At 43.6% G+C, this 144,179-nt stretch overlaps 3 protein-coding genes across 5 annotated transcripts; 2 read left to right on the forward strand and 1 right to left on the reverse strand.

The window, feature by feature from the left end:
* Positions 1 to 8,588: 8,588 nt before the first annotated feature.
* Positions 8,589 to 63,824, reverse strand: LOC137352269 (uncharacterized). 2 transcript variants are annotated; one of them, XM_068017573.1, is made up of 3 exons: positions 63,080 to 63,824; positions 58,513 to 58,565; positions 8,589 to 10,435 (listed from the first exon to the last, which is right to left on the reverse strand). In XM_068017573.1, the coding sequence occupies exons 1-3, from the start codon at positions 63,683 to 63,685 to the stop codon at positions 10,429 to 10,431; spliced, it is 666 nt and encodes a 221-aa protein (XP_067873674.1). In that variant the 5' UTR covers positions 63,686 to 63,824; the 3' UTR covers positions 8,589 to 10,428. The 2 variants fall into 2 exon arrangements, with proteins under 2 accessions (XP_067873674.1, XP_067873665.1); XM_068017564.1 differs by lacking the exon at positions 8,589 to 10,435 and adding an exon at positions 54,892 to 55,560.
* On the forward strand, positions 17,605 to 24,437 carry klf11a (Kruppel like factor 11a). 2 transcript variants are annotated; one of them, XM_068022504.1, is made up of 4 exons: positions 17,605 to 17,817; positions 19,020 to 19,277; positions 19,501 to 20,509; positions 23,726 to 24,437. In XM_068022504.1, exons 1-4 carry the CDS (start codon positions 17,767 to 17,769, stop codon positions 24,028 to 24,030), a joined length of 1,623 nt encoding a protein of 540 aa, XP_067878605.1. In that variant the 5' UTR covers positions 17,605 to 17,766; the 3' UTR covers positions 24,031 to 24,437. The 2 variants fall into 2 exon arrangements, with proteins under 2 accessions (XP_067878605.1, XP_067878612.1); XM_068022511.1 differs by having other exon boundaries at positions 19,531 to 20,509.
* A 67,411-nt stretch (positions 63,825 to 131,235) lies between the features above and the next one.
* LOC137356765 (ribonucleotide reductase regulatory subunit M2) lies at positions 131,236 to 138,572 on the forward strand. The gene is made up of 10 exons (XM_068022526.1): positions 131,236 to 131,534; positions 131,666 to 131,740; positions 132,084 to 132,236; positions 134,803 to 134,919; positions 135,028 to 135,161; positions 135,256 to 135,350; positions 136,023 to 136,156; positions 136,802 to 136,906; positions 137,843 to 137,956; positions 138,036 to 138,572. Exons 1-10 carry the CDS (start codon positions 131,445 to 131,447, stop codon positions 138,186 to 138,188), a joined length of 1,170 nt encoding a protein of 389 aa, XP_067878627.1. The 5' UTR covers positions 131,236 to 131,444; the 3' UTR covers positions 138,189 to 138,572.
* The last annotated feature ends 5,607 nt before the right edge of the window (positions 138,573 to 144,179 follow it).

Consider the following 144,179-nt stretch of genomic DNA (forward strand, 5'->3'; position numbering starts at 1 on the left):
ATTTTAATTGCTTCACAATTGATGGCTGTGTCTTCAGTTGTCCAGGCCCAAAGCTCTGGAATACCCTCCAAACACCTCTCCGCCTCTCTACCTCACTTTCCTCCTTGAAGACACTCCTAAAAACAAAGCTTTTTGCCATCTGCCCTGATATCTCCTTGTGTGCTCGGTGGCAAATTTAGCTTTTTAACATTCATGCGAAATGCTTTGGGAATTTTCATTATGTTAAAGGCGCTACATAAATTCAAGTTTTTGTTGTTGTTGTTGTTGATACTGAGGATGATGAAGAAGAGTGGGGGGCCACCTATCCTGCCAACTGCAAGAGCTGCTTGACTGCAGTAGTTCTTTGGCTGTAAAGTTGCAATTCACCTGCAGTAGCAACCCCTCCCAAATTCAGTCCCAGTCTTTCCGCCATCCTTAGACCTGCAGTGAATTGGGGTTTTCAGAGAAAACATTTTCTGTCATCATCAAATACCAAGCAAAGTCTTCACAACAAGAATTTTGAAAAAAGAAAATAATTTAAAGTGATCTTTACACTTGTCATTAACTACTCTTCACCCTGATGAAAACCCCTACTGCCTACTTTAAGTGCTCGTCCATTTACTCTAATGTTCCTATGAACTATTACCGAAGAGTTTCAGCTTGGTACATAGAAGGCTGCTGCACTTCCATTGAGATGGCCACAGCCAATGACCACAGGCGGCTTGGCTGCTGCTGCAACAGTCTGGCCCAGCCGGCTTTGCGGCACCAGGACTGACACAGATGGTGATGGGGAAGCAGACATGCTATCATCCTAAGAGACGGCAACATACACCTCGCCTATGGCGTCACTGCCACTCATATGGGGTAATGCCTCAGCACCCCCATTGACCTGTGGGAGAGCAGACAGTAGGAGTGCGTTGACGTCTTGGCTTTGTTTCAAGCTTAGTAAGCTGGAGGAACTGGTGGAACCTACAGCCTTCATAGATTCTTATGACCAGGTGAGAAAGGGGTCTAGGATTCCCTCTCAGCCTTCACCTGGTCTTATCATAACAGAGTTTAATTTTAAATACACCGTTTTTTTTAGCTCCCCCTTAGTGAATCCTTGTTCACTAACTTTCAATTATAAGGCGAAGAAACTAGCGAAACAGGTTTTCTTAGGTTTAAAGAAAAAAGGTTGAGCTTTATTAAACTTAAACTCTAATTCGGTTAACGCCTACGAATACGCAACGCGCCCAAACTAGCATGAATAGGCGATACACACATGCAGATAGAGACAGAAAAGAGCAGAAGAAACAAAATATAAAAGTTTGAGGCAATATCTGAGGATGGTTTTGGTTACTGTTCTTTGAGCTCACTGTAATGTCCTTGATTGTAGGTAGGTCTGGCTTTTCATTGGGGTCCAGTATTCTTCTTAAACCTTGTTCGATGTAGGAGACTTTTCTCTCTTGAAGTTCATGTGTCCTCAATGGGTCCAGAGACTTGTGAGGAAGAGATGGGAGCAGACAGGGGAGGTCTTCTCACTCCAGGAGCAAACAGTCTTTCTTCAGTTCAAACTCTTTGTACAATTCAGAAAAACCCAGGTTATCAAGCAGGTTAGTCATGTGACTAGCTGGTCTGACCATGTCTGTTTGTGGATTCTCTTGTTTCAGCTGACCCTGGAATGTCTCTTCTTACATACAATACCTGGTGCTCAAAGTCCATAGTGGGTTAAATTGGAGCAGGGAATAGCCCCTTTGTCCCTCCAAGCACTGTCTGTTCGTATGCAAAAATGTGTTTCCAGCCAAGTGTCTGGTGATTTTTTTAACACAGTCCTTTCTTCATTCCAGTAAGTTTAAAATAAATGTTCATATGACAAAATCAATATGCCTCATTCTTGGTAGGTGGGAGCCTGCATGACACCGCCACACCCAGTGGAATTAAATGTGATTTGAGAAAAGGGAATTTCATTGAAAAGTGTCGAGAGAGAAAATATAAGATAGAGGAAAAAAGCAGGTGTCTCACTCTCTCTCTCAGTCATTCATGTTCATTCATAAATCCTAAGACTTATTACAGCCTGTCTTTTCTCGGTAGCAGTGTTGCTTTAAACTTTTTTTGGCAACCCAATAAACATGTAGTTCTTTGGGGAGGGTTTTCTTCAGTTTGCCCATTTCCATGACTGCCTAGGGTGTCTTTGAGATGGTTAGGTTTAATTAGCCCCGAGTTGGAATTTTATTTCAGGAGAGTCAGTAGTGGGTAGGTCTATCCTGAACTCTCCTTCAGTGCTTTGCTGAGGTTTTTTTTATTCATTCATGGGATGTGGGCGTTGCTGGCCAGGCCAGCATTTATTGCCCATCCCTAATTGCCCTTGAGAAGGTGGTGGTGAGCTGCCTTCTTGAACCGCTGCAGTCCATTTAGGGTAGGTACACCCACAGTGCTGTTAGGAAGGGAGTTCCAGGATTTTGACCCAGCGACAGTGAAGGAACGGCGATAGAGTTCCAAGTCAGGATGGTGTGTGACTTGGAGGGGAACTTGCAGGTGGTGGTGTTCCCATGTATTTGCTGCCCTTGTCCTTCTAGTTGGTAGAGGTCGCGGGTTTGAAAGGTGCTGTCGAAGTGTGGAAGTGAGCAGAAAGGCATGGCACTATGCTTGATGGGAAATTTAGCCAAGTTAGGAATAAAAGCTTGTTTTTGTAGGACAAGGAAATAGATCAGCAGAATTCAGCATCTGTATTTGTGTAGTCACGCCGGCAGGCTGCAGGCAGTTACTCGCACCCCTTACTGGAAATAGACTTTAGAATAGACTAGACATAGGTAGATTGTGCAATGATATTAAGAACACGATGGGCTGTTAACCTCAGTAATTAGTATGTAAAATGAACAGAATGTGCTGCTAAATGTGCTGTTAACCTCAATAAATGGTTTAACAAAGAGGTATAGCACGAAGCTGAGTTGTATCGCACTGATTGGTTGAACAAGGAGACATAGCATGAATCCTAAATGTATAAACGATAGTATCTGTAACACGAGGGCACTTACTCTGGTGGACCCGACAGACTCTGTTAGAGTCAGTACCGCTGTACCAGACTAAGTCCGCCGGCTAGTGCGCAAATAAAGTAATTGATTTTAAATGGTGTCGAGACTTCTTTACCTATACAGGTCTGAACCGATTCTTACATAAGGAGCCTTGGTGCATTGCCTCAGTGCATCTTGTAGATGGTACACACTGCTGCCTCTGTGCATCGGTGGTGGAGGGAGGGAATGTTTGTAGACGGGGTACCAATCAAGCGGGCTGCTTTATCCTGGATGGTGTCAAGCTTCTTGAGTGTTGTTGGAGCTGCACCCATCCAGGCAAGTGGAGAGTATTCCATCACACTCCTGACTTGTGCCTTGGAGATGGTGGACAGGCTTCGGGGAGTCAGGAGGTGAGTTACTCGCCTCAGGATTCCTAGCCTCTGACCTGCTCTTGTAGCCACGGTATTTATATGGCTACTCCAGTTCAGTTTCTGGTCAATTGTGGCCCCTAGGCTGTTGATAGTGGGTGATTCAGCGATGGTAATACCGTTGAATGTCAAGGGGAGATGGTTAGATTCTCTCTTGTTGGAGATGGTCATTGCCTGGCACTTGTGTGGCGCGAATGTTACTTGCCACTTATCAGCCCAAGCCTGGATATTGTCCAGGTCTTGCTGCATTTCTACATGGACTGCTTCAGTATCTGAGGAGTCACGAATGGTGCTGAACATTATGCAATCATCAGCGAACATCCCCACTTCTGACCTTATGACTGAAGGAAGGTCATTGATGAAGCAGCTGAAGATGGTTGGGCCTAGGACACTATCCTAAGTAACTCCTCCAGTGATGTCCTGGAGCTCAGATGATAGACCTCCAACAACCACAACCATCTTCCTTTGCGCTAGGTATGACTCCAGCCAGCGGAGGGTTTTCCCCCTGATACCCATTGACCTCAGTTTTGCTAGGTCTCCTTGGTGCCATACTCGGTCAAGTGCTGCCTTGATGTCAAGGGCAGTCACTCTCACCTCACCTCTTGAGTTCAGCTCTTTTGTCCATGTTTGAACCAAGGCTGTAATGAGGTCAGGAGCTGAGTGGCCCTGGCGGAACCCAAACTGAGCATCACTGAGCAGGTTATTGTTAAGCAAGTGCCGCTTGATGGCACTGTTGATGACACCTTCCATCACTCAAAGTCATGCAAAGACTTTTGACTTCAGGGGATGGGTGGTTCTCTTTTTTTCCGACTGTGGGGGAGGATTCTTTGCTAATCTTCCCTTTGTCCTCTGGGACACTCCTGCCTGCAGATATTTGTGCAGACTGTACTGCACTTCCCTTGGCACTTCGACTAGGTGAGGCATCATCCTCATGGTTTCTCTGCCCCCTAGAGGTTTGTCTTTGTCTCTGCAGGTTCCTGTAAATGCTGTTAGCAATTGTAGTGGAGTGCTTCTAGTGTCTGCATTTACATAGGAGGATGTGGGGTCTAACTTTTCAAATTTTTCGGGGTTTAACAGTAGGAATTTTCATCTGGGATTCCTCCCAGACTTCCTTTAACCTGCCATCTTGGTCACTTTTCCCCCTTCCCTTTCTAACCTTTTGCCAGCCTTGTGCCTGCCTTTCCCCTTTTGTTCTCGGGGTGGTGGTGGGGGCCCCCCTACAGTTCACCAGCCCTCTGCTGGAGAGTTCTCCTAACACAGGTACAGGACTTAGGCGTGCTGGCTTCCCCTCACCCTGGCGCTTGTGGCAACTTCTGCTGTATTCCACCACATCTTTGTGGAATCTTGGCCAGTCAAACTGCTGTCCTTTACGGGCTTTGGTCTTTCATATACTGGCATGTACAGCCACTGTAGTCTCGTGGGCCCTTCTTAATATTTCTCTCCGGTACCTCTGTGACACCACTAACTAGTGAACTACTGTCCACTCCTTGCTTGCAGGTCTGTGAGCAGAACTCCATTTCCTCATCAGTACCTCATTCTTTAAATAGTAGCAATCAGGGACTCCCTCTGCTTCACTTTCAGACTGGGAGCCTGTGCTACCTCTTACAATACTGGGTCGGCTCACTGAGCCTCAGCTCGAGAAAATTTATTTAGTTCATTCCCTGGGTTGTCTAACTTTCCAAAAAAAGTCTCGGACAGACAGACCTCAAGGTCATTTGCCTGCAGTGCCAATGCAGTCTCCTCTGGGGGAACTGGTTTGATCGTGGCCTGATTCATTACACATTCAGGGAAACTGCAGGGGTCTGTTTCCTGCCACTGCCCTGTCTCTTTGACCTCTTGCGATCTTTCTTTCACTACTGGTGGGGGGGGCTACCAACTTCATCCCTGCCAGATTATTACCTAGGAGCAGGTCAACCCCATCCACAGGGAAAGTAGGGCCAATCCCTACGGTCACCGGTCCCGAAACTAGGTCGCACTCCAGGTGCATCTGGTGTACAGGTACAGGCATACACTGCCCTCCAAAACCATTCACCACAATTCTGGTGTTCACTGCACTCTCTGGGGGAAAGGTCAGGTCTTTTCCCAGTAAAAGGGATCTAGTGGCCCCTGTGTTCCTGAGAATTATTCTGGGCTTGCTTGCCCCACTCGAGGGGTAAAGGGTTACTTTCTCTCAAACACAAAACCCTTATAGCCTTCAGGAATCCTATTAACTTTTCCTGCACTTGTAGTAGTAAGCCACCTAGGTCTCACTCTTACTGCAGTTAAAGCCGCAGCTTGTTCTGCTGTGCTTTCCATCAGGTTCTCTTCTTCACTGATCGGATGTGCCCTGATTAACCCTACAGGTTTTCCCTTTAGTTTTTTCTAGTCAGCTTTTAGATGACCTGCCTTATTACAATGGAAGCACACAGGTCTCCGGGTCTCACTCTTGCTCACAGCACCTTCCTTTTTGGCTAGAGGAGGGCCCCCTGTGTCTCCTGATTTTCTTTCTCTCCCAGAACTGCTTGGGCTCCGATCACCTTCCCACCCTTTGTCCTTTTTGGATTTGTGGGGGTGATTAGGAAAATTCTTCCCCTGGGAAACTGACATAAAGCAAACTCATTGGCCAGAATGGTGGCTTGCTGGGCTCTCTGAACCCACTGCTCCTCTACATGGGTCTTTATGGAGAGTGGGAGAGAGTGTTTAAATTCCTCTAACAGAATTACTTCTCTGAGATTCTCATAGCTGAGCTATACTTTAACAGTCCTCAACCACTGGTCAAAAGCCAGCTGCTTACTTCTTTCAACCTCCAGATAAGGTTGATCAACTTGCTTCTTGAGGGTTCTAAACTTTTGGCGATAGGATTCAGGTACTAATTCATATGCCCCAAGGATTGCATTTTTGTACAGTTCATAATTTGTTGAACTCTCATCTGGCAACAGGGAATAAACCTCATGGGCTTTTCTGGTTAGCTTGCTTTGTAATAAAAGAGGCCAAGTCTCAGCTGGCCATTTTAGCTGCCTTACCAGTTTCTCAAAAGACACAAAAAATACTTCTATGTCTCCGTCATTAAATTTTGGGATTAGTTGAGATAATTTTAACAATTTTGTATGCAACCCTGAATTACGCTCCTCCATATTGGCCATGCTTTCACTGGGGTTACTCTGTCACCCCCGAGTTAACTCAAGCCTCTTCAGCTCTCTCTCTTCGCACTCCTTCTGGAAGATTATTTCTCTTTCTCTCTCCTCCCTCTCTTTGTCTTCACGTTCCTTCTGGAAGGCTCTTTCTTTCTCTCTCTCCTGTAGTTACATGTGCTGTGGATAAAGGGGAACCGGTGGATGTACTGTACTTAGATTGCCAGAAGGCATTTGATAAGGTGCCACATCAAAGGTTATTGTAGAAAATAAAAGCTCATGGTGTAGGGGGTAACATATTGGCATGGATAGAAAATTGGCTAGCTAACAGGAAACAGAGCGTAGGCATAAATGGGTCATTTTCAGATTGGCAAGTTGTAATGAATGGTGTGCCACAGGGATCTGTTCTGGGGCCTCAACTTCTTACAATTTATATAAATAACTTAGATGAAGGGACCAAAGGTATGGTTGCTAAATTTTCTGATGACACAAAGATAGGTAGGAAAGTAACTTAAGGGGGCTACAAAGAGATATAGATAGGTTAAGTGAGTGAACAAAGACCTAGCAAATGGATTATAATGTGGGAAAATGTGAAATTGTCCACTTTGGCAGGAAGAATAAAGAAGAAGCATATTATCTAAATGGTGAGAGATTACAGAGCTCTGAGATGCAGAGGGATCTGGGCATCCTAGTGCATGAATCACAAAAGGTAGAGCACATAATTAGGAATGCTAATAGAATGTTATCGTTTATTGCGAGGGGAATTGAATACAAAAATAGGGGGGTTATGCTTCAGCTATAAAGCGTGAGACCACATCTGGAGTACTGTGTACTGTGTACAGTACTGGTCTCCTTATTTAAGGGAGGATGTAAATGCGTTGGAGGCAGTGTAGAGAAGGTTTACTCGACTAATGCCTGGAATGGGCAGGCTGCCTTATGAGGAAAGATTGGACAGGTTAGGCTTGTATCCACTGGAATTTAGAAGAGTAAGAGGCGACATGATTGAAACATATAAGATCCTGAGGGGTCTTGAGAGGGTGGATGTGGAAAGGATGTTTCCCCTTGTGGGAGAATCTAGAACTAGGGATCACTGTTTAAAAATAAGGGGTCACCCATTTAAGACAGAGATGAAGGGAAATCTTTTCTCTCAGAGGGTCGTGAGTCTTTGGAATTCTCTTCCTCAAAAGGCAGTGCAAGTAGAGTCTTTGAATATTTTTAAGGCAGAGGTAGATACATTCTTCATAAGCAAGGTGCCAGGTGGAAATGTGGAGTAATCAGTTCAGCCATGAACTTATTGAATGGCGGAGCAGGCTTGAAGGGCCGAGTGGCCTACTCCTACTTCTAATTTGTATGTTCATATGTCTCCCTCTTTCTCTTTCTTATTCTTCTAATTCAAGTTTCCTCTGTTCCAATTGTATCTTTGCTCGCAATGCCCTGTCGGCGTCTACTTAGAACCCTGTTTCTGCTTCTTCAGGTTCAAGGGAAAAATGATTGGCCACTAGCCTTAGGAGTTCAGACTTCCTAGCCTTGCCACGTACACTGATCCCACAATGCTCAAACACTTTCCTCAACTCCTCCATAGACAGTGCTTTTAACTTATCCCAAGTTACTTCACCCTGGCTTCGGAAGCTACTAGCTTCAGTTGCGGACATGTTCGTATTCAATCACACACAACCACAAGAAAACCTGTATTTAAATCATGCTCTTTCTGATTTGGCTTCCCACTTCCAATTTCTCTCGTTTGTCTGTGTGTAAATTCCAGGATGGTAGCCGCCAAATTTCTGTTACAACCAAGTGAGAAAGGGGTCTAGGGTTTCCACTCAGCCCTCACCTGGTCTTAGTGTAACAGGATTTAATTTTAAACACACTTTTTTTTAGCTCCCCCTGAGTGAATCCTTGTTCACGAACTTCCAATTATCAGGCAAAGAAACTAGTCAAACAGGTTTTCTCAGGTTTAAAGAAAAAAGCTTGAACTTTATTAAACTTAAACTCTAATTTGGTTTATGCCTATGGATACGCGACGCGCCCACACTAGCATGCATACGCGATATACACACATGCAGATAGAGGCAGAAAACAGCAGAAGAAATAAAGTGGAAAAGTTTGAAGCAATATCTGAGGATGGTTTTGGTTACTGTTCTTCGAGCTCGCTATAAAGTCCTTGATTGTAGGTAGGTCTGGCTTTTCGTTGCGGCCCAGTGTTCTTCTTAAACCTTGTTCGATGTAGGAGACTTTTCTCTCTTGAAGTTCATGTGTCCTCAGTGGGTCCAGAAGCTTGTGAGAAAGAGATGGGAGCAGACAGGAGAGGTCTTCTCACTCCAGGAGCAAACAAACAGTCTTTCTTCAGTTCAAACTTTGTACAATTCAGAAAAACCCAGGTTGCCAAGCAGGTTAGTCATGTGACTAGCTAGTCTGACCATGTCTGTTTGTGGATTCTCTTGTTTTAGCCAACCCTGGAATGTCTTTTCTTACATACAATACCTGGTGCTCAAAGTCCGTTGTAACAGGGAATAGCCCCGTTGTCCCTCCTAGCACTATCTGTTAATACACAAAAATGTGTTTCCAGCCAAGTGTCTGGTGATTTTTTTAACAAGTCCTTTCTTCACTCCAGTAACAGTTTAAAATCAATGTTCATATGACAAAATGAATATGCCTCATTCTTGGCAGGTGGGAGCCTGCATGACAAGCTCATTACATGCATCCCTGAGAGACGCTATCACTGTTGCCAGAGACTGCTGGATAACAGCCCAACTGCAGTGAGAGGTTACCATATGCTCCTTGGTAGACTGCAGTGACTCAACATCATGTGTGAAGGACACAAAAAGGCTGCAAAGAGAAAGAGACATGTTAAGTGAGTGGGTACCAAAGTGGCAGATGGACTATAATGTGGGAACGTGTGAGGTTATTCACTTTGGTAGTAAGAACAGAAAAGCAGAACTTTTTTTTTAAAAGGTGTGGAACTTTTAAATGTTGATGTTCAGAGAGACTTTGGTTTACTCATACAAGAAGTACTAAACGTTAGCATGCAGGTACAGCAAGCAATTAGGAATGCAAATGGCATGTTGGCCTTTAATGCAAGGGAATTGGAGTCCAAGAACAGGGGAGTCTTGCTACAATTGTATAGGGCTTTGGTGAGACCATATCTAGAGCACTGTACGCAGTTTTGGTCTCCATATCTAAGGAAGGATATACTTGCCTTTGAGGCATTACAGAGAAGGTTCACTAGATTGGTTCCTGCGATGAGAGGGTTGTCCTATGATGAGAGGCTGAGTAAATTGGGCCTATACGTTGTGGAGTTTAGAAGAATGAGAGGTGATCTCGTTGAAACATACAAGATTGTGAAGAGGCTTGACAGGGCAGACACTGAGAGTCTGTTTTCCCTGGCTGGGGAATCTAGAACACGGGGACACAGTCTCAGAATAAGGGGTTGATCATTTAGGATTAAGATGAGCAGAAATTTCTTCATCTAGAGGGATAGGAATCTTTGGAATTGTCGACCCCCGAGGGTTGTGGATGCTCCATTGTTGAGTTTATTCAAGGCTGAGATAGACAGATTTTTGATCTCTCAGGGAATCAAGGGCTATGGAGAATGGTGGAAAAGTGGAGTTGAGGTAGAAGATCAACCATGATCGTATTGAATGGTGGAGCAGTCTCGAGGGACTGTATGGTCTACTCCTGCTCCTATTTCTAATATTTCTTATGTTTTATATTTTTATCTGACTGCCATACACAAGTTGGAACTAGACTCCTCCAATTGTATTGCAATGTGTATGCACTGCAACCCCCACTCTAAGTCACTTTCCAAAGGTTGCAGAGTGCCAATTTCTCATCATTTGCAACCAAGTATAAGAGAGAATGATGGTGCATCTTCAGTTGCAGATTTTCCCTCTTTTTTTCACTGTCAATGGGCCTAGGATTTCATCAGGACCTGGAAAGAATGGATAGAGAAAATGGTCAGTAGCTAGACGCAATGGTATATTGTTGCAAAACAGTAGATTCTCAATTAAAAGCAAAATACTGCGGATGCTGGAAATCTGAAACAAAAACAAGAAATGCTGGAATCACTCAGCAGGTCTGGCAGCATCTGTGGAAAGAGAAGCAGAGTTAACGTTTTGTGTCAGTGACCCTTCTTCGGAACTGACAAATATTAGAAAAGTCACAGATTATAAACAAGTGAGGTGGGGGTGGGGCAAGAGATAACAAAGGAGAAGGTGCAGATTGGACCAGGCCACATAGCTGACTAAAAGGTCACGGAGCAAAGGCAAACAATATGTTAATGGTGTGTTGAAAGACAAAGCATTAGTACAGATTAGGTGTGAATACACTGAATATTGAACAGCAGCAAGTGCAAACCTGAAGAAAAACAACCTGAAAAAAACAGTGGGTAAGCAAACTGAACAAACTAAGATGAAATGAAATAAATGCAAAAAAAGATTGTAAAAAATGTAAAAAGGAATGTAAGCCTGCAGACAAGGGTGGTGCTGTTGTTGTATGGCGTACCAACCTCTACCTTGCAGAAGCTCAACGCCAACTCACAGACACCTCTTCCTACCTCCCTCTGGACCATGACCCCACCACCGAACATCAAGCCACCGTCCAAGGGACTGTCACTGACCTCATCTCCGCTGGAGATCTTCCCTCTACGGCTCCCAACCTCATAGTCCCACAACCCTGGACAGCCCGCTTCTACCTCCTTCCCAAAATCCACAAACGGGACTGTCCCGGCAGACCCATTGTGTCAGCCTGCTCCTGCCCCACTGAACTTATTTCTTCCTATCTAGACTCTATCTTTTCTCCGCTGGTCCAGTCTCTTCCCACCTACATCCGTGACTCTTCTGACGCCCTACGTCATTTTGACAATTTCCAGTTTCCTGGTCCCAACCGCCTCCTCTTCACTATGGACGTCCAATCGCTCTACACCTCCATCCCCCACCAGGATGGTTTGAGGGCTCTCTGCTTCTTCCTGGAACAGAGGCCCAACCAGTCCCCATCCACCAACACCCTCCTCCGCCTGGCTGAACTTGTTCTCACATTGAACAACTTCTCCTTCAACTCCATTCACTTCCTTCAAGTAAAAGGTGTCGCTATGGGTACCCGCATGGGTCCTAGTTATGCCTGTCTTTTTGTGGGATATGTCGAGCATTCTTTGTTCCAGTCCTACTCAGGCCCCCTCCCCCAACTCTTTTTCCGGTACATTGATGACTGTATCGGTGCCGTTTCCTGCTCCTGCCCCGAACTAGAAAACTTTATCAACTTTGCTTCCAATTTCCACCCTTCTCTCACCTTTACATGGTCCATCTCTGACACTTCCCTTCCCTTCCTCGACTTCTCTGTCTCCATCTCTGGGGATAGGTTGTCTACCAATATCCATTATAAGCCCACTGACTCCCACAGCTACCTCGACTACACTTCTTCACACCCTACCTCCTGTAAGGACTCCATTCCATTCTCCCAGTTTCTCCGTCTCCGACGCATCTGCTCTGATGATGCTACCTTCCATGACGGTGCTTCTGATATGACCTCCTTTTTCCTCAACCGAGGATTTCCCCCCACTGTGGTTGACAGGGCCCTCAACCGTGTCCGACCCATTCCCCGCACCTTTACCCTCACCCCTTCCCCTCCCTCCCAGAACTGTGACAGGGTTCCCCTTGTCCTCACTTTTCATCCCACCAGCCTCCATATCCAAAGGATCATCCTCCGCCATTTTCGCCACCTCCAGCGTGATGCCACTACCAGTCGCATCTTCACCTCCCTTCCCCTGTCAGCATTCCGAAGGGATCGTTCCCTCCGCGACACCCTGGTCCACTCCTCCATTACCCCCACCACCTCGTCCCCGTCCCAGGGCACCTTCCCTTGCAATCGCAGGAGGTGTAATACCTGCCCATTTACCTCCTCTCTCCTCACTACCCCAGGCCCCAAACCCCTTTCAGGTGAAGCAGCGATTTACTTGTACTTCTTTCAATGTAGTATACTGTATTCGCTGCTCACAGTGTGGTCTCCTCTACATTGGGGAGACCAAGCGCAGACTGGGTGACCGCTTTGCGGAACATCTCCGCTCAGTCCGCAAGCAGGACCCTGAGCTTCCGGTTGCTTGCCATTTCAACACTCCCCCCTGCTCTCATGCTCACATCTCTGTCCTGGGATTGCTGCAGTGTTCCAGTGAACATCAACGCAAGCTCGAGGAACAGCATCTCATCTACCGATTAGGCACACTACAGCCTGCCGGACTGAACATTGAGTTCAATAATTTCAGAGCATGACAGCCCCCCATTTTACTTTCATTTTTAGTTATTTTTTCTTCCTTTTTTTTACATTCCTTTTTACATTTTTTACAATCTTTTTTTGCATTTATTTCATTTCATCTTAGTTTGTTCAGTTTGCTTACCCATTGTTTTTTTCAGGTTGTTTTTCTTCAGGTTTGCACTTGCTGCTGTTCAATATTCAGTGTATTCACACCTAACCTGTACTAATGCTTTGTCTTTCAACACACCATTAACATATTGTTTGCCTTTGCTCCGTGACCTTTTAGTCAGCTATGTGGCCTGGTCCAATCTGCACCTTCTCCTTTGTTATCTCTTGCCCCACCCCCACCTCACTTGTTTATAATCTGTGACTTTTCTAATATTTGTCAGTTCCGAAGAAGGGTCACTGACCCGAAACGTTAACTCTGCTTCTCTTTCCACAGATGCTGCCAGACCTGCTGAGTGATTCCAGCATTTCTTGTTTTTATAGTAGATTCTCAATGTTGCAGCAAGTTGTGATGTAAATTGAGTGAGGGGGATAGTTAAAAGATAAAATAAATAGATGGCTGTAGGGCCAAACACTTGGTGGCACGCTTCCTCCTGTCTCACCTCTGCAACAATTCTGGCTCTCCCTCTACCCAGTGTAAGGAGACAGGTCAGAGTGAGCTGCAGCTACCAATCACGTAGGCCGGTGGCAGATAGCCCATACAACCTCTAGATATGAAGGCTAGCTGCAAATTAAGCAGGACTTCTCCTAATGAATAAGCATTTGTGGACCACTGTGGCAAGGTGTTTAGGGTAGGGTAAGGTGGTGCCCATAAACCTACATTACAGCACTGTGACATGGTGAGCAAGGGTCACCATTCAATGTCCTATCACAACAAGATCCTTCAATGGTGGATCGGCTGATGGCTGTGAAGGCAGACGAGAGTTTGCAGCAGGGCTTTGTCCTCAGTTATACAGGCTCGGCTGATTAATGAAACCAGGCAATGCCCTGCCAAGACAGTGTGGGGCCTGCTGTGCAACAGGCCTCCTGCTCTAAAAGACACCACGCACAGGCCCTTCTATGGATAGCTAACTTCCTCAAGCCCTTTGGCAATCAGCTAGTGGTGACAATGGCAGGATCGTGATATCTGGGAGCTTCTAGTTACAACCTGAAACAAAAGTGGCAGTTGCCAATTAACCACTCCACTCTTAAACAAGGCAGAAGGGTGGCTTGGTGTTTGTAGCTGTGTCTGAGCAGCCCTCTTCAGGATTAGCTCTGCTCACCCAACTAAGGGAAGGAGCTAGAAAAGGTGTCCTAAAAACAAATTACCTCACTCCAAACCCAGCTGGAAAACCACATCCAACAGGATTACTGTAGGTAAGGAGACATGAATAAAAAAGGGTTAAAATTCAGAATTCTGACTTCAGTAAAATCAAGAAACAGAGAATTCCAGTCTCTACTAAATCCTACTTTTGGCAATTCTGAGGGCAGCAGATCCCTCTCACCTGGCATCCATTCTCCCAGTTACTAACCTTGTTAAAACTTAATTAGAGAATGATCTAGTGACTTCAAAAGGAAAGATAAGGAATGCCTTGTTGTTTTCATCAAGTTAAAAACTCTGAAAACACACTGATACAAGTCATTTTGAACCATGCCAATATGATCATTGTAAATCAGAAACTGATCATTCTACTGTAGCTCGGCAATGTAAAGTTGAATGTGATCCGGTCATGCTGAGCATGCTATTTAAGGACATTTTGATAAGCGACTTTTAATCAATTTAAGGATATAAAGTAGTATATTGTAATGGGGATTTGGAGGATTAAGCAACGCAGAGACGAAGATATTTGTAACATATTTGATTCCCCAATCATCTGGTGGGATTGTGAGTAGTATAATGTTAATGTTATATAATTTGGCATTTATGTTTCAAGAGCCTTATTAATGATAAGGAATAGATACGTCATCCACTTCTTACTAAACAAATCCTCTAACACCAGAATATCCTTAGCAGCCTTTTCGGTAGATAAGAGCTCCTTTTTCTTCTGTGGATCCTCTACCCTGGCATTGTGCAGTAGTTTGTCCCCCAAGAAGCAAAGGAGTGTTTTAGTAAGTGGCATGCTAAACAAGGGAGCATAGGAATAGGAGTAGGCCATTTAGCCTCTCGGGCCTGTTCTGCCATTCATGAATGATCTGAGACCTAATTTTATATACCCCAAGATGACCAAATATCCACATTTGCCGGGGACATCCCCAGATCAGGTACTGTGACACTGAGCAAACAATGTTCACAGAAGAGACCCAGGTTCAAGAAACTCATCCCCAAATGAATATGCTAACTATTAATGGCCAGGTGGGATGAAATCAGGAGCCATGTGATGCTGAGCTGCCCTGGTCAATCAACAAAGTGGGTGGGGCTGTGCAGCAGGGCGGGTTCTGATTGGTGGAAGGAATGTTAATCTCCTGTTTTTGACCAGTAGAAGGGGTGGACTCACTGAGAAACTTTAATTTATGTAAAGATCACACTCTGTGACCGCAGTACATATGCTCTGCGACCTCCATCAAATCCTCGAATACTTCCCAAAACACGCGAGACATGCATCCCAAGCAGCTCTGTAACACAGGAGTCTGTGCTCTACGGGCTGTTCCCAGGGACGCACACTGTGATAAACTGCTGCTGGAGGACCATCAATTTGATGAAAGACGCTCTTTGGTCTGCCTGAAACTTGTTGGACTTCCAGTGCAAAGAGTTGTCCAAGACCAAGTGTTGCAGATTGGCACGTTCCGAGGTCCAGGACTACGTACTGAGGGACGCATTAAAGCTTGGGGCAGAAGCCACAAGGGCTCAGTGGGGAAAGACCACTGTGTAAGATCCTCCCGCCATAGTGAACTGAAAGGGTCGATTTGCTGTAAAATATATATGGCATGTAAAATGGGTTGTGAGGCAACTCACTCCTGTATTGAAAAAACTGATTTGCTTTGCACTTTCTGGAATGTCAACTTGAAGTCATAGAAGTCATAGAGAGATACAGCACTGAAACAGGCCCTTCGGCCCACTAATTCTGTGCCGACCACCAACCAACCATTTATACTAATCCTACATTAATCCCATATTCCCTACCACATCCCCACCATTCTCCTACCATCTACCTACATTAGGGGCAATTTATAATGGCCAATTTACCCATCAACCTGCAAGTCTTTGGCTGTGGGAGGAAACTGGAGCACCAGGCGGAAACCCAAACTTGGTGCTGTTTTGAACAGTTTTGTAATTTTTTTTTTACAGAATTTTATGAATAAAGTGTATTTTTGGAAAAAAACTTCCCAGATTACGCAGTTTTCCTGTGGAATTCATTTGAAGAGAAAAGGGCCCCTGAGCCAAAACGTCGGAGTTGCAGGGGCTGTTGGTAACCTGACTAATGAGCAGCACTGGAGCCGTGCTGTGTGGATTTCCTGGGAGCTGGATCAAGGCATGCTGAGAGCCTCAGACGGTGTGGGTGTTGGGTTGTGTGTCCCAGAATTCGGTTCAGAAAGTATGGTCACCCTAATATACCCGCCATTGCCCTATATCAACCTTTGGTTAACAAATCCATCAATCTCAGATTTAAAATTAACAATTGACCCAGCGTGAACTATCATTTGCAAAAACAGTTTCAAATTTCTACCGCTCTTTGTGTGTAGAAATGTTTCCTAACTTCAGTCCTAAAAGGTCTGGATCTAATTCTTAGGCAATGTCCCTTTGTCCTAGACTACTCAACGTTAATATTCTCTCAATCTGCCTTAATATCTTGAAAACTTTAATCGAATCAAATCTTTCATCAAATCACGGTGCCATGGAATGCATGGCATCCTGCTCTCACCCAGGATGTAAGAGATGTTAAAGGTTTGTACTAACACGGAGAAAGGGGCAGCAGTCTTTCTTTGGCCTCCTTATCTCGAGAGACAATGGATACGCGCCTGGAGGTGGTCAGTGATTTGTGAAGCAGCGCCTGGAGTGGCTATAAAGGCCAATTCTGGAGTGACAGGCTCTTCCACAGGTGCTGCAGAGAAATTTGTTTGTCGGGGCTGTTACACAGTTGGCTCTCCCCTTGCGCCTCTGTCTTTTTTCCTGCCAACTATTAAGTCTCTTCGACTCGCCACACTTTAGCCCCGTCTTTATGGCTGCCCGCCAGCTCTGGCGAACGCTGGCAACTGACTCCCACGACTTGTGATCAATGTCACAGGATTTCAGTAAGGAGAAAGGAAAGCAGATAATCCTGGAACATTTACAGAGCAGCAATTGGCATTCACCCACATTTGGAGGCATACGTGTAAGTTTTCCAAAGGAACATAATGCATTTGACGAGAATTTAATAATAAAAAAGTAAAGGCAGCCTCAGTTGAACAGGAAATAAATGTTTATATTTTCTTTAAAATATGTACAGATCAGCGCCTTCAAGTAACACTGAGGAAGTGGCATTTTTAAAAGCCAAGCAGAAACAAACTTGCTGACTTTATACTTTCAAAGAAAAACAGTTTCCAGATGGTTAGTATTTTCCTCGTCGCCCCGCCTTAGCTCTCGATGTTTACAGGGCCGCGGATGCTCCGACGCAACGTGACCTTTCCCCGAGTTTCCAGGGCTGAGTTCAATCAGTTCGCACTGACACGGGTGACTCTACATGTGGGCGGACCTGGTTGAACACAGGGTGAGGGCTGGAGGCGTGGCCAACCCCAGCGTTCCCGCCAATCACGCTGGTGACGGAACGCGGCCACGCCAGCGATCAGCCCCTGATCACGCGCTCACTGCACTCCCATTGGCCGACGCTGGCTACACCTTTGTCTCCCATTGGTGGAAGCTTCACAGCCGCCAGCTGTAATATAATTTTTGTTGTTCTGTGTGTGTTGCAACTGGGTCGTCATGTCCACTCTGGAGAAAATCTGTTATTACTGTTGCTCCCATTTGTGAGGTCTCTCCCTTCTTGCCTTTCTCTCCCCCCCCCCCCCCCAGTGTTTTATTGTTGCGATTGGGAATTTTTCTTTTTTCATTTAAAAATGTGGTGTAATTCTCCATGTCAAGCTGCAGAAATGGAAGATCCACGCAATGTAGGTATATTATTGTGCATTAATGTATAAAATAATGAATGTAAGTAAACTGTGCTGGTTGGTGGTTATAAGAATCTTATGTCTTTCACCTACTACTGCTGAGGGTGTGTTTTAGGAAAGCTGTTAAACCGAGAGGAAAGGCTTTGATTGCAACAATGGTAAAGGACCGCTGTTTTGGGGTAATAGGTATACATTGTGTATACATTGGGCATTCCTGAAACAAGTGTAATTGAATAGATAGTATTGCATTAAGCAGTGGGAATGAGAAATCCGTTTGTTGGAATCAGTTCTTCTTAAGTGTGGTACAAATGTTCGTCATCTCATGCCCGAAAAAAGATCTTTTGCGGATTTGAATATACAACGTATATCTAAGCATTAATTCAAATTCAAATAAGCATCACGTAGCATTTTGCCAGAATAAAACACTTCCAGTCTTCCATTGAGACGAGAGTGGTGTAATGGTATCATCTGGAAGGAAGGTGAACAAAGTTGAATTTCATTTCAAGCTAGATCAGTCTTTGAGTTTGTTTTTTTGGACAAAGAGATGTTGTAGGAGGGGACTTCCTGGTAGCTGTGGAGACATGCAGACTTCACATGGCTGCTTAGTCGATGACGGAAACACGATTCTATATTTGGAGTGGGAGGAGATCAGGGTCACTGAATCTAGCCTGCCCCCAATGCCCCTTTGTTGAATGTTGCCAGACCCACTACATTGGCACTTCCACAGCAGTTACATTTGGCCTGGAGTGGTACTTTAAATATCTATTAGCTGAGAATCTGAATAATCAACTAATGCAACCAAATGTAATGGTCAGTTTTAAGGTTAGGTCTGAAAAGAACTTGAAATTCCAACTTTCCTAAAGCTGCGTACCTAATTTTTCTGCGTTGCAATTTGAGACTATGCTGATGTTTATAAATGCAATTTACATTTAAAATGATAAACCTTTTCTGCCAATTTTCTGACAATCTGAAAGTGGGTGGGGGGAAGAAGACCTAAATTGCACCTCTCTGAATTACTTTGGGATTTTTCTTCTGTTAAAAGCCCTATGTAAATGCATGTTGTTGTAATCACACATCTGATGGTAACAGATGCAGAAATGGTGTACTTCCCTAAATTTAAGGTGCATCAAAACAGACTGAAATTCAAGGACCTATATGCAGCTGATTTTTATTTTAAAACTGAGATGCATTTTTGCCTCCAGGTTGAAATCATGGGCATTTATGAGTCGATATTAGAAAGGAAACGCCACGACAGTGAAAGGTCCTCCAGCAGTACATTGGAACAGAACGATATTGAAGCTGTGGAGGCTCTTGTTTGTATGAGTTCCTGGGGTCAAAGGTCACAAAAAGGGGATCTCTTAAAAATTCGACCACTGACACCTGCTTCAGACACCGATTCTGTGCACTGTGAATTGATTCCCCCAATGTTACAGAGGGACTACCACTCAATGTCTTTACTTGTAAGTATGCAGTTCTTCTAAGTGATGCCTATTGGTAATCATGGAGTCATAAACAAACATGTTAGTCTTGGCAATGATTTAAATTCATGACCTTTTAAAACTGTTATGTATTTGTTGTTTTGGTGTAATCTATTTGCGATCAAAGGTAATAAATGAATAAGAACAGAGTTGTGTGCATAGCAGATGAGGAAGAAACATCATTGACCTTGTTCACAACTTTAAGCTAAGCTTAAAGTTTCCTTTGTCTTTACAGTGTATGACACCACCACATAGTCCTGGTGTTGTTGAATCAGGGAATGCTGCCCCAGTGCCACAACTTACTTACACAAAGCCAACAGCAGTCACTGTAGACACTGGAGTCTACACTGTCAACACTATGACCACGAAGCCTGCTTTAGTGAACATTCAGAAGTTTTCATGTCAGAAGCCTCTTTCAGCTGAACAAACTGTTGCTCATCACTGCAGGTCAGTGGCCACCAGTGTCATCCGTCACACTGCTGATAATTCTCCATGCAACCACATTCCTTCATCACCACTGATTGAAAGACTAAACTCAAGTAGCCAAAGTCTTAGGACAGAGGCGAAAGGAAAAGTATCAAACCAATGTAAGCACACTGAGGACACATGCACTTCCACAAATTCTGTGACTAAATGCTGTTTACAACAGCATTGCACCAGCTCAGTTATCAAGGACCAACAGCGAGCAGTGCCCTCTTTAACACTACCTTGTGCACCAAACAAAGTTGAAACTGGACATCAGAAGCTAGCCAGGTCTTTACCAGCACGTTTACCAACTGTACCTGTGACAAACACTCCAGTTATCTGTCAGATGTTTCCAGTGAATGGAGGAGGAGGAGGAAGAGGAGGAGGGGGAGGTGTCATTTCTGCATTCATCCAAACACAGACCAACTGTGTAAAGCCTGCATTTACCCAGACGACTCCAATTTCTCAACCTCTTTTGGTGGGAGCATCCATGCCACAAGGGGCTGTGATGTTTGTGCTACCCCAACCCTCTCTCACACCACCATCTCCAGGTCAACAGACAGTAATGACAGTTGGCAACACAAAGTTACTGCCGCTTGCACCTGCTCCAGTCTTCGTCTCGTCAGGCCAAAACTGTGCACCACAGATGGATTTCTCTAGAAGGCGTAATTATATTTGCAGCTTTACTGGATGCAGGAAGACCTACTTCAAGAGTTCGCACTTAAAAGCACATCTTCGAACTCACACAGGTATACTTTAATTTGAGCATGATAATGGCCCAGATTTTGCAGTTTTAAAAACAGCGAAACTGTCAGCATTCACCGTCACCACAACTGTGAAACTGATAGCAACTTCTGGTGTCCACACAGGCATAGTTAAATGTGGAAATCCAGAAGGTGCTGTCGGTGATTCTCTGCTCCTCCACAGGGTGCACTGTTGATGTCCCCATAGATGGCAATATTTAGAAATCACTTGAACAGAGGTGACCACCCCTTTTATGCTGTAATATCACTGAAAAAAAACAAGAAAGTTATGTCTTGTTGAATGGGGTTTAACTGAGTTCTTGATGGTGTACTAAGTCATAACTACTGTTGATAAATCTTTCTGGCCCTGAAAAACTAATTTTATATTTGTGGAATGTCAAATTTCTACCTTATGATCCAAAGTTTTTTGACAGAATCACAGAATTGTAACAGTGCAGAAGGAGGGCATTTGGCCTATCATGTCTGCACTGGCTCTCCGAATGTGCACTTCACCTAATGCTATTCCCCTGCCTTCTCCCCGTAACCCTGCACATTTTTCCTTTTCAGATAACAGTGTAATTCACTTTTGAATGTCTCGATTGAACCTGCCTCCACCACACTCTCAGGCAGTGCATTCCAGATCCTAAGCACTCATTGTGTGAAGAAGTTTTTCCTTGTATCGCTTTTGCTTCCTTTGTCAATCACTTTAAATCTCTGCCCTCTCGTTCTTGATCCTTTCACGAGTTGGAACAGTTTTTCCCTATCCACTCTGTCCAGACCCCTCATGATTTTGAATACCTCTATCAAATCACATCTCCGCCTTCTCTTCTCCAAGGAAAACGGTCCCAACTTCTTCAATCTGTCTTCATACCTGAAGTTCCTCACCCTGGAACAATTCTCGTGAATCTTTTCTGTACTCCCTCCAATGCCTTCACATCTTTCCTAAAGTGAGGTGCCGAGAATTGGACGCAATACTCCAACTGAGGCCAAACAAGTGTCTTATACTTTTAACATAACCTCCTTTCTCTTATACTCTGTGCCCCTATTGATAAAGCCCAGGATACTGCATGCTTTATTAACTGTGCTCTCAACCTGTCCTGCCACCGTCAATGACTTATGCACATATACACTTGAACTTCATCTGCCACCTATCTGCCCATTTCACCAACTTGTCAATGTCCCTTTGAAGTTCTACACTGTCCTCCTCACAGTTCATAATATTTCCAAGTTTCCTATCATCTGCAGATTTTGAAATTGTGCCCTGTACACCAGTGTCTGGGTCATTAATATATATCAGGAAGAGCAAGGGTCCCAACACCGACCCCTGGGGAACTCCACTACAAACCTTCTTCCAGCCCAAAGAGCATCCATTAACCACTGCTCTCTGTTTCCTGTCACTCAGCTAATTACGTATCCGTGTTGCTACTGTCCCTTTTATTCCATGAGCTATGATTTTGCGGACAAGTCTGTTGTGTGGCACTGTATCAAAAGCCTTTTGAAAGTCCATGTACACCACATCAACTGCATTGCCCTCATCAACCCTCTCTGTCACCTCCTCAAAAAATTACAGCAAGTTAGTTAATCATGATTTTCTCTGAACGAATCTGTGCTGGCTTCCCTTAATTAACCTGCATTTGTCCATGTGATTATTAATTTGGCCCCGAATTATTGTTCCTAGAAGTTGCCCCACCACTGAAGTTAAACTGCCTGGCCTGTAATTTCTGGGCTTATCTTTACATCCTTTTTTGAACAAGGGTGTAACATTTGCAATTCTCCAGTCCTGATACCACCCCTCAGTCTAAGGAAGACTTTTTTTAAAAAATGATATTTCAGCTTCTAACTTATTCCCATGTGCATGTTCCAATCTTTTTTGCTCTCTGTTTATAAAAAAAAAAGGTTAAATAATAATCATTGCATCTAGCTTCCTGGTTTGTTGTCTGTAAGAATTATTCAATGACTGCTTACCCTGCTTGATGACATCACTGTTGCTGGACACCTGGAAATCCCCTAGACTTGAATCAAACTAACATCAGGGAAGGGCAAATCCATGCTACTAGTTTGCTAGATCTTTTTGGGCAGCTTTCTTTGAGATCGTTGAGCGCTGTTGCTTCACCGCTGAACGCAAAATCTGGGCTAATTAACACTATATCCCAATGTCATAAAATCCTCTATTGCAATGAAAGTCATCTCAATTTTATAATGCAATTTCTTTTCATATGTAGTTCTATTTTCCATTGCATCAACTGACTTTAGAAGCAAATTAGATCAATTTTAAGTGCTAATATTCAAGCACAATTAAAAGTATAATTATAAGTTTTAACATTTTACACCGCATTAAATGTAGAAAGTAGCACCAACATCGGTCAGTAGAAAAAAAATGTAATGTTTCACTAATATAAAAGCAAAATACTGCAGATGCTGGAAATCTGAAATAAAAACAAGAAATGCTGGAAATACTCAGCAGGTCTGGCAGCATCTGTGGAGAGAGAAGCAGAGTTAACATTTCAGGTCAGTGACCCTTCATCAGAACTGGCAAACGTTAGAAATGTAAAAGGTTTTAAACAAGTAAAGCGGGGGTGGGGCAAGAGATAACAAAAGAGGTGTTGATAGGACAAGGTCACAGAGAATAACTGACCAGAAGGTCATGGAGCAAAGACAAATGGTATGTTAATGGTGTGGTGTAATGCTTTACTGATTGGTTCAAAGAAACTATGTAACCACATCAATTTTCTGATATCTACGGCAGAAAAACAAAAAGCAAATACCTGAAAGACTACAATATTAAACATCTCTGCATTTAATTTTTCATTGGTTTCAGTTTCTGATTTTATTTCTGACCTAGTTAGATATTTTGCTATATAAATAACAAGTATAAAATAACAAGCCAATAAACATTTGAAATTTCCCCCTAAAACGATGAAAGTTACCCATGCTTTTAATGTTCTACATTCCTCTGTTATTGTTGATTTGCCGAGGCCTACTGAGTCCAGATGAAGCCTGCCACTTACCAGAGATGCATGGTCACCTACTCCTGTTAATGTTTCTTTTGCTACCTATGAACATCGCCACAGGAGATGAACCAATTTCAGGTTCTCAGGAAAACAAAATTATGCTTCTTAATCTAAACTATAGTTTACTTTTAATGGATGATGAGGTAGAATTCCTTTTAAGAAACTTGGGCAAAGGACCGGAATTGTGCACTAATATTTTTCATCGTTACAGGCGAGAAACCATTTAACTGTAACTGGGAAGGGTGTGACAAAAAGTTTGCACGCTCAGATGAGCTTTCGCGACACCGCAGGACTCACACTGGAGAGAAGAAGTTCATGTGCCCTGTTTGTGATCGACGCTTCATGCGCAGTGACCATCTCACCAAACATGCTCGTCGTCACATGACTACAAAGAAAGTACCCAACTGGCAGGCTGAGGTTAACAAACTGAATAAAATTTCTGCCTCAACACCTTCTGTCAGGAATCCTGCCATTCCTATGACAAGCGTATTGATTTCTCCACCAACTTCTGCCTAAATGAGATCAGCTGAAGAGAAAATTTGCACTATCTCGTCAGAAAATTAAAACTGAGTAAATTGTCAGCAGGAACTGAACAAGCAGACGTTGTCTGATGGACTTTCAAAGCAATTCTAAATGCTGCATGTTTTACTGGATTCTCAAGTATGAGTTCATTTTTCTTTCGTACGTGTGTGAGTAGTAACAAGATAAATTTGTAAACCGGTTGGATGTGAAAATCTGTCAAGCCTAAGGGTGGAATTTTCCTTCATTTGTAATGCATGGGGAAGGTGAAATTCCACCAATGTTCAGCATGGAAAGTTATCATTGTATTGTAAACATTAAGTTTATTGTAAATAGTATTTGCTATGCACATTGTATACTTCCTGTATTTAATAAAACAATTTTCATGTAAAACAGATGAAAAATATTGGACTTTTTTATTGTGTTTTTCGCCAACAGGGGAAGATCATTGAATTGCTTTGTTACCTGAAGTGGGTTTTTGAGCAAAAGTTTGATCAATCTCTTTTAATCACGAGCCTACTGAAATTGACAAATAACAGGATAGGAATTGAAATTACTTTAAAGAAAGTGCACAATTTTGTAAATGCATTAAATATATTCAGTCACCGTGGACATATGCACCTTATTTTAATGTCCAGCATTTACAATTGGCTCTTGTGAAATTTTACATGCTGTTTTCATTTGACTATATATTGGCAAATTGCACTTGGCTGTGTGGACCATCCTGCTCAGGACAGCAACAGACATGGAGTGTCCATTTAAAAAAAACATTTCTTTACTTCTAATCAAGACAAGGAGAGTTCAGTGAAAATGTGATATCTGTCTAAAATATCTCTGGTGTGAAATTTATGTCCAGCCTCCGCACCCATTCATACTGAGGAGGGTAAGACACAAAATTCATCTACCCACCTCATCTGAATGGTTTCAGCACAAAGTTCCTGCACCTCCAGCCTCTCCCCTGAATGCTGCCAGTGAGTTTTGCATACAGCAGAAGGCCCAGGCAAAGTTGTTGCAGACCACATTGTACAGTCAGCCTGCTCTTAAAGGCAAGCTGCCTCTTAAGAGGAAGCTGCACAAAAATATTGCTGCAATGGAAATTCTTGCAAACTGAACACAAGGGCAAAAAGAGGGATCCATACTGATGCATGCAGCGCTTGAAGCATTAGTGGTGCAGGTGGAGGGAAGGAGAGACACCATGGTCCCCTGTGGTGGTGGTGGGCGGTGGGGCTAGGAATCCCTCAAGGACCACCCTCAGAAGGGAGTAGGAGCAGGTGGCCAGGAAAGTCAACTCCCAGAGTCTGGACCTGAGGACCTGGCAGCCGTGCCACTAAAGATCTAATGATCTCGCGCAGGTGATCAACATCAATGAATGCATCTTCGCATGACATCTCCAACCCACTGCTCCAATAACCCTTCACCCCATCCAATGAACTGCACGCCATTACTCATCCAGCAACAGTCCCTGGCACTTAGGACTCATGCCTAACGTTCAGATACTCCAATTCACCCTCACACACCTACCAATGCTGCCAGCCTCAGACCCACCTCTCACTGCTACCACATAGCCAGCTATTAGGCACATCACCCAAATGCAGTGCTATGCAATCACTAACATTCTACCCTCTTGTAGCACAAGGTGACAAACAATAGAAGGGAGCAGAACAAAGCTGGTAGGAAACAAGGATTCCTGTATCTCCCGAGCCTGACAGAAGAGATGGTTCTCCACATCATGGGCTGGCTGCAATGGGGCAGTAACAAAGAACAGTACAGCATAGGAATAGGCCATTCGGCCCTCCAAGCCTGCGCCCATCTTGATGCCTGCCTAAACTAAAACCTTCTGCACTTCCGGGGACCGTATCCCTCTATTCCCATCCTATTCATGTATTTGTCAAGATGCCTCTTAAACATCGCTATCGTACCTGCTTCCACCACCTCCCCCGGCAGCAAGTTCCAGGCACTCACCACCCTCTGTGTAAAGAACTTGCCTCGCACAGGCCCTCTAAACTTTGCCCCTCTCACCTTAAACCTATGTTCCCGGGTAACTGATTCTTCCACGCTGGGAAAAAGCTTCTGACTATCCACTCTGTCCATGCCGCTCATAACTTTGTAAACCTCTATCATGTCGCCCTTCCACCTCCGTCGTTCCAGTGAAAACATTCTGAGTTTATCCAACCTCTCCTCATAGCTAATGCCCTCCAGACCAGGCAACATCCTGGTAAACCTCTTCTGTACCCTCTCCAAAGCCTCCACGTCCTTCTGGTAATGTGGCGACCAGAATTGTACGCAATATTCTAAGTGTGGCCGAACTAAAGTTCTGTACAGCTGCAGCATGACTTGCCAATTTTTATGCTGTATGCCCAGACTGATGAAGGCAAGCATGCCGTATGCCTTCTTGACTACCTTATCCACCTGCGTTGCCACTTTCAGTGACCTGTGGACCTGTACGCCCAGATCTCTCTGCCTGTCAATACTCCTAAGGGTTCTGCCATTTACTGTATACTTCCCACCTGCATTAGACCCTCCAAAATGCATTACCTCACATTTGTCCAGATTAAACTCCATCTGCCATTTCTCCACCCAAGTCTCCAACCGATCTATATCCTACTGTATCCTCTGACAATCCTCATCACTGTCCGCAACTCCACCAACCTTTGTGTCGTCCGCAAACTTACTAATCAGACCAGCTACATTTTCCTCCAAATCATTTATATATACTACAAACAGCAAAGGTCCCAGCACTGATCCCTGTGGAACACCACTAGTCACATCCCTCCATTCAGAAAAGCACCCTTCCACTGCTACTCTCTGTTTTCTATGACAGAGCCAGTTCTGTATCCATCTTGCCAGCTCACCTCTGATCCCGTTTGACTTCACCTTTTGTACCAGTCTGCCATGAGGGACCTTGTCAAAGGCTTTACTGAAGTCCATATAGATAACATCCACTGCCCTTCCTTCATCAATCATCTTTGTCACTTCCTCAAAAAACTCAATCAAATTAGTGAGACACGACCTCCCCTTCACAAAACCATGCTGCCTCTCGCTAACAAGTTTGTTTGTTTCCAAATGGGAGTAAATCCTGTCCCGAAGAATCCTCTCTAATAATTTCCCTACCACTGATGTAAAGCTCACCGGCCTATAATTTCCTGGATTATCCTTGCTACCCTTCTTAAACAAAGGAACAACATTGGCTATTCTCCAGTCCTCTGGGACCTCACCTGTAGCCAATGAGGATGCAAAGATTTCTGTCAAGGCCCCAGCAATTTCTTCCCTTGCCTCCCTCAGTATTCTGGGGTAGATCCCATCAGGCCCTGGGGACTTATCTACCTTGATGCTTTGCAAGACACCCAACACCTCCTCCTTTTTGATAATGAGATGACTGAGACTATCTACACTCCTTTCCCGAGACTCATCATCCACCAAGTCCTTCTCTTTAGTGAATACTGATGCAAAGTACTTATTTAGTACCTTGCCCATTTCCTCTGTCTCCACACATAGATTCCCTTCTCTGTCCTTGAGTGGGCCAACCCTTTCCCTAGTTACCCTCTTGCTCTTTATAGACGTATAAAAAGCCTTGGGATTTTCCTTAATCCTGTTTGCCAATGACATTTCATGACCCCTTTTAGCCTTCCTGACTCCTTGCTTAAATTCCTTCCTACTGTCTTTATATTCCTCAAGGGATTCGTCTGTTCCTAGCCTTCCAGCCCTTATGAATGCTTCCTTTTTCTTTTTGACGAGGCTCACAATATCCCGCGTTATCCGAGGTTCCCGAAACTTGCCAAACTTATCCTTCTTCCTCACAGGAACATGCTGGTCCTGGATTCTAATCAACTGGCGTTTGAAAGACTCCCACATGTCAGATGTTGATTTACCCTCAAACAGCTGCCCCCAATCTAAATTCTTCAGTTCCTGCCTAATATTGTTATAATTAGCCTTCCCCCAATTTATCATCTTCACCCGAGGACTACGCTTATCCTTATCCACAAGGACCTTAAAACTTATGGAATTATGGTCACTGTTCCCGAAATGCTCCCCTACGAAGACTTCGACCACCTGGCCGGGCTCATTCCCCAATACCAGGTCCAGTACGGCCCCATCCCCAGTTGGACTATCTACATATTGTTTCAAGAAGCCCTCCTGGATGCTCCTTACAAATTCTACCCCATCCTAGCCCCTAGCACTAAGTGAGTCCCAGTCAATATAGGGGAAGTTAAAATCACCCACTACTACAACCCTGTTACCTTTACATATTTCCAAAATCTGTCTACATATCTGCTCCTCTACCTCCCGCTGGCTGTTGGGAGGCCTGTAGAAAACCCCCAACATTGTGACTGCACCCTTCCTATTCCTGAGCTCCAACCATATTGCCTCGCTGCATGACCCCTCCAAGGTGTCCTCCCACAGTACAGCTGTGATATTCTCCTTAACCAGTAATGCAACTCCCCCACCCCTTTTACGTCCCTCTCTATCCTGCCTGAAGCTTCTAAATTCTGGAAAATTTAGCTGCTAATCCTGTCCTTCCCTCAACCAAGTCTCTGTAATAGCAACATCATCATAGTTCCAAGTATTAATCCAAGCTCTAAGTTCATCTGCCTTACCTGTTATACTTCTCGCATTGAAACAAATGCACTTCAGACCACCAGTCCCGCTGTGCTCCGCAACATCTCCCTGCCTGTTCTTCCTCTTAGTCTTACTGGCCTTATTTACTAGTTCACCCTCATTTATTTCACTTGCTGTCCTACTGCTTTGGTTCCCACCCCCCTGCCACACTAGTTTAAACCCTCCCGTGTGACACTAGCAAACCTCGCAGCCAGGATATTTGTGACCCTCCAGTTTAGATGCAACCTGTCCTTCTTGTACAGGTCCCATCTGTCCCTGAAGAGATCCCAATGGTCCAGATATCTGAAACCCTCCCTCCTACACCAGCTGTTCAGCCACGTTTTTTGCTGCACTATCTTCCTATTTCCATCCTCACTGGCACGTGGCACATGGAGTAATCCCGAGATTACAACCCTAGAGGTCCTGTCTTTTAACTTTCTACTTAACTCCCTAAACACCCCCTGTAGGACCTCGTCACTCTTCCTGCCTATGTCGTTGGTACCGATGTGTACCACAACCTCTGGCTGTTCACCCTCCCCCTTCAGAATGCCCCCTGTCCGTTCAGAGACATCCTTGACCCTGGCACCAGGGAGGCAACATACCATCCTGGAGTCTCTTTCACGTCCACAGAAGCGCCTATCTGTGCCCCTGACTATAGAGTCCCCTATAACTATTGCTCTTCTGCGCTTTGTCCCTCCCTGCTGAACAACAGTGCCAGCCGTGGTGCCACTGCTCTGGCTGCTGCTGTTTTCCCCTGATAGGCCATCCCCCCCAACAGTATCCAAACGGTATACTTGTTAGAGAGGGGGATAGCCACAGGGGATTCCTGCACTGATTGCCTGCCCCTTCTCGCAGTCACCCATCTATCTGCCTGCACCTTGGGTATAACCATTTCTCTAAAACTCCTGTCTATGACACTTTCTGCCACCTGCATGCGCCTAGGTGCATCCAGTTGCCGCTCCAACCGATCCATGCGGTCTGTGAGGAGCTGCAACTGGGTACACTTCCTGCAGATGTAGTTGTCCGGAACGCTGGAAGCGTCACGGACCTCCCACATCTCATCGGTGAAGCACTTCACCCCTCTAACTGACATTTCTAGCACTAATTAATAAATTAGTTTAAAATAAATAAATACTAATTAAATCCTTACTAAATTGTTATAATTAACTATAATATATATATCCCTAGTGCTAGATTCCTACTATAAATATTAAATGCTAACTAAATACATTAATCTCCTCCCTCTGGTTTAGTTACTCTACTTATTAATTAGTTAATTAGGGTTTTAATCAATTTTTATCAATGTTTTATTTTTTATTTATTTTCAAAGTCAAATAACATCTGACATCACTGAGAATGTTGAGGATAATGGTATCTTCCTGCTTTATGCCCCTTCTCAACTTTGAGCACAGCCTCTTCCTACTATCTGGCATGAGGAGCAAGTTGCTGACAGTGTGACCATGGATCTCCTGCTTTTCACCCCAAGCCCCTTCCCTCAGCCCAACCTTCCCCTTCTGATTTCCTGCTTTCACACATAGAAGAACTGCTGCCTGCCCAGCCCCAGGAGGAGAAAAGAGAGCAACAGCACAGCACTGAGAACAGGCCCCGTGACTTCATTTGATGCTCACGGCCACCAGCTCGGATACTGGCACTGCTCTTAACTTGGAGACCAGCAAAGATTTGGGATCAGCACATGGTCAGTCACCGGGCTCAAGTGGGCTGCAACCAGGCCGGGGATGAAAGATTGTTCATTTGCCAGCTAACCAAAGGGTGATGTGGTGGAGGAGTCCTGCTGCAGAGAACTCAGATGAGGGCCTCAGTGGGGCGGCATACAGGCACCACTGACGTCACATCAGCTGATTAGACTATGTGACATCAAGATAGCGCCAATTCAATCTGTTGGGGCCCACGCAGCTGCATGTGCCCATATCCTCTAAGAATGCTGCACAGATAGTGAGTGGCCCACAGTGTGGCCTGCCCCAAGGCAGCTAGGTAGGCCTATTTAGTGCTGCTACGTGATTCAATTTTGTGCCCCTAATTTCAAGACATAGTAGGGATAATTCTGACATTAGGCAATCATGTATCCTAAATGGAAATTAAAATTGAGAGACATTCAAGGGACATGGGCATTGCTGACAAGGCCTACATTTATTGCCCATCCCTAACAGCTGTTGAGCAGGTGGTGGTGAGCATCCTTCTTGAACTACTGCAGTCTGTGTGATGAAGGAACACCCACAATGCTGTTAGTGAGGGAGTGCCAGGATTTTGACCCAGTGACAGTGAAGGAACAGCGATATATTTCCAAATCAGGACGGCGTGTCAGATGCCGTCAGACCTGCTGAGTGTTTCCAGCATTTCTTGTTTTTATTTATTATACCTGAGGGTCACCATTGATCAGAAACTTCGCTGGACCAGCCAAATAAATACTGTGGCTACAAGAGCAGGTCAGATACTGGGAATTCTGTAGGTGATGGTGTTCCCATGTGTCCTAGGTGGTAGAGGTCATGGGTTTGGAAGGTGCTGTCAAAGGAACCTTGGCGAGTTGCTGCAGTGCATCATGTAGATGGTACACACGCTGCCACTGTGCACCACTGGTGGAGAGAGCGAATATTTAATGTTGTGGATGGGGTCCCAATAAATCAGAGTGCTTTTCCTTGATGGAGTTGAGCTTCTTGAGTGTTGTTGGACCTGCACTCATCCAGGCAAGTGGAGAGTGTTCTATCAGACTCCTGATTTGTGCCTTGTAGACGGTGGACAGGCTTTGGGGAGTCAGGAGGTAAGTTACTCACCACAGAATACCCAGCATCTGACCTGCTCTTGTAGCCACAGTATTTATTTGGCTGGTCCAACGAAGTTTCTGATCAATGGTGACCCTCAGGTATAATAAATAAAAACAAGAAATGCTGGAAACACTCAGCAGGTCTGGCAGCATCTGTGGAGAGAGAAGCAGAGTTAACGTTTCAGGTCAGTGACCCTTCATCAGAACTGTAAAATCTTAGAAATATAATAGGTTTCAAGCAAATAAAGTGGTGGGGCTAGAAATAACAAAAGGCAAGGTGTTAATAGGGCAGAGGGTCACAGAGAATAACTGACTAGAAGGTCATGGAGCAAAGGCAAACAGTATGTTAATTCTGTGTTGAAAGACAAAGCAGAGAGGGTGTTATATGACAGAAAAATGAACAGCCCTGGCTCAAAGCAGAAACATTAAAAAACAGTGTGTAGGCACATGGTAAAAAAAATGAATGATGAAACAATCTAAAATAAAATAAACAAATAAAAAAGAAAAAATAACTAACAATAAAAAGAGGGGCCCGTCATGCTCTGAAACAGGAATGTTGATGGTGGGGCATTCAATGATGGTAATGCCATTGAATATCAGGGGAGATGGTTAGACTCTCTCTTGCTGGAGGTGGTCATTGCCTGGCACATGTGTGGCACGTATGTTACTTGCTACTTATCAGCCCAAGCCCGAATGTTGTCCATGTTGTGCTGGTTCTATATCTTAATGCACAAAGCATCTGCAATAAGATAGATGAACTAGTGGCACAACTAGAGGCACATGATTTAGATCTAATCGTTATTACAGAGACATGGTTACATGCTGATCAAGACTGGGAAATAAATATTTCAGGGTACACAATATTTCGGAAAGACAGACAAAATAGCAAAGGAGAAAGGGTAGCACTGATGGTCAAGGATGACATAAGGGCATTAGTGAGAAAGGACCTGGCCTCAGAAAATGAAGTAGAGTCATTATGGGTGGAAATAAGGAAAGCAAGAATCAGGAAACACTGATTGGAATAGTTTATAGGCCCCCTAACAATAGTTATACCATTGGACAGAGCATTAAACTAGAAATTATTGGAGCTTGTAAAAAAGGCAATGTAATAATTTTTTAGAAGTTAGAACATTACAGTGCAGTACAGGCCCTTCGGCCCTCAATGTTGCGCCGACCTGTGAAACCATCTGACCTACACTATTCCATTTTCATCCATATGTCTATCCAATGACCACTCAAATGCCCTTAAAGTTGGCGAGTCTACTACTGTTGCAGGCAGGGCGTTCCACGCCCCTACTACTCTCTGAGTAAAGAAACTACCTCTGACATCTGTCCTATATCTATCACCCCTCAACTTAAAGCTATGTCCCCTCGTGTTTGCCATCACCATCCGAGGAAAAAGACTCTCACTATCCACCCTATCTAACCCTCTGATTATCTTATATGTCTCTATTAAGTCACCTCTCCTCCTCCTTCTCTCTAACGAAAACAACCTCAAGTCCCTCAGCCTTTCCTCGTAAGACCTTCCCTCCATACCAGGCAACATCCTAGTAAATCTCCTCTGCACCCTTTCCAAAGCTTCCACATCCTTCCTATAATGCGGTGACCAGAACTGCACGCAATACTCCAGGTGCGGCCGCACCAGAGTTTTGTACAGCTGCAGCATGACCTCGTGGCTCCGAAACTTGATCCCCCTACTAATAAAAGCTAACACACCATATGCCTCCTTAACAGCCCTATTAACCTGGGTGGCAACTTTCAGGGATTTATGTACCTGGACACCAAGATCTCTCTGCTCATCTACACTACCAAGAATCTTCCCATTAGCCCAGTACTCTGCATTCCTGTTACTCCTTCCAAAGTGAATCATCTCACACTTTGCCGCATTAAACTCCATTTGCCATCTCTCAGCCCAGCTCTGCAGCCTATCTATGTCCATCTGTAACCTACAACATCCTTCGGCACTATCCACAACTCCACCGAAATTGTGGGGTCTTTAATCTTCATATAGACCGGGACAATGAAATTGGCAGGAGTGGTCTAGAAGATGAGTTTGTAGAATGTTTTCGGGACAGTTTCTTGGAGCAATACGTTGTGGAGCCAGGGATAAAGCTGTTTTAGATCTAGTATTGTGTAATGAAGCAGGGTTAATTAGCAAAGTCATAGTAAAAGATCCACTGGGAAACAGTGATCATAATACAATTGCATTCCATATTAAGTTTGAAAGTGACATGTTCCAATCACAAACAAGAATCTTAAACTTAAACAAAGCCAATTACGCAGGCATGAGGGGAGAACTGGCTAAGGTAAATTAGGTAAATAGACTAACATGTATGGCAGTAAATGAACAGTGGGAAACCTCTAAAGAAGCAATTCAAAACGTTCAACAAAATACATTCCTTTGAAAAACAAAAACTCAGCCAAAAAGACCCATCCGTGGCTCACTCAGGAAGATAAGGATAGTATGAGATTAAAAGAAAAGGCTTACAATGTTGCAAAAAAGATTAGCACAGCTGGGGATTGGAAGTCTTTTAGAAACCAGCAAAGGGCCTCCAAAAAAAGGTAAAAAAAGAATGAGAGTAAACTAGCAAGTAATATAAAGAGAGATTGTAAGAGCTTTTATAGGTATATCAAAAAGAAGAGAGTAGCTAAAGTAAACCTTGGTCCCTTAAAAGCAGAGACAGGAGAAATTATCATGGGGAATGAGGAAATGGCAGAGGCATTGAACAAATATTTTGTGCCTGTCTTCACAGCAGAAGTCACAAGTTCCATACCAGAAATAGGCAGTAACCTAGGGGCTAAAAAGAGTGAGGAAATTAAGGAAATTCATATCAGCAGAGAAAAAGTATTGGAGAAACTTAAGGGACTAAAATCTGACAAATCTCCAGGACCTGATGGCCTACACCCTAAGGTTCTAAAAGAAATAGCTGCAGATATAGTGGATGTGCTAGCTATGATTTTCCAAAATTCCTTAGATTCGGGAACAGTCACATCAGATTGGAAGTTAGCAAATATTATACCGCTTTTCAAGAAAGAAGGAAAGAGAAATTCAGGAACTATAGGCCAGTTAGCCTAACATCAGTCATTGGGAAAATGCTGGAATCTATTATTAAGGAAGTCTTAACAATGTGCTTAGAAAAGCACAGTATAATTAGAACAAGTCAACATGGTTTTACTAAAGGGAAATCCTGTTTGACAAATTTATTAGAATTTTTTGAGGATGTAACTAGTAGGGTAGATAAAGGGGAACCAGTAGATGTAGTATACCTGGATTTCCAAAAGGCATTTGATAAGATGCCACACAAAAAGGTTAATCGGCAAGATAAATGCTCATGGAGTTGGGGGTGATATATTAGCATGGACAGATGGGAAGCAATGAGTGGGCATAAATGGGGCATTTTCGAGTTGGCAGGCTGTAAATAGTGGAGTGCCGCAAGGATCAGTGCTGGGGCCTCAGCTATTTACAATCTATATTAATGACAGATGAAGAGTCAGAGAGTAATGCATCTAAGTTTACTGATGATACAAAGGTAGGTGGAAAGGTAAGCTGTGGGGAGGGCACAGAGAGGCTGCAAAAAGATATAGACAGGTTAAGTGAGTGGCAGATGGAGTATAATGGAGGGAAGTGTGAAGTGTGCACTTTGATCATAAGAATAGAAAAGCAGAATTTTTTTTAAAGGTGTGAAACTTGTAAGTGTTGATGTTCAAAGAGACTTGGGTATGTTTGTACAAGGAACGCAGAAAGTTAACATGCAGGTACAGCAAGCAATTAGGAAGGCAAATGCATTTTGGCCTTTATTGCAAGGGGATTGGAGTACAAGAATGAAGGAGCCTTGCTACAATTGTACAGAGTTTTGGTGAGACCACATCTAGAATACTGAGTGCAGTTTTGGTCTCCACATTTAAGAAAGGATATACTTGCATTGGAGGCGGTGCAGCCAAGGCTCACTAGATTGGTCCCTGGGATGAGGGGGTTGTCCTATGATGACAGACTAAGTAAATTGGGCCTATATTCTCTGAAGTTTAGAAGAATGAGAGGTGATCTCATTGAACCATATCAGATTCTAAAGGGGGTGGATATGGTAGACACAAGAGATTATTTCCGCTGGTTGGGGAATCTAAAACACGGGGGCACTGTCTCAAGATAAGGGCTGATCATTTAGGACTGAGATGAGGAGAAATTACTTCACTTAAAGAGTTGTGAATCGTTGGAATTTTACACCCCAGAGGGTTGTGGATGTTCCATATGTGAATGCATTTAAGGCTGGGATAGACAGATTTATGATCTTTCAGGGAATCAAGGGATATGGTGAGCAGGTGGGAAACTGGAGTTGAATCCTAAGATTAGCCATGATCGTTTTGAATGGAGGAGCAGGCGTGCTGGTCCATATGGTCTACTCCTGCTCCTATTTCTTGTATTCTTGTGTGGACATCTTCATTATCTGAGAAGTTGTGAACAGAACTGAACACTCTGCAATCGTCAGCAAATGTTCCCACTTCTGACTTTATTATGCAGCGATGCCCTGGGACGGAGGTGATTGGCCTCCAACAACCACAACTATCTTCCTTTGTGTTAGGTATGATTCCAACCAATGGAAAGATTTCCCCTGATTTCCATTGACTTCGATTTTGCTAGTGCTCCTATGCCAACCTCAGTCAAATGCTGCCTTAATGTCAAGGTGCTGCCTTACTCTCACCTCACCTCTGAAATTCAGCTCTTTTGTCCACGTTTGGACCAAGGCTGTAATGAGGTCTGGAGCTGAATGGCCCTGGTGGAACCCAAACTGAAAATCGATGAACAGATTATTCCTGAGTAAGTGCTGCTTGTTATCACTGTCGACAACACCTTCCATCACTTTGCTGATGATTGAGAGTAGACTGCTTGGTCAGATTGGATTTGTCCTTTTTGTGGACAGGAGATACCTAGGCAATTTTCCACATTGTCGGGTAGATGCCAGTGTTGTAGCTGTACTGGAACAGCTTGGCTTGGGGCACGTCTAGGTCTGGAGCACAAGTCTTCAGCACTACAGCTGGGATGTTATCGGGGCCCATAACCTTTGCAGTATCCAGTGCCTTCAGCCGTTTCTTGATATCACATGGAGTGAATCAGATTGGCTCAAGACTGGCATCTATGATGTTGGGGACCTCAGGAGGAGGCCAAGATGAATCATCCACTTAACACTTCTGGCTGAAGATGATTGCAAATGCTTCAGCCTTGTCTTTTGCTGTCACGAACTGGCTCCATCATCATTCAGGATGACAATGTTCATGGAGCCTCCTCCTCCAGGTAGTTGTTTAATTCATGATTGGATGTGGCAGGACTGCAGAGCTTTGATATGATCCTTTGGTTGTGGAATCGCTCAGCTCTGTCTATAATATGCTGCTTCCACTGTTTAGTATGCATGTAGTCCTGTTGGCATTTCCTTTTGAGGTATTTCTGATGCTGCTTCTGGCATGACCTCCTGCACTCCTCATTGAGCCAGGGTTGGACCTCTGGATGATGGTAATGGTAGAGTGAGGGATATGCCAGGCCAGGAGTTTACAGATTACGTTTGAATACAATTCTGCTGCTGCTGATGGCCCACAGCGCCTCATGGATGCCCAGTTTTGAGCTGTTAGATCTGTTCTGAATCTGTTCCATTTAGCACAGTGAGAGTGCCACACAACATGATGGAGCATGTCCTCAGTGTGAAGTTGGGACTTTGCCTCCACAAGGACTGTGCAGTGGTCACTCCAACCAATACTGTCATGGACAGATGCATCTGCGACAGGTAGATTGATAAGGATGAAGACAAGTAGGTTTTCCCCTTATGTTGGTTCTCTCACTACCTGCTGAAGACACAGTCTGGCAGCAATTTCCTTAAGGAGTTGGCTAGATTAGTCAGTAGTGGTGCTACCGAGCCACTCTTGGTGATAGACATTGAAGTCGCCCACCCAGAGTACATTCGCTGATATTGCATATTTTACATGTTTGTCTAAAGTCATAATTACCCCCAATATAGCAGTATATGATATTTATATTCATCCCTGTACTTGCTGATCTACATTGGCTCCCAGTCAAGCAATGTCTTGATTTTAAAATTCTGATCCTTGTTTTCAAACCCCTTCCCTATCTCTGGAATCTCCTCCAACCGTACAAACCTCCTGGATCTTTGTGTCTGACAATTCTGGCCTCTTGAACATTCCTGATTTTAATCACTCCACTACTGGCCATGCCTTCAGTTGCCTAGGCCCTAAGCTCTAGAATTCCCTCCCTAACCTCTCCGTATCTCTTCCTCTCTCTCCTACTTTAAAATGCTCCTTAAAACCTACCTGTTTAACCAAGCATTCGGTCATTTGGCTTAACATCTCCTTATGTGGCTCAGTGTCAAATTTAGTTCCATAACACTGCTATAGAGCACCTTGGGATAGTCTATTACATTAAAGGTGCTTTACAAATGCAATTTTTTGTTATTGTATGCTTGGTAAACAGTATGGGGGAGAAACCCATTCATTTAGCACCATTTCAAACAGCATTATGCAGATTACGTTAATTTCCTAGGGGCAGACAGCACTGTGGGATGCCACCTGCACAGCCCTGTTGTCAGGCGTCGATCTGTGAGAATTTAATCCCCTACTCACAACGGGATCAGACGTGACAAAAGTTCCGTTGTGAATCCACTTTATTGTGTTACAACCTCAGTGAGACTGTTAACGTTAAAGACACAAGATATGAGCCCCTAGACTGATTTAAAGAATTACACGACAAAATTTCACATTTTAATACTTTTATTATAACAACTAAACTAAATGAAATCCCCATTAACTAACTAGCGCTATGTAAGTAGCTGATACACAAAATTACAAAGAAAGGTATTTTCTTTACTTATCGAAATACTTGAAAACCTCACACCACATTTATACATTATACAGTCCTCTTTGATGGCGAATTCTTTGCTGTTAAAAGTCCCAAAGTCCTCCCAGTAGCAATGGGTTGGATTTCCCAGGCCTTTTCAAAATTAATATCCTCCTCCCCCACTTCTCCAAGCACCTCTGACCTGGATGTACGTGAATAAATTGATCCCTGGTGATCCCATTGGTCTTTTTCTTCTGCGCAAACTTCAACTTTCAAAAGCAGATTCAAGTCTTCATAGCCTTTTGCTGTATCAGTTTTTCTGAGAGCAGGTCTCCCTTGAGGCTGCCACTGCTGGTTGTCTTCCTTTCTTACAGCCTTCTCTGAGGCTACACCGCTGGTTTCCTTTCTTTCAGTGTGTCTCCCTTCAGAAAATTTGTTAAATTTATCTGCAATCAAAAGTCAATAGCTCATTCTCCTTTTCCAATATGCAAAATCCAGAAGTCTGGTTACAGCAGAGCCACCTGGGCCTTCATTGTTTCCAGGTGTTAACAGCTGCCATGCATATTTGCATTCTTAGAATCACTGACTCCTTCTTTATGGTCCGAAAGTCTGTTAGGGTGAAATTCATGGTTCTTCAGGAGCTATATCCCTACAATCTCTGTTTTTCAAAAAAAAGTCTTTGATCTGTGTTCTCTGTTGTCCTGGTAACCAAGATTTTTCCGTCTTGTCTTTAAGAAGAGTTGGTGTGAGGTCACCTGACTTCTCTGAATCCATCTTAATCTTTTATAAATCAAAGTTTTTAAAACATAATCATGTTACAAAGTCCAGTATTCATAGCAATTGGGACAAAGTCAGAACAAGTTTATTGAGTTTTATTCAAACCAAAGCAATAAACTCGGGCAGCAATTTACAGTTTCACGCAGGTTATACTACCTGTATCAAACCTGGACGGAAGAGCGCATATCTTCTCTTGCAGCCTTGGTCTTTGATCTTCAGGTTTCTCTCTCTCTCTCTCTCTTGTTTTTTTGTCTTCTTGTTTCTGATTCTTCTCTGCCATGCAGACTCGACTGGGAGGGTCTCTTTTATCCTGGCTCTTATTCAATTAACCACTCCCCATCCCCAATCATGTTCATCCCTACGGCTATCATACCCTATGCATGCTTTTCTTGGCCAATCAGGTAATTTGTTCATGTGGCTGCTACCAGCCTTACATAATTACATAACGCCTTTTGTCATGAAGACCCCCACCTGCCAAGAATGAGGCATATTAATTTTGTCATGTGAACATTAATTTTAAACTGTTGCAGGAGTGAAGAAATGACTTGTTTAAAGAGATCACCAGACATTTGGCTGGAGGACATTTACATACTAAGAGACGGTGCTTGTGGAGACAAAGCAGCTACTCCCTGGTCCAATTAACCCAAATGGATTTTGATCACCAGGCATTGACTGTATAAGGAAGCTTGCATTCCAGGGTCTGTTAAGATGATAGAATCCACAAATGCAGGAGTTTGTTAAAGCAGTTAGTCATGTGACTAACCGGCTGGCCCAGATTTTCTTTGTTTGAACTGCACACAGCACAGTTTGATCAGACTGCAGATTGCAACTGAGCCTGGAACAAGAGAACCTCTCTCCTGGCTGGCTCTCTCTCACTTTCTCACAAGCCTCCGGACCCACTCATGTAAACCTCAAGAGAGAAAAGACTCCTACATCGAAACAGCAACAAACAGCAAGACTGACTGGCAACCAAAGACTCCACATTAAACTCAAAGGACTGTAAATAATTACCAGATATTGCCTCAAACTTATCCCTTTATTCATTCTACTTTTTCTGTCTCTATCTACGTGTGTGTTTATAGCGTTTGCATGCTAGCGTGGTCACTTCACGTATTTGTAACCATTACCCGAACTAGAGTTTAAGTTTAATAAACTTCCACCTTTCTTGTTTAAATCTAAGAAAACCTCGTTAATTTCTTTGCCTTACAATTGGAAAGCAGTGAAAAAGGATTCACTAAGGGGGAGCTAAAAACACGCTGTTTTAAAAATTAAACCCTGTTATAGTTAGACCAGGCAAAGGCTGAGAGGGAACCCCGAGACCCCTAGTTCACCTGGTCGTAACACCTTTGTATTCACCACTGTCTTATTTTCCCCTTATCTCAAGGTTTCTACATCTCTTGGTATCTTATCTACTTGAGAGAGGCATTCCTGCTAGACAGTACCCAGACAGTCTTCAAGAGCTTTAGCTCCAGCTGCAGTGAGCTTGTTACAGCTTAACACAATTTCCCACAATCCCTCTACCTTGGCATCTTTTATATTATTCCCTATGTTTCTACTATACTATAGTACAAAGGTTCTTTGGTAGGGTTAAATGTTTAAAAATCTTACAGAACTCCACCCTTTCAGGCACAGATATCCTTATCGACCCCTCATTAACTATTTTTAATTAAAGGAGCAAATTCCAAACTCTGCATTTTCTGACATATTTGTCACACAAGATGGTTAAGATAGCAAAATATGAAAATTCCTGCCACTAATATTATTGCTTGGGTCAGTATCATAAACATGGACAAAGTTCGGAGCCATGGCTGCTGTCCTACATTATATATTGTTTCCCACCATTGGTGAACACTTAACCATTCTATTTTCTCCCTTCTTTGGTAGTTTTTGTGCATCATTATTACCAGGTGTTATTGTGAGGTGATAGTGCTCTCTACGATTGATCGTAGACTAAGGGATAGTGGAGATATGGGATGTCCAAAACTCATGACAACTTTGTGGGCATCAGCCTGCATAGAGAAATTAACTCAGTTCGGTGGCATTGTGTATTGACACGGGGAGCAGGACATGGCCTCCTATTATGGTCATTCAGGTGGGCTTGAAACAAAAGGTGGGTTCCATAATAGGACACTCCTCCTCCCCATGTCTCATTGTCTGGGCATTGGTGGTAACACAATACGTCCGCACCTGAAGGTAGACATGTTTGGCACTATTTTCATCCCACTTTTGGATGCCTGTATTGCACACTAGCAGTTCTTGATCTAGGTTGAAACCACACGCAGGTTGCCCGGGTTCCTAATGTTGCAGCAGCATAAGTAAACTCCTCCCCTTTCTGAGAAGCACTCAATGTTGGGGCTGTCCCAGGTTAGACTGCGTTTGATCAAAATTGGTGGAGGGGTTTCATACAAGGTGTGGACATCTTAGTCCATCGTCCCAACTGATTCTACTCTAAATACTTCCCATAGGTGGGGCAACCATAACACTACCGAGATTATGATTTTATTCCTATAGTCCTTATCCCCTTTCACTTAATAGGACAGTCCATGCAGTGGTTATTGTTTGTGAACCAACCCCTGATCATACTGTCATGCACACAGGAAGGAACTCGATTATTCCTAGTATCATCACGCCCAGCCATTGTATGATCTAATATATCACTTCCATAAATCGAGCACACAATAGCCTTGCATATGCTCCTTTCAGCCTCCCCTTTATCCTTTGTTATCATATTGATGTGATCTTGAATTTAGAATATCTTCACCTCATCTCTAACTGTCAGCAGGTTCTGAGATAATTTGTTAATTATATCTTTGCGCTCTTCATTTGACCCTGCTAAAATCCCCTTTAATAGTCTCCTCATGGCCTCATTGTGTTCCCACACATCCTCAATATCTATTCTATTCCAGGCAGCTGACCCACAGTGGCCCTGATACCTATTCATTCCCAAAGTCTTCATCGAGTCATAGAGTTTTACAGCACAGAAACAGGCCCTTCGACCCAATGCGCCTGCCTGACCATCAAGCACCCGTCCTAACTAATCATATTTCCCCGCACTTGGCCCGTAGCCTTGTATGTTATGGCGTTTCAAGTGCTCATCTAAATATTTCTTGAATGTCATGAGTGTTCCTGCCTCTACCACTCCTTCAAGCAGTATGTTCCAGATTCCAACCACCCTCTTGGTGAAAAAATTCCTCCTCAACTCCCCTCTAAACCTCCTGCCCCTTTCCTTAAATCTATTCCCCCGAGTTATTGACTTCTCCGCTAAGGGAAAAAGTTTCTTCCTATCTATCCTGTCAGCGCCCCTCATAATTTTGTATACCTCAATCAGGTCCCCCCTCAGCCTTCTCCGCTCCAAGGAAAACAACCCTAGCCTATCTAGTCTGTCTTCATAACTGAAATGCTCCAGCCCAGGCAACATCCTGGTGAATCTCCTCTGCACCCTCTCCACTGCAATCACATCCTTCCTATGGTGTGGCGAGCAGAACTGTACACAGTACTCCAACTGTGGCCTAACCAGCATTTTATACAGCTCCATCATCACCTCCCTGCTCTTATATTCTATGCCTCATTTGTCTTCCTGCTGCATCTCCCTGTTGCTCCCATAGAATTTTCTTCCAAATTTTCTACTGTCCCAGCTCCTCATTTTTCCTATGCTTGATTCTGTGTCAAGAAACCTTTGACTACCTTTCTTGCCAGTTGGTGGTAAAATGCTTAGTGTCCCCTGGGGCACAATCCTTGGGGTACAGGGATATTCCTGAAAGGTAATACAACAGACACTATCGCATTTCTCACATCATTACATAATCGTTTATGGGTGGGAGTGACCAATAGCCCATTTTCTCGCCCTTTATTTTGTTGTGAGCACTCGTCTATCCTGTGATCATCCTTTGCCCTCTCCCTCCTTTCTTTGTCATATACCTGAACATACTGAACCTGCTACAGCATGACGCTTCATTGATACACCCCATTAATTCTTGATATCGCTTGCTTATCTTTGGGCAATTTAGAGTGTCTTGGCACTCTCCTAAGTATAGGATTTCCTCATTCACAGTAACGTGTATTTTGCTCATCCTGAACCATCCCAGTGCTAGGTTGATTCCCCTCCATTCTTTTCCAAGTTGAAACTTTGGCACTGTCCCCTTGGCACATCGGTGATAAAACATCATTATATTGATAAGCACCTATTCTATAATAAGCTTTAGAGGTTGGAAATAAAATGAATTAATGGGCAAGATTTTGCTGCCAAAATAATGCTGAGTTTAATGGCGCTTACTGTTAATGATGTGTAAATTGTCCAGAAACTTGCTGCAAAGAAGAGATACCCTGTGAATTGAGAATTGCCACAGGTTGCTGGATTATTTGTGATGCTCTGCTGTTAGCCTTTCGAAAATGGCATCACACAGTCAACCTCCCCATTATTTCAAGAAATTGCAATATTTGCATTTTAATTTCCAATTAAACTCACCAAGAAAGTAGGGCTTTAAGTACATTTTTAGTTATGAGATTTATATGTCTGCATTGCCACTCAACCTCTCCAACTCAGAAGACAACAATTGAAACTATACAGCCTCATTCCTGCAGGTAGAAAATTCTTATTAGAGATTTTTAACATTGAACTTAATATTTTTTTACTTTTCCTTTCTGTACTTTGAAATTTTGCATTGTTTATTTTTGTACATTTTTCATGTATATTGGACCTGTCACAACTCATTCCCAAACTGTGAGGAAGGGATCATTAATGGGTCAGATGCTCAAATTCAGAGAGTGTAAAGCATTGCCCACCCCGCGGAGACGATGAAATCGTGGAGCAGCCCCATGTCACTTTGTGAGAGGGAGAGACAGGTCAGTCAAGTCGAAGAAGAGATGGCCAAATACTCTTATGTGTTGCACAGAAATTCACAAAACTGTAACTATTTTAAAGGTGATTTATTGAAATTTGAACGTTTCAAGTGGTTGGATTTCTGTGGGATCTACATTTCACAAATAGACATGGTTAAGTTGCCTATTTGAGCCAATGAGAAAAGCATGCACTCCATTCCTTCTGCTATAGACAAATTTAAGATGTCACCCTACACACAAAAGTCTGAATTTAGTTAACCTGTAGTGGCTTCCAGGAGCAGACTCGGAAATGGGCGCCATTGCCGGTCATCACATGTATGGTGGGCCCACTGCAATCACGCGGTGGGCAGTCAATTACCATAATGGAGGCACGGGGCCTGTCCAATTACACGATGGAGCAGGCTTCGAAGCATTGATAATGGAGTCAGATGACTCCAGAGCAGGTGCTGGCACCATATTTAAAGCACTGCCAGCCCTGTTTGCATTGCTGCCTTTCAGTGATTTACTGTTTGCTGATCACTGCTGAACCCGCTGTTGTAGTGACTCCTGGATGCCCCCCTCTCCCTGGAGAAGGGAGCTGCAGGATGGCAGAGGCAAGACACCAGGTGGCCCCACGATTTAGCGATGCCTCCCTGGAGATATTCCTCCAGGATGCGAGGGAAAGGCGGGAGGTCCTCTTCCCCGCACAGGGCAAGAAGAGGTCCTCCCTTACCAAGCAAGCCTGGATGGAGATTGCGGAGGAGGTCAGCAGCTGTGGAGTCATCCCCTGAACGTGGGCGCAGTGCAGGAGGAGAGTTATTGACCTCCTTCATTCTTCCAAGGTGATTGCTCCACACCACTCTCCTTTTTGGGGTTTGCAGGTGGCTAATCGGGCATGGGGACGGAGGCACCACAAAGCCACTGGCAAAGGGGGTTAAGCATCAACACATCCTGTCAGATGCATGGCTCCATCTCGGCCTCAGCCACCTTGCTTCAAAACTTTCCCCCATTATCTCCTCTCAGAGCAGACATGGAGAGCAGCCACGTAGGAAACACCAGCAGGGGAAGAGGGGCGGCCACTAGCAGAACTGTTCTCTCACTCTTGCTGCGAGCTCTTACTATCTCCCTCTTTCTACTTGCAGAACAAGCAGACCAATAACAACGGGGAGACCTCAAGGACTGGTGGAGGAATTCCAGATGTACTGCCTCTCTTGACAGCTGAGGAGGAGGTGCTGGAGTTAACGGATGGTGAGAGTTAGAGTAAGTCTCCACGCAAGAGAGTAAGGATTGTATTCATTTGACATCCAACATGTTCCTGGAGATCCACATCATACATGGTTGGCATGATGAGATCTGCAATGTCTGATGCACATGTGTTTGTGTTCTCTCATGTAGGTCAGCATCTGTAGGAGACTCCAGCAGAAAGGGGACAGCAACCTCTGAGGAGGAGCAGTCAGAGGATGCATTGTCCCATGACTCTCCTGCACCTTCCACCCGTGCAGATACTTTCACCTCAGTGGGTTTCCACTTGGCTGTAGAATCAGTTTCAGAAGCTGGTGAGAGCACCGCACACATGTCCAAGCAGCTGGCTGAGGCTGTGACAGCTGAGGCCACTGGCAGTCAGAGGACTGTGGGTGGCCAGGCCCATGCTGAGCCCCAGGCTGATGATGAGCCTCTGGTATCGACAGCGCAGGGCATGCTGGAGTTGCAGAGAGAGGTAAGGCCACATCTGGTGGAGATGCTAGAGGCAATGCACAGCCATGAGCAGACGATCAAGGAGTCCATCCATGTCATGGGTGCTTCCATATCTCAGGCGTGTGAGTGCATGGCTTCCTTCATCTAGAGGTTGACAATCCTCATGGAAAGCCAGATCCCATAGATGTGCACAGATCTGCACATCATCACCTTTGCCATGGGCTCAATGCAGCAGTGGCAAGACGAGAGAAGGACAAGGTGCCTGGAGTCATTGCCAGGTCTTCGTCCTTCTCTGGTCAACAGGGAGGTTCGAGTGAGCCTTAAAAGGGAGGAAGAGAGGCTGAGCTCCACAGCTGGGGGCTCCACTCAGGCTACTCTGAGTGCGGAGAGCGCCTCCTCAGCACCTCCGCCAGTGAGTCCAGCTCCAGTCGCCTTGACGTCTGAGGAGAGACCTACACCAGTGCAGGAAACTTTCAGACAGCAGGGGCCTTCCAGGTCTCAGGCACCCAGAGGATGGCTGCTGAAGTCATCACAGGCCAAGGGGCAGCCTGATCAGCAGCCTGCCTCCAGCCCAGCTGCTAGTGCAAGGGTTACACCTCATTGAAGACTCGTAAACGTATAAAGAAAACTCGGCACTTCTGGCTGAAGATTGTTGAAAATGCTTCAGCCTTATCTTTTGCACTGATGTGCTGGGCTCCCCTATCATTGAGGATGGGAATATTTGTGGAGCCACCTCCTCCAGTTAGCTGTTTAATTGTCCACCACCATTCACGGCTGGATGTGGCAGGACTGCAGAGCTTAGATCTGATCTGTTGGTTGTGAGATCGCTTAGCTCTGTCTATCGCATGCTGCTTACCATACATTTAGTCTTGTGTTGTAACTTCACCCGGTTGACATCTCATTTTGAGGCTGCTCCTGGCATGCCCTCCTGCACTCTTCATTGAACAAGGGTTGATCACCGGCTTGATGGTAATGGTAGAGCGGGGGATATGTCGGGCCATGAAGCTACAGATTGTGGTTGAGTACAGTTCTGTTGCTGCTGATAGCCCACAGCTCCTCATGGATGCCCAGTTTTGCATTGCTAGATCTGTTTGAAATCTATCCCATTTAGCACGGTCGTAGTGCCACACAGCACAATGAAGATGGGACTTTGTCTCTGAAGGACTGTGCAGTGGTCACTCCTACCAATACTGTCATGGACAGATGTATCTGCGACAGGATGAGATCAAGTAGGTTTTTCCCTCCTGTTGGTTCTCTCACTACCTGCCGCAGACCTAGTCTAGCAGCTATGTCCTTTAGGACTCAGCCAGCTTGGTCAGTAATGGTGCTACCGAGCCACTCTTGGTGATGGACATTGAAGTCCCCCATCCAGAGTACATTCTGCACCCTTGCCAACCTCAGTGCTTCCTCTAAGAGGTGTTCATCATGGATGAGTACTGATTCATCAGCTGTGGGGGGGTGGGTAGATGGTAATCAGCAGGAGGTTTCCTTGCCCAAGTTTAACCTGATGCCATGAGACTTCTTGGGATCCGGAATCCATGTTGAGGACTCCCTCCTGACTGTATACCACTGTGCTACCACCTCTGCTGAGTCTGTCCTGCCGATGGGAAAAACCATTTGCGACTCCTCAAATACTGAAGCAGTCCGTGTAGAAATGAAGCAAGACCTGGACAATATCCAGGCTTGGGCTGATAAGTGGCAAGTAATATTTGCACCACACAAGTGCCAGGCAATGACCACCTCCAACAAGAGAGAATCTAACCATCTCCCCTTGACATTCAATGGCATTACCATGACTGAATCCCCCACTAGCAACACCCTAGGGGTTACCATTGACCAGAAACTGAACTGGAGCAGCCATATAAATACCATGGCTACAAGAGCAGGTCAGAGGCAAGGAATCATGTGGCGAGTAATTCATCTCCTGACTCCCCAAAGCCTGTCCACCATTTACAAGACACAAGTCAGGAGTGTGATGGAATACTCTCCACTTGCCTAGACGGGTGCAGCTCCAACAACACTCAAGAAGCTTGACACCATCCAGGATAAAGCTGCCCACTTGATTGGCACCCCATCAACAACCATTCACTCCCTCCAACACCTATGCACAGTGTTAGCAGTGTGTACCATCTACAAGATGCACTGCAGCAACGTACCAAGGCTCCTTAGACAGCACCTTCCAAACCCGCGACCTCTGCCAACTAGTAGGACAAGGGCAGCAAATGCATGGGAACACCACTCTCTGCGTTCCCCTCCAAGTCACACACCATCCTGACTTGGAACTATATTGCCGTTCCTTCACTGTTGCTGGGTCAAAATCCTGGAACTCCCTTCCTAACAGCGCTGTGAGTGTACCTACCCCAAATGGACTGTAGCAGTTCAAGGCAGCAGCTCACCACCACCTTCTCGAGAGCAATTAGGGATGGGCAATAAATTTTTGGCCTAGCCAGCAACGCCCACATCCCATGAATGAATTAAAAAAAAAAAATACCTGGGGATGGTGATGTCTGGAATATTGCAAGGTAGGATGCATGAGTATGCTGATGTCAGGCTGCTGCTTGACTAGTCTGTGGGGCAGCTCTCCCAATTTTGGCACAAGCCCCCAGATGGTAGTAAGGTGGACTTTGCCGGGTCGACAGTGCTGGGTTTGCCGTTGTCGTTTTCGGTGCCTTGGTCGATGCCAGGTGGCCCGTCCAGTTTCATTCTTTTTTATTGACTTTGTAGCGGTTCGATACAACTTCGTGGCTTGCTAGGCCATTTCAGAGGGCACTCAAGAGTCAATCGTATTGCTGTGGGTCTAGAATCACATGTAGGCCACACCAGGTAAGGAGAGCAGATTTCCTTCCATAAAGGACATTAGTGAACCAGGTCAGTTTTTACAACATTCAACAATAGTTTCATGGCCATCATTAGACTAGCTTCTAATTACAGATTTTTATTAATTGACCTTCTGCCGTGGTGGGATTCAAACCCATGTCCACAAAGCAATACCCTGGGTCTCTGAGTTACTAGTCCAGTGACAATACCACTATGCCACCGCCTCTCCATTATTTTGCTTTGGTAAACATGGCATCGATTACCTGAATATTGCAAGTGTGAATTCCAGACTCACTAATGTTACTGACATCCCCTATCACAACCTGCAAAAGTCGAAAGGCAAAGAAATTCAGGGCTGCAGTGACTTTGAATGCAACAGGCAATACTGTGCCAGCTGTGCCAGTGGGATGCAGGTCTTGTGACTGGAGGCAACACAACGCTGTCGAAGCTACAGAAGCATTGTGTCCTTTTGCACTGCTCCTCAGAGATCAGCCGATATATTATCCTCTATGAACTTTATGAGTCAAGCAATCTTGGATAGTGCATCCAGAGCCAACAATAGACCAATTTATTCGCCCTGGATTTTTGTGTAGGACCACGTCACTTCAGAAGGCAATTAATGAACTTTTCGGTGACTTACTTACAGAAATAACAGTAACATTCAGCTATTCAGATGACAGCAGCTTTGAACCACTTCCTGAGGAATTAAATTGAGAACCCAGTTAGTTGAGTTCTTTCAAATGACCTTCTTTGCAGATCTTTCACATACCACAGACAAATGCACCTCAGAAAGGAAATAGATTCTCAATTCCTAATAGCCTTTCTTGAGTTGACATATAGGCCTGGATATTGTGGTCAGTGGCAAACAAATGGCGCCAGCTATTCATTACACTTACAATTACACATTGACTTTCTATGGGCCTTTGGACTGGAACTTGCAATGATTGGAAATCCAAAACACCGTGGAGCCCTCCACAGCAGATCAGGGACCTGTGAAAAGGGCAAGCAACTGTGTATCTCCTTAATCAATCAGACTGAAGAATCTTTACTGAGCCACACAGGGTGGAATCTTACCGAATTAGTCCCTGGCACAACGGCAGGACCATTTTCTGGTTTGGAACCCAACTCCTGGATCTGCGGGCTTTGTGGTTGCTCTTTCCCAGAGCAAACCAATTAAGAACCTGCCTCCAGCCTCCCCGACCAATTAGGGAGGGCAGGCGGGAAGATGCATCCATTTTATCGAAAGAAGGATTTCTAATTAAAGAACCATGGCATGAGTCAGAGAAGCACACCAGGACTTGGATTTTTTAGGCTGCAGCACCCACAGGAATCGATAGGAGACCTGAGAAGGCTTCTCCCCGGGTCTCTTACCATTACTTGGAGGTCCTGCTGCAGGATCTGAGGGGCTGCAGTGAGGTGAACTGTCCCAAGGAAGGGAGGAAGAAGACAACCTCTCCAACAAATAAGTCATCAATGGAATGGGTTGAGAAAGTTAGCAGCAGAAGTGTGTTTTCTGCAACCTGGAGACTAGTGCACAAAGAAGATCCAGGACCTCAGGAGGGCATGACAGGTGAGTTGTATGACACTTTCAGGTGCCAAGCACCACACTCTGACTTTTCCAGCATTCTCCTGCTTAGCACACCTCAGGTCAACACACTTTGCAGCTCAATTCATTCCTCTCCCTGCAGGCAGCTCACATTCCTATCTGAGTAGCTAACACTCACCCTCATCCTATTGCCCTCTTGTGCCATGCCTCACAGTCACCCTCCACAAATCGTCTCCTTCCCTGCTCTCCACACAAGCCATTACCTGCACTCACACCTCTCTGCTTTCTCTCCTCACAGTAAAAGAGAGCACACAACTTAGTAAGAGGCAGAGACTTGGGTGAGGGTGGGGGGTGGGATTTGGTGGGGGTGATGGTGGCCCTCCAGTTACAGGCACCTTTTCAGCCACTGGCAATGCATGCCCACCTGCTCCACTGGGAAGGAGGTCTTGTTCCAGGATGCTGCAGATGTCAGAAGTGACCTGCTGTGAGAGCCTAAGCCTCATGTGGCACTGGTGCTCAGACATGTCAGGAGAGCTGATCCTCTGTCTGTAGTGCCTGTGTAGGGGGTCTTGCCTCCTTGGAACTGGATTTGAGTGTCCACCCCACTTGCCCTGTGTTGGGACATGTGGCTTAGGAGAAGGCAGCTGATGCTGCTACTGGTGTTTTTTTCATTTGTTTCATGGGATTTAGGCATCGTTGGCAAGGCCAGCATTTGCCCTTGAGAAGGTGGTGGTGAGTTGCCTTCTTGAACCACTGGAGTAAATCTGGTGCGGGAACACCCGCAGTGCTGTTAGGGAGGGAGTTCCAGGACTTTGATCCAGCGACAATGAAGTAACTGTGATATATTTCAAAGTCAGAACAGTGTGTGGCTTGGAGGAGAACTTGCAGAGAGTGGGGTTCCCACGTGTCTGTTGCCTTTGTCCTTCTAGCTGGAAGAGGCCACGAGTTTGGAAGGTGCTGTCAAAGGAGCCTTGGTGAGTCGCTGCAGTGCATCTTGTATATGGTACATACTGCTGCCACTGTGCATTGGTGGTGGAGGGAGTGAATGTTTAAGGTGGTGGATGGGATGCCAATCAAGCAGGCTGCTTTGTCTTGGATGGTGTCGAGCTTCCTGAGTGTTGTTGGAGCTGCACTCATCCAGGCAAGTGGAGAGTATTCTATTACACTCCTGACTTGTGCCTTGTAAATGATGGACAGGCTTTGTGGAGACAGAAGGTGAGTTACTCGCCACAGAATTTCCAGTCTCTGACCTGCTCTTGTAGCCACAGTATTTATGTGATGGCTCCAGTTCAGTTTGTGGTCAGTGGTAACCCCCAGGATGTTGGTGAGGCATTCAGCAATGGTAATGCCATTGAATGTTAAGGGGAGATGGTTAAATTCTCTCTTGTTGGAGATCATCATTGCCTGGCACTTGTGTGGCGTGAATGTTACTTGCCATTTATCAACTCAAACATACCCTGAGGAACTCCTGCCGTGATGTCCTGGGATTGGCCTTTATCAACCACAACCATCTTCCTTTATGCTAGATAGAGCTCCAGCCAGTGGAGTGTTTTCCCCCTCATTCCCATGGACTTCTATTTAGTTTTGGCTCCTTGATGCACACTTGGTCAAATGCTGCCTTGATATCAAGAGCAATCACTCTAAGTTCACCTCTTGAGTTCAGTTATTTTGTCCATGTTTGGACCAAGGCTGTAATGAGGTCAAGAGCTGAGTGGCTCTGACAGCAGACGAGGGAGATGGGTGTTGCTCAGCAGAGGTGGAAGGTGGCGCTGCATAAGCTGCTCCCATGAGGTGTTGAAGGGTTCCAACAAGGTACTGCTGCTGCAGGTGAATGAACAGGTGAACTGCCTTCCAAGTAGTTGGCAATCACCTGTCAAGCAGTGATTGGATATAATAAACATAGGGAGTGAGGAAGTATTAATGGGATTTGCATCCTTGGAAGTTGATAAAGCACCAGGGCTGGATGAAATGTACCCCAAGCTGTTAAAAGAGAAGAAATAACAGAAGGTCTGACCACCATTTTCCACTCTTTGCTGGATATAGGTGTGATGCCAGAGGATTGGAGAACTGTACCTCTGTTGAAAAAGGGAGCGAGGGCTAGACCAAATAATTCAGGCCAGTTAGTCTAACCTCAATAGTGGGCAAATTATTGGAATCTAGTCTGAGAGACAGGATAAACGGTCACTTTAAAAGGCACAGGTTAATCAAGGATTGCAGCGTGGATTTGTTAAGGGACGATCTTGTCTGACTAACTTGATCGAATTTTTTAACAAATAACAAGGAAGATAAATGAGGGTAGTGCAGTTGATGTGGTCTACATGGATTTTAGCAAGGCTTTTGACAAGGTCCCACATGACAGACTGGTTAAAAATAAAATCCCATGTGATCAAGGGAAATACAGCAAGGTGGATACAAAATTGTCTCAGTGGCAGGAAACAAAAGGTAATTTTTGACGGGTGTTTTAGCGACTAGAGGACTATTTCCAGTGGCGTTCTACAGGGCTCAGTACTGGGTCCCCTGCTTTTTGTGGTATATATTAACAATTTGGACGTAAGTGTAGGTGGCTTGATCAAGAAGTTTGCGGACAACACAAAGATTGGCCATGTGGTAGATAGTGAGGAGGATAGCTGGAGGCTACAGGAAGAAATTGCTGGTCTGGTCAGATGGGCAGAAAAGTGGCAAATGGAATTCAACCTGGAGAAGTGTGAGGTGATGCATTTGGGGAGGTCAAACAAGGCAAAGGAATACATGATTAATGGGAAAATGGGTGGCACAGTGGTTGGCACTGCAGCCTCACAGCTCCAGGGACCCGGGTTCGATTCTGGGTACTGCCTGTGCGGAGTTTGTAAGTTCTCCGTGTGTCTGCGTGGGTTTTCGCCGGGTGCTCCGGTTTCCTCCCACAGCCAAAGACTTGCAGGTGATAGGTAAATTGGCCATTGTAAATTGCCCCTAGTACAGGTAGATGGTAGGGAATATGGGATTAATGTAGGGTTAGTATAAATGGGTGGTTGTTGAGCAGCACAGACTCAAAGGGCCTGTTTCAGCGTTGTATCTCTAAATATAAATATAAAATACTGAAGTGTAGAGGAAGTGAGGGATCGTGGAGTGAATGTCCACAGATCCCTGCAGGTAGCAGGACAGGTTGATAAGTTGGTTAAGATGGAATGTGGAATCCTTTCCTTTGTTAGCTGCAGTATAGAATATAAGAGCAGGGAGGTTATGCTGGAACTGTATAACTCATTGGTTAGGCCACAACTTGAGTACTGTGTAGTTCTGGTCACCTCATTACAGAAAGGATGCAATTGGACTAAAGAGGGTACAAAGGAGATTTACGAGGATGTTGCCAGGACTAGAAAAATGTAGCTAGGAGGAAAGATTGGATAGGCTGGGGTTGTTCTCCTTGGAACAGAGAAGGCTGAGGAGAGATCTGATTGAAATGTACAAAATTTTGATTGGCCTGTATAGAGTGGAGATGAAGGGCCTAGTCATCTTAGCAGAGAGGTCAGTGACGAGGGGGCATAGATTTAAAGTGATTGGTAGAAAAATTAGAGGGGAGATGAGGAAGAGGTTTTTCACCCAGAGTGTGGTGGGGGTCTGGAACTCACTGCCTGAAAGGGTAGTTGAGGCAGAAATCCTGAACTCATTTAAAAGGAGTCTGGATATGCAGCTCAAGTGCCATAATCTGCAGGGCTACGGACTAAATGCTGGAAGGTGCGATTAGAATGGGTGGATCGTTTTTTGACCGGCACAGACATGATGGGCCAAATGGCCTTTTTCTGTGCCTTAAACTTTCTATGATTTCTTTAATTCTATGATAGCACTCAGAGAAGAGGTGCTTTGAACGACAATCTCACCTGGCCATAGCTGATGCGCTTCAGTGCAACTGATCAAAGCCTACCCAGCTTGTCAGTTTCACTGAAGAAGCTCTTCCAGCTGTACACTTGCTTCAGCTGACAGGAAACAGCCTCCTTGCCTGGAAAATCCAAGATTCAGTTCTAAATGATCTCTTAAGCGGCTTCTCAACAACTTGTAAATTATTTACGCACCAGACCTTTGGGGTTCCCTGCTCGACTCCCAACAAGCTCCAGGGAAAGCCAAAAGGCAGGCAGGATCACACTGGGGTCGTTAACTTAGATTGAAGCTCCAAGAGCTTAGAGGCCGCCTAATGAATATATTCAAATAGAGATCAAATAATCCAGCTAATATCTCAAAGCAATTTCCATAACAACCCATCTAAAAATCACAGGCTGTTTAGGTTGGAATGCCAATATCCTCAGCAGCCATAAAGACAAGGCTAAATTGTGGCGAGTCGAAGAGACTTAGTAGTTGGCAGGAAAAAAGACAGAGGCGCAAGGGGAGAGCCAACTGTGCAACAGCCCCGACAAACAAATTTCTCTGCAGCACCTGTGGAAGAGCCTGTCACTCTAGAATTGGCCTTTATAGCCACTCCAGGCACTGCTTCACAAACCACTGACCACCTCCAGGCGCGTATCCATTGTCTCTCGAGATAAGGAGGCCCAAAAGAAAAAAAAGCTATTAGGTCCCTGATGGCCACCTAAAAAAGGCATTAGATCCCTTGTGTATGTTAATGAGGGACCAAGTATCATCCATGTGTAGATTTGCTTCAACATCTTAAAATTTCCTGCATGTTAATATTTGCAGCTAAGGCAAGTCAGTTATCTGTTGACAGATTTTTTTTGAGCAAAATGTACAGAATGTATCATACAAAGTGTCAAATTTTATTTATTTAAGAAAGTGATGGAGTACTAGATCATTTTTAAATGGACTTTTCATAAAACAAAACAAACCAAGCTGGGTGCCATGTATCTGGTGTATGTTTAAGCATGGTTGGAGAGGGTAGGGATGAAAGGGCAAGGTGTGTTTAGCTTTTTCTCACTTGTCCAAAGAAGCAAATGCACACTTCTACTGTAAAAAGTAGATGAGGTCAGCTTTTGAGAGAAATCAAAAAAGGTCAAGAAAAATGCTCATACTCCATTGGAACAGGCTAATTTTTTATTTCATCAGGTGATTACAGCCTAGTTACTGATTGGCCCAATTGTGAATTATTCTGAAGTAAACATTAAGGTATATTTATTGATTAAATTGCTACTTTGTACCAATTGCTCTTACCACATTTTGAATAGAATATTCCACAGCAGATTCTCCTGGCAACAGAGAACTTGCCTTTTACATTTGAAATCTATAACTGCTGGCTTTCTACTACTGTTTGGTTGTAGATACAAATCCTAGGCACCTACTCTGATCGCACATTCCTTTCATAGAATGTGTATCCACCTCTGGCCATTACCAAGTGTCAATACATCCATTAACCTGTTGAAAATTCAGCCTCAGATAAACAAATCACTGACATCAGCAATTGGCAACATCCAACACTGAATGTATTCCTTATACAAATCATTTATTCTTTAAAAAAAGTATATACAAAACAATTATGTTAGATATATTAAGTGTTGAATACATTTAAAATCATTCCTTTTCACATGATAAAGGTTGCATATTCTGTCTAATGGACCAGATTTCATTCCCGTTTTGACTCTGGGTCAGCTGTATTCTCTCTCAATACTGGCCATTAATTCCTCTTCGGAGTAATCATACAGAATTGGAGTCGAGTTCAGAGACGTATTCTTTCCATTGATATAGAATCTGGAAGAAGAGTGGAACACATTTCCAAATGTACTTGTAGATGTCTCCATTCATTTATGGCCAGAAGAGTTTTTTTTTTTAAAAAAGTCTTGAAATTTCAGCAAGTGAAGGAGGATTAGTTTAAAAGTATGCCTAGAATGGCACAAGTTTTTACATTATGGTCCAACTCACTCATGGGTAGGTTCACACGCCTAATTTTGTAGCCGCAGTCCAATCAAAAATGATTCAGTCCTTTTTTTTTGGGCTACCTTTCTAAATCCAGTAGCATCTCAATATGGTAAAATCCTGTCCTACTCGATCAATATTAACATGTGAACATACCAGTTTTCATACTCAGTTAAGGACATTGTTGTGCAATCTATCCACCAGCCAAAATCTTGGCATATCTGAATGTCTGAAGACCAAAATAAATAATTGCTATCATGGCAAGGAGGATCTCAAATTAAAAAATGTATTTGCTATCTGAATGCCAATACTGAATTATTGATTCATTGACAATTATCTTGCGATCAGAGTTTGGTGAGGTTTTGCTACTGCTAACAGGTAGTTCATTTAATGAAGTTAACAGAAAAGGCTTACACAAGTACAAGTAGTAGTAAAAGTCCAGCAGAGAGTTAGAAAAAGTAAGAGAAGGATATAAAGAAAGTAATAAATGCAAGGAACAAAACTAACAGCAAAATATTTTTATAAATATATTAGGAGAAAGAGTGCTAAAGGGGAATGTGGGCCCATTAAAGACAGGATGCAGGCAAAAATGAATAAGAAAATGGCAAACTTGGTAATTTAGTACTTTGTATCTGTTTTCACAGAAGGGAAAAGAACAAATTACCGAAATTGCAATGGAATCTTAAAATAGGTCAAGGAGAAGAACACCTTAAAATGGTAATATAGAATGTAATTTTAGAAAAATCTCCAGGACCTGTAGGTTTCCAACCCAGAGTATTAGAAAAAGGTGAGGAAGTTATAGCTATATTAAAATCATACTTTTCAAAAACTGTCTTAATTCTGGAAGTGTATCTTTAGATCAAAAAAATTGTACTATTATTGAAGAAAGGAGGGAGGGAAAACCCAAGTACCTACAGAGCTGTCAATGTTACATCAATTTTGGTGAAGTCACTGAATTGATCATCAGAGGCAGAATGACTGAGCACTTATATAGACTATTAGTTGATCAAAGAGAGTCAGCATGGATTTGTGAAGAATAGGTCATGTCTGACTAATCTAATTTTCTGAGGTCACTCGCATGATGGATAGGGGAGTGTCTATAAATGAAAGCATTTCAAAAGGGTTCTACACAAGAGATTAGAAAACATGAGAGTGCATGGAATTGGAAGTTTTTCTAATTTTTTTTATTTAGAGATACAGCACTGAAACAGGCCCTTCAGCCCACCGAGTCTGTGCCGACCAACAACCACCCATTTATACTAACCCTACAGTAATCCCATATTCCCCATCACCTCCCTACACTAGGGGCAATTTACAACGGCCAATTTACCTATCACCTGCAAGTCTTTGGATGTTACCTTGTGATATGGGTTAGTAATTGGTTGGGAGGTAGGAGTCAGAGAACAGGGATAAAGAGTTCATTCTCTGATTAGCAAGATGTAAAAAGTGGTGCTCCCCTGTATCTGTACTGGGGCCTCAGCCTTTCATCATATACATTAATGACATGGATGAAAGAATAGAGAGTTTTTGATTTGTAAAAGACAAATCAGATATAAGTTACTTAATGGGGAAAGATTAGGAGCTATGGAGGAACAAAGGATTTTGGATGTCCATGCACAAAATCACTAAAAACTAATGCATAGGTACAAATAGTAATCAAAAAGGCTAATAGAATATTGATCTTTATCTCAAAGGATTAGAACTGAAAAGTGAGGCAGTGATGCTTCAGTGACACACAGCCTTGGTCAGACCCCATCTGGAGTGCTGCATTCAGTTTTGTGCACCGAACCTCAAGAAAGATATATCGGCCTTGGAAGGGTTGAGGGATGATGTAACTGAGGTATTTAAAATGATCAATGGATCTCAATGGTAGATACAGAGAACCTATTTCCTCTGGTGGGGGAATCCAGGACAAGAGGCTTTCATAAAATTAGAGCTGGCCATTTAGAAATGAAATCAGGAAGTACTTTTTCAGGCAAAAGGGTAATGGAAAATTTGGAACTCTAACTCATAAGGCTGTGGGTGCTGGGTCCATTGAAATTTAAGACCAAGATCGATACTTTTTATTAGATAAGGGCATCAAGCGATATGGAACAGGAAGTGGGTAAATGGAGTTGAGGTACATATCATCCATGATCTAATTGAATGATGGAACATGCTTGAGGGGACTGAATGGCTTATTCAAGTTGTGATGTAAATGGCTTCATACAAGCAATGTCACTTGATGAAGTACCTCACAAAGCATGCCAGCTTATTTTGATTGTGAATTATATAAAATTTCACAGCAAATTACAGGATACTATTGAGAATTGCTATATTGACCTTGAGTATTTTATTAATACTATATACTATGAGAATTATTACAATAGCAAATAGAAGAGACACTAATGTATCATATCTTTGTGTGAAGTGATTTCAATTCTTTGCCAGTACATTGTGGTCCACTGTATGCTAAATTCTAGCCAATACGCTAACTTTCTGGTAATTAATTTATTTGGTATTTTTGGAATATTTAAAATCAGTTCCATAGCATTAACTGCAGCGAAGCAGACACAAACTTCTCAATTAAGTTTCTTCCTAGCTGCTTATTTTAAAATGTTTACACTTTGAGCTGTGGAGATGGTTAATGACGTAGTTGCTATTAACAGTGACTAAGGTAATTTGGAGGACAATGTGGAGAGAGACTGAACACCAATCTCATTTGAATAAGTGGCAATTGAATAAGATATTTAGCATTTTAAGGTCCCAAACAAGTGTTACAGACTGGCGTGTTTATATAAAGCTTACCCATTGGCCAAGTTGTTATTTTCTATGTCCTGTGTACTTATAGTAAATAAATCCTGCAAAAAAAATTATACATAAATTAAGTGAAGCTTCTAAATATCCACTCAATTTACACATCAATAACTTGTATTTACATAGCTCCTATTACATAGCAAAAACATCCCAATGTGCTTCACGGAGGCATAAGGATAAAATGGACACTAAGCCTAAGAGGAAGGGTGAACAAAAAGATGTGGGTTTTAAGCAGGGTCTTAAAAAGAGGGGGGGGAAAAAGGAGGATTTAACCAAAGCTCTATCTGGCAAAAGATGTAAAAGATTGTATGGTGCTATTTGAAGAAAAGCAAGGAAATTTCCTAGAGTCTAGACAACATTTCTCTCTTAATGAACATCAAAGAAAAGTGTTTATACAGTTAATATCAAGGTGTTGCTTAACCAGGAGCCAATATAAGTCAGTGAGCACATGGTTGATGGCTGAAGACTTGGTGCGAGTTAGGATACAGACAGCAGTTTTACCTTACGAGTTTTGTACTCACTTCATTACAAATATAAACAAATCCAGATCAAAAAACACATTTATCAAATAACTCAATTTCATCTGTATGTATCCAACAGTCATAGAGTCAGAGATACAGCACTGAAACAAGCCCTTCGGCCCACCAAGTCTGTGCCGACTAACAACCACCCATTTTATACTAATCCTACATTAATTGCTATTCCTACCACATCCTCACCATTCTCCTACCACCTACCTACACTAGGGGCAATTTACAATGGCCAATTTACCTATCAAGTTGCAAGTCTTTGGCTGTGGGAGGAACCTGGAGTTAGCCAAAATTATTATGAATCATCCTAGTGTAAGCCCTTGTTGCCCAACCTCAGAGCACTAGGATAGGTAAGTGGATACTGGGAGGTGGAGTTTCATTGAGGACACTTCAGATGGCAGGGCAGTGAAGACCTCGAGCAGCTTTGGGCTTTGAAGGCCTGGCAGTGTGGCACTAATCGGTGTGGACTAGCAGAGTTGGTGGTAGGGGAGGACATGCTGTCTTTCTGAGAGAAGGCAGCAGGTGCATCTCTAATGGAGCCAAGTCCACTCGCCTGGCACTGCATCTCAACACTCTCGCAGCTCTGCACAAGAACAGGTGTGACACGACACTCTGGAAGCCCCTGTCAACAGCGCCCCCAAAAATCAAGATCGCAGCAGTCAAAAGATTTCATGAAAGCTGCAAGAGTTTTCAGGAGAGGCTCCATGATAATGGACACCACTGTTGTATTGCTGGAGCTGAGTGCTCAGTCCATATTGGATCAGATCAATTGTAAGGTAATGTTGCTCAGGCATCTGAGGTAAGAAGAGTTGCCAATGAAAATTAAATCATACAAGGTGCACATCTGAAATACAGTACCTGGTTCACAGGACTTGACATAAGATTATGTATGTACAATATTGAAACACACTTAAAGTTAGAGATGAGTATCCTAAAGCAGGACAACCATTGTAACCTCAGCATTACATGACAGCCAGTAGTCCAGTGGCAACTGTAGGAGAAAATACACATCATGTATAGTTATTTTCAGGAAGGTGGGGGGCGGTCTGGGGGCATGCTCTCCCAGAAAAGTTAAGATTTTTGGTTATTTATTTAGTGCATTTTGAAGTAGGCTTTTAAAATATAAAGTTGTGCACGTAATGCACACTTCCTACAAACATTTATCCTTACCTCATTATCCTAATGTTTCTGCATGCTTTTTGTCAATACTTACAATGGAAAAACAATGCATCAATAGGTTGCAATGGAAAACATCTTGGGTAGAATTCTATTTCACTGACACACTGCAGTTGCTAGCCTCATACCACTAGGTGCTTCAATGGTCTGATTTCCCCATTTGTTGATTCTGTCTTGAAGTCAAGTAATTTTTACATGTTAACTGTAGTAACATGTATTTTCCTCCCTGCAGACTCTACTCTCTTCAGACTGCTGCTTCTCCATCCTGCCATTGGGTGCCTCTTCTTCAGGGCCTCCAAATGATGAGGCCTCTCTGAAAGGTAAAGTTGTACTACAGGTGGCACACACCTTGAGATCCTAGGCAGACTGTATTGCAAAGCACGCTCAGTTTGACCTGGGCACCTGAAGCATGCCATCAGCATTCCAACTGCACTCTAACAACTCTGGTTCCAGAATGGATGTTGTTATAGTGATGCCAGAAAAGCACTCAAGGTTCATTGTGCTGTACCAGGTAGCCTTAACCTTTCAGGTTCCACCTAGAGACAGTCCCCAGATGTTAGTGAGGATGACTTTGCAGGCTTGACTGGACAGGGCATGCCTTTGTTGTTTCCAGTGCCTAGGTCGACAGTGGGTGGTCTATCCAGTTTTATTCTTATTCAACTTCTTTGTAGCAGTTTGCTATAACTGACTTGCTAGGCCATTTCAGAGGGCAGTTAAGAATCAACCACAATGCTGTGGGTCTAGATCACATGTAGGCCAGACCAGGTGAGGATGGCAGATTTCCATCCCTGAAGGGCATTAGTGAACCAGAACCATATACTAATACTAGTATTTTATTCCAGATTTATTAATTATGCCATGGCAGGACTTGAACTACATGTCTCCAAAGCATTAATCCAGGCTTCTGGATTACAAGTTTAGTACATTGCCACTATGTTACCTGCCTCCTCTAGCATGAAGAAGCTTTACATCCACAGTGGTAGCCTGGAAGACTATCATATTGTAAACATTCAAGGAGCTTATCTCCTTTACAGCCACTAGCAGTGTACTGCCTGTGGAGGATGTGAGCTGGAGGTTGGGTTGAAGCGTGTGGCATAACCTTTTGATAGCTTTATGAAGCACAGCCTCCGCAAGCACTAAGTAAAGGTGCAAGCATCTTTGTCTCTAAGATCTAATGTGGACTAATATTGGGTGAATATCATGCACCTGTGGTGCCTGACTAACCTGTTCTACCAACAAAAAATAAACGGGATACTGGCACATTCCCAAAGAGACCCATTGTAACCTCTGTAAAACACAGTTCCAGAGAAGAAGTGGAGCCCCACAACAGAAGGCACAAGGGTGGATGAAAAACAAATAGCAGCAGGAAACAGCTCAGAGGTTTTATTTTTACAAGACTTCACTGGCTGTGCCTTTTGAATGTACTTCTGCCTTTTCTCTACCACTGAATGTTGGACAGTCGTTATAAATTAGCATGATTTACATGCAACATTGATAAGGCAGTTACAGCAAATGTCAATGATATCATTACCCCCTCATTTAAATATGTCCGCCTATTTGAGGCCAGGTCCTTCCAGCAGCAGGCGAAAGTGAAGTTGGAAAATTGGATGGTTGATATAGTGAATATAACGGATCCCAGCTCACTTCTCACCCCCAATCCACGCAGCTAAGAAACGGGCAGTAAACGGGGGGGGGGGGAAGAAACCCTACCCTTTTATATGAATGCTGATTCATAATCTCGAAAATCAAAATGGAACATGCTTATACTCACTAAGTCCTCCGTCAAAAGCCTATTGCCAGCAAATGTCGGACCCTCAGGGGAGTGGGAGCCGCTGAAGAATCAGCCGTCTCAATACACAAAACAAACGGGATACTGGCACATTCCCAAATGCACAGAAAACACTCAATAGTGAGCATCATCTGGCTTCCAGAAAGAAAAAGTAAGCCTACCCTCCAACCCCATCACACCCCGCACTTTAGCGCATTATTTCTGATTTGTTGATGGAGTTTGAACTTTATATTTTTGAACAGTTCAGTGCCAGCAGCAGCAGCCGGCCAAGTGTGATGTTGTAGTCTGTTTTCTGGCCTTGATGCTCAACAACATTCACTCAATAGGATTGGAATGAGGCTGCAGCAAATTTATTAATGGAAGGGTCTCCCGGGCTGAATAATGTGGAAATGCAATGCCCAATGTCTCGTCTAATACACTAGAATGAACAAATAGTTTCAAAGGGGATTGGCTTCACCCGCTCCTGACCAGGTAAATGATTTATTGATGTAAAAATCAGAAGCAAATCTTCAAGACACATGGATGAAGTTAGGCAGATATTTGTTCTTGCAGCTGGATTGTAAAATTTGTACTACCACCAACCACCGCCCCACCTACCCAGAGTTTTCTGGGTTACCGATGAAGCGATATGATAACTAAATCTTTAAGTTTACTGTGCAAATAAAACGGGTCACAGCAACTTAAGACATTTTATCCGGAGTATACTCCGGCTTCACATCTCGTTAACTTGAAATTTGACCACAGAATTTGACTGGCGCTCTAGTTGAGCCGCAGCATTGATTTAGCCACTTTAACATATTCAAATCCTTATAAACAATGAAGTTATTAATATCCTAACGGTTGAATTATGTTTTATCTGAAATAAACCCCATCCGCTTAAGTATCTTGAGAATACAGCTTTACCAAATTAAACGTGTTCTACAGTGTGTTCCCATTACCTGGTCTTAAATGTATGGCAGGGAAATGATTCGGTTTACTTGTTTTTACAAAAGCAAGCCACTGATTTGGTTGAAAAATTTCTACCCGGTTGGTTCTATTTTTAAATAAAAGAATGTAAACTCACGTGTGTTCGGTTTAGATGGTTCCTGTGTTTGATAAGCTTGGAGTTGCTCAGTGCCCAAGCCTGGTTTGGAGCTGCCGGTTTCCTCTCTCTCCATTGACTTTGACCTGGCCGTGTCTGAACTTTCTGTGAGCCAAGCAGCGGCTCGGGTTGCTGGCGGCTGGCGGCCCTGCCACCTTTCCCGGCCAGGATCTGGATAGAAGGAGTGCATTTAAAGGCCGGCTCACTGCAGGGGGACATGGAGTTAGTCCACGTGTAAGAGTTGGGTGGCCGGGAAGAGCCGGGCTCCGCTTCCCATTCCGAGTTCAGCCACCAGTCCTCGCACTCCGCCAGTGCTCTGTCCAGCTCTTGGTCCATGTTTCCATCCTCGACAGGAAAATGCGAGCCACTCCCTTTGCGCCGGATCTCACTCGTGGTCCCGGGGAGATGCTGCAAATTTGCACTATCTCTCCTACCGATCTTTGCTGGCCTCTGCTGCCCTCCGGCACTCTCCTCCCCCTGCCCTGGGGGTTGGCTATCTCCCTCCTCTGTGCAGCTCTCCTTTCTGCACTCACCTGCCTCCGGAGGTCCCACTGCAACTTTTCTCCATTTACTACCGCCACCACCCATCGTGTTCTCTTCTCTCAGGGCGATTCTGTAATTTCTGGAGCACTCTTTGCATCACTGACTTCCTCTCCAGCAGTCAGTCACTCCCTCCTTCCCTAGCTGCTCCTCCTCCTCTACATAGCACTTCTTACCGTTTCATTCCCGTTCTGTGGATCAATATTTAACAGCAGCAAAACGTCTGACCCTGCTAGCAATCCAGCCCATGGGCGGGACGCAGAATAATTCAGAGCCCAGCCCAATCCCCTCTCTCCGAAAACATGGTTAAACATGTCAAGTCCAGCTCTAACCAAAACATGAAGGAAATGAGCCTGACTTCATACTTTCAATCAAGAATGCAGATCTACTGTGAAATTCCATTTAAGGAACTAAAATGTAAATGAAATTACGGTGACTTTTTTGATCAAACCGAACGAATTATAAGGGTTCCCAGTCTAAGCGGGTCCGCCAAAAACAAACGGGACAAGTCCATTTTGTGGCAAGTGGGCTAAACTTTTCATGCTTAATTATTCAGTCCAGGTGCAATATTTTAACTTAAATGAGGTTTATTTAGTCAAACGCAGCTCATGGAGAGAATCACGACTATTAAAATAACTCCCGTGGCGTTGCTCACCGTAAATTCATATGTTGTTGAATAACGACTGAAGCGTTAATCAAAGTTAACGCAGCATGCATGAGTATAGTTAAGGCAAATAAGCGTTGAGACTCAAACCCCTATCAAATCCTATGCTTTTCCTTCATTTCGCTTCTCACTGGCATTTTAATTTTAACTGGCATTTTAATTTTAACTAGCATTTTAATTTTAACTAGCATTATGGATTAAAGCACTGCTACACTGCCTCTCTCAAACTGCTTAGCTGATCCCTACAACAACTGTCCGCACGGTTGGCATATACTTGGTTTACCAGCAATTTAATCCAATTTCTAATTTTAAATAGTGCTGGTGAGCCCAACGGTTGTTGTTAAAGTAATTAGTTGGAAACTTCTTTCAGTGTTAGGTGGATAAGCAGAAGTAGACATGGGCATTTTAAGAACAAGCTCTGCTTAAAATTAAAGTGCAGTGGAGGTAAAAATTCACAACTGCCTGAGACTTTTGCCTTATCCCCATAACTGTCACAGTAAATCATTTGCCCTAATTAAATTGATCTCCACTATTCATGGCACAAAATGGAAACAAATTGTATGTTCCTGTAACGCCTTCCTACTTGTCTCACATTGTAAATCTTCCATTCACCCTCTCCCTGTTTACCTTCGACTCTTTCTGCCTCTCTCTGTCTCTTTCTTTGTGTCCACTTTACACACTGCTGTTGTCGTAGATTGTTGGCTTTACTTCTGATTCTATTTTGTCAATTCTCCTGGTGGCCTAACTAATATTAATCCCTCAACACACACAAATAAAAACACATTATCTGGTCATTTATCTCATTGCTGTTTATGGAATCTTGCTCTGGACAAATTATCCACCTTGTTTCCTACATTATAACAATGACTACAATTCAAAAGTACTTCATTGGCTGTGAAATGTTTTGAGATGTCCTGAGATGATGAAAAGTGCTGTCTGTCTCTCATACAGTTATTATCTTGCTATCTTTTCCTTTGCTATGTAGGTCTTTTTTCATTTTCTTGTTATGGCTGGAACTTCATGTGACTCTTGCTCTTTGTATGTTTTTCTCCCACAAATCTCTCTTATGTATTCTTTCTCTTACACATGAACTCTCATGCAATGTCCGTCTCTCTCTCTCTCACTTCCTATCTCACACTGATCTCTTCCCCCTCACGCAGATTGTCACTCTCTCACTTGCCTTCTATCACACACTGAAGCTCTTTCTCTCCCTCAGTCTTGCTCCCTCATACATTGCCTTTCTGTAAATAAACAACTGTTTGAAATTAGTTTTCTTGTCAAAACATACCTTAAACAAGTTCCAAGGTTTATAACTTACATTCTCTTGATATATTTAGCAAAATCACACTGACATTCCTCAGACTTGGAAAAGCACAGACATTATCTGAAGATATTCAGACTGATGCAAGCTGGCAATTATAATCATAGCACCATACAGGGAGTTGTAGTTAGTTGTTGACTCTTTTGAACTGGTACTGAGGTGTCTGGGCAGCCCATAAACTCAAGTCTTAGGCCTGGATTTATCAGAGACATCAGGGTCTTCAATGAAAACGTTGCTAAGACTGACTTTGAATAGAAAAAAATGCCATTTTGTATGTCTTTATTAAGCAACAAACTTATTTCTAGTTATAAGCCCTATGCTTAGTGGAGGCACCAAAAGAATTATCAAAAATATTTGGAGATATATTATTGGCTCCCCTGCTTTTTATTATTAGCAGATTTAGGTGACTACTCATGCTTGCTTTGCTGCTTTCATGCACACTTAATAGTTCTTCATTGTTTTCCTGATATTTGATTTATACGTTCACTAGCTTTTCAATTATCATTTGTTGCAATTATCCAAGTAGTAACCGGTACTGTTAATGTTCACAGCTTCTTTGTGTTTCCAAATCATTCTGGAGAATTAATGTAAACACTGTTTTCAGGTAATCTTTCACAAAGAGAGAGGAGGAGCAAGAAGTAAATAAAAGCTGAGAAAGAGAGGTTGTGCTAGCACAGCTTTAATCATAGAATTGTGAAATCTGCATGTCTTCTGTGTTTATTAGGCTAGAAAGCTTATTTTTGAGTGTATTTTGCTTTAAAAAACAAATTGAATTTTGAAAGCTACTTACGATCACTTGCTTTGTTTATGTTTAAGTTTGATATATGATCCACAATGATAAAGTCTAATTACATCAACTGTCCTTTGTTGATATTATTGTAGAATGGTTACAGCTCAGAAGGAGGCTATTTGGCCTGTTGTGTCCATGCCAGCTCTCTGCAAGAGCATCTCAGCTAGTTCCTCTCCCCTGCCCTTTGTCAGTAGCCTTGCAATTGTATTCTCTTCAGGTGCGTATCCAATTCCATTTTGAAAGCTATGATTGAATCTGCCTCCACCGCACTCTCAGGCAATGCATTCCAGATCCTAACCATTCACTGTGTAAAAAAGTTTTTCCTCATTTCGCTGTTGGTTATTTTGTCAATTACCTTAAATTTTGTCCTCTGGTTCTTGACCTTTCCAACAATTGGAACAGTTTCTCTCAATCTACCCTGCCTAGACCCCTCATCAAACCTCCTCTCAACCTTCTCTAAGGCGAACAACCTCAGCTTCTCCAATCTATCCCCACAACTGAAGATCCATTCTTGTAATTCTTTTCTGCACCGTCCCTAAAGCCTTCACATCCTTCCTGAAGTGTGGTGCATGGAACTGGACACAATACTCCAGTTGAAGCCAAACCAGTGTTTTATAATGGTTCATCATAACTTCCTTGCTTTTCTATTCAATGCCTGGGATAGATTTTACAAATTAGTGTTCTAAGTGCAAAGTTTCAGATATTGGGAATGGACATCAGAAATCTAGGTGTGGAAGTCAGCACACTCTGCATGATTTTCCATCTATAAAATTTAATGGCACTGTCTTAACATTGCTGAATTTTCCATCATACTTCTATCAGCATTCTATCAGATGATTCTCTGCAGCCAGATTTATAACTGGAATGGCATATTTCCTAATGGTGTAAAATGATTTTTTGGGGAGATTTACCAGACAAGCTTCAGAATGCATTTTTCAGACAATGTTTTATGTTTAATTTTTTTTTAGCTCAAAGAGACAACACAAGGTAGACACACTTAAACAGTGAGAAACGCTGACTGACAGTATCTTTCCTGATCCTAATTTTAACTCGTTTTGGTCTTTCCTAACAAAATACAAAGCAACTGGATTTTGAAAGCCCCTCAGTGTTTTGTTGATACTGAGAAATTGTGAACTTTGTAATTAATTCCAATCATCTTAGCCATGCATCGAAGTGCAGTATGAGAACAGACTGTCTCTGCTGCTCACTCTCTCCGGTATCCAACACCTCCAATCCCAATGTCCAGCTCCTAAACTATAAAATTCCTTTCGGAAACTGGGTCTTGTGTGTATTTGTTTATGTGTGGGCGATAGGTTTTTAATGTGTGTTGGATTTTTCACTCTGCTCCTGTGCAATTACTATAGGCAGAGTGCACAAGTGCAACGCAGATTTTATGACAACCAGCGGGAAAGAACTAGCGGGGTCTGGTTCTTGTTGACAAATTCTCTAGGTATGGAAAAATGAATCATGGGAGTTGCAGTTCTCACAATGCCACTGCGCAACTACAATATCCGCGTGTACTTCAATTTGCAAATAACAAATCGAAGACACCAATGGGATGGGTTGGGTTCCCTCCCTACCCTAGTTTTTCGGGTTGGGTTCCCTCCCTACCCTAGTTTTTCAGCTTGTAAACAATTCATGCCAGTTCCAAGGTAATAGTGTTGTTTGGGATTACTTTTTTTGTGTTGACAATAAAGGGAACTGACATTTGTGATGGGGTCGGGGGCAATGTTTATGAGGCACTTTAATGCTAACCTCAATGTTGTCAGGAGAGTCTGCTACCTTGGGTTGAACCATGAAGAGTGACCTTTTCAAAATAAATAAAATACTTGCATTTAAAGCAAGTTCAAATCCAATGTGGTAGGTAGACCAAAAATATTATAATGAAAGAGAGTAGATTTTATGAATTTCCACTCCAGCAAGACAGCTTCATGCATTGGACGCGAATATTTGCATTTGTAAAATCTACCTTGAGAACTTCTGGAGAAGGATCAACAAAATTACTCGCATATTAAGCAAGTTTTGTTAAGAGGTAGGTAAACAGATTTATGAGTTGTTTATCTTTCTGTATCAGTAATATGTTTTTTTTTTAACCTGGACTTAGTAATGTGAGATATTGGCTCAGTAAATTTGCTGTACTGTTTTATGGATGAACGAATTGCATTCACCTTTAAATTACAGCATCCCAGGAAACATCAAATACAGTCCAGGTCCCGGACTACCTGCAAGTAACGTCACAAGAGATCTATCAGTTTTAAGTCAATTACAGCGACAGCTAAATGTAGCTGCCAATAAATCATACTGTTAGTGAGCTAATCACCCATGCTTTAGAATGGAATTATTGAATTATCAATTGGCAAATTAGAATTCATTTTCTGAAGAATACTAATGAGTGAGTGCATGTTGTTTTATATATCCATAGTTGTGTGTAATCTTACAACCGTATATACTTTTATAATTAGAATCAGAAACCTTCGAGTTTTTTTTTGGAAATCACTTCTCACTGAGCTCGAGGAATCTCAGCCAGTAATACTTGCTGGCATTACTCAATGTAACCGTTCACTTTTATTGACCTGATTTAAATAGCGCTGTGCTCCCTTAGTTTTTGTAATTGTTGCTTAGGATCCCGATGGTAAATGATTGAATTTTCTCTTTGTGAAGAGTTGTACATTCCTTCATGGGACGAAGGGCATCCCAGAGATCACTGACAAAGCCATTCATTCAGTTTGTTTTTACAACGCTAAGGCAACAGAACCGGTAGATAAATTCCACCCCTGCTACATCTTTTCAAGTTGGTGAGAGTCGGACGTCAATGGATTGGTGCTGTTTGCCGACAATCACAACCTTCCCGACAGAAATGGACAGAGATTGACACAGTCCAATCTTCACTGGCCTTGCCTGCATGACGCCTTCCCTCCCCTACTTTTCCAGATAGTGAAAAAGGATCAGATTGCGCAAACCTTCGGACTCGATGCCAACGAGATCCTAATAGCCAGCTTCAAGTCAGTTCGTACGAGATTATTCACAGACGAGGGTTGGACTATAACCTAGTCCCGAATTCCGCGCAGTAATAGGAGAGAGAGAGAGAGAGTGCCTGTACCGCTAGCTTTCATTAAACGTTTGGAGAAAACAAATGCTTATATTGATAATGCTTGACCTTCTCAAATAACCTACTTCGCCGGCGCAGTGCTGCTACAGGAGGTCCCCACCCCCAAGCTTCAACCCACTCGATTCCCTCCATTCCCAGAAACATGGGCACACCTATCATACATTGCCAGCAATTCTTGTCAGAAAGTGGAAGCTATAGTTAATCTCTGAAGTTGTTAAAGTCAATATTAAGGCCAGAGGATTTCAAAGTGCTGTTCCTCAATAATGCCTTTTTAAAATTGCAATAAATAAATCATTTGATAAGTGAATTTTTTCTCTTTTATAAAGAGAGTAATTGAAATTTCTTTTGCAACGTGTTTCTCTTAGCCCATATATAAATTCACTTTTTGTCCTTTCTACATTTTTTGTTCTGCCTGGTCTAAGCTTATTCAACATTCCAGCAATTGTGTTGTAACTATAAATGAAACCCTCTTTTGGGATTTCTATGTAAACTTAATTTCTTAAGCTGGTTCTTAAAGAGGCAAGCCTGAATTTTCTGCTCTGGTCACCTGTTGTAGTGGCAAAAATTAGGCCGCTAATAGCAGAAAATGGGCCACAGTTTCAAAAGGATGGAACTCCACCACTTTAGCGCCCGTCCCATTTTATTGCATAGTGAATGAAAAGCTACAACTGTTCAGGAGCACTCTCATAGCAGTTCTGATGGGAGTGCAGAGGAAGTTCTAAATGTATATTTCGATTTGGGTACTTAAAAGAAACACAGCAACTTTACACCAGAACTGCCGAAAGAGAATAAATAGAGGCACACAAAACTGATTTTGAACAGAACCCGGTAAACACCATCAAGACCCTTTTTGGCTAGTCTGAATGGGGTACTTGAAACAAAATCACTTGCACCAGAGGTAACCTGGTTGGGGAGGGGAATTCGTAGGCTGTGATTTTTCTCACCCCCAGCCTGGTGGAACAACAATGGACCAGTCGTCCCATGAAAGAAGGCATACTGACCCCTGCAGGGGTACATGTAGTAGCTATCTGGGGGTCCAGGCCTGGGTCATGGGCTGGACCCTCAAAGATATTTTTTTCTTCTGTGACTTTTTTCAGCCCCCTTTTGAAGAGAGCAAATAGACAACCTTGTGGCATATGTCTGGGGGCAACTCAACATTTCCCCATATTTCGCAGCCTCCTCCATCTGGAGGATGGGTTTCCTCTCCAAAATTCAACCCAGCTTTCTCTTTCAGCTACTGACTCACCTGCTGTGCATTGTTAGCATTTTCTGGTTAAATTTTGTGATTCACACTACGATGGGTATAGGTTGTTTATTAATCCAAGAGCTCAGTACACATTATGGGTCCTACAAGTAGCTGCAATTATGACCAGGGAAAATATGTTAATGATCAACCCTGTATCTACTGAAGTATAAAATTAGTTTTCAGTGCCTCTGTTTATTTGATCCCTCCAGGAGATTTCTCTCCGTGGTCTGTGATAAAGTTTATGTGATTTTTTTGCATGCCCAAGTGGGAACATACATCTGATTACATGGTTCAAGAATGCTAGGGTAGACCAGGGAAATGATTACTCTGTTCACCATGTGTAACAAAGGTGCTGATACCAGTTACACAAAAAAACAAGTATTGTTCACTGAGATTTTATCTATGTCATGCCATTATCTTTCTCTGTAACTGTTCCAACCAATTTCCTCTTCTATCCAGAAGGTGTTAACTCCTTCCTTTTTTTTCTTATTCGTTCATGCGATATGGATGTTGCAAGTAAGGCCAGCATATATTTCCCATCCCTAGTTGTTCTTGAGAAGGTGGATATGAGTCTTCTTCTTGAAACGTGGCACTCCCACAATCTTGTTAGGTAGGGAGTGCCTGAATTTTGACTCAGTGACGATGAAGGAATAGCAACATATTTTCAAGTCAGGATGGTTTGTGACTTGGAGGGGAATCTGGAGGTGATGGTGTTCCCATGTACCTGCTGCCCTTGTCTTTCTAGATGGATAATGTTCCATGTAAGAAAACCTTTGGTATCTTGCAGTGAATGCTATTTGGTTAGTTGACCACAAAAGGCATCACAACTGATCTTGATCAGGTAGGAATCCTGGTTTTATTTTGTCCTCTGTAACCCAGGGGTTGCTGAGAATTGTTCTCCCACCACCCTGCCTGAGGTCAGCTAACTCAGTATAGGCTAGAGATCAAACCTGGGTCCACCTGGCCAGTATGACTCAGCCACATACTATTATTGGTTAAACCTAATGGGGTAGATTTTGACTGTGAGAAAATATTAAATGGGTGATAGGAAATCAGGAGGGATGTAAAACAGGCTATCACACAAAGTGAAAATCTATCTCAATGAGTCAGTTGGCAGCTACCAGGTATAATGAAACAATGAAGGCAAACAATACAAAATGATAATTCAAGTATGCACACTTGCATGTAGAGCAGGTTTCCTCCTAATCTGTTAACTACATAAGTTGTAGAATTTTTAAACCCAATCTTCTGCATATTTTGGGGCAGAATTCCTTGGGGGAGAAGAGTTCCCAGATCTCCCACTGTAACTTTGGCAGAAGATCAGCAGAAACCCTGGAGAAATGGCATAAATGGCTACTTGTGTTGTTTTGTCAGGGTTTCTGCCAAAGTTCCAACAGATGGTCAGGAGAACCCTGGCAAAAATGATTGCCATTTGTGTCAATGACGTTTGGTTTTTTCTGATACGAGAACAATATGGAGCTGGGCGTATAACTTTGACCATCAAGTTCTGCTTCAATCTAAATGAATGTGAGTCTTAAATTGGAACCTGTAATTACATTTGAAGAAAGAGGCTAACAAAAGTTGAGGGATTTTGGTACTTCATATATTCAATAACCCTTTTATTTATATCACATTCCACCAAAGATATATGACTTTTACAAGAATTTATCTATCTCTGGGAGCTGTCTATTATGATTCAGGGTTTCTGCCACAGTACACCAAGTACTCATGCTTACTAGAGCAAACAGATTTCATAGGCAAGTCAATTCTTCCCATCGACTGAAACCTTACGTCAAAGCATTAAAATTATGGGATGTAATGGACCATCAGTTGAGTAAATTTCTTTTACTGTAAACTCACCACAGCATAGTGTGTAGTATTCCTTCAGAAGATGGATGATTTCAATGATGCAACATTTTTTGTAACAAGTTAATCTAGAACTTAGGAATTATTTACAAAATCAATTTATTTACAGATAAGAATTTGAACAAAACAATGCAGTGAATCTTTTTTCTAAGTCCAAGTTTAGTTTAGTTCTGTTTGCACTATAGTTGCTTCCAAGTTAGAAGGTTGTGAATTCAAGCTGCACTTCATAAAATTGGCTCTCATTAGTGTAGATTTAGTTCCTGAGAGTTAGATTCTATTGAGTTTTAAACACCTTTTATGTTGACCCATTGTGAGGTCCACACAGAATTAAGATATTCCCAATAGTGAAATTCTTCCATTTCCAGCATAGAAGTGTCATAATGGTTAGTCTCAACATCTATATATTTGGAATTTAAACTGCACTATATAGTGACATATAGTAATACATATTCCTAATATATGATCTAGTTATGCTGAATATTATTTTATGCTTTAGAATTGTGCATTTCAGCTATGGCATGTTTGAGGACCTCTTCCATAAGATGGAGGTATCGAGTCTGAAAGATTGACCCTATGCTGCTGTTTTGATTCAGCCACTCCTGCTTCAGAATGGTAGATTTACATTATTAGCATGTCGCTCCCACCTTTGGCTGTTTATTTTAGAAATCTGGAACGTTATTTTTCAGAGTCCTTTCAAAAATACCAGCCCTGCAGAAATACAACAGGAATGGCAGCAATGCTCCAGAAAAATGAAATCTTTTGAAAATTAGGCATCCAATACGATTCATACTTCTGAGTTTTAATAAACTCTGTAGGAAAGTAATAAGATCTGCATTTGTACAACACCTTTGATAAAATGCCTCAAGTTGCTACATGACAGAAATGGAACAAGAAGCAGATGAATTAAGAGAGTTGGCGAAAGCGTGGTTAAAAAGATTGTCACGCTAATGAAGGGAACAGAGAGGAAACATGAAATGAACTGGAAATGTAAATGAAATGTAAAACAGCCCATTCCATGCAAACAACTCCTATCTACAGGAATGGAACTAACAAAGTCTGTTGTAGTCAAACTGACTCCGCAGCCAAGACTAAATAATAGGAGTGAAGTACATAGGAACATAAGAAATAGGAGCAGGAGTAGGCTCCGCCATTCAACCAGATCATGGCCGATCTGCTACCTCAACACCATTTTTCTGCACTATCCCCATATCCCTGGATACCTTTAATACCAAGAAATCTATCAATCTCTGTCTTGAATATACTCAATAACTGAGCCTCCACAGCCTCTGAGCATAGAATTCCAAAGATTTAGCACCCTCTGAGTGAAGAAAACTCTTCCTTATCAATCCTAAATGGCCTACCTCTTATTCTGAAACTGTGTCCTCCAGTTCTCGACCCCCTAGCCAGGGAAACATCCTTCCTGCATCAACCCTGTCAAGCCCTGTAAGAATTTTGTATGCTTCAATGAGATCACCTCTCATTTTTCTAAACTCTAGAGAATACAGGCCCAGTCTCCTCAATCTTTCCTTATAGGACAATCCCACCATCCCAGGAATCAGTCTGGTGAATCTTCGTTGCACTCCCTCTATGGCAAGTATAACTTTCCTTAGGTAAGGAGTCCAAAACTGTACACAATACTCCAGGTATGGTCTCACCAAGGCTTTATACAATTGCAGCAAGACCTCTTTACTCCTGCACTCAAATTCTCTTGCAATAAAGGCCAACATAACATTTGCCTTCCTAATTGCTTGCTGCACCTTCATGTTAGCTGTCAGTGACTTATGAACACCCAGGTCTCTTTGGACATCTACACTTCCCAACCTCTCACCATTTAAAAAATACTCTGCATTTCTGTTTTTCCTACCAAAGTAGATAACTTCACATTTTTCCCCATTATATTCCATCTGACATGTTCTTGCTCAATCACTCAGCCTGTCTAAATCCCCTTTGCATCCTCCTCACAACTCACATTCCCACCTAGTTTTGTGTCATCAGCAAACTGGAAATATTATATTTAATCCCCACATCTAAATTATTGATATAGATTGCAAATAGCTGGGGCCCAAGCACTGATCCTTGAGTCACGGCCTGCCAACCTGAGAATGACCCGTTTATTCCTACTTATTGTTTTCTGTCCGTTAACCAATTTTCAATCCATGCCAGTATATTACCCCCAATCTCATATGCTCTAATTTTGATTACTAACCTCTTGTGTGGGACTTTATCAAAAGTTTTCTGAAATCCAAATGCACCACATCTACTAGTTTGTCCTTATCTATTTACATCTTCAAAAAACTCTTAACAGGTTTGTCAAACATAATTTCTCTTTCATAAATCCTTGTTGACTGCCCTATCCTACCATTATTTTCTAAGTGTCCAGTTTATCACATCCTTTGTAATAGATTCTAACATTTTCCCTATTACAGATGTTAGGCTAACAGGTCTGTAGTTCTGTGTTTTCTTTCTCTCTCCCTTCTTAAATAGTGGGGTTACATTTGCTACTTTCCAATCTGCAGGAACTGCTCCAGAATCTATTGACTTTTGGCAGACGATCACCAATGCATCCACTATCTTACAGCCACCTCTTTCAACACTCTGGGATGTGGATCATCAGATCCAGGGGATTTATCAACTTTCAGTCCCATTAATTTCTCCAGTACTACTTTTTTGCTAATACTAATTTCTTTCAGTTCCTCATTCTCGCTAGTCCCATGGTTCTTCAGTATTTCTGGGAGGTTTTTTGTATCTTCCTCCATGAAGACAGACACAATGTATTTGTTTAATTTCTCTGCCATTTCATAATTCCCCATTATAAATTCCCCTCTCTCCACCTGTAATGGGCTCACATTGGCTTTGCTAATTTTTTCTTTGTACTTACCTATAGAAGCTTTCTCCAATCTGTTTTTATGTTTCTTGCTGGTTTACTTTCATATTACATTTTGTCTCTCTTTATCAGTTGCTTGATCCTCCTTTGCTGAATTCTAAAATGCTCCCAATCCTCAGGCTTACTACTTTTTTGACAACTTTATAAGCTTCTTCCTTTGATCTAATATAATCTTTAACTTCTCTTGTTAGCCATGGTTGGATCACTTTTCTTATTGGGTTTTTGTGCCTCATAGGAATGTAAATTTGTTGTAAACCATGTATTAATTCTTTAAATGCTAGTCACTGCCTGTCTACCATCATACCTTTTAATGTAGTTTCCCAGTCTACCACAGCAAACTTTCCCCTCATACCTTTGTAATTTCCTTTGTTTAGATTTAAGACCCTAGTTTCGAATTGAACTACATCGCCTTCAAACTTTAAATAAAATTACATCATATTATGGTCACTCTTCCCTAAAGGCTCCTTAACAATGAGATTATTAATTAGCCCTTTCTCATTGCACAATACCTGATCTAAAATAGCTTGCTCTCTAGTTGGTTCTTCAACATACTGTTCTAGAAAATCATCTTGAATACATTCCAGGAATTCATCCTCCACAGCATTAGTGCTATTTAGGTTTACCCAGACTTTATATAGATTGAAGTCCCCCATGATTACTGCATTACCTTTGTTACATGCATCTCTAATTTCCTGATTTATACTGTGCCCTACATTACCACTACGGTTTGGTGGCCTATAAACAGCCTACCCAAACTGATTCTACATCTTGATCTTTTGATCTAAGATTCTCTCCCACTAACGTACTGATCTTATCCTTTATTAACAGTGCTACACCACTTCCTTTTCCTTTTTTACCTATCCCGTTCCTAAATGTCGAATACCCTTGAACATTCAGTTCCCAGCCTTGGTCACCCTGCAGACACGTCTCCGTAATTGCATTTAGATCATACCTGTTTACTTCTATTTGTGCTGTCAATTCATCTACCTTGTTGTGAATGCTGTGTGCATTCGGATAGAGTGCCTTTAATTCTGTTTTTTTAATTATGTTCACAACCTCTAGCCTTACCTGCTGGTGCCCTCTTAAGTTTGTACACTCTGTCCCTTCCTGCCACACTCTAACTATCATTACCTTTATTGCTATCTTGCTCTCTTGCCTTCTCCTCTCTCTTTAAATTATCACATCTTCCTGCACTTGATCTCTCGCTCCCACTATTTAGTTTAATGCCCTCTCTACTGCCCTAGTTATACGACTCCATAGAACACTGGTATCAGCATGTTTCAGATGAAGACCATCTCAACGGTACAGCTCTCACTTTCCCCAGTACTGGTGCCAGTGCCCCATGAATTGAAATCCATTTCACCCACACCAATCTCTGAGCCACGCATTTAACTCTCTAATCTTATTTACCCTATGCCAATTTGCTTGTGGTTGAGGTAATAATCCAGAGATTATTACCTTTGATGCTGTGCTTTTTAATTTAGCCCCTTGCTGCTCATACTCCCTATACAGAACCTCTTTCCTAGTCCTATCTATGTCATTGGTACCACGTGGACCACAAAAACTGGATCGTCCCCCTCCCATCGCAAGTTCCTCTCCAGCCCTGAGCAGATGTCCCGAACCCTGGGCAGGCAACACAACCTCTGGATTCTCGCTCTCAGCTGAAGAGAATTCTGTCTATCCCCCTATTCATCACCTATAGCACCTACTCATCAGAATAGACCACATTCAGATGCCATCATGAAACAATGGTTCCCATATCCTGGAACAATGTATGAATCACTCCAGGGAGAGCCCTTAGTCATCTGACTAACACCCCAACCTCATGAGTTTCTATCTTAAAAGGCATCTCTCTGGAGAGAGAGCAGCAGAACAGCCAGAGAAGGCCTTTTCCAGCCAGACCAGCTGAGAGAAGTTCCAGCTAAGCAGGAGCCCTGCTGACCACACCCTTTTTACTACTGCAACAGAGAAATTGCAAGGTGACTTTGGAACATCCCACCTGCGAAGGTGAACTAGGATATCCACCACTGACTTCAGATTAAGACTTAACCACAAGGAACCTGCAACATGCCATCATTTTCAAGACAAAGAACTTTTAGGCCCACACCATTGAAATATTTGCTCCTGAAAAAGCTTCTAAAGGTTTTCTTAAAACAATGAGCTCTCTTAGCACAATTAGACTCTAACTGCATGCGATCGTTCTACTCTCTCAAAATTTTCTTGTGTGTGTGTGTGTGTGAGTGGGTAAGGTCATGAAAATTTTTTGGTTATTGTGTAAAATAAATATTTATCTTTTTTAACCTACAAGAAAACCTGTAATTTGTCTATTTATTTGTCCCTTAAAACAGTCAGGGACTAAAATATTATTTTTACTATCTGCGGTCAGTTGAAAGGTTAAAAAGTGGAAGTCACTCACACCACCTCCCACCTGTCTATAACAAGATTTTGAGATGGCTTTTGGAGGTGGGGAGGGAAGTAGCAAGGCAAAGGGGGTTAGGAAGAGACTTCCAGAGGTTAGGACGGAGACTACAAGATCCCTATGGAGGGGAAAGGCCATTTAGTCCATCATACTACAACCAACCAGAATGACCCAATACTCCCCTCATCTGTCCATTACTGCATCTAATTGTTTCTTAAATGATTCCAGGCTGCCTCCACCACACTACATGCAAGTCCATTCCAAGTTATGATCATAGTCTGTATGAAGAAGAACCACCTGATATTAGCCCTAAAGTTATGTTTCACTAGTTTGAACCCTGTAATAATAACAGAAAATGCTGGGAATACTCAGCAGATCAGGCAGTATCTATGGAGAGAGAAACAGAGTTAATGGCTAGAATTTAGACCGAACGCCACAAGTCTTGATGGCAGCACTAGAAGCATGAGCAAAATTTGGTCTGCCAATCGTCATCAAAAGGCGGCAGTCAAACAGCAGAGGTGGGAAGCAAGGTGCCAATGGCAGTGTCATCTGGTGCCATATTTAGAGGGCTGCCAGCCCTGCATTCACTGCTGCCTGGTTTAAAGGAGTGCCTTCTCGAGTGCCCTAATGAACCCAGCTGCTACTGCTTCTGCACCCTGAAAGGCAAGGAGTTGAACGTGAGCCTACAGCAACCATGGCTGAAGGAAGACCCCGGGTGGCCTCATGGTTCAGCGATGCCTCCCTGCAGGTTCTCTTCCAGGCTGCAAGGGAAAGGTGGGATGTCCTCTTCCCCAAGGATGAGAGGAGGACCAAGCAAGCCTGGCTGGAGATAGTGGAGGAGGTCAGCAGCCATGTGGTCACCTCCCAAGATGTGGATCCAGTGCAGGAAGTGGGTCAATGACCTGATCCAGGCTGCGAAGGTGAGAACTCCAAACACTTTTGACCCTATTGGCATTGCATGTGGCAGAGCAAGAGGAAGCATTTGGTGGAAAGGGAGTGGCCACCCAGTTGTGCCGAAGGGCAGCAGGACATGCTGCTAGAGGCTTGGCTGCATCTTGGTGAGAGGCGGATGTCAGTCATTGTATAACCTCAGGAAGTCCCTTGAGGGGGTTCACATGCGGGAGGTATATGTGTGCCCCCATCATGGACTGCTAGACTAACACCATTATAGGTGTTGGGCTTGTACTCACTGAGAGACTAACATAGTTCATCTTTGTGTCTGCAGGAGAAGACGACCCACAATCAAAACGAATGTGCCAAGACCAGCGGTGGAGTGCCTTCTTTCCATGTCTTGAGCCTGACTGAGGAAGAGTTCATGGAACTGACAGGGCAGCAAGGCAGCTGCTCCAAAGTGGATGGCAGGTCATGGGCACCTGCCCAAGAGAGTGAATGAGCATCTCCTGGAGCACAAGGGTGCGTCTTCTACAAACCAGCCATGCTGCCCATGTGTTAACCACTGTATAAATGGAGCTGCAAAATAGGAGTGGTTGGAATGTCACAATGGGCAGCCCGTAACCCTTCAATGTCTGTGTTCTCTCATGCAGGTCAAGGTGAACGACAAGAGCAAAGAGGTGGAGAGTTTGGGGAACAGACAGAACCTCTGAGGAGGAGGAGGCAACCTCAGAAGCTGCACCATCACATTATTCTCCTGCACCCTCGACCAGCTCAGATACTCTCACGTTGGTGGAGTATCTGGTTGTGGTTAGATTCTGGGATACAACCTAATAAGCACAGCACAGACACACCCAAGCAGCAGATGGAGGCTGTGACAGCCCAGGCCACTGACAGTTGGAGGACTGTGGGAGGCCAGGCCCATGCTGAGCCCTAGGCTGATGACATGCCTCTGGTGTCACTGGCAACATGGGAAATGCTGTAGCTGAAGAGAGAGGTAAGGCAACATCCAGCAGAAATGCCAGAGGTTCTGCAAACCCAAGCGCAGACAATGGAGGAGTCCATCTAGGCCTAGAGTGCTGCTATGTCTTTGATTTCCTCCATTGAGAGATTGGCGATTCTCATGAAGAATCACATCCAGCAGACCAATCAGTGGCTAAAGGAAATGTGTACTGACCTGCGCACCATCGCATTGTCCAAGAGCTCAAAGCAACAGTGGCAAGGAAAGAGGTGGATGAGGCACCTGATCAGCAGGGAGGTACAAGTGAGCCTTATAAGGGAGGAGGAGTGGCTGCCTCCCACATCATGGGGCTCCTCTCAGGGTGATCCTAGTGTGGGCAGTAGCTCCAAAGCTCCTTTGCCAGTGGCGCCAGTGCCTCCATCATCCCCTACAACAGAGGGGGGGTCCCTGCACCTGTGAAGGAAGCCCTCAGTGTGCCGGGGCCCTCCAGGTCTCAGGCAGCCAGAGGACAGCCACCAAGGTCATCCCAAGCCACGGGCCAGCAAAGTCAGCAGTCTGCCTCCACCTTTGCTGATGGTTCAAGGGGAGCGCCAAGCAGGAGCACCCAGAACAGAATTAAGGAGAGAAACCTAGATGCACTTGGGGTTCACAGGTGAATGTTTAATCTGCATGGAAAAGGTTGCTTTTTGTGTCACATGGAATAAAGAAGGTAGTTAACGGCCATTTTATGCCCCCACCGAGATTTTACCAGTATCGGGATGGACCCCCCGCCACATGGGGAGATCGCCAGGTACATCGAGGCAGCCTCCTAGTGGCTTCCTGAGGGGTCTTACCTTCAACAATTCTTGATGGCATATGAAGGGCCCCACCCCAGTGGCAATGGCCACCCCCACAGCTTCGACGCCACCAGAGGGGTCAATTGCCGGGGCCTGCCTGCCTGACCCTGGCACATTGAAAAAAATTCTCCCCAACCCTTCAAATGTACCTCAATATGGAGGCACCCTTTCCTTCTTCCTGTAGCCTCAGCAGTGGCCACCTCTATGTGTGGTGCTGCTGAGCTGCCGGCCCTCTGATTGGGCTGGCAGCTCGGAGAGGCAGGATGCTGCCCATAATGGGAAGGCGGTCCCGGCGGCAGCCTCTTAATTGGTCACCGTCAGTAAAATCCCCTCCACGGTCCTGCCATTCGGCCGCGTGGTTTCAGGTTCCACATTTGTTTCCACTGGTGGGACCCATGGTATGCCAGTAAAATTCCAGCCATGGTTTCATTAACATTAAAGTACAACAAACGGATAGAGATTCATGCAACTTGATACTTAGAATGGCCAATCCTTCTGCCTCAGGAGTCTGAGAGGTTAAGTCTTTGTTCAGGTCTTCCTTGGTGTTCTTCTGGACTTTGGTTGAGATCTTAATGTGGGGTTTCTCTTTCTTTGACTTTAGGATGACTGCTTGTATAACATACTTCCTGAAAGAAAACTAAATTTTTCAGTCAATTTCCTCATTCACTTTCTCATGGTTTGCTACAAGAACAGCACCCAGTGTTTAAGACGGTTTCCCACAGTCTCTCAAGGCCCCCTTAACCTTCCAGACAGTCTAAATAACACTTTTTAAGTCTGGCCAACCTTCCCAGCATGCCACCTTGTATAGTCAGTTTAACAGTTCTTTTATTGAATTAATACTTTAAGCTCATTTAGCAGGTAATTTAATTAATCCAGGTTTCTAGCCAATCCTTTAATTTCCTTAAAACCAGTATTGATAAGTTCAAAATCCTTCACTAATCTGCCAAGAAACAAATGTGAGTCTTGCCAGGGCCACTCAGTTCCTCACCTCATTACAATCTTGATCCAAAGATGGACTAAAGAGCTGAACTCCAGAGGTGAGGTGAGAGTGACTGCCTTTGACATCAAGGCACCATTTGACTGAGCCCTAGCAAAACTGGAGTCAGTGGGAATCGGGGAAAACTCTTCGTTGGTTGGTTGGAGTCATGCCTATCACAAAGGAAGATGGTTGTGGTTGTTGGAAGTCAATCATCTCAGTCCCAGGATATCACTGCAGGAGTTGCTCAGGGTAGTGTCCTGGGCCCAACCATCTTCAGCTGCTTCATCTATGACTTTCCCTCCTTCGTAAGATCAGAAATGGGATGTTAGCTGTTGATTGCACAATGTTCAGCACCATTCGCGACTCCTCAGATACTGAAGTAGCCATGTCCAGATGCAGCAAGACCTGGACAACATCCAGGCTTGGGCTGATAAGTGGCAAGTAACATTTGTGCCACACAAGTGCCAGGCAATGACCATCTCCAACAAGAGAGAATCTAACCATCTCTCCTTCACGTTCAATGGCATTACCATCGCTGAATCCTCCACTATCGACATCCTGGGGGTTACCATTGACCAGAAACTGAACTGGAGTAGCCATATAAATGCTGTGGCTACAAGAGCAGGTCAGAGGCTGGGAATTCTGCAGTGAATAACTCACCTCCTGACTCCCAAATGCCTGTCCATCAGCTACAAGGCACAAGTCAAGAGTGTGATGCAATACTCTCCACTTGCCTGGATGGCTGCAGCTCCAACAACACTCAAGAAGCTCAATACAATTCAGGACAAAATAGCTTGCTGCACCCCATCCACCATCTTCAACATTCACTCCCTCCACTACCGACGCACAGTGGCAGCAGTGTTGTACCATCTACACAATGCACTGCAGCATCTCACCAAGGCTCCTTAGACAGCATCTTCCAAACCCACGACCTCTACCACCTAGAAGGACAAGCAGATGCATGGGAACACCACCACCTGCAAGTTCCACTCCAAGCCACATTCCATTCTGACTTGGAACTATATCGCTATTCCTTCACTGTCGCTGGGTCAAAATCCTGGAACTCCCTTCCTAACAGCACTAACCGCACCACATGGACTGCAGCAGTTCAAGAAGGAGGCTCACCCACCGCCTTCTTAAGGGCAATTAGGGATGGGCAATAAATGCTGGCCTTGCCAATGATGCCCACATCCCATGAAAGAATTAAAAAAAGCACTGTGGGAGCACCTTCACTACATGAAATGTTGCAGTTCAACAAGGCAGCCTACCACCACCTTCACAAGGGCAACTAGGGAATGGATAATAAATGTCTGCTTTGCCAGTGACACCCACATTCCAAAGAATGATAGATATTTTTAAAAAATGTAACTAATAAATGAAAGTGTTCAAAAAAATTGAGAGAAGTTGTAAATTTTTTTATGTCCCTATGATTTTTCTCCCTGGTTGCTTACAGAACTGTCCAGGAGATGAATCTCTAATTCTTGGAGACTCCAGGACAATCCTGAAGTATTGGCAAACCAAAATGCACTTCCATTTGTCAGCATCTGTTGAAGTGACTAACTGGCTGGCTGTTAGGCCATCCCATTTTCTTGATTAAAAAGCTTGGGTATGCCGGCAAACTACAACAGACAGGCAGACATTATTTGAAACAGTGGCTGTCTAAGTAGTTCTACAAGTATAAATGGAAAATACTGCAGATGGTGGAAATCTGAAATAAACAGAGGAAATGCTGGAAATACACAGCAGGCCTGGCAGCATCTGTTGAGAGAGAAAAACAGATGGCTGGATTTTATGGACCCTCCTGAGACGGGGTCTGGGGCGGGGAGGCCCATAGAATCACGACGGGTGGCAGGGGGCCAAGGGCCCGTCTCTGCCGTCTCCAAGCAATTTACCCAGGTTTGGAATAGGCCAACAATGGCCTTCCCGCCCAGAGGCTAATTGAGGCCCTTAAGTAGCCTCCACTTGTAGGTCTCTTTCTGCTGCTGGGATCTTACCAGCGGCGGGGTGTGCCTCCGCCATGTGGGGAGGGCACCTTGTAAAATGATGCGCCCTCCCTGTGGGTTTTGTGGCAGGTGTCCCTTTGTGGGCAATCTATGGCCCACAGAGGACCCCCATTGGCTAAACCTACAACTTCATGGACACCCTCCAGCTGGACCTCATGCCCACCTTCCCACCTGCCCTCACCAGGGCCTTCTGGAAGGGGCCCAGTGATCCCACCTCACTTACCTGAGGTCCGGGGTTCCAGTGCTTGGCCTGGATCCAAAGCCACTGCTCCGGGTGGCGCTGCCGATACTGTGAGTGGCCGACAGCTCTTGGAGGCGGGATCCCCGTCTTTAAAGGGACAGAGATCTTGGCACTGGAAACTTTGCTTCCAGAACAATGGGGGGTGGTGGGGGGGGGGGGGGGGGTGGTGGCATGAATAGACTGAGGCGGGGATCCCCCTCAGATCTGTAACCTTTCAGGTCATTAGCTCTGTTTGTCTCTCTACAGATGCCGCTGGATCTGCTGAGTATTTCAGCACTTCCTGTTTTTATTAGTTATATAAGTCTGCTGAATAGCTTTTGGAATGATCCAGGCCCTTTAATATTGCCCACTGTGGCCTGATTTAAGGTAAAAAGATCAGCACACATTTCAGGAGGTTACATTCAGATTGGATCAACCCATGATCTTGTGTAAGAATGAAAGAAAATAACAAGAGTATGGATGTGACAGCAGTCTATTGTATTTAATGGCATTATCAATACAAAGGGCAAGATGGATAACCACAATCAATATTTCAGTCCATTACTCAACTGAATAATGCATTGAAATCTGACTAGAGGAAAAGGCAAATTACCCATTTTACAAACAGCCCCAGTAGGATCCTTAACCGAACAATGTTATTTAAACATGTGTTTAAAGTGAATAACTATAGATTGCCATGGCGACTGCAGTTTACTCTTTTGGTTGAAGTCCTCAGGCAGCCAGCACAGTTCTGTGATATGCTTATATCTTTTTTTAATTAATATGAAGAGAATGCAAGACCACAACCAGTCACATTAATTTGATTGCAAAGTTAACCAGAAAAAGTTTCCCCAACAGAGCTTAAAGTCTTTTTATTACATTCCATTGGAAAAGGATAGAGGAGCAGGGGAGAGGTTAGAGTGAAATAAACTGAAACATTTAATAAGAAACAGCATTCAATCATGCAGAACACTTTGGAAGGTTGTTAAATCAAGGTCTGTTTGTTTTTCAAGCAAAGTAAGATACTTGACCTTATGATGTTGCAGTAGGTATACTGCCACTATTTCCAATAGCTTTACATAATACTGTAGTTATAAGAGCCTAACAGGCAATACAAAGATTGTCTAAAACATTCTGTGTATAGAATGTGTTAGATTATTCAACAACAACAACTTGCAATCATATAGCACCATTAATACATTAAAATGTCCCAAGCTGCTTCACAGGAGTGATTATTAAACAAGATTTGGCAAAATTACATGACTAATTTTCATAGGGATGCATTTTACTCCATAGGGTTTGCAGCTATGAAGATTTCCTTTTTGCAGAGTTACTCCAGTAGATAAATATTTTTAATAAAACTGAAGACATTATTTCAAGGCACAATGTTGCAGATTTGGCATCTTACTATCATGAGGCCTGTTTTGCATTTTGAATGTTAAAAGGCTGATGTTCTTTCTTTGTGCAATGATAAAGATGCAGCCCACACAAAGAGGGCTGAATTTTACCAGCCCCTTGACGCCGCAGGTCGTGGCCCGGGAGCCGGTAAAACGCTACAGGGAGAGGCCCGCCTCGACCCATGACGTTGAGAAGGGCCCACCGTATATTACCGGTGGCGGCGGGACCTCTTTGCGGCACCCCCCCCCCCCACCACCACTGCCTGGTGGCAGGCTCTTCATCAGCATATGTAAATGAACATGTAAAATATTTAAATAAACTTACCTGCAGGCGGCGGCCGTCCCACTCCAATATTACGGCCGCCGTTCGTGCTCTGCGCGCCTTCGGAATTCTGTACAGAGTTCCGGGCGAGAACCTGGTGAGGAGGGAGGAGTAATAAAATTTTTAAGGCAGGAGGGGTGGAGGAGCGGAGAAATCGATCTTTATTGTATGTGGGGATGATGGGAAGGGGTTGAAGGGCAAACTGTTGAAGGTTGGGGAAGAAAGTTCGGGTATGTGAACAACCAACTGGATTGACCTTGGGCGGGGGGCGGCGTTGGGGAAGGGCCTCCATCACTTATCTTTCAATGTATTAAAAATCTTTTATTTTATACCCTTTAAAAATTAAACTTCTTTGTGCGGGCTTAAAGCCCTTTAAAGATGGCGCGGCGCCAGCGCGGTGGCACTGGACGTCGTTGCCGGGGATACGTCAACAGGGCGGCCGCTCCGCCCCCTCTATTTAAATGAGCTCGGGCATGTAATATCGCGGGGGCTCAGGGACGGCGCATCCGCATGGGATGCACGCTATTCTTAGAGTGCGCCACCGCTAACTGCAGCGCACTCATAAAATTCAGCCCATACTCTGGAATTTGACCAGGTTCTTGCTCTGGGCATCATCCTATCCTTTCCCCTAATCCACTTCCATCCCACCAGTACCAATGCTGGTAATTTACAAAAAGAAGCAGATTGTCCAACAGACTTTCCATTCCATGTATCCTTTCCATTCTTCCATCTGATTTTTACCCTCTCCCTACAATGCCAACAGGCAAAAATCACACTATATGAAATTTGGTCATATTGAGCTGTGGAAAGATTAAACTGGGTAAGCTGACTGGAACTAGAAGAGACCAGAGTCATAAAATGATCAGTAGGTGAGTCACATTTGGTCATGTCCCACATTTTCCTATTAACTATTCACAAGTGACATTGCAGAGGCCCTCTTGGCTGAAGGGGGAGGTTTACAAAGGGAGAAAAATAAAGATCCCACAAAATTGTTTTGTCCCAAATATCTAGAAATTTCTGTTCTGCCCTTTTTTTGAATGCGGATGAAAGACAAAGATTTGCATTTATATAGCACCTTTCACGACCTCAGGACATCCCAAAGACTCTTACAGCCATTGATGCACTTTTGAAATGTAATCATTGTTACAATGTAGGAAACATGGCAGCCAATTTGCGTACAGCAAGGTCTCAGAAACAGTGCTGTGTTAATGACCAGAAATTCAATACTTTTAGCGATGTTGATTGAAGAATCAGTATTGACCAAGGCACCGGAGATAACTCCCCTGCTCTTTTTCGAATAGAGCGTTAAGATTTTTTACATCCACCAGAGAGGCCAGAAGAGGGCCTCGGTTTAATGCCTCATCTGAAATCCGATGATTTAATTAACAATGCAGCTCTTCCACGCCCTCCCCCCCCCACCCTACCATATCTATCCCTCTACCTCTTCCTACTTCACCTGCTCTCTCTTTTACTTTTTCTCACTCCTTCATTCCTCACATTCCTTCTCTCTCCTCTTCCATTCTTTCAGATCTCAGGAGGGCAGAAAGTTCTCGGGCAGGCAGACAAAATGGAAAGCACTTGGAAGGAGTAGGAAGGCAGGTCAAGAAGCAGTCAGGTTGGGCGGGTAACTGAATTAATAGGGAGATGGGAAGTACTCAGGACAGTAAAGGGACAAGAGGGCAGGCTGGGAAGCACTCAGGGCACACAAGTAAATAAGCAAATTCCAGTGGGAATGACTCGAGGCAGATGGAGGCATGCTGGGCAGCAGATATTTTTTATTCATTTTGGGGAATGTGGGCATCACTGGCAAGGTCAGCATTTATTGTCCATCCCTAATTGCCCTTGATAAGGTGGTGGTGAGCTGCCTTCTTGAACTGCTGCAGTCCTTGGTGTGTAGGTACACCTACAGTGCTGTTAGGAATGGAGTTCCAGGATTTTACCCCAGGATTTGAACACATGCAAATGGATACATAGGAGGAGAAAGAATTCAAGGAGGGAGGGTTTGGAGTAGTAAATGGAATTCAGTTACTGTTTTTGGTTTGGATGTAAAGACCATGATTGGAATTAAGTCTTGCAGTTCTCATTGGGGCCCAGTGCACACTTTCAAACCTGTTTCACTGGTACCAGAAGGCTGAAGAAGCCCTCTTAAGGTGCTTCCCTGAAACTTTGCTGGAGAGAGAGAGACAGAGAGAGAGAGGGGTGCTTTCTTCTTGAAGTTCAATTGCAGTCTGCCCCAAAACTTTCAGTGAGGCACAATTCAATCAATTCCCAGGTTGGCCAGCAGATTATTCATATGACCAGCTCTTTGTTTGAAAGAATTGTCTGCAAGGGTTGTTGATACTTCAAAGCTTACTAGACACACTCGGTGGATTGGTGGAGTGCTGGCTCTTACACAGACAATGGCTCTCAATGTCTTTTGATCATCACTGTTGCCCAGCCCAATCTTGCTAATTGAATCAGGGAGTACTTCCATTGTCTCGCTATTAAACTGTCTCTCAGAATGCAAATGTGCAGCCATGTTTTCAGCTGTTCAGCTCTGTGGTCTTTTTAAACAAGTTATGTTCAATATCCAGTAACAGTTCAAAATAGTGTTCCATATGATGAAATTAATATATTTCCACTTGGCAGGTGTGGTTTCGTCACAGGGCCCATAGCCTTTGCAGTATTCCATGCCTTCAGCCATTTCTTGATATCACATGGAGTAAATCGAATAGGCTGAAGACTGGCATCTGTGATGCTGGGGGATCTGAGGAGGAAGCTAAGATGAATCATTCACTCAGCACTTCTGGCTGAAGATGGTTGCAAATGCTTCAGTCTTATCTTTTGTACTGATATGCTGGGCTCCCCCATCATTGAGGATGGGGATATTTGTGGAGCCTCCTCCTCCTGTTAGTTGTCCAGCACCATTCACGACTGGATGTGGAAGGACTGCAGAGCTTAGATCTGATCTGTTGGTTATGGAATCGCTTAGCTCTGTCTATCCCATGCTGCTTTCCCTGTTTGACATGCATGTAGTCCTGTGTTGTAGCTTCACCAGATTGACACCTCATTTTGAGGAATGGCTGGTGCTACTCCTGGCATGCCCTCCTGCACTCTTCATCGAACCGGGCTGATCCCCCAGCTTGATGTTAATGGTGGACTGGGTAATATGCCGAGCCATGAGGTTACAGGCTGTAGTTGAGTACAGTTCTGCTGCTGCTGATGGCCCACATTGCCTCATGGATGCTCAGTTTTGTGTTGCTAGATCTGTTCGAAATCTATCTCATTTAGCACGGTGGTAGTGCCTACACAGTAAGATGGAGGGTATCCTCAATGTGAAGATGGGACATTGTCTCCACAGGGACTGTGTGGTGGTCACTCCTAACAGATGCATCTGCGGCAGGTAGATTGGTGAGGATGAGGTCAAGTAGGTTTTTCCCTACTGTTGGCTACCTCACCACCTGCCACAGACCCAGTCTAGCAGCTATGTCCTTTAGAACTCAACCAGCTTGGTCAGTGGTGGTGCTACCGAGCCACTCTTGGTGATGGACATTGAAGTCCCCACACAGAGTACATTCTGTGCCCTTGCCACTCTCAGTGCTACTTCCAAGTGTTGTTCAACATGGAGGAGTACTGACTCGTCAGCTGAAAGAGGGCAGTAGGTGGTAATCAGCAGGAGGTTTCCGTGCCCATGTTTGACCTGTTGCCATGAGACTTCATGGGGTCCGGAGTCAATGTTGAGGACTCCCAGGGCAACTCCCTCCTGACTGTATATCACTGTGTCGCCACCCTGGTGAGTCTGTCCTGTCGGTGGGACAAAACATACCCAGGAATGGTGATGTTGGTGTCTAGGACATTGTAAGGTCTGTTTCCATGAGTATGACTATGTCAGACTGTTGCTTGACTAGTCTGTGGGACAGCTCTCCCAATTTTGTCACAAGCCCCCAGATGTTAGTAAGGAAGACTTAGCAGTACTGTACTGTAACGAGTTCCAGGATAATGTCCCAGTCACGATGATGGAACAGTGGTGTATGTCCTAAGAAGTGGAGAAAAGGCTTTTTGACTGGGTGGGGCAGTTGGAGGCAGGAGATCATGTGATGAAACCTCCAGGAATATGTCCAGTGTTGGCAAACCCAATTGTATTGTGGGTCGAGCTGAAGGTATATTTCAGTGAGGTGGAGATGAAAGATTTTTTTCTCCTTCCATTAAATCCACTGGGCTAAAACAGGTAACACTCTCCATTCAGAGAATGCAAACTAATAATGGTTAAAATTGGAATTCGACCTTGTAGCATTGAGTTGGGAGCATAATGCCCTGGCATGGAGATGGTATCTCTTGAATATTATCTGCAGTGGTAGGGTGTGATTGTACCTACACAGCAAATGAGCAAGTGACACTGACTAATGCCATTATATGGTTTTTAATTGGTACAAGTAGCTTGTTGCAGCTCGAAAATGCGTGTTCTGATCTATATCTGTACTGCTTTAGCATGTATGTACACAAAGACCAGGAAAGCTATATTATGTATTTACATTGAGTCTGCACGGAAGACTTAGCAGATTGCATCTACTGTGGCCCGCCCATAGTGACCAGATTTAAGGCAAGAACAATGAGATTTGGATTTCTAATCCACCTAGAATGGTGCTCTGCTTGTGGCAATAGCTTTCTGATAACAAGCAAACAAAACCTTTTGTGTTTATACCCTGATTTTTTTAAATATAGCTTTCTACAGCAGATCTAACTCAAACACAAATTTGCTGTTGTAATTTGAATACATTTAATACCTATTTCTGGCATTTGCTAATCTTTCAATGAACTGTTAAATCTATTGCCAGCTTCTTGGGAAAACTGTCTTGGAAAAAGAAATTGATTTAGCTTTAAATACTTGCCATTTCAAATTACTCCATTGCTTGCTGTGTCCATTGGTATGCTGTAACCTTATCTTTCTTACAATCATGATATTTCCAATCTAGCTACATTGTTAGAGGGTAAACTTCTGTGAGACCTAATGCTCCTGGCAGTTCTCCCCACCCCTCCACACTTTGTAAAAATAGTGGCTGGAATTTTACGTGGGCAGGAGCCCCGCCCACCGGCCAAAAAAGTCGGGGGCGAGCCTGCCACCACCGGGCCTAGGAGCCATGTCATGATTTTACCTGACCCAGGCCCTTAATTGGACTTGGGTGGGATTTTCACCTCCTTGAGGCAGGAAGTCCCACCTCCAATTGTTGCCCACCAATCTGTGGGCTGGCAGCTCTCAGTCCCAGCAGCGCCATTGGGAGCAGTGGCCACTGCTGGGATTGCACCCAGCCAACAGCAGTAATATGGACATCGGCCCCAGCAGACAGGTAGATTTTGGGGCCTCGCCAGGGACAATTGACCAGGCAAGGGAGCTTAGTTGGAGGGAGGGACTTTATTTCAGTGGGGGCAGTTGGGGGTTCGGGGGAGGCCCTCTGTGGGGCACAGGGTGCCTGGTCAGGAGGGCGCCCACCCCCCCAGCCTGGAAGGAGGCCACCAGGTGGGCGTAAAATAACAGCAACGGTGGAAGAAAGCCCTTAAGTGGCAGTTAATTGGGCACTCAAGGGCCTTGATAGGCCTGGAGTGGGCAGGCCGTTTCTCGCCACCGCTGTCCCTGGTAAAATTGCAGCAGGGGCACATAGTAAAGTTTTGAAACAGACTGCTTTTTGAAGACAATAGAAAAGCAGGGCCTCTCTCTCTGGCTCTCTCTCTCATGCAAAGTTCCAGGGACCCACGGAAGTAATGTAAGCCACAAGACAGAAGACCCTGCCGCCTTCTGGTACCAGTGAAACAAGTTTGAAAGTGTGCACTGGGCCCCAACGAGAACTGCAAGACATAACTTCAATCAAAGACTTTCCATCCAACCCAAAACCAGTAACTGAATTCCATCTACTACTTTCTCCTTTAATTCTTTCTCTTCCTCTGTCTCTATTTGTGTGTGTGTTTATTGCGTATGCATGCTAGCGTGGTCGCGTGTGTATTTTTAGTAGTTTTAACTGAGTTAGAGTTTTAAGGTTAAAAAACTTACACCTTTCTTGTTTAAATCTGATAAAAACCTGTTTGGTTGATTTCTTTACAAATACAATTAAAGAGCAGGGAGCAAGGACACACTGAGGGGAAGCTAAAAAGCACTGTGTTTTAAAAGCCAAACCCTGTTACGGCCAACTAGGAAAAGGCCGAGAGGGGAGCCCTAGACCCCCTCCTCACCAGTTGTAACATCTTAAAAAAAGTTTCCTAACTTTGCTGACTGTGGAACATGGGTAGTACATTGTACATTCACAATTCAGTGATTGAAACCATCAGCCACACTACATGAGGCTTTGAAACAAATGTTACAGCCAGGTTAGGAGGGGGACTCAGGCTCCCCTCTTGCCACTTCTTTTTTGACCACAACAGGACTTATTCTTTTTAAATAGTGGTTGTGCTTACCACCTGCATGAGTGTTTTAATGTTTTCCTTTACTGTGATCATGAAAGAACCAATTGGACAGGTTTTCTTGAGTTTAAACAAGAAAGAGGTAAGTTTATTATACTAAACACTCTAACCCGATTTAAAAATACTAAAAATGTGCTAGACAGTTACGCATACATTCACACAAGAATCACACACACAAATAGATTACAGGAGGGAAAATAGTTTTGGTCCAGGATAAATGGAACTTAAATACAGTCTGTAATGTGGATAATCCAGTAGTCCTCAGCTGAAGCTGTATTCTTGAAGTTCTTGGTTGGTCAAAGTGTTTTTTGGCTGGTTTCCTTTGCTCAGAGTTTCCCTGGAGGCAGAATGTGTAGTTGGCTCTCTTCCCCTGGTTGCTGGCTGTAGCGGTCTGCAGGCTTGGAGGGTCCCCCAGTCGCAGACGGTTTTCAAACTTGATGTTTTCTGGTGAGAGAGAGAGAGAGAAATAGGGAGGCACACACCTTTCTGCTGTTTCACACTCAGTTACCACTTGTCTTCTGTCTGTGTAACAAAACCTCTAGTTCCTTCAGAGATGAACAGCGGTCACGTGGTTCTCTCAATCCCCTTTGTTTCTAATGAGGTTTTTCTGGAATTTTATAATAAAATTCAAGGTTCTACATGCCCCAGGATGCCCATTCACACTTGGAGGGGATTGGTTCTTTCAAAGTCAGGGTGTGAGGATGGACTTGACTGCCATGCTAATGAAGCCATTTTAGATAATTCAATCACTTAGAGCAAGCCACTGTCCTGGCTGGGCTTCTTGTTAGACTTTTTTCTCCATTTCAATCTCTTGGTATTTCAGAAGTAAATGGCAGTGCCATCTTGGCTGCTAGTTTTTTTTTCAAGTTTCTGTGCTAAGCTTTTAATTTAGATCATTAAGAATAGGGGAGGTCATTTGGTCCATTTTAGTTCATCCAGAAAAATTGTAAATTCTCACCTTTGCAACATGCAATTGGGTGTTAAATGATTGCTGGATTTTTACCTCTTCTATTGTAATCATAACTCAATTCCAAGTATTTAATAGTTCTTTGTGGGAAGGAAACCTTCCTGACATCAGTCCTACGTTTGCCTCTCATCAGCTTGATCCTTGTACTATTCACTCAGACTATTTTCAAGTAATTCTCTGGATTGATTTTCTATACCATTACTGTCTTATATACTTCCCTAAGATCAGATCTTGGATGTTTCCTTTCAAGGACTCTGGTCAGGCTACACCTTCATTACTTGTGTCCAGTTTTGGCCACTGAGAAACAAGGGCAATATTAAAATGCTGGAGGCATTTCAGAGAAAAGCCATGACGATGAGATAGAAATAAAAGTGTTAATAGACTGAACTGGCCCCAGTATTCAAGTAGTAGTCTGACCAGAGCACTAGACAGTTTGATCATAGGTTCCTCTGACTTGTATCCCACTGTTCTGGCTATGTAAGTTGAACATTCTATTGGCTTTATTGATTACTGTTCTGCATTAGATGAACATACTGAGTTTTGAGTTGATTAAGATCCGACATCTCTTTCAAATATATCCTTAGTTATTTCAGCACCATTCATGGACTATGTGTGTTTCCCTTTTTTCTTTTCTGTTTACAATTGTCTGCACTAAATTTCATTGGCCAAATTTCTGCCTCCGTACACATTTTGTCCAATTATTTAGATAGAATTTGTTATTTCCTCAAATTCTGCTGACCTTGTTTTGACATTCATCTGACTATTTGACCAATTTGCTTTGACTTTCTGAATCGAAGTCATCAATGCAAATTGGAAATGTTAAAGGTCCTACAGAAGCTTCCTGACCTGCTGAGTATTTCCAGCATTTTCTGTTTTTATTTCAGATTTCCAGTATCTGCAATAATTTGTTTTTGTATTGTGGTCCTAACAGTGATCTCTGAGGCATCCCATTTAGTACTTTCCCCTATCCCAGAATCATGGAATCACAGAATTGTTACAGCACAGAAGGAGGCCATTTGGCCCATCGTGTTTCTGCTGGCTCTCTGAAAGAGCAATTTACCGCGTGTCACTCCCCCGCCTTCTCCCCGTAGCACTGTACATTCTTCTTTTTCAGATATTTATCCAATTCCCTCTCGAATGCCTGGATTAAATCTGTCTCCACCACACTCTCAGGCAGTGCATTCCAGATCCTAACCACATGCTGAATGAAAAGGTTTTTCATGTCGCTATTGCTTCTTTTGCCAATTACCTTAATTACCTTTTGTTCTCGATCCTTCCACCAATGGGTACCGTTTTTCCCTATCTACTCTGTCCAGACCCCTCATAATTTTGAACACCTCTATCAAATCTCCTCTCAACCTTTTCTTCCTCAAAGAAAACAGTCCCAACTTCTGTAATCTATTCCTATAACTGAAGTTCCTCATCCTTGGAACTATTCACTTAAATCTTTTTTGCAACCTCTTTAATGCCTTCACATCTTTCCTAAAGTGTGGCGCCCAGAACTGGAAGCAATAAAATAAAGGCAAAATACTGCAGATGCTGGAAATCTGAAATAAAAACAATAAGTGCTGGAAATACTCAGCAGGTCTGGTAGCATCTACGGAGAGAGAAGCAAAGTTAACATTTCAGGTCTGTGACCTTTCATCAGAACTGGCATAGGTTAGAAAAAAATTAGGTTTTAAGCAAGTGATGGGAGGCGGGGTCGGGGAAAGAACACAGGAGAAGGTATTTGATAGGGCAGGAGAGATTAAATAACAAAGCTGTCCTGGGATAAAGGCAAAGAGTTATGCTTGTGGTGAAAGACAAAGCATTAGTTCAGACAGAGTGTTAATAGCAGAATAATGAGCAGCTCTGACTACATGAAAAGCAGGCACATGGTTAAAAAATAAAATATTTTTTTAAAAAGGCCAGTCATGCTCTGAAGTTATTGAACTCGATGTTTAGTCCACAAGGTTGGAGAGTGCCTAATTGAAAGATCAGGTGCTGCTCCTCGAGCTTGTGTTGATGTTCACTGGAACACTGGAGCAGGCCAAAGACAGAAATGTGGGCATGAGAGCAGGGGGGGGTGGTGTGTTGAAATGGCAAACAATCGGAAGCTCGGGGTCATGCTTTCGGACTGAGCGGAGGTGTTCTGCAAAGCGGTCACCTAATCTGTGTTTCGTGTCCCCAATGTAGAGGAGACCACATTGTGAGCAATGAATACAGTATACTAAATTGATAGAAGTACAAGTAAATTGCTGCTTCACCTAAAAGGAGTGTTTGGGGCATTGGGTAGTGAGGAGAGAGGAGGTAAATGGGCAGGTATTACACCTTCTGCGATTGCATGGGAAGGTGCCATGGGAAGGGGACGAGGTATTGGGGGTAATGGAGGGGTGGACCAGCCTATCCAATACCTTTTCCTTATCAATTTTAAACCCTTCAAGTATCTGAACTACCTCCTCTTTCACCATGACCTGTGCAACATCCTCTTCCTTGTAAATACTGATGCAAAGTATTCATTTAATACCATCACAATTCCACTAACAAGAACCCATTGCTAATGCTTTGGTTATTCTACTCATTGGGTTACTTTTTAAAATAAAATAAAAGTAACAATGAAAATTTGAATAAAAATTTAGTTGAAAATAGAACATTTTTCCTTGAGCACTAAATAAACAAAGTAAAATTGGGGAAATGACAAATAAATTATGTCCCATATATGAGGAAGGCTATTAGACTGGAATAAACTGTGTATGCCAAGATTCTCCTTTGTATATTCTCTATACACACATTTCTCAAAGTATATCTACATAGCTTAGGAGCTGTGAAACTGAAAACAGAAGTGTCTTATAGCACAATGCCACACTTTTCAAAATTGATTTTAATTAATTTGATAGGAGGAATGATTCTGTGATCCTGTCCACAATTCCTCCAGTTTGGCACACCCGCTTGTGTGTAAGGCCTGGCAATGATACAATGGAGATTGTGATTTATCCCTTCGGACAATCCATTATGTTGTGCCACATACCAACAATAGCAACCCACTAATAAACACTCCTGATGGTCGGACGGTAACTTACTTTCGTGTCTGTAAAGACTAATAATGAGTCTTTGACTGGACTAGATGCTAATTAAAATACCATGGAATCGATGTTCAAAGTGTTTGTACCTCTGCAGGACTATTTGTTGAATTTTTTTCCCCCCTCAGATTGCCCCTGCAGAGGTTTGTACAGGTGCTTTGAATTTGTAAGAAGGACGGAGCAGGGGGCAGGGGAAGGCACAAGAAGCTCCTGCAGCAGTGGCCAGATGCTATTAGTGAATGTTGCAATGAATTTTTGCTTACTGTCAAAATGACATTTTGTAAAATGATCTATCAGCTTCCCAGTTCCGAAGAAGGGTCACTGACCCGAAACGTTAACACTGCTTCTCTTTCAACAGATGCTGCCAGACCTGCTGAGTGATTCCAGCGTTTCTTGTTTTTGTTTCAGATTTCCAGCATCTGCAGTATTTTGCTTTTATATCAGCTTCCTTGATTGCTTTAAAATTTATATACTTTTTCTGAACAAAAGAAAGCTTTAAACTTAGCAAGTTCTGATACCTGCAACTTCCATCATCTTCTATCTAGTATATATTTTATGTTAACGACCTCACAGGAGTAGGAGTAGGCCATTCAGTCCCTTGAGCCTGTTCTGCCACTCAGTTAGATCATGGCTGGTTTGTACCTCAACTTTATTTACCTGCCTTGGCTTACCTCACATTCTTAACATTTTCCTTGAAGACAGAAATTACATGAACAATTGTACTCCTGAGACATTTTCCTCCCTTGACTGGCAAGTTATGATTTATTTCTTGCAAGATGAAACTGATCCTATTTTGACACTAATTGGCAATCTCACAAAGAGACACCACAAGATAGTAGTTGTGGAAAATGGAAAAATATCACACTGACGTTCATCAACGGCCTTTTGTAATTCATATACATGATAGAATTCACACTGAGATTCCCTAATTGCATGTGTTCTTTCAAGATATTCATATAATGTATCTCTAATTATCCCCTCTAGCACCAACCCTATAAACTAATCGTAAACTAATGAGACTATAATTTTCTGATTCTGATTTATAGCCCTTTTTGAATATAGGCACCACATGGACCTATTTGCAGTTCCTGCCAGACCTCAATAAGCAACTAAAGATCCACTAGTGGAAGAATCAGATACCAGAGCGCAAAGATTTAAGGTAACTGACAATAGAACCAGAGCAGAGAGGAGAAGTTTCTTTTTAATGCAGCAAGTGGTTATTGTTTGGAATACTCCACCAGAAAGGGTTGTAGAAGCAGATTCATTAGTAACTTTTTAAAGGTAATTGGATATACGCTCGAGCAGGATAGATTTGCACAGAAATGGGGAAACAGCAGGGGAGTGGGACTAATTGGAAAACTCTAACAAAGAGCCGGCACAGGTACAATGGGCCAAATGGGCTCCTTCTGGGCTGCATGATTTTGATTTTACGATATGAGACAACAGCATGCATTTATTTGAGGGCCCTAGGGTGAGCACCAGTGGAACAACTGCCTCATCTGCTTTAAGGGCATTAGTTCTATTAGGGACTATTTCTATATCCACTGTTACATGTTCAATTTGAACATCAATGCTCTGTTGTGTTATGGTAGTTCAGCATCATCCAATGAGGGAAGACTGACACAAAGTGCTGAATTTAGTCAGGGCAGCGTGGACCCCAATGACAGACTCAAAAGCCAGTGGAAACCCCGCTTTGGCTGTTTGTGGGACCCCTGGCTGCATGTTTGGCCCATCCGGCAACTAATTAGTTGCCGCTGGGGCTCCTGTCCCTTTAAAGGAGGAGAGTACGCCTCCAAGAGCTGTAGGCCAATCAGAGGGCCAGCAGCTTGTCAGTCTCACCGGGAGTGGGAGTGGTGGCCACTGTTGGGACTACACCCAGCTAGGAGGAAGTGGCGATGGGCACCGCCTTCACAACTAGGTGAGTGGGGTGTGGGGTCGCTGAGGGTTGGGGAGGGGCTGGTGAGAGCAGGAGGGTGATGATGTGGGGACCTCCTCTGTGCGCCAGAGTGCCCAATTATCTCCCCCCACCCCCACCCCCGCTGCCCCGAGCCCACATGGGTTCACCAGGCGGTCTCCCCATGTGGTGGAGGGACCATTCACCACTGGAAAAATGCTAGCGGCAGCAGCAAGAGGCCCTTAATTGGCCACTTATGTGGCTCAATTGGCCTCTGGGCAGGAGGACCATCCTTCACCTTCCCTGCCCCTGGTAAAATGCCATGGCAGTGGAAATGCAATGGGCACTCCACCCCTGCCTTCCCTTCCATTTTACAGACCACCTTGCCTCCCAGACTATCCCCAGAGCGCTGGTAAAATCCAGTCCAATGTATGCAAACAAGACCTAAACAGGAGTAGTTTCAATTTAAATTACAGTGGAGATGAAGTGATCTTAAATCATACAAACATGGAATCATAGAATGGTTACAGCACAGCAGGAGGCCATTCAGTCCATCGTGTCTGTGCCAGTTGTCTATAAGAACAACTCAGCTAGTCTTACTCCCCTGACTTTCCCCTGTAGCCCTGCAAATCTTATCTCTTCAGATAAATATCCCATTGCCTTTTGAAAGCCATGATTGAATTTGCCTCCACCATACTCTCAGGCAGTGCAGTCCAGACCCTAACGACTCATTGCATTAAAAGTTTCTCCTTGTGGTGCCTATGTTTCTTTTTCCAATCACTTTAAATCAGTGTCCTCTAGCTCTTGACCAATGGGAACAGTTTCTCCCTATCAACTCTGTCCAGACTGCTTATGATTTTGAACACCTCTATCAAATCTCTTAACCTTCTCTTCTCTCAGGAGAACAACTCCAATTTCTCCAATCTCTCCATGTAACTGAAGTCTCTCATCCTGAAACCATTCACGTAAATCTTTTCTGCGTCCTCTCCAATGCCTTCACATCCTTCCTAAAGTGTGGTGCCCAGAATTGGACACAATACTCCAATTTTTATAAAGGTTCACCATAACTTGTTTGGTTTTGTGCTCCAATTCTCGATCTATAAAGCCCAAAATTCTGTCTGCCTTTTTCACCACTTTCTCAACCTGCCCTGTCACCTTCAATGATTTGTGCACATGTACCCCAAGATCCTTCTGCTCCTGCATCCCCATTAGAATTGTATCCTTTATTTTATATTGCCTTTCCTCGTTCTTCCTAACAAAAGGTATCACTTCACACTTCTCTGCATTAAATTTCATCTGCCACGTGTCCGCCCATTCCACCAGCCTCTCTTGAGGTTTGCTTTTGTGTCTTTTATCATTATCTAATCCTCCTGATTAGGTTTTTGCCTTGCAGTCAGTTCTGGTATTCGCTATTTCCTGTTCAATTACAGTCAGCTATGTAAGATGATCAGTTAACTAACTCTTCCTTCCAGGAACGTAGAAAGAAATATTAACAATTTACCAACAATAATTGATAAACTATATTATATTGCTGATTTCAATAGCAATCAAGATCAATTTTTTACAATATTCAATATTCTGAGCTCATTGAAAAATTAACACCTGCTTTCTGTCAAATGATTTTTTTGGAGCTAGGATTTGCCTCGCTTCCTTGAATTAACCCTTGTCATGGTCCTGTAGTATTTTTTCGGACTATGCGGTTTGCCTTTAAGGTTTGCAGAGGATCAGTATTGCTTTAAGAGCTGGTAAGCCTTAGGAGTTATAGGAAGGTGCATTTTCGTTGCCTTAGAAACGGCCATTTGGAGACTGCGTTTCAAAGAGTGCATTCTCAATACCATGGAAATATCCTCTGGGAGTGAGCCTGATGCGATACATTTGTTACAATTCAGTTTGAACTCGCAGTTAGTAAGACAGTTTGCACAGACAGACAGAAGACACAGACAGCTGTGGTGTCAGCACTGAAAAAGAGCTCTCAACTATTTAAACTGACGGAAATAGGATTTTTGTCTGTTTAATTATTATCTCTCGAAATTCTAAAAGATCAAGCAAAGACAGAGATCTCTGGTAATTTAAATTGAAGAAAGGGAAGTTAGACTGTGACAACCTTTTATCCCTTAAAAAACTCTAAAGTCAGATTGTTTCCATTGAAAGTGTTTGCAAGTTGTTAATTGTTGAAATTCGCTGGAGAAGGAAAGCAACATTCTGTGGGGACATCGAACAACATTCTGCGAGGACTTCGAATGACATTGGTCTGTAAATTTGCAAGGACTTTAATTTTTTCTATTTTTAAATGTTCAGTGTTTAAGAATTTAGTTCTTCTAATTAAAGAGTTAATTTGTTGATTTAAAGACACCTGGTTTGGTTAGCCTCATTCGGGGGTTAATAGATGGTACAATTTGGTGGGTCTTTCTTTAATTTGGAAAGTTTTTAAATGATATGTTAGCCGATCGGTGGAGGGACGGGATTGAATTATCAGTGCATTTCTCCCACCACAACCAGAATCATATATTTTGATTGGGGGCTTTGGACAGGAGCGGTTGGTCCTAACATATTTATTGGGGGCTCGTCCTGGATTTGAATAACACATTTATTGGGGGCTTGTCCTGGGATTTGAATAACATATCAATTGGAGGCTCACTCAAGATTTGAATCACATATTAATTGGGTTTCTCATCTGTGGATTTGAATCATATCTTAATTTGGGGTCTCGCTCGCAGTTGAATCATATTTAATTCGGTGGCTCGCGTCTGGGATCAGAATCAGACAAATTTGGAGGGCTCACATTTGGAATCATAGTAATTACTCATCTCTGGGATAACATATTTAAATTAGGGTCTTGCATTTGGCATCAGATTAATTGCTTCGAGCCTGGGATCTTATCAGTTGGAAACTTGATAGTTGGGACCTAAATCTGACACCAGTTACAAAGAAATTAAAAGAACTAGGTCTCTTGTATAATAAGGTACAGTCTATACCATTGTTATGGCATTAATGGTTGTAGCAGAGTTTTTGGGAAAGCAGAATGTTTCCCTGAGTGACTTGATAACTTTAACTAAGAACAAATTAAAAGAATTGGCAGTGAAATTGGGGTTGAAATTGAAATCAGGTGCCAAAAAAGCAGGAATAATTGGATTTTATTTATTTTTTATTTATTTTTTTATTTAGTGATACAGCACTGAAACAGGCCCTTCAGCCCACCGAGTCTGTGCCGATCAACAACCACCCATTTATACTAACCCTGCAGTAATCCCATATTCCCTACCACCTACCTACACTAGGGGCAATTTAGATTAATAGCTGAACATCTGGAATTAGTAGAAGAAGATGATGAGGTTAATACAGATGAGGGGCAATACGAGGAACAAGAAAGCGAATATGAGAGACATGATGGTAATAGGTCCGAGAGTGATGCAGTGGAATTGGCTAGGATTCAGTTAGAAATGAAAAAACTGGAGCTTCAGCAGGAAAAAGAATTAAGAAAACTTGAACTTCAGAGAGAGAGTGAAAGAGAAGCGAGGGAATTTAAATTATAAGCAATGGAACTTAGACAAAGGGTAGTCTTAAATACAGGGGAAATTCGGGTTGGGAAGAATCTGAATTTAGATCAGGACCCGGTGAGAAGTTGTTTAAATTTATACAGGCTCTTCCTAAGTTTGAGAAAAGGGACGTAGAGGCATTTTTCATATCTTTTGAAAAAATAGCCAAACAGATGAAATGGCTGAAAGAAAGCCGGACATTGCTTATGCAGGGCAGGCTGGTAGGCAGAGCTCATGAAGCTTACGCCATGCTTTCTGAAGAGGCTTCTACAGATTATGAGATGGCAAAAAAGGCTATTCTCGGTGCGTATGAGTTAGTCCCCGAAGCTTATTATCAGAAGTTTCGGAACTTACGGAGATTGACTGGGAAGACTTATTTAGAATTTGAGAGGGTGAAGCAAGTTAATTTTGACTGTTGGATACGGGCATTAAAGATAGAAACCACGTATGAGAACCGAGAATTGATTCTCTTAGAAGAGTTTAAAAACTCCATTCCTTCAGTAGTGAGAACTCATATAGATAAGCTGAAAGTTTTGAAAGCTAGGCAAGCAGCAGAGATTGCTGATGATTTTGAGCTTGTGAATAAGCCAACATATTTTGTCCGTCACCCCCATAAACCCAAGAAGGATAGAAAGTGGAAGAGTGAAAGGAAGGCAAGTAGCCAGGGACAAGAAGGAACAGCTGGGAACGCCCCAGGATCACCTCCTCAGGTCAGAAAGGAAGGTGCTGAGGGTAGAAATGAGGTTCGCAAGCCAAAGTGTTATCATTGCAACAAAACAGGTCATCTTTGTTCAGAGTGCTGGAAATTGCGAGGTAAACCCATAGGACTTGTTGGGGTACACAAAGTTAGTACAGAGGAAAAGACTCTGACTGAGAGTATAGCAAAGCAGGCTATAGCTTTAACAACAGCTGTGAATTGAAACCAGATACTAAAACTAAAAGGAGTGTAGAGGTTAAGAAGAAACTACCTGAGAGTTATAATGATTTTTTATCAAAGGGGAGAGTAACTCCATATCCTGTAAGTGAGGCAGGAAGACCTATCATTATACTCAGGGATACTGGAGCAACCCAAACAATTTTGCTGGGAAAAGATAAAAGGTTTCCACCAGAGAGCGCACTGAACGCTAAAGGTTTAGTAAATGGAATTGGCGGAGTGTGTATACCCATACCTTTGTATAAAGTATGCCTAGAGAGTGACCTAATAACTGGGGTAGTAACTGTATGTGAGGTCCACAGTTTACCAGTGAAGGGAATTGATCTACTCCTAGGAAGCGATTTGGCAAGATCAAAAATATCATTTTCCCCTATGGTTACAGAGGAACCATGTGAAATTAAGGAAACGGAGCAATTACAGGAGCAAGTTCCAAGAATATTTCCTGTGTGTAGTTACCCGAGCAATGGCTAAACAGGATCCATTGTCGGAGGTAAAAGGGGCACCACAAATAGATAATCAGGCATCTGAAACCTTATTTGGTGATTTAGATAATCCAAATGAGATGTTTAACAGATCATCTATCACTGCAGCACAGCAAGATGATCCAAAGATATACCGAATAGCACAGACGGCTCTGTCAGAAGCTGAGGTGAAAGGAGTTCCAGAAGGCTATTATATGGCAAACGGGGTTTTGAGGAGGAAATGGAGACCACCTCATAGACCTGCCGACACAGACTGGACAGTTGTTGAACAGATGGTAGTACCACCTAAATATCGACAAGGATTATTAAGGTTAGCACACAACATTCCTTTTTCAGGACATAGGGGAACTCGGAAGACCAAATCATACATAAGCAAACATTATTACTGGCCCGGTCTTCCAAAGGATGTGAGACAATTTTGTAGGGCATGCCACACCTGTCAAATGGTGGGAAAACCACAACCTACCATAAAACCAGGGGATGAGGTATTAGTTTTGTTACCATCACAGGGAGAACCAGTGAAAGCATGGTTCAGTGATCCATATAGAGTGATCAAAAGAGTGGGTAAGGTAGATTACTTGATTGACACCCCTGATCACCGGATGAAGAACCGGTTGTGTCACGTTTATTTGCTCAAACCATATTACCATAGGGAGGAGTATAAGCCAGTACAGGTATGTCAGGTAATCGGGACTGTGGAGAAGGAAAAGGATAGTGAGGATGAGGGCAGAAGTAGGTCTAGGAAATTCTCAGAGTGAACCTCCAACTATCCAATAGCGAATGCAGAATGGCTAGGAAAATTAAACCATAGGCTTTTACACTTAGAGGCAAAACAGCATTGAGTCCTAACCAGGGTTTTCACAATGTTTCAAAAAGTTTGTAGGGATAAGCCAGCATGTACAACCTTTGCCACACATGATGTGGGTATAGGGGGAGCCATTCCTTTAGAATGACATCCTTGTCGCTTAGGTCCAGACAGACAGGCCCAAGTGGAAGCAGAAGTACAATGCATGTTGAAGGGCAGCTCAGATGAACCCAGTCAGGACAGCTGGAATTCACAGAGGGTCTTAATGACTAAACCTGGTGGGATGGCTCAAACTTGCATGGACTCTAGAAAAGTCAATGTGGTAAAGAAGGCAGACTCCGACCCAAGTTCTTATTTAAAGGACTGTATAGACACAGTGGGGTAACGCAATGTGCCTTAAAGAGACAGATGTGTCGGAGGGATACTGTCAAATTCCTTTGACGCGCCAGGGTAAGAAAAAATCAGCTTCTGTTACGCTGGACAGGGTTTTCCAGTGTCGTGTGATGCCACATAGGTTAAGGGGTACTCGAGATACTTCTCAGAGAATAGTGAACCCAGTAGTGGTCAGTGCTCCTAGCTGTGCAGCTCACCTGGCTGAGGTGATGGACAACAGGGACACTTGGAAGGAAAACACGAAACAATTAGAAGACTATGCTTATAAATTTAAAATGGGTTAATTGGAACAACCTTTTGAAAATTTAAAGCTGAAATGTTCTGGTGGAACATGTTGCTGTAGTCTAAATTTTTTTTTTAAGAAATGTGTATGAAAATGTATGAAAAAAAATGTTAGCGTTTTTTTCAATTTCTTTTTTTTTTACCCATTGTAATGAAGCGCATTTCAGGAATGGCATTTCATTCCGCTCGGGCAGAGTTGTCATGGTCGGAATATGTGGTTTGCCTTTAAGGTTTGCAGAGGATCAGTATTGCTTTAAGAGCCGGCAGACCTTAGGAGTTATAGGAAGGTGCATTTTCGTTGCCTTAGAAACAGCCATTTGGAGACTGCAATTCAAAGAGTGCATTCTCGATACCATAGATACAGCCACTGGGAGTGAGTTTTATGCGATACATTTGTTACAATTCTGTTTTGAACTGGCTGTTCGTGGAAGACAGTTTGTTCTAACAGAACACACAGACACAGACAGCTGTGATGAGCACACCTGAAACAAAGCTCTCACCCATTTAAACTGAAGGAAGAGGATTTTAGTCTGTTTAATTATTATCTCTCAAAATTAAAAAAAAGTCAAGCCAAAACAGAGATCTCTGATAAATTAAATTGAAGAAAGGGAAGTTAGACTGTGACAATCTTTTATCCCTCAAAAAACTCTAAAGTCAGATTGATTCTGTTGAAAGTGTTTGCAAGTCGTTAATTGTTGAAATTCGCTGGAGAAGGAAAGCAACATGTTGTGAGGACTTCAAGCAACATCCTGTAAGGACTTCAAACAACATTGGACTGTAAATTTGCAAGGACTCTAATTTTTTCTATTTTAAATGTTGTATATATCTTCATAGTGTTTAAGAATTTAGTTCTTCTAATTAAAGAGTTAATTTATTGATTTAAAGACACCTGGTTTGGTTAGCTTCATTCGGGGGTTAATAGATGGTACAATTTGGTTGGGGCTTTCTTTAGTTTGGAAATTTTTTTTTAAATGATATGTTAGGCGATCTGTGGAGCGACAGAATTGAATTATCAGTGCATCTCTCCCACCACAATCAGAATCATATATTTTGATTGGGGGCTTTGACTGGAGTGGTTGGTCGTGCTAAATGGGATAGATTTTGAACAATGCAAAACTGGGCTTCCATGAGGCGCTGTGAGCCATCAGCAGCAGCAGAATTGTACTCAACCACAATCTGTAACCTCATGGCCCGGCATATTCCTCACTCTACCATTACCATCAAGCCAGGAGCCCAACCCTGGTTCAATGAAGAGTGCAGGAGGGCATGCCAGGAGCAGCACCAGGCACACGTCAAAATGAGGTGTCAACCTGGCGAAGCTACAACCCAGGACTACTTGCATGCCAAACTGCATAAACAGCATCCAATAGACAGAGCTAAGCGATCCCATAACCAACGGATCAGATCTAAGCTCTGCAGTCCTGCCACATCCAGCCGTGAATGGTGGTGGACAATTAAACAACTAACTGGAGGAGGTGGCTCCACAAATATCCCCATCTTCAATGATGGGGGATCCAAGCACATCAGTACGAAAGATAAGGCAGAAGCATTTGCAACAATCTTCAGCCAGAGTGCCGAGTTGATGATCCATTTCGGCCCCCTTCTGAAGTCCCCAGCATAACAGATGCCTGACTTCAGCCAATTCGATTCACTCCGTGTTATATCAAGAAACGACTGAAGGCACTGGATACTGCAAAGGCTATGGGTCCTGACAATATTCCGGCAATAGTACTGAAGACCTGTGCTCGAGAACTTGCCGCACCCTTGCCAAGCTGTTCCAGTACAGCCACAACACTGGCATCTATCCGGCAATGTGGAAAATTGCACTGGTATGTCCTGTACACAAAAAGCAGGGCAAGTCCAACCCGGCCAATTACCACCCCATCAGTCTACTCTCAATCATCAGTAAAGTGATGGAAGGTGTCATCAACAGTGCCATCAAGCAGCACTTGCTTAGCAATAACCTGCTCAGTGATGCTCAGTTTGGGTTCCGCCAGGGCCACACTGCTCCTGACCTCATTACAGCCTTGGTTCAAACATGGACAAAAGAGCTGAACTCAAGAGATGAGGTGAGAGTGACTGTCCTTGACATCAAGGCAGCATTTGACCGAGTATGGCATCAAGGAGCCCTGGCAAAACTGGAGTCAATGGGAATCAGGCGGAAAACTCTATGCTGGTTGGAGTCATACCTCGCGCATAGGAAGATGGCTGTGGTTGTTGGAGGTCAATCACCTGAGCTCCAGGACATCACTGCAGGAGTTCATCAGGGTAGTGTCCTAGGCCCAACCATCTTCAGCTGCTTCATCAATGACCTCCCTTCAATCATAAGGTCAGAAGTGGGGATGTTCGCTGATGATTGTACAATGTTCAGCACCATTTGCAACTCCTCAGATACTGAAGCAGCCTGTGTAGAAATGCATCAAGACCTGGACAATATCCAGGCTTGGGCTGATAAGTGGCAAGTCACATTTGCGCCACACAAGTGCCAGGCAATGGCCATCCCCAACAAGAGAGAATCTAATCATCTCCCCTTGACATTCAATGGCATTACCATTGCTGAATCCCCCACTATCAACATCCTAGGGGCTACCATTGACCAGAAACAGAACTGAAGTAGTTATATAAATACTGTAGCTACAAGGGCAGGTCAGAGGCTGGGAATCCTGCAGCGAGTAACTCACCTCCTGACTCCCCAAAGCCTGTCCACCATCTACAAGGCACAAGTCAGGAGTGTGATGGAATACTCTCCACTTGCCTCGATGGGTGCAGCTCCAACAACACTCAGGAAGCTTGACACCATCCAGAACAAAGCAGCCCGCTTGATTGGCACACCATCCACAAACATTCACTCCCTCCATCACTGACGCACAGTGGCAGCAGTGTGTACCATCTACAAGATGCACTGCAGCAACGCACCAAGGCTCCTTCGACAGCACCTTCCAAACCCACGACCTCTACCACCTCGAAGAACAAGGGCAGCAGATGCATGGGAACACCACCACCTGCAAGTTCCCCTCCAAGTCACACACCATCCTGACTTGGAACTATATCAGCGTTCCTTCACTGTCGCTGGGTCAAAATCCTGGAACTCCCTTCCTAACAGCACTGTGGGTGTACCTACCTCACATGGACTGCAGTGGTTCAAGAAGGCAGCTCACCACCACCTTCTCAAGGGCAATTAGGGATGGGCAATAAATGCTGGCATAGCCAGTGACGCCCACAGCCCATGAATGAATAAAAAAAACACTATATTAATGCAAATTGTTGTTGTTGTAGGAAAGTGGGATTAGACTAGGTGGCTCGTCGGGAGAAAAACACTGACACAGACTTGATGGCCGAATGATCAGTTTCTGTGCCGGAATGTACTATGATCTAAATCTCAGTGGCATCTTCAATGGCTATTTCAGTGACACAGGTCATAGGTACAACAGGAGCATCACTCATGAGTGCTCCCAGTGCTGTCCAGCGTTATTAGGGTCCAAAATCCAAGATGCAACAATGGCCAACTTCAATTCATTTGAACAATAATTACAGACAGCCATGATGGAATGATTCTAAGACTTCATAGATCCCATTGCTTTATGTTCATACAGATTTTTAGGCAGGATGATAGGATGTTCTCCAGTATTGGCAAAGTGAAATAGCACAACAGTAATTTCTGACACTCAAGTCAGCAGCAATACTGTCATCACACTGCTCTACACAAGTGATCATAGGCACTGCCCAGAAAGCAATAAACTCACAGGATACTTTAATACATGTGCAGCAGGATCGATCAAATGCAGGTAGCAAGCAATGCTTCTAACTTAACTGGTTAATTGAGTGGAGGGAACCACTACTGCTAATTCTTGAATTAAGGGTGTTACGACCGACCTGTCCAAAGGCCCCAATCAAAATACATGATTCTGATTGTGGTGGGAGAAACACACTGACAATTCAATCCTGTCCCTCCACAGATCGGCTAGCATATCATTTAACGCAAGACCCCAATTTATATATGTTATCCCAGAGATGACCAGATTAGTCTGATTCTGATCCCAGACGCGACCACCGAATTAAATATAATTCAACTGCAAGCGAGCCCCCAATTAAGATATGATTCAAATCCAGAACCCCAATTAATATCTGATTAAAATCTTGAGTGAGCCCCCAATTAATATATTATTCAAATCCTGGACGAGCCCCCAATAAATATGTTATGACCGACCGCTCCAGTCATAGCCCCCCAATCAAAATATACGATTTTGATTGTGGTGGGAGAAACACACTGACAATTCAATCCCGTCGCTCCACAAATCGCCTCCACAGAACTAAATTCTTAAACACTTAAATTCTTAAAGTCGAAAAAATTTGAGTCCTTGCAAATTTACAGTCCAATGTTGCTTGAAGTCCTCACAGGATGTTACTCGAAGTCCTCACAGGCTGTTGCTCAAAGTCCTCACAGGATGTTGCTTTCCTTCTCCAGCGAATTTCAACAATTAATGACTTTCAAACACTTTCAACAGAATCAATCGGACTTTAGAGTTTTTTTGAGGGATAAAAGATTGTCACAGTCTAACTTCACTTTCTTCAATTTAAATTACCAGAGATCTCTCTGTTTTGGCTTGACTTTTTTTTAATTTTGAGAGATAATAATTAAACAGACTAAAATCCTCTTCCTTCAGTTTAAATGGTTGAGAGCTCTTTTTCAGGTGTGCTCATCACAACTGTCTGTGCCTGTGTGTTCTGTTAGAACAAACTGTCTTCCACGAACAGCCAGTTCAAAACAGAATTGTAACAAATGTATCGCATGAAACTCACTCCCAGTGGTTGTTTCCATGGTATAGAGAATGCACCCTTTGAATTGCAGTCTCAAATTGGCTGTTTTTAAGGCAACAAAAATGCACCTTCCTATAACTCCTAAGGCTCGCCGGTTCTTAAAGCAATACTGATCCCTTGCAAGCCTTAAAGGCAAACTGTTTATTCCGAAAAAAAATGCCAGCACCATGACAATAGCACCTTTAATGTAGTAAAATGTCCAAGGCTCTTCACAGGACTGTTAATCAAATAAGATTTGACACCCAGCCACATGAGATCTTGAAGGGATGTGGGGCTGGAGGAGGTTACAGAGATAGAGGGGTGCAAGGCCATGAAAGGATTTGAGAACAAGGATGAGAACGCATGCCCCATACCAGTTAATATTTATCTTTTTCAAGCAGCTAATACCCATTTAAAATTTATGAGCTCTGCTTTAATAACAGTTTGTAACAGAATTTTGCAATCAAACCATCCTATGTGTAACAGGATGTTTTCTAATCAGTGACTGTTAATCTGTCATGACCCCTTCATAATTTTTGAATATCTCTAACATGTCATCCTTTAACTTCCTCAACTCTAATATAAATCCTTTTAATTCTCAAGTCTCTCCTCATCTTTGGGAACATTGAATCTATGCTGCACTATTTTCATTGATTTAATATACTTTCTACAAAAAGGGTGACCCAAACTGCGTAGAATACTCCCAACTACAACTCAGCAATGGCCCTGTACAAGTTCAACATTACCTGAATACCTCTAGAAACAAACCAAAGATTCCATTTGTCCTTTTTATGATCATATAAATGCCTGCCTTTGTTTTATTCTAAATAAGCCACATAGCAAGTTCTCCAGCATCCAGGAACAAAAGGGCAAGAGGAAAGACTGTGGAATGAGTGCCAATTCACAATACGACTTCTGCAATTTATTGAGAGTCCTTTGAAAATATGTTGCCATGTGCTAAGCAGCAGGTTTCCACTTGTGTAAGACAGCATCACATATCCGGGTGTTTGACTGCTCCAAATTACCCAGACTAGGGGCCGCAGTTGTGGCCTATCCTGCCTGCGGCCCCGTCACTGGGGCATGGAGCCTTTGGCTCCAATGGCCCACCAGCCTGCCACGGGGAGGCCGCCTCCATTTAACTGGCCTTCTCTGCACATGATGGGCGGTCACTTTGCTGCTGGCAAAATGCCAGCGAGGCTGCAAAATCGCCCTTAATTGGGGCCTTAACTATGTAAATCGGCTGCCCGAGTTTTTCTGTTGTCTGCAAAGAGGAATATGATGGCTGAACACAATCCTGTTGCTGCTGCATCAAACTAACTTTCATAGCTGGCTCACTAACATCTGTATCTTATGGGTAAAGGCAAAGCATGTGTAGAACTAGATCATAAACCTAGAATGTTTCTGCTTTAATCCCTGGTCTATCCTCCATTAGCTGATTTCACCTAGGGCTGTCATTGGCCTTTTGTTCTACTGGGTGAAAGAAAGAAAAAACTCACGTTTACATAGCGTGTTCCACAACCTCGGGATGTCCCAAAGCATCTTAAAACGAATAAAGTACTTTTGAAGCATAGTTGCTTTGTTATATAGGCAAATGAGGCAGCCAATTTTCACACAGTAAGATTTAATAAACATCAAAGAGATAAGTGGCCAGATAATGTTTTATTGGTTATGCTGGTTGAGGGTTGAGGTAGTGCGACCTTCTTGCGACTGAAGAGCTGTGTCCAGTAGCGTTCCACAGGGCTCAGTACTGGGTAGGGGGCATGATCAAGAAGTTTGCAGACAACACAAAGATTGGCCGTGTGGTAGATAGCGAGGAGCATAGTTGTTGGCTGCAGGAAGATATTGATGGTCTGGTCAGATGGGCAGAAAAGTGGCAAATGGAATTCAACCCGGAGAAGTGTGAGGTGATGCATTTGGGGAGGTCAAACAAGGCAAAGGAATACATGATTAATAGGAAAATACAGAGAAGTGTGGAGGAAATGAGGGACCTTGGAGTGCATGTCCACAGATCCCTGAATGTAGCAGGACAGGTCAATAAGGTGGTTAAGAAGACATTTGGAATCCTTTCCTTTATTAGCCGAGGTATAGAATATACGAGCAGGGGGGGTTATGCTAGAACTGTGTAACTCATTTGTTAGGCCACAACTTGTGTGCACTTCTGGTCACTTCATTACAGAAAGGATGTAATTGCACTAGAGAGGGTACAGAGGAGATTTACGAGGATGTTGCCAGGACTGGAAAAATACAACTATGAGGAAAGATTGGATAGGCTGGGGTTGTTCTCCCTGGAACAGAGAAGGCTGAGGGGAAATCTGATTGAAATGTACAACATTGTGAGGGGCCTGGATAACGTGGAGGTGAAGGGCCTATTCACCTTAGCAGAGAAGCCATTGACGAGGTGGTATAGATTTAAAGTGATTGGTAGAAAAATTAGAGGGGAGTTGAGGAAAGTTTCTTTCACCCAGAGGGTGGTGGGGGTCTTGAACTCACTGCCTGGTGAGGCAGAAGCCCTCAACTCATTCAAGAGAAGTGTGGATATGCACCTCAAGTGCCGTAATCTGCAGGGCTACGTACCAAATGTTGGAAGGTGTGATTAGAATAGGTGGATCTTTTTCAGCCGGCACAGACACGATGGGCCAAGTGGCCTCTTTCTGTGCCTTAAACTTTCTATGATTCTATGATTCCATTTTTGACAGATCAGATGGGGCTTCAGTTTAACGTCTCATTTAAAAGATGGCACATCCAACAGTGCAGCATTCCCTCAAGTGAAGCGCCATCCTAGAATATCTGCTCAAGTCTCTGGAGCGAGGGTTAAACTCTTGGCCTTCTGACTCAGGACAAGAGAGATATTTCAAACTGAATAGTTTTAGATTAGCCCCATTAAACACTGATGTTCATTAATTCAATTAACCAGATAAGAATATCAGGGAAATAAATGTTGTCAAGGCTGCTGTGCCAGACAATAGTCCTGTTCTTGTAGTTCTCATGGGGCATTTGGAAGCTAATTTTACTTTGATTTGAGCTCTGGGTTTCAGGAAAGAGACCTATATTAACTGCTGTCCTGTGCTTATGCAATAAAGTAGATTGGACATCGGTGAAGGCCAGCTTCCAAAACAGAAGATGAGCCAAACCTTGTGAAACCTTGACCTTTTTTGATCCACTCTCCTTTCAGAGCACCATTGATGGCAGAGCCTTGACCCTATTGCCTGGAACTAAACCTCTTTGCCTCTCTCTAGATCAAATGCCTCCTCAAAAACATTTTGACCAAGCTTTCAGTTACCGCTACTAACCTTTTCCTCCATGACTTGGCATCCATTCTTATTTATTCCCATTTGTGAAACACTTTGGGAGTTTTTTACACTAAAAACATATAAATATGTAAATGCAAGATATTGTTGTTATGCATGTGCAGAAGTTCCTTTTGCTGGTGTTGTGAGGTTTTGAGTGCAGTTGATTTACCTGTTTGCAATACCAATGTGAGCCAATCGCACGTGTCAGTGTACTTGGCTCATGATCTCAACTTGCATCATGGCATAAGCTTAGTGATGTACAAATCCACTCAATGCTTTATAGGATAAAAGCAAAATACTGCGGATGCTGGAAATCTGAAACAAAAACAAGAAATGCTGGATTCACTCAGCAGGTCTGGCAGCATCTGTGGAAAGAGAAGCAGAGTTAACGTTTCGGGTCAGTGACCCTTCTTCGGAACCCAATGCTTTATAGGACTGACCAGAGAGCTCTGAATATCACCAACAGATTGGGAGATCTACCGAGCACTCGCAGAACTATTCCCAAAGGGATACTAACTTGCACAATTTTGGTCATATTGTGTTTCCAGCCCTTCCAGACAGAAATAGACCAGTAGAGTCATGATGGGTCTTATCATCCCCTTAAAACTAATCCTGTGCCTACTCAGCCTGCTGCCAGCAGAACAAAGCACTCTGACTACTTGTAGAGTTGTACAATTCTCACTCTAGGGTGCATCCAGCCTTTTTACCAATTTCAGCTGCCTTATTACTGTCTTAAACATTAGACAGATTCAGCCGCTTCATTGAAGATTTAACAGACAAACCTTTAAAAGTCCCACATTTCAGTGGGCCACCAGCCATCTTTATTCTTGCCACCTTTGCAACTTCCTTTTAGAAATTTCCACCAGCATGAATATCAATGAAAAACTGGAGTTGCTATTGAAAAAGCACTGAATGTGTTCACAGTCCTTAGGAAGGCTAGTTCGCATAATCTAAATTTATCTTGAGGCATTTTGAAAATTCTCCAACAAGCCACTTCAGAAAGCATGGGAAAATTTGACTGGATGTAACAGGACCATAATGTCGCAGTGATACATTCCTAAAGATTATATCCTTCAGGTTTTTTGGACTTATTTACAGAAACATGTACCCATTAAGGTGAAGGGTAGGACGAACAAGTCCACGGAACCCTGGATATCAAGGGATATAGAGGATTGGATCAGGAAAAAAAAGGAGGCTTATGGCAGATTCAGAGCACTGAAAACAGCAGAGGCACTACAGGAGTATAGAATGTGTAGGGGGGTACTTAAAAAAGTAATTAGGAGAGCGGAGAGGGGACATGAAAAAACACTGGCGGGCAAGATAAAGGAAACTCCTAAGGCGTTTTATAAGTATATTAAGGGCAAGATGATAACCAGGGAAAGAGTAGGGCCCATTAGGGACCAAAGTGGCAATCTGTGTGTGGAGCCAGAGGACATAGGTGAGATTTTAAACGATTACTTTTCATCTGTGTTCACTATGGAGAAGGACATTGTAGGTGTAGAGATCAGGGAGGGGGATTGTGATATACTTGAACATATTAGCATTAAAAGGGAGGAAGTATTAGCTGTTTTAGCAGGCTTAATAGTGGATAAATCCCCAGGCCCAGATGAGATGTATTCCAGGCTGTTATGTGAGGCAAGGGAGGAGATAGCAGGGGCTCTGACACAAATTTTCAAATCCTCTCTGGCCACAGGAGAGGTACCAGAGGACTGGAGGACAGTGAACGTGGTACCATTATTCATGAAGGGTAGCAGGGATAAACCAGGTAATTACAGACCAGTGAGTCTAACATCAGTGGTAAGGAAACTATTGGAAAAAATTCTGAGAGACAGGATTAATCTCCACTTGGAGAGGCAGAGATTAATCAGGGATAGTCAGCATGGCTTTGTTAGGGGGAGATCACGCCTAACTAACTTGATTGAATTTTTCAAGGCGGTGACAAAATGTGTAGATGAGGGTAAAGCAGTTGATGTAGTCTACATGGACTTCAGTAAGGCTTTTGAAAAGGTCCCGCATGGGAGATTGGTTAAGAAGGTAAGAGCCCATGGGATCCAGGGCAAATTGGCAAATTGGATCCAAAATTGGCTTTGTGGCAGGAGGCAGAGGGTAATGGTCGAGGGTAGTTTTTGCGAGTGGAGGCCTGTGACCAGTGGTGTACCATAGGAATCGGTGCTGGGACTCTTGCTGTTTGTAGTGTACATTAATGATTGAGACGTGAATATAGGAGGTATGATCAGTAAGTTCGTAGATGACACGAAAATTGGTGGTGTTGTAAATAGTGAGGAGGAAAGCCTTAGTTACATTACGATATAGATGGGTTGGTAGGATGGGCGGAGCAGTGGCAAATGGAATTTAATTCTGAGAAGTGTGAGGTGATGCATTTTGGGAGGACTAACAAGGCAAGGGAATATACAATGGATGGTAGGACCCTAGGAAGTACAGAGGGTCAGAGGGACCTTGGTGTACTTGTCCATAGATCACTGAAGGCAGCAGCACAGGTAGATAAGGTGGTTAGGAAGGCATATGAGATACTTGCCTTTATTAGCCGAGTCATAGAATATGAACAGGGAGGTTATGATGAAGCTGTATAAAACGCTAGTTAGGCCACAGCTGGAGTACTATGTACAGTTCTGGGCACCACACTATAGGAAGGATGTGATTGCCCTGGAGAGGGTGCAGAGGAGATTCACCAGGATGTTGCCTGGACTGGAGCATTTCAGCTATGAAGAGAAACTGGATAGGCTAGGGTTGTTTTCCTTAGAGCAGAGAAGGCTGAGGGGGACATGATTGAGGTATACAAAATTATGAGGGGTATTAATAGCTTAGATAGGAAGAAACTTTTTCCCTTAGTGGAGGGGCCAATAACCAGAGGGCATAGATTTAAGGTAAGGGGCAGGAGACTTAGAGGGGATTTGAGGAAAAATGTTTTCATTCAGAGGGTGGTAGGAATCTGGAACGCACTGCCTGAAGAGGTGGTAGAGACAGGAACCCTCACAACATTTAAGAAGTATTTAGATGAGCACTTGAAATGCCATAGCATACAAGGCTACAGGCCAAATGCTGGAAAATGGGATTAGAATAATTAGGTGCTTGATGGTCGGCACTGACAAGATGGGCCGAAGGACCTGTTTCTATGCTGTATAACTCTATGACTCCAAAAATTGCAATTTTTGATAGATAATTGAAAGGGTGTATTGATTTGAGAATGATCATAACAATCTATTAGTCTGTTCCTCTGGATGGAGAAATAATGTGCATTTAGGTTGTGTCGCTGAATTGGACTTCGTATTATGGATAGGTATATAATTTATGTACTACTATACACGAATAATAATAAACAGCCCTTGTTGAAACAGTAAATCCATCACCCTGCCCCTCAACTAGGGAGGGGGAGGTTGAAACAAGAGGGCAGCAGGTGAAACATAAATACACCCATATCCAAGCTCTTACTAGAAAACTGTGTTTTATTGCAGTGATTTAAATATCAACTTGTGACTGTAAAGCACCACCTGGTGCTGACAAATATTAAAAGCATAATAAACTTTTTTTTTACTTTGCAGCCAGCAATTATTTACATTACTAAGTGTTAAACTCCCCATTAAGCCCAAAGTCATGGTGCTGTACACTCTCCTATTTTTCTTCAAAGTGGGACAGATGTGTTAATCAAAACTACATTCTTACAATTTTTACCATCAAACAGTGAGTTAAAAGATCTCACAAATTAAGCATAAATGCATTTGTTTCTCTGGAACCTACGCTCTTTAATAACCTTGCAAACCTTTTTATCACACTTTCCATATCGCTCAACAAGTAGATCTCCTGTGGCATTGCTCACAGGTAGCCAGGCCCTTGAATGTGGCTATTGAAGTGATGTGGTTTGTCATAGTGTCCTCTGAATGTTGTGGTTCTACAGCTGTCATGATGCACCTCTCGCACATAAACAAAATACATCACAGCAGGCTGTAAACCCCACATCCCAGGTAAAATTTCCAACTCTGGGCCCAGGCTTCGGTGCATTTTTTTACAGAATTGTTTAATTTTGTACATAAAGAAAGGAAAGAAAGTCTTGCATTTATATAGCACCTTTCATGACCTCAGGACCTCAGCCAATTTAGGGCTTTTTGTGCACACAGCAAGCTCCCACAAACAGCAACATGATAATGATAGATAATTTTTTAAAGAATGTTGCTTGAGTGATAAATATTGGCCAGGACACCAGGGATAACTCCACTACTCTTCTTCAAAATAGTACCTGGGATCTTTTGCATCTACCTGAAAGGGCAGACGGAACCTCGGCTTAACACCTCATCCAAATATGGCACCTCTGACAATGCAGCATTTCCTCAGTACTGCACTGAAGATTCAACCTGGAATTTGTGATGAAGTCCTAGAGTGGAACCACCAACCAACAAGCTTCTGACTCTAAGGGAGTATGCTTCCACTGAGCCACAACTGACATACTAGTAGATGATCTATTGGTTTGCTTCTGGGTAGTGCAGGACCGACTGCAACCCAAACAGGACAGTAGTTTGTCCATCACTAACATAGCAGATTTACTGAAGCAAAGTACCACATGATTAAATTAAGTTAACAATATTATGTAACATGCTGATGTTGAAAAGGACAAACCCTACAGGTATTAATATCTGTAATATTATTTACTTATCATCTTAGAAAACTTGCAGTACCCCTCCTCAATTTACTCATTCCTAGTAATTTGCATTACCACGTAGCTGGCTCCAAGTTTAATGCGCATTAATCGAGGCTTTATCAGGTCAAACAGGGGCTAACATGGTCAGAAATCCATTCACATGAATTCACCATCCTACTTTGTCTGTTTCTGGGTGTTGAGAAAAAAAGGGTGGGCAGTTCCTGCATCTGTCCTCTTGACAACCGACTGTCCCTCCTAACTTAGTGTCATCTGCAAACTTGGACATACAACTCATTATTCCTTCATTCAAGTTATTGTTAATATGGTGAAAAGTTGAGGACCCAGAACAGATCTCTGGGAAACACCACTAATTATATTCCACCAATCAGAGTACATATCCTTTATTCTCCACTCTCTATCTCTTTCCTCCCAACCAAATTCTAACCTAAGTCAAAGGGCTACGTCCAATTCTATGCACTCTCATTTTTACAGGGAGCCATATATTCCAATCCTCATCTGCCACATGGGAGGCTCCACAAAGGGGCGGCGCTGCAGCGAGTTGGAGCTTTAATATCTGGACTTAGACATGAAGAACGACCACTTGAGGAATATTTCGTGTCCCAGCTCCTGTGGAAGTACATACCTATAGGAGTCAACACCTTGATGAAAGCAGGCAGGAAGGGAAGGGTAAAGGCAAAAATTAGGAGAAATAGGTAGGAAAAAAGGCAGAAATTCTTCTAACTTTTATAAATTGCGATTTACCTGAACACAATTTCTAGAGTACTTGACCTTCATGGTTTTTGTATTCTCTTTATTAAGAAGCTTACCATCCTTTATAGATTTGCTGTTGCAAGTCATGATTGTTGAAAGGTATCTGCAGAGACATTTTTTGCAGATATTTCTGCTGTGCTCTAATACTTATTTATAGCATTTCCTGCCCACACAGCTGTCTTCCAAGATGATCTAACCACCATGCATCAATTGTTTCAGAATGTAAAACTATGTTTAAAGAAGTATATATTAATAGGGATCAATGAACATTGACGTCACTTTTACATCAATCAGTGCTGTCAGCACAACTTCCTCAACCCACCCCAAACCATGGGCAACACAAGTTGGGAGGTGGCTATTACATGCTACTTAAAGCAATAGTCACATATTCTCATAAAAAATGCTGCAACTGCTCAGCAGACATTTTGCTGGTAGATTATAGGAGGTTTTAGCTAGTTTAAAGTACCTGTAGTAGCTGTCCAACTTCCTGAACTCTTAAGGGGCTTCGAGCAAAGTACTTTTTTCAATACATGAGAATCCTTCTGACAATTGCACTCTAGCTAGGGGAAGAAGACCAGCAGAAACAGGAGAAAGGAACAAATAGAGCTACAACTGCAGGTGGACCAGCTAGAAGGAGGCGAGCTCATAGGACTCCTTACCCTCCCAACAAAGATATTAGGCTCAGGACTACATTTCCGCAATTCTCTGAGGAGACCGTGTTGCTTGAGGGAGGCTGTCAGAATTATTTTGCCTCCTGAAGCAAGATCTACAACCCACTGCTACAACTAGTACTGCATTATCTGTTTCAGTCAAGGTCACTGCAGCCTGAACTTCTTTGGTTCTGGCATCTTCCAGCCTGCAACAGGGGCTATCTGTAACATCTGCAGTTCATGCTTGCATCAAGCAGGTGACTGTTGCCGTGTTTGCTAACACTTTCATCATGCTCCTCATGGACAACTGAAAATAGCAGGATCGGACTCTGTGATTCTGACAGATTGCAGAGTTACCCCAATTGCAGGGCCTCATTGACTGCACCCATGTCATTCTTTGAGTTCCTGCAGATGAGCCTGCTGCTCTCATGCACCACAAGGGCTTCCACTCCATTAATGCACAACTGATGTATGATCGCAAGCAGCATGTCAGGTAGGTCTGTGCCCTTTTTATAATGCAGCAATCCTCCATCTCCCCACTCTTTGCCCTTGCAAGCAAGTGAGAGGCCGGCTGTTTGGGACAAGGGCTCTCCCCTAGATCCTTGGCACAAGGCTCACCTCAAGAACCAACACTTGTCTACAATCACATCCACAGATCAACCAGAGGCCAAATCAAGAAGACAATTGAGTCCTCAAGCAATGGCTCTGCTGCCTGGTGTCTGGTGGCTTCTTGCGACACAGCCCAGAATTAGTGTCCTGTATGATAGTAATCCGATCCACACTGCATAGCTCTGCCCACGATGGGAAAACACATGGAACCACCATTGGACAAAAATCTTTAGCAATGTGAGAAACATTACACTGATGACATAGAGGATGGCAAAGAAATGGAAGGGTCCAATACCTTTCTGCAGCCAGAGCTCTTTGGCAGCAGCTCATTGAAGAGCACTTTGGCTGAACAATCCCCCCTCCCCTGCATCTGCCCTAGTCCTACCACCCTCCAATAAACTACATCTGCTCAAGCAGTGATATCCATATCACCCAACATTGCATGTTCAGCAGCTACTGCAGGACACAAAGATTTCAAAACTCTAGTGTTCACGTAAGGGCTTCCCTAACATGGGAGGTGGAGGCTGCTGCAGCTAGAATGTGGGTTCTTGGGATCCTTGTGGTCGGTGACCTCTAGGAGCTCAAGCCTGAGCTGCAAGCTGGTGGCTGCTCGGGCAGTCGGGGTCAGCTAGCTTCCTGGCACCAGGGTGGTGTTGATTGAGGGGGTGGTGAAGGAGCAGATATGCTGTCATCCCATTCTATGACTGCCTCTATTATTGAGCTGCAGATCAGGACTTCCACTGATCAGTGGGAGTAAGAGTGTAAGAATCGATGACCTGATTGCAGCTCCTATCCATTCCGTCTCCAACTGGTCCAAGGTGGTAGAAAGCAGAGCCTGGAAAATGCCACGACTGGTGCCACAGACATCTGGAAGGGTCCAGCTGCAGCGTATATTGAGATGATGCCATGCAGCAGAACTGCACACACGTTAATTGAGAACTTGTCCACAATAACTCATGTTATGGTAATCCTTGTCAATTGCCTATGCGCAGAAAGCATTTTCCTTTTAAAGGCTGGGCATGTAGAGTCTGCTTCTCTGTCTTCCAGCAGTGCTAAGACCCAAGCTTGCCCTCAGGTGAGCCTTTTCCTAGCTACCTTTTCCACCTGCATCCCTTCCTGCTCACTCGTGCCCTGCCAATTAACTTTTCTAGACCTCTCAAACACATTATCTAAATCCTATACTGGTGCTTGGAAAGTTAAAAGCAAGTGGTGCTGCATCTTTGGGAGGATTGTCTCCCTCCATCAATGTGGTTGCAGGGCCTGAGTATTTTCAATAATCTAGAAAAAGAGCCTGTTCTTTTTTACCTTCTTTCTTTGGCCTCCTTGTCTCGAGAGACAATGGGTAAGCGCCTGGAGGTAGTCAGTGGTTTGTGAAACAGCGCCTGGAGTGGCTATAAAGGCCAATTTTAGAGTGACAGACTCTTCCACAGGTGCTGCAGATAGGATTGGTTGTCAGGACTGTTTCACAGTTGGCTCTTTCCTTGAGCCTCTGTCTTTTTTCCTGCCAACTGCTAAGTCTCTTCGACTCGCCACGCTTTAGCCCCGCCTTTATGACTGTCCGCCAGTTGTGGCGATTGCTGGCAACTGACTCCCACGACTTGTGATCAATGTCACAGGATTTCATGTCGCGTTTGCAGACGTCTTTAAAGTGGAGACATGGACTGCTGGTGGGTCTGGTACCAGTGACGAGCTCGCTGTACAATGTGTCCTTGGGGATCCTGCCATCTTCCATGCGGCTCACATGGCCAAGCCATCTCAGGCGCCACTGGCTTAGTAGGGTGTATATGCTGGGGATGTTAGCCGCCTCGAGGACTTCTGTGTTGGAGATACGGTCCTGCCACCTGATGCCAAGGATTCTCTGAAGGCAGCGAAGATGGAATGAATTGAGATGTCGCTCTTGGCTGACGTACGTTGTCCAGGCCTCACTGCCGTAGAGCAAGGTACTGAGGACACAGGCTTATTCACTTGGACTTTTGTGTTCTGTGTCAGTGCGCCATTTTCCCACACTCTCTTGGCCAGTCTGGACATAGCAGAGGAAGCCTTTCCCATGCACTTGTTTAATTCTGTATCGAGAGACAGGTTACTGGTGATAGTTGAGTCTAGGTGGTAAACTCTTGAACCACTTCCAGAGTGTGATCGCCGATATTGATAGATGGGGCATTTCTGACGTCCTGTCCCATGATGTTTGTTTTCTTGAGGCTGATGGTTCGGCCAAATTCATTGCAGGCAGACGCAAACCTGTTGATGAGTCTCTGCAGACACTCTTCAGTGTGAGATGTTAAAGCAGCATCATCAGCAAAGAGGTGTTCCCTGATGAGGATTTTCCGTCCTTTGGTGTTCGCTTTTAGACGGGCAAGGTTGAACAACCTGCCACCTGATCTTGTGTGGAGGAAAATTCCTTCTTCTGAAGACTCGAACGCATGTGAGAGCAGCAGGGAGAAGAAGATCCCAAACACTGTAGGTGCGCGAACACAGCCCTGTTTCATGCCTGTAATGGTGAGGATGAACAGTGGAATATGAGTGGCAGCCCCAGCTTGTCCTGCTGTGGGTATGAGTTAGCAAGTTAAGTGGAAACAGAAAAGAAATATACCCAAACACTGTGCTATGCGGGGCCTCCAGCCATGCTATCTCCAATACTGTCTCCCATCTCTGCTAATGATGTTGATGGCAGTGTCTGCCTTTGAAGTCAAAATTTGCAACATGGCAGGGTCTCCTCCTCTTTTTGAAGACTCCCTCTGATTGTGTACCAGCTTCCTCTGCAATCAGAGTTAGTGGTGAGTATAACAGGTAAGGCAGATGAACTTAGAGCTTGGATTAGTACTTGGAACTATGATGTTGTTGCTATTACAGAGACTTGGTTGAGGGAAGGACAGGATTAGCAGCTAAATGTTCCAGGATTTAGTAGCTTCGGGCAGGATAGAGGGGGATGTAAAAGGGGTGGGGGAGTTGCATTACTGGTTAATGAGAATATCACAGCTGTACTGGGGGAGGACACCTCGGAGGGGTCGTGCAGCGAGGCAATATGGGTGGAGCTCAGGAATAGGAAGGGTGCAGTCACGATGTTGGGGGTTTTCTATAGGCCTCCCAACAGCCAGCGGGAGGTAGAGGAGCAGATATGTAGACAGATTTTGGAAAGATGTAAAGGTAACAGGGTTGTAGTGGTGGGTGATTTTAACTTCCCCTATATTGACTGGGACTCACTTAGTTCTAGGGCCTTGGATGGGGCAGAATTTGTAAGGAGCATCCAGGAGGGCTTCTTGAAACAATATGTAGATAGTCCAACTAGGGATGGGGCCGGATTGGACCTGGTATTGGGGAATGAGCCTGGCCAGGTGGTCGAAGTTTCAGTAGGGGAGCATTTCGGGTATGGTGACCATAATTCCATAAGTTTTAAGGTACTTGTGGATAAGGATAAGAGTAGTCCTCGGGTGAAGGTGCTAAATTGGGGGAAGGCTAATTATAACAATATTAGGCAGGAACTGAAGAATTTAGATAGGGGGCGGCTGTTTGAGGGTAAATCAATATCTGACATGTGGGAGTCTTTCAAAAGTCAGTTGATTAGAATCCAGGACCGGCATATTCCTGTGAGGAAGAAGGATAAGTTTGCCAAGTTTCGGGAACCTTGGATAACGCGGGATATTGTGAGCCTCGTCAAAAAGAAAAAGGAAGCATTCATAAGGGCTGGAAGGCTAGGAACAGACGAATCCCTTGAGGAATATAAAGACAGTAGGAAGGAATTTAAGCAAGGAGTCAGGAGGGCTAAAAGGGGTCATGAAAAGTCATTGACAAACAGGATTAAGGAAAATCCCAAGGCTTTTTATACGTCTATAAAGAGCAAGAGGGTAACTAGGGAAAGGGTTGGCCCACTCAAGGACAGAGAAGGGAATCTATGTGTGGAGCCAGAGGAAATGGGCGAGGTACTAAATGAGTTCTTTGCATCAGTATTCACCAAAGAGAAGGACTTGGTGGATGATGAGCCTCGGGAAGGGAGTGTAGATAGTCTCAGTCATCTCATTATCAAAAAGGAGGTGGTGTTGGGTGTCTTGCAAAGCATCAAGGTAGATAAGTCCCCAGGGCCTGATGGGATCTACCCCAGAATACTGAGGGAGGCAAGGGAAGAAATTGCTGGGGCCTTGACAGAAATCTTTGCATCCTCATTGGCTACAGGTGAGGTCCCGGAGGACTGGAGAATAGCCAATGTTGTGCCTTTGTTTAAGAAGGGTAGCAAGGATAATTCAGGAAATTATGGGCCGGTGAGCCTTACACCAGTGGTAGGGAAATTATTAGAGAGGATTCTTCAGGATAGGATTTACTCCCATTTGGAAACAAATGGACTTATTAGCGAGAGGCAGCATGGTTTTGTGAAGGGGAGGTCGTGTCTCACTAATTTGATTGAGCTTTTTGAGGAAGTGACGATGATTGATGAAGGAAGGGCAGTGGATGTTATCTATATGGACTTCAGTAAAGCCTTTGACAAGGTCCCTCATGGCAGACTGGTACAAAAGGTGAAGTCACACAGGATCAGGGGTGAGCTGGCAAGATGGATACTGAACTGGCTCTGTCATAGAAGACAGAGGGTAGCAGTGGAAGGGTGCTTTTCTGAATGGAGGGATGTGACTAGTGGTATTCCGCAGGGATCAGTGCTGGGACCTTTGCTGTTTGTAGTATATATAAATGATTTGGAGGAAAATGTAGCTGGTCTGATTAGTAAGTTTGTGGACGACACAAAGGTTGGTGGAGTTGCGGATAGTGATGAGGATTGTCAGAGGATACAGCAGGATATAGATCGGTTGGAGACTTGGGCGGAGAAACGGCAGATGGAGTTTAATCCAGACAAATGTGAGGTAATGCATTTTGGAAGGTCTAATGCAGTAAATGGCAGAACCCTTAGGAGTATTGACAGGCAGAGAGATCTGGGTGTACAGGTCCACAGGTCACTGAAAGTGGCAATGCAAGTGGATAAGGTAGTCAAGAAGGCATGCAGCATGCTTGCCTTCATCGGTCGGGGCATAGAGTATAAAAATTGGCAAGTCATGCTGCAGCTGTACAGAACTTTAGTTAGGCCACACTTAGAATATTGCCTGCAAGTCTTGTCGCCACACTACCAGAAGGACGTGGAGGCTTTGGAGAGGGTACAGAAGAGGTTTACCAGGATGTTGCCTGGTCTGGAGGGCATTAGCTATGAGGAGAGGTTGGATAAACTTGGATTGTTTTCACTGGAACGACGGAGGTGGAGGGGGCGACATGTTAGAGGTTTACAAAGTTATGAGCGGCATGGACAGAGTGGATAGTCAGAAGCTTTTTCCTAGAGTGGAAGAGTCAGTTACTGGGGGACATAGGTTTAAGGTGAGAGGGGCAAAGTTTAGAGGGGATGTGCGAGGCAAGTTCTTTACACAGAGGATGGTGAGTGCCTGGAACTTGCTGCCGGGGGAGGTGGTGGAAGCAGGTACAATAGCGACGTTTAAGAGGCATATTGACAAATACAAGAATAGGATGGGAATAGAGGGATACGGTCCCCGGAAGTGCAGAAGGCTTTAGTTTAGGCAGGCATCAAGATCAGCGCAGGCTTGGAGGGCCGAATGGCCTGTTCCTGTGCTGTACTGTTCTTTGTTCTTTTATGTGCTCTGTTAAAGGATTCTGAAGATATGTGAAGCAACTTAGCATAGTATGCACACTGAGAATTAGAACGATGTGAAGAGAAGTCTTACCTTGACAACATGGCCAGAGTTTTATCGGCCAACTAAGTGTAAGTTTGGATGTAGTGGGCGTAAAATCATAGCAGACCATGTTTGGCCGGAAGTTTGACGTCATGACATCCTTTCAGGATTTTACCAGTGGTGGGAACGATGGAGGGCGGTCTTCTGACAACAAAGCGGTGGGACATCAATCGAGGTATTAAAAAGCCCAAATTAACTGTAATTTTACAGGGTGATTTCAATTTTATCAATGGTGCATGGGGACTAGGGGGCTTCAAAGCCCCACCTGGTGAAACAAGGTGGCAGTGAGGTGGGGAATGGCATGAGAGTGGGGGATAAGTGCTGGCTCTACAGTGAAGCCATCAGGAGAGCCAGTGTGCAGTGGCAGGAAGGGTGGAGGGTAAAGGGCAGTGGAAGATGTTGCCAGAAGGGGGGAGAAGGTACCAGGAGTGGCGTGGGTGTGGCCACAGTCACATGGGGCAATTGCACTTGGCCTGAAAAGAGGACTCCGGGGAATATTTGGGAGGTGAGGAGGTCACCTTATTGGTAGGCCTAGGATTGAGAGGGTGGTCACTTACCATGGGTCTCATTCACCAGGCCTCATGGTCCCTGCTGAGGAAGAAGGGCAGCTCAGAGGGAGGCAGGGGTTGGCTCCAGTGGGGGCACAACAGCAACCTCACAGCCATCAAGAGGGCCAGCCTCAAGGTGGGCCTGGTGCAGAAGGGAACAGAGGGGCAAGTTGAAGCCACATACTTTCCCCAGCAAAGAATCTACCTCCCAAGGTTGAACTTCCTGCAGATGTCCGACTGGCAGTGTCTCCAAAGACTGCGACTCTCCAGGGAGGCTGTTACTGATCTCTGTGTCATGCTACAGGATGAGCTGAGATCCATGGAGATTGGTGGACACTTAATGTCAGTGGCCCTGAAGATCACTGTAGCTCTGTTCTACGCCTCTGACTCCTTCCAGGGATCCACTGGGGACATGTATGGGATCTCCCAGTCTGCAGTCCGTCGGTATATCAAAGAGGTGACCAATTCCCTGTTCGAGAGGGCCAGTGCCTATGTACGATGTTGCACCAATCCGGAGAGGTAGGCATAGAGGACCATTGGGTTCGGATCCATCGCTGGATCCCCCCTGGTGCAAGGTGTCATTGACTGCAAGCATGTGGACATCTAGGCTTCCCTGGACCAGCCAGCTGCCTTCATCAACAGAAGGGTTTCCACTCACTCAATATTCAACTAATCTGTGATCACTGAAAGAGGATCCTGCAGGTGCATGTCCGGTTCCTGGGAAGCAACCACAATGCCTACAAACTTCGCCAATCCCAAGTGCCACAGCTGTACCAGATCCCCTGCACATCTTCAAGGATGGATTCTGGGAGACAAGGGTTACCCACTATAAACATGGCTTCTTGCGCCCGTGAAGAACCCAAGCATGGATGCAGGGGAGAGGTACAGCATCTACCACGGATCAACCCGAGCAACTATTGGGAAGTCATTAGACTTCTGAAGATGGGATTCAAGTGCCTTGATTGATCTGGTGGAGCTCTTCAGTATGCCCCATCAAGGGTCGCGCATATTGTGGTGGTCTGCTATGCACTGCCAAACCTTGCCTCAGAGAGGGGAGGTGTTGATCAGTGAGGCCATCGGTGATCATGATGCCTCCTTTGACGATGAGGATGTGGAGAAGGCAGCTGACCAGGCGATGCAAGATAAGGGATCTCCTTGGACCACAGGCAAGGCGAAATGAGATACAGGCAAGGGAGGTGACAAAGGAGGTCCTGTGACCCTTGTGCCTTATCAGAAAGATTCTAATAAAGTCTTATCTTGAATCAGCCCTGCTGTTGCATTCCTAATTTGACTGACCATTGCCCAGGTGCACATCACATAGTGACAAGGCTGAGGAGCTCAACAGATGTGGCTTCGTGCACCGCTTCCAGCCCTTGAGGGAGAAAGGGTGTAGATGCCATCTTACAGGGCACCAAGAATTAAAATGTGAAGCAAGAAAATTGGCTGAAAGATTTATTGAGGCATACTTAACGAAAGGAAACTTAACATCTAGATAAGTAAATCACGTGACCCCCCAACCCCCAATGTAGCTAAGTGCTGTTCCTAACTCTCTTATGGGTGCTCCTTCATGGTGCTCCCCATGTGCTTACAGCTGAGGTGGAGGCAGGCTGCTGATTGCACTGCCACATGACTTGGGATGCCTTGCCTGTCGTCCTCTGGCTGCCTGAGGCCTGGAGGGCCCTGGCATGCTGGGGAATGCCTGCACATGTGCAGGAGCCTCCTCCGTTGTTGTGGCTACTCAAGCTGGTGTAACTGGCGGAGGGGCTAAGGAGCTGCTCTTCACTCCAGGAGTGCCCTGAGAGGAGCCCCCAGAAGCAGAAGGCTCCTCCTCCCTGTACCTCCCTCCTGACCTGAGAAGGATGAGGATGTGGTGCAGAATCCCAGTGCCTCACCCCTCTCTCATCTGGCCACTGTTGCCTTGGGTTCATGGCCAAGGTGATGTCATGCAGATCTGCGTGCATCTCTGGCATCCCCTGATTGGTCTGCTGGATTTGGCTTTCCATGAGGGTCGCCAATCTTTCAATGGAGGAAACCAAGTGCGCACCCATCAGAGACATGGCAGCACTCATAGCCTGGACGGACTCCTCCATCATCCGTGCATGGATGCACACAGCCTCTGGAAGCTCCGCGAGATGATCCATCACCTCTCGCTGCAGTTGCAGAAGTTGCAATATTATGGCCAACTCCAAAGGTACATAATCAGCCTGCGGCTCAGCATGGGCCTGGCCTCCCACAGTCCTCCGACTGTCAGTGGCCTTGGCTGTCACAGACTCCATCAACTGCTCGACCACATCTGTGCTGTGCTCACCGGCTTGTGACCCTGAATCTAATCGCAAACGCATACCACTGACGTGAGAGTATCTGCACTGGTGGAGGGTACAGGAGAATGATGTGATGCTGCACCCTCTGAGGATCCCTCCTCCTCCTCAGAGGTGGCCCGCTGTCCCCCAGTCTCTCAAAGTCTTCTGGCCTCGGCTTGCCCCTGACCTCCATGAGAGAACATAAAAATGCAAGGATTAAGGACTTCCCATTTCCTCATCCCAACCATGCTTGCTGTGGAGCTCCACGTGTCCAGCGTTGGTCTCATGGGGACTATGCTTTCTGTGTGCCAGATGCACCCTTGTGCAGCTGCACTCATTGACTCATCCTCTTGGGTTGGCACTCTTGTCTCGCCATCAGCGATAACACAGCTGCCCTGGTGGCCTCCCAACTCCAAGGCCTACTCCATAGGGGTGAGGATGTGGGGATCCTCTGATCATTGGCCATCTCTGATCACTTCCTCATATCACTCACGACCCACATCCCCTTCCAAGCCCCAACACTACCTCCTTTTATATCCAGCCCTGGAAAAATCTATCCCCCAAGTCACTTACAACTGCACTTTCAAAATCCCAACTGTCCAGCCTCTGGTCCTCTATTCACCACAGCATTTCTGCAGCTACAGATTTGCTCAGCTGAACCCTCACCTCCATCTGTGATGCTCGAGTCCCCACTAAAACCATTACTCTCTCTGCTACAGCCCTCAGCTCTGCTCCCTTATGTCCATGGGATGCAGACTTGAAAGGTTATGATGTACAACTGGTTTAGCCATCCACTGCCAGATCTGTCTGGACCATTTAAAACACTATCAAGTGCTGCTCTCATTTGCTAAAACTGCTCACTGTTCCAAGTTCATTCTGGAATGCAAAGATAACCCCCGGCTTCTTTTCTCTACTGCAAATCGTCTTCTTAAACCCTTCTCCTCTCCACCCTCACCTCCAGCAATAAGTGTGAGGAGCTCATGGATTTAGTTGTCACTAAGATCAAAAACATCCAATCAGATGCCTCTAGTGGGGGCCACCCTTCCACTAGCCCATCTAGCCAAACTGCCTCTAATGCTCCCCCTGGCTCTAGCCCTGAACTTGTATATTTCTCTAATTTCTCTCCTATCTCCCTCTCATGCTTTGTCGGCGTTCATCTTGTCCATGAGACCCACCTCCTGCTCCTTCAATTCTATTCCCACTAAACTGCTGAAATTTCCTCCAATTAAATATTGGGAAGACTGAAACCTTCATTTTCGGTCCCTGCTCCAAACTTCATTCCCTAGCTACTGACTCCATCCTTCTTCATTGCAACAGTCTGAGATTAAGCCAGTCTGCTCGCATCCTCAGTGTCACATTTGACCTTGAGATGAACTTCCGACCTCATATTTGAACCACCATTAAGACTGCCAATTTCCACCTCCGTAACATCACCCTGACTTTGTCCGTCTCAGCTCATCTGCTACTAAAACCTTCATTCATGCCTTCGTAACCTCTAGACTTGACTATTCCAACGCACTGCTGCCTGGTCTCCCACATTCTATCCTCTGTAAGCTTGAGATCATCCAAAACTTTGCTGCCCATGTCACACCAAGTCCTGTTCCCCTATCACCCTGTACTCGTTGACCTACCTTGGCTCTCGGTCAAGCAATATCTTGATTTTAAAATTCTCATCTTCGTTTTCAAATCCCTCATGGTCTGGCCCCTCCCTATCTCTGTAATCTCTTCCAGCCCCACAACCCTCTGAGATATCTGCGTTCCTCTAATTCTGGCCTCTTGAGCATCCCTGATTTTAATCGCTGCACTATTCAGAGAATCATGGAAGGTTTACGGCACAGGAAGAGGCCACTTGGCCCATCGATTGTGGCCGCACCTTCAGTTGCCTTGGTCCTAAGTTCTGGAATACCCCCCAACACCACTCCACCACACCTTCCTCTTTTACTACACTCCTGAAAACCTGCCTCTTTGACCAAGCTTTTGGTCACCTGACCCTATATTTCCTTATGTAACTCAGTGCCATATTTTGTTTTATAATGCTCCTGTGAAGTGCCTTGGGACATTTAATATGTTAAAGGTGCTATATAAATATAAGTTGTTGTTGCTATTCTTCTGTGTAAGCAGCACGATATAAACCTAAGTTGTGATTGGTTATCTGGTCTTAACCTGGGTAAGACAGGAATGTGACAACTGATTTTAGGCCCCTCTAGTTAGAGGCCAAGGTTACCTTACAACTCTTCATGTCATCCAGCAACCTCAGCTGTAAATGCACTTATGTAGATGTGACTTGAGTACAGGATTGAGCTTGGCTGTGATGCCCTTGCAGTCGAATAGCCTGCTAACACTCCTATCTCGAAATAAAACATGACGCATGATGCTGTCGTCTTCTCCAGTACTCTGTATGTCTAGTATGTGAATTAAATCATGCAATTCAACTGTGGAATATATCTGAGCTGAACTTTGTCTAGTCCACCTCTCCTTATTACACAACCCCCTTTCTAGCCGGAATTACTGGAAGCTGATGAGGGATAGGGACCGTGGCTGATTATTTTTTCCATTTGTAACTCCTCAAGATCAGCTAACTCTGCATGGTTTCTTCTGTGTTAATACAGCAGAATTCAATATTGATTTTTAGTGTTCTGGTCTTTAGAGGGTGCTGAAAACGCTGTCGCGAATGGTCGTTCATTTTATGGTAGCGAGGATTGTTGTGTGTGGTTGCTAAATATCAGATTTCCACGCCTGTTTAAAAAAAAATCAACTATCTGTAACTTCTGTGCGTGTTGTTACTTGAATATTGATATGGAAAGAATTACGTTATGTATGATGGACCATTCCCTCGAGTTGTTTTTATTGCACTAAAACTATTCATACACGATAACTAAGTTTTGGGTTGTGAATGAACGGATTGGTTGACGCATTTCAAATAAATACATTAAACCATAGGCTTAAATCCATCTGAATATAATCGATTAATACTCGTTAAACTTGTAGCGATTTTACAATGTCCGTCATTGCTCCTGTAATGACTGGTTTACTTTTCCATTGCAATTTTTGCGGAGATTTCTTTGTTTGAAACTTTTAGTAAAATGTAATGATTACAACAGACACTAATTTATAATATTTCAAGTAAAAGCTGCTTGCGCAATCATCATAAAAAAAATCGGAGGCGTTAACTTTAATTTAAAAACCGCGAGTAATCCGGTAGTGACTTTGCATTTTTAAGGAAACGGTTAGTACTGGTGGAAAATAAATTCAAAAACTAAAAGTTATATTCGTTACGATCTAAACATCTAAAAGTTTTAACAGAAAATCCTCTGTGTGTGTGTTGGGGGTGAGATAAACGGATTAGAAGAGAAATCGTAGATTTTTCCCGCCAAACTGATATATAAAGTTGGTTCTTTCTCCAGCCGGGTCTCCGCGCTCAAATCGTCCCAGCAGCTGAGAAATCGAAATTCCCGCGGGAGTTTGGCGGGCGCTGATTGGCCAGCAGGTGCTCTGTGCGTCACATTAGGGGAGGTGTTGTCATTGCTGATTGGGCGCTGGGATTCCGCGCCAAATTCCGAAAAGGATTTGAGGGTGAAACGGCGCGCGGGCTTTACAGTAGGAGAGAAGCAGCAGAGAGATCATAACTGATTGAGGTAGCAATCTGTTGGGAGCAGATCGTTTCGCAAACTAAGTTAGTTTAAAGTGTCTTTGTTTTAAAAAATCTCACTCGAACACCGAGTTAGTTGATCTAGTTTGGTATTTTTAAAAGAATAAGTCTATTCATAACCCTGCCAGTTATCAAAATGTCAGTCCGCACTCCCCTCGCTGCCAGGAATGAGAATGTAATCTCGGCTCAGATGAACAAAGTCTCTCTGAAGCAGAAGGAGAATACGGTGAGTAAAGATAGGAGGATGCGTTGTTGAGCGGTGGCTTTTTAAAGTTTATAAAATGTGAGCTAATCCTTATAACAAACTCATTCAGTGAAACCGACCATAGAGTAACTGTTTGTGTCTCTCTGTTGCAGCCACCCTCTTTCAGTAGTACCCGGGTACTGGCCAGTAAAACCGCCCGGAAGATTTTGTTGGAAGCCGATGTGACGGTAAGTTACGTGAAGCTGTTTTAAAACCCTGCCCGGCTTTCCCGCTACTTTATTTAATTAGTACAATACGCCAAACTATTATGGCGCCAAACCAATGTGAGCCCCTGGGCTTGTGTCAAAATCCAAGGAATTCAATTCATTTCTTCTGAGGGATAATTGGTTTCTGTAAGGTTATCTTTATTTTTTAAAAAAGTAATATTTCAGCGACTTAAACTTTTCTTTGGGACGGGGAGAAGGAAGTAATTGGCGCCATAACGTTTGGCATTGGAGTAACGAATGCAACCGCATTTTGTACCGGTTTGTGTAGCATTTGGCTCTGTAACTGTTTCAACTTTATTCCCAGGTGAAATCTGAAAACTTGGATTATTCCTCAAGGTTACAAGATGAGCCTTTATTGAGGGAAAATCCGCGCCGTTTTGTTGTCTTTCCGATACAGTACCACGACATCTGGCGGATGTATAAGAAAGCAGAGGCGTCTTTTTGGACCGCAGAAGAGGTAACTTCCGACTTTTAAAATCTTCTCAATTCCTGACTGTTCAAATTGCGATTCTTTCATCAGTTCTAATATCCAATCTGTTTCATTGACAACCGCCAGCAGATGGTTTCAGCTGAAGTTTGTAGTGATCTCATTTTAATTCTCCAGTTAGGTAACCTCGCCGGCAGTGCTGCTCCAATAGGCCACTAGGTGTCCTGGAGACACTTTTAATTTCATTATTAATTTTAATTTCCCCGTTAATTTTAGTTATTCACCAATGCACAACTGCTTAATCAACGATGAGTATCACGAGTAAAATGTTGAATCAAATTGTCAAGTTGCAACTCTAAAAGTGGAGTGCAATTTAATCCTGCTTGTAGAATGTACTGGGGAAGGAGATTTGGGTTCCCATCTCCTCTGGCAGTTTGTGTTGGAATGGCAGTATAGTAGTTAGTTTCTAGAATAATGATCCAAAGAACATAAGTTCAAATATTGCCATGGCAATTTGAGAAGCTCGGCTTGAAAAATCTGGAAGTACTTTAGATGCCATTATTGTAACACAAAAACTAGGTCACGAATATCCCTTTTTACTGATGGCTGTGCTATCCTTACCTGGTCTGTCCTATGTGACTGCTGTCCCACCCCTAATATTTAACTACCATGACAACTCTGGATTGGCAATAAATGCCAGCATTGCCTATAATGCCCACATCCAGGTAGCACTTATAAAGTTGGACTTTGTACTCTTACTGCCTTCTCTCTACTGTTTGCAACCAGGGCATAGCTATTCTAATTGTTGCTACAATCTGAATTTTTTTTAAAAAAAACTTGGTGTCTGCTGTTCTGGCTCTTCCCCTTTGTTATCTAGACATGCCTCCTTTCATTTGTTCCCTCTTGGTTACTTTGCACCAAGTATTTCTCTTTTCCCCCACCCAGTGCATATGTTGGGCTAATCTTGCCAACCATCTTCCTATCTCATTCACCCCTCCCACCACTGATCACATCCCGTGTACGCTAGCAGCAGATTGAAAATCTACATCCCTCTGCCCTTGATATCTCTTCACTTGTGAAGAAGCTTCATGCCATCCATGGCCTTATCATGGATAGTTGCATCAACATTGTGACAAAGAACAGTACAGCACAGGAACAGGCCATTCAGCCCTCCAAGCCTGCGCTGATCTTTATGTCTGCCTAAACTAAAACCTGCACTTCCAGGGACTGTATCCCTCTATTCTCATCCTATTCATGTATTTGTCAAGATGCCTCTTAAACGTCGCTATCGTACCTGCTTCCACCATCTCCCCCGGCAGCAAGTTCCAGGCACTCACCACCCTCTGTGTAAAGAAATTGCCTCGCACATGCCCTCTAAACTTTGCCCCTCGCACCTTAAACCTATGTCCCCTAGTAACTGACTCTTCCACCCTGGGAAAAAGCTTGACTGACAGTTCACAGATGATGCTGCCCCACAACCCTGGCATAAAGGGTGGAATTTTATGCTATCCCACAGTGTAGAGCATAAAATTGGGTGGTGGGGGGCAAGGAGAGGACCCTGCCACCATCCAGCCTCTGCTGAAATTTAGTCCAGGGTGGGGAGGCCTGTGAATGGCCTTCCCACCCTGTTGCCAATTGAGGCCCTTAACTGGGTAATTGAACCCTAATTAAGAGCCTTGTCTCACCACAGCCACAATTACCTGTGGCAGGTGGCCCTGCCATCACATGGGAAGCACAACACGAAAGCCTGTGCAGGCTGCTTCCGTGGGGTGTGGGGGAGAGGGGAAAGGTCCCTCTCAAAGGCACTTAGTGCCTGAATAAGTAACCTGGCATCGAGAAGTTTGGGCCTGCTGAGGCCCTCTGGTTTTTGCTGCTGACCCCTCCTGCCCTGACCTACCTTGATCCTGATTCCAGTGCTGCTCCTAGGCCGGCAGCTACAGCGCCACCAATGATTGGCTGGCAATTCTGCAAGTCTGGGACTGCAGGCAGTGGGGTCCTAAATCATACGGAAGGCCTGCTGCTGTCCAGTTAAGTGCCTGGTTGGCATTAAATTTGGCAGACCTTCCATAAAAGAGCCAGTGCTGGGATCTTGGCATTAGTTTTGCTTGCACAAAATTCCACCCAAATTCTTTATGCCTGGCTGTACTTCCTACCATTTGCATGTCTAAACCACTGGTGATAAGTCCATTGTCACCAAATTTCACTCTGGATATGTTTTCCTACTTCTGGCACTTGATCACGGTCCTCCCTCTATATAAACAACTTCTGCCCATATTCATGCCAACCTCCTTGACCCTGCCATCTCGTGTCTATTCCCTTTGTCCCAATCGTAGACAAGGCCATCGCTGATCGTTCTTGTTTTGTAATCCTCACCACTCCCTTTCCCATCTGACCCCACTTCCTTCAGTGTTCTCCCACCACCCAGGATTCACATGATTCTGCTCAGTCATAGCCTCCTTTTTTTAAAAAGTGCATTGAAGGTAAAGTTGATAAATCCTCAAGTTCTGTAACAATCTGGTGCTTTCTTCCTCACTGGCAAAGATATTTTTACTGATGAATTATGTATAATACTAATGTTTGTAAATGACTTTGATAGGTTGACCTCTCAAAGGATCTCCAACACTGGGATTCCCTGAAGTCCGAAGAAAAACACTTCATTTCTTACGTCTTGGCATTCTTTGCAGCAAGTGATGGCATTGTAAATGAGAACTTGGTAGGAATTTGTTTTTCAACTGGAATTCCTTTCTTAATGAGGCAGTAGACATCTTTACTTGAATTATGTGCTTTATGGTGATCGTATTGCTATTTTGTTTGTCAATAGGTGGAACGATTCAGTCAAGAAGTTCAAATAACTGAAGCCCGTTGCTTCTATGGATTCCAAATTGCAATGGAAAATATTCACTCAGAAATGTATAGTCTTCTTATTGATACTTATATTAAGGATCCTAAGGAGAGGTAACTAGATTCTTGATACATGTGGGTTCAAGATACACTGGCTATTCTGTTCATTTAAGCATTGTTTTTAAAATCTCAATTTGTCTTTTCCTAGGGAGTATCTGTTCAATGCAATTGAAACTTTACCCTGTGTGAAAAAGAAGGCTGACTGGGCACTGCATTGGATTGGTGATCATCAGGCAACATTTGGTAAGTACAATGAGTGTTTGAATGTGGATGAGAAATGGGCATTTTTTCATGGAATTGTGTTCATAACTCAAACCCTGACACAATGCAACATAATTAGCTCCCACCACAATGCATGCTTACTCTGGGCAGCCACTTGTATTGGGTAAATGGTGTTAACCATTTGTCATTACCATTGAAACTGATTACAAAGGGGGGGGGTGGTGCTGCTTATAAATAAGTATTGCAATAGGCTTTCAGTATTTTGTTAAAAGTGCTGATAAGTATGGTTAACCTGGGGAGCTGATTGCTATCCATGTTTTTGTTAATGCCACAGGGGCTGCTAGTTTAAAGTTGGTCATTCTCCACTTGAGTGCTGCAGTTGTTTAACAGCGCGAACAGCTGATTGACTCTGTTTGACATTTTCAGCTGTTGTCTACCAATATGCAATGCACTCCCAGCCACTTTTTTGACTAGGTTCTGGGTCCTAAAGACTAACCTTTCAAAATCTTGGGCAGTAGGGAGTCATGCATTTAACAATTTAGAATGTGTCCACTATACAGTGGGACATGTACTACATTGGAATAAATAACTTTGTGAATTGGTATTTTTAAAAACTTGATTGTTTTAAATTTGTTCACTGTTGTCCAATAGTTTAATCACATTTGAACATTTAATTCCACTTTAATTCACCAGGAGAGCGAGTAGTAGCATTTGCAGCTGTAGAAGGAATCTTTTTCTCTGGATCCTTTGCTGCCATTTTCTGGTTGAAGAAACGAGGTTTAATGCCTGGGTTAACATTCTCCAATGAACTTATCAGCAGAGATGAGGTATGATTTTTGAGCTAGTCAATCATGTGTTCAGGTCTTTTATCTTGGACTTGATCATGTTTTGGTTAATCGTTTGGTTTTTCTTTAGCACCAGTTCTTCAACTACTCCCATTGGTGCTGATTTTAGTTTTATTTTTGCACTTCAATTTGTAAACCCTCACTTCTGATATGTGTGCCTTTTGCTTGGGTAGGTTTTTGAGAACCTCTCATTCCATTTGTATGGACTACTTAATTATGGATGGAGATTGTGCCAGTCTGGCCTGTGTTTTTTTTAGTGTCTGCATAGGCAGGTTGCTAGACTGGTCCTCCATGGAAACCTTGCTCTTTAGACAGACTGATTTGCAGGCCAGTTACGTTTCACTCTGAATCTTTTAGCCTGCTAATGTATTCAATTTGATCTCTGGAAAAATAAATTCACCCAGTTGCCTAACTGGGTTTTCTGTCTGATCACAGTTGAGTCCTTAAGGTTGAGATAATTGAACATGCATATTAAACATTTCTGGTCTCTAATCAGCTAAATTTATTATCTTATACTGTGGCAGATTTTGTATTGTGGTTTTATGAAGTCCCATTATGAACAGCAATGCCACTATTCTCTAATTACATTTCAACTCTATTTCATCAAGTTCTGTTGTAATGTTCCAGGGTCTACATTGTGACTTTGCCTGTCTGATGTTCAAGCACTTAGTTTACAAACCTTCAGAAGAGAGTGTGCGTGCGGTCATTCAGGATGCTGTCTCCATTGAACAGGTAATTGTTGTTTGCTTTGTTTTAATTTGCCTGAATTGAAGGTATAAATTGTCACTTTCTGATGTGGAGGTTTTTTAATGGAAAAGCACCAGGTACTGTAACACCTAGTTCTGTAGGTTCCTACTTAGAATAGATACATCGACTGGTATTTTACACTCTTCCCTCCAAACAGCAGGCTGATTCCTTGGGGGGCAGGGAGGGGTTGTAAAATGGAGTGGGAGGGCATGGGGGTAAAGTTCCTGACCTGCTGACTGCCTCTGCTGCCAATTTATGTGGGGTGGTGGTGGTGAGAAATGGCCAGCCTGTCCCAGACCAATCAAGGCCCTTGGGTGGCCAATTAACAGCCACTTCAGGGCCTCTGTCTGCTGCCACAGGGATTTTATGGGTGGCTGAGGTCTCAGCTGCCTAATAAAACTAGGTGACCTTTGTGGGGGTGGGGGGGGGGGGTCCCTGATTGGGGCACAGTGCCCATGGGAGGCTGCCCAACAGGCCCTGCCCCCTAACTGACCAATTGCCCTGGCGAGCCCCCAAAAATTTACCTCTTCTCTAGTGCTGTCTGGCATCTTCATCCTGAAGCTGGGTTGCAGTCCCAGCAGTGGCCGCTGCTCCCTGTGGTGTTGCTGGGACTAAGTTGCCTGATTGGCTGGCAGCTCCATTAGGTGGAACTTCCTGCTTCGGTGAGGTTGAAATCTTGCCCAAGGCCAATTAAGGCCCTGGGGACTGTAAAATCTGGTCTGGATCCCACAGGCCCAGTGGAGGTGGATCGCCACCAACCTTTCGGCCACCCCAACCCCCTGCTCACTGTAAAATCCAGCCCTCAGTCTGTACCTGGCCTGGAGCTCTAGAAATGTGAATGAAGTGTAATTTCACAGGAAGAACAGAATTGGTAGAAAGCTGCAATAATGAGAAATTTTATATGTAAACTTTTCTTTTCAGGAATTTCTGACAGAATCTTTGCCAGTAAACTTGATTGGAATGAACTGCACCTTAATGAAACGTTACATTGAGTTTGTAGCTGACCGATTGATGTTGGAACTGGGTTTCAGTAAGGTATGTTTTAGCTAGATTAAATCTACAGTGCTAAAGTCACTGAAGAAAATTTAAGTTAATGGCTTGTGTCTTTTTGTAGATCTATAAAGCTGAGAATCCATTTGACTTCATGGAAAACATTTCTTTAGAAGGCAAGACTAACTTTTTTGAAAAGCGAGTTGGAGAATACCAGAGAATGGGTGTGATGGCTAAGACAGCTGATAATTCATTCACATTGGATGCAGACTTTTGAAAGGACTTGATTTGCATGTGTTGGATGCAAACGCGATTGAAAAACTACTTGAGCTTGTAGTCCCACAGATCAATGACTGGTTTGGTCACTGGCCTGTATGGTCTACATTTCAGAATTAGTGAATTGCACATTTATCTCAATAGGTTCCAGAAACAAGGTGGGAGATATTTACATTACCTCCAAATATGTAATTAATTGTATTGTTTACAGCAGTCATACTACATTGCATGTCATTTTTATGTTCTAGAAACCTTTTGGTTGTGCAGTAGTATTAAGGGGTCTAAATTACTTCAGCAACCAAAGTGTTTTCCTTTGTTTAATAGTTTGCAATAATTTTTAAAATGTAAATATTTTAATCAATGCACTTTCTGAATAAAATTCAAAATTTCTTTACAGTGCCTTGTGTTTCACTACCCAGTTTTTAAAATACCTAACAGAACTTTAGGGTAATTAGGTAGGCAGAATGGGAACTGGTGGTCAGGAGGATAACTCATTTGGATGGTCCTTCTCACTTTGAAGAAATAGAAGCTGGAATAGACCTTTTGCCCCTTTTGAGTCTTTTGCCATTCAACAAGATCATGGCTGATGTACTTCTACTTCACCTTCCCACCCTATTAAATCCAAATCCCTTTGCACCCAAAAACCTAATGACCTCTGTCTTGACTGTACTCAACGAATGAGCTTTAACAGCTCTCTGGAGTAGAACATTCCAAAATTTCTCCCTGCAGTCCTAAATGGTAGACTCCTTTATTCTGAGATTGACCACACCCCCCTGCCCATGTTCTGGATTACCAAGCTACAAGAAACATATTTTTTTTAGCATCTACCCTATCAAGCCTCTTAAGAATTTTGTTTCAATGTGATCACCTCTTGTTCTTAACTCCAGGGATTATAGGTCTATTTATTCAGTCTCAAAACAATCCCCCTGTCCCATGAACCAATCCAGTAAACCTTTACTGCATTCCCTCAAGTGTGTATCCTGTTCCATTTGGGCACTCCAGGACAACTACAAGTGCAGGAAGTGTCATCAGCTGTAGCAGCTCTCACTCCAGGTTTCAGAGCTTGAACAGCAGCTGGTATTACTGTGGCACATCTGAGACTTTGTGACTAGCATGTTTATTGATGTGATCATACTGCAGCTTAAGGGTATGCAGGCAGAGAAGAAATGGGTGACTGCCAGGTAGTCAAGAAAGACAAGGCAGGTAGTGCTGGAGTCCCTTGAGTGCATCTCATTTCAATCTGTATTCCATTCTGAATACTGGTGAAAGTGATGCACCATGTGGGGTATGCAGCCAGAGCCTAGTCCACAGCTGGCTCAGTTGTGCTGGAGGAAGATAGGATTTAATAGGGGAGCAGACAGGTGCTTCTGCAGGCTCCAGGATGGTATGTTGTCTCTGGTGCAAGGGTGAAGGATGTCACACCAGCTGCAGAATGCTGAGGGAGGAGGGCGAACAGCCAGTGGTCATGATTTATATCTGTACCAGTGACATTAGATAGAAAAGGGTGAGGTCTTGCAGACAGTTTTTAGGAAGCTAGGAAAGAAAATAGCAAGCAGGATCTCAAAGGTAGTAATCTCTGGATTACTCCCAGTACCATGTGCAAGTGAGTATAGAAATCGGATAGAGAAGATTAATGTGTGACTAGAGATGATGCAGGAGGGAGGGCTTTAGATTCCTGGGACATTGGGAGTGGTTCTTGGGTTGATGTGATCTGTACAAGCTAGATGAGTTGCATCTGAAGGGAACTTTGAATAATTGTCTTGGATGATTTGCTAGTGCTATTGGGGATGGTTTAAACAAACCTGGAAAGGATGTGGGAACCAGGAGGTAATAAGATAACCAAGGTATGCAGAACAGTGAGATGGGTAGCAATAGAATAGGAAATGGCTTTGTGGTCAGAGTAAAGGAATAAAATAAGGTATATATTAATGACCTAGAATTGGGTACACAGCACTATTTCAAATTTGCAGTTGACAAAATTGGGAAATGTGAATTGAGGATAGTGATAAACTCTAAGGGCATAGGCTGGTGGAATGGGTGGACAAGTGGCAGATGGATTTTAATGCAGAGAAATGTGAAGTAATTAATTAATTTTGGTAGGAAGAACGAAGAGGGAATATAAGTTAAAGGGTACTAAAGGTTCTAAAGCGTGTGTAGGAGCAGAGGGACCTGTACACAATATGTACAAATCTAATCATTAAAGTGGTAGCACAGATTGTGAAAGTGGGTAATGAAGCATACTGGATCCTAGAATTTATAAATAGGGGCATAGAGAACAAAAACAAGGAAGTTATGATAAAGCTCTATAAAACACTGGTTTGGCCTCAACTGGAATATTCTGTCCAGTTCTGGGTGCCACACTTTAGGAAGGATGTATAGGCATGAGAGGGTGCAGAAAAGATTTGAGAATGTTTTGAGGGATAAGAAACTTCAGTTACGTGGATACATTGGAGAAATTGGGGTTGTTCTTGGAGAAGAGGAGATTTGATAGAGGTGTTCAAAATCGTAAGGCGTCTGGACAGAGTAGATAGGGAGAAGCTGTTCCCATTGGCTGAAGAATACAGAACCAGAGGGCACCAATTTAAGGTGATTGGCAAAAGAAACTGACACGAAAAAAAATTTACGCAGCGAGTAGTTAGGATCTGGAATGCACTGTCTAAGGATGTGATCAAGGCCTTCAAAAGAGAATTGCATAATTACCTGAAGAGAAAAAAATTGCAGGGCTATGAGGAAAATGGTGGGGGAATGGGACTAGATGAGTGTGCTGGTGGAATGACCTGTAACCATTCTATTCTAAGATTCCCTCTAGGCCAAGTATTCCTTTAGGTAAGGGGATCAAAATTGTACACAGGACTCAGTGTGATCTCACCAATACTCTATAATTGTAGTAAGAATTTACTTCTGGAGGAAATGTGGAGGGTGACGATGTAGATATCATGTATCCATATTACAAAAAGAAGTTGGATATATGTTATGAGGAGAGCAAATCCTTTGGGAACTATACTTTCAGCAGATGCTGTTGAGCCTTACGTTGGAGTATTGCTTGAGTAGAAGTTGCTTTTCAAAGGATTTTGGCAAATGATCTAGCATTATCATTCTATCAAAAATAAAGTTTGACAAATTAATTGAGAAACGTGTGTCTCAAAATGAAGTTGTCTGACACCTCAATGACTTCATTGCTCAAGCCTGCAGTTATATAAAATGTCAAGTGTCACATAAACGCCTGATTTACTTAAGGCAAGGCAACTTCAGTGTTTTATATGTGATATTACGCATCTATTTTCAGAGCATGTTGGCCTGAGCTGTGTGCATGTGAACTGCCACCCATAAAGCTACAATCTGAGACTTGCGGTTTCCTAAAGACTACAAGCATGCACAAAGCCTTAAAACAAATGGGCTGAGTTTGAATCTTCATTAATCATTTAGCTCTGCTAAAGAGTGCAAGAGGATGCACTTCAACTTTCATTTTGATCTTTGAAATTGGGTCGGTAATGTTTAACGTCAAATTGCTTCCTGTACCTAACCCGGCACTTTAATTTTGTCATTTCAATTGTTTCTGTTCTTTTAAAAGTACAGACACCTGATCTGAGGGAGGTTTTGAAATGTTAATCATGTTTTTTTTCTCTCCTCCCACACCTTTTCCACCCCCCCACCCCTGTCTTTTGAAGTATCCTGATAATGTGATGAAGTATCTATAGGAGTGGCAGAACAGTGCTGCTTTACACTTCAGATGTTTGATCATTGATCTTGGTTTCAGATCATCATAGCATCACCTGCTAGGTCTGTTCATCCACTGTAGTGGCTTTTGAGAACCTGAGTTAGTTGACTACTCCTCCTAAAGTGGTGTGAAGTGTACTTTCCATAAACATCAAAATTAATTTGAGTGTTTAATTACAAACCCAATTACAGTGTCTTATAAGCATGGATCAAATTAACCTGTCAAGGCATTAAGTTAAAGTTTTTACTGCTCTATATTTAAAGGGTGTGGTGGGGTAGATGTAGGAGGGGTACTTGTATTTAAGGAAGTGCTCTGAATTTTATATGGGAAAAAGATGAACTCAAAGTGTGATTTGGCATTAAAATAGTTTTCTTTCCAGCTGAGAATTGCACAAGTTTAAGCTTCCTCCTTTCTAAGCTTTTCACTGACATTGATGGAAGGAGTGTTGCCATGCATCCTAGTCCCTAAGAAAATCATGTGTCGTCCATATAATTTTGAAATTATACTCCCAGATTCCGAGTCCAAATCATTTATGTAAATGGTAAAAACCTGTGGTGCACACACTGATCCTTATGGAACACTATTTCCCACCTGAGTAACTACCTTAAACCCCTACTCTCTCTTTTCTGTCTTGTAATCTGCTTGCTGTCCATTCTGTAACATGTCCCCTGACTCTATGTCCTGACCTTATCATGAGTCTACTACACATTGAAGGCCTTTTGAAAATCCAAATATATTGCATCTAATGCATTACCCTTGTCTGCCCTTTCGGTTACTTCAAAGATTTCAATAAGGTTAACCAAGCATGACCTACCCCTTTATTGAGTTCAGAAGGCTATAAAGTGCCCAGTTGAATAGTGAGGTGCTGTTCCTCAAGCTTACAAAGGAGAGGTAGTGAGGCTGCGAAGTTTAGGGAAGGAATGTGTGTAGGGCCTCTGCAATTGACAGCAGGGCTGCCAATACAGGAGCAATTAAAATCTGCCATCTAAGAACCCAGAATTTGAAGATCACAGATTTCGGAGGACTGGAGCAGATTAGAGATGGGAGTGGTGAAGTCATGGAGGGATTTGAAAATTAGGATGAGGATATTAAAATTGAGGTGTTGCTGGACCAAGAGCTAATGTCAATCAGCGAGCACAGGATTGATGGGCGAATAGGATTGATGAACTTGGCGGGACCAGAGCTGGGTGATGTTATGGAGGCACAAGTAGGTGGTCTTGGTGATGGCAGGGATAGGATCTAAAGTTCACCTCAGTCTGATATGACACCAAGGTTGTAAACAGTCTGGTTCTGTTTCAGTTGCCAGGTAGAGGGATGGAGTTAGTGGCTGGGGAACTGAGTTGGTGGTGGGGGCCGAAGATAATGGTTTTGGTTTTTCCAATATTTTTAGTCAGAGGAAATTCCTGCTCATCCAGTACTGGATAAGCAGTCTAACAATTTCAAGACAGTGGAGGGGTGATGGTAAGTTAGAGCTTGGGTGTTGTCAGTGTACATGTGGAACCTGATGTGTTTTTGGATGATGTCACTGAGGGGCAGTGTATAGATGAGAAATAGACGACCAAAGATCAGTACTTGGGGGACAATAGAGGTCACGGTGCAGGAGTGGGAAGAGAAGCCATTGCAAGCGATACTCTGGCTACGATGAGATTGATAAGAACAGAACCAGGTGAGTGCAGACCCACCCAGCTGGATGACAGTGGAGAGGTGCTGGAGGAATACTTTTCGAACTTAGATTCCTTTCTGCGGTTCTACTACCATTTACTCTTATAATTATAAATCACAAGTACCTTCCCTTCCCCACCACCTCATCCTGGCGCAGCCAAATCCTGTCTCAATACAAACTCCTCCCCTCAGCACAGAAAAGGCCATTTGGTTTTTCTACACATTATAGTGACAACACTTATAAGAGAAGTGCAAGCTATACTAGACCTGGTATTGTGCAATGAGGTAGGATTAATTAATGACCTCATAGTTAAGGCACCCCTAGGTAGCAGCGATCATAATGTGATTGAATTTTAGATTCAGTTTGAGGGAGAGAAAAGTGGGTCCAAGACTGGTGTATTAAACTTAAAGAAGGGCAATTATGAGGGCTTGAAAGCAAAGGCTAGCTAAAGTGAACTGTAACATCAGGTTAAGGGATGGGTTAATAGAGATGTTGTGGTGGATATTTAAGGGGATATTTCAGAATACACAGAATAGATAAATTTCAAGGGTGGGACCTGCCATCCGTGGTTAAAGCAGTTAAAGATAGTATCAAACTTAAAGAAAAAGCCT

This window comes from Heterodontus francisci, chromosome 3 (genome assembly GCF_036365525.1).
Source record: "Heterodontus francisci isolate sHetFra1 chromosome 3, sHetFra1.hap1, whole genome shotgun sequence".
NCBI classification, from domain to species: domain Eukaryota; kingdom Metazoa; phylum Chordata; class Chondrichthyes; order Heterodontiformes; family Heterodontidae; genus Heterodontus; species Heterodontus francisci.

Excerpts from the sequence above, each read along its gene's own strand:
- LOC137356765 (XM_068022526.1), top strand. The coding sequence starts at position 131,445 with ATGTCAGTCCGCACTCCCCTCGCTGCCAGGAATGAGAATGTAATCTCG. Across the intron at positions 132,237-134,802 it reads CTTTTTGGACCGCAGAAGAG|GTTGACCTCTCAAAGGATCT; the intron begins GTAACTTCCGAC and ends TGACTTTGATAG. Across the intron at positions 137,957-138,035 it reads TGGAACTGGGTTTCAGTAAG|ATCTATAAAGCTGAGAATCC; the intron begins GTATGTTTTAGC and ends GTCTTTTTGTAG.
- LOC137352269 (XM_068017564.1), bottom strand. The coding sequence starts at position 63,685 with ATGGGTGGTGGCGGTAGTAAATGGAGAAAAGTTGCAGTGGGACCTCCG. Across the intron at positions 58,566-63,079 it reads ACCATCTAAACCGAACACAC|GATTTATTTACTATAAGTAC; the intron begins GTGAGTTTACAT and ends TTTTTTTTGCAG. Across the intron at positions 55,561-58,512 it reads AATAACAACTTGGCCAATGG|ATTCTATATCAATGGAAAGA; the intron begins GTAAGCTTTATA and ends CTCTTCTTCCAG.
- klf11a (XM_068022504.1), top strand. The coding sequence starts at position 17,767 with ATGTGGTGTAATTCTCCATGTCAAGCTGCAGAAATGGAAGATCCACGC. Across the intron at positions 17,818-19,019 it reads AAATGGAAGATCCACGCAAT|GTTGAAATCATGGGCATTTA; the intron begins GTAGGTATATTA and ends TTTTGCCTCCAG. Across the intron at positions 20,510-23,725 it reads ACATCTTCGAACTCACACAG|GCGAGAAACCATTTAACTGT; the intron begins GTATACTTTAAT and ends TCATCGTTACAG.